This window comes from Engystomops pustulosus, chromosome 5 (genome assembly GCF_040894005.1).
Source record: "Engystomops pustulosus chromosome 5, aEngPut4.maternal, whole genome shotgun sequence".
Lineage (NCBI taxonomy): Eukaryota > Metazoa > Chordata > Amphibia > Anura > Leptodactylidae > Engystomops > Engystomops pustulosus.
The window spans coordinates 143,978,139-144,122,317 of NC_092415.1; the positions used below are offsets into that span (position 1 = coordinate 143,978,139).

At 41.5% G+C, this 144,179-nt stretch overlaps 2 protein-coding genes across 3 annotated transcripts; both read right to left on the minus strand.

Moving 5' to 3' along the window:
• Positions 1–333: 333 nt before the first annotated feature.
• On the minus strand, positions 334–44,346 carry STARD3NL (STARD3 N-terminal like). 2 transcript variants are annotated; one of them, XM_072153291.1, is made up of 10 exons: positions 44,185–44,346; positions 28,448–28,620; positions 26,557–26,838; positions 25,862–25,939; positions 23,335–23,412; positions 21,921–21,974; positions 18,108–18,225; positions 10,164–10,262; positions 4,968–5,024; positions 334–2,254 (listed from the first exon to the last, which is right to left on the minus strand). In XM_072153291.1, exons 3-9 carry the CDS (start codon positions 26,779–26,781, stop codon positions 4,972–4,974), a joined length of 705 nt encoding a protein of 234 aa, XP_072009392.1. In that variant the 5' UTR covers positions 26,782–26,838; positions 28,448–28,620; positions 44,185–44,346; the 3' UTR covers positions 334–2,254; positions 4,968–4,971. The 2 variants fall into 2 exon arrangements, with proteins under 2 accessions (XP_072009392.1, XP_072009391.1); XM_072153290.1 differs by lacking the exon at positions 44,185–44,346 and adding an exon at positions 40,519–40,672.
• A 73,948-nt stretch (positions 44,347–118,294) lies between these two features.
• On the minus strand, positions 118,295–142,308 carry EPDR1 (ependymin related 1). The gene is made up of 3 exons (XM_072153293.1): positions 141,963–142,308; positions 125,168–125,376; positions 118,295–121,174 (listed from the first exon to the last, which is right to left on the minus strand). Exons 1-3 carry the CDS (start codon positions 142,226–142,228, stop codon positions 120,984–120,986), a joined length of 666 nt encoding a protein of 221 aa, XP_072009394.1. The 5' UTR covers positions 142,229–142,308; the 3' UTR covers positions 118,295–120,983.
• Between the last annotated feature and the right edge of the window lie 1,871 nt (positions 142,309–144,179).

Genomic DNA, 144,179 nt, shown 5'->3' on the forward strand with positions numbered 1-144,179 from the left:
GCTCTATTTTTTCTGGGGATCCATGACTGTGACTTTAAGGTAATGGAAGTAAATTATGCAATTTTCACAAATGGTTGCTTCTCAAGTTTTGTTACCTTGCCTGCTTCAAAACCCTGTTATCTATACCAATATTTTGTAACATACTAGTACATTTATTAGGGTGAGAAATTGAAGCTGAATTTGGCTGTAACCTTTAACAACTTATTGGCTGTTTCTTACTATAGGTTATTATCATGAGGGAGGGGAAGGTGAAAAGGAGCAGCTCCCACCAGTAACTTTCTTTTCTTGGTAGTCTTGCTATAAAATGGTTTCTGCATATCTAGACGTACACCATTTTTTTTCATAAATACAAGCTATTTTTATTAAAAAATATTACATTCAAAATATTGTACATTTTGTTAGATATTTTTTGGTTCACTCATGCAGTTAATGCAAGTTCAGTTTGGGTGTAGCACTGGGAAATTAGGAATTACTATTCTAGAAACCGCTGTCAATAAAAGTCCATATTCATTGTGGTTTCTTTGACAAACGAAACAAAATGATTTTGTTGGTAAAATACACAAACACAGTTTTAGCACAACACCTTATACCCACAGAATTCCTAAAAATCATCTGTTCACAGCAGGTTTACATTCGTCTGACATTGTAAACACCACAGGCTACTAATAAAAAGACATACATTTTGTTGTAAAACATTGATGTTAACATGTTAAAAACAATTAAAAGATGCACAATGTTTCAAGCAGGAAGTTAATATATTATTCACGTATTAAAAAAAAAAGACATAACAGTTTAACCAAGATTAGCTGATATTCAACTATACTGAAAGTATGGATTTTCACTGTATCCCTGGAGCCAGTTACTCATAAAGTGCAACTATCAGCCTACATTGGAGTCATGTCCAAGATCCTAAAATGTAGTTTCTTGTTTTTCAGCAAAGTGCTATGTTTCAAAAGTTAAGGTGCAACCACCCATGTTGATTTCAATTATACCAAATATACAGCTAACAATTGTTATGCCCACTAGTGACACATTTATCAATACCTGACCCACAATTTCTGGCAATTGGGAAACATTAGGCAGGTAATCATTCTTTTAATCCATGAATGTTGTTTCCTTAAACTATAGTTCTGACTTTGATGGTTAATATAAACTAAAATGTGTATAGCTACCAATCTTTCAAGGGCCACCTTAAGATAGATTTTAACTGAATCCTTGAATTGATTAACACTTGGTTATACATATATTTTCAATAATAAGAGAAGGAAAAAATCTCAGCCATTTTAACCAGTAGCAACAACCATAATACCCATAATTCCTCTTTTTCTTCAACATCTGCCATTAAGCGAGGGTTTTGGGCTCTGCCAAGTAGATAATCATCTTCTTCTAACAAAATCAACAGGTTTGTCCAAATGTCACCTAAAATATCTAGGCAAATTCACAGCAAAGGTTCTTATCACAAGAACATGCTTTAAAAATACAAAAAAAAAAGTTATAGCATTTTAAGACATGCTGTAGCCTTTCATTTTATACTAAAATGACCTTGACCCATCCAACATCATATGGTGTGGAGATAAGGAGACTGATTTTAAAATAGATCCACAATGAGTTCAGCAGTAAATGTAATCCTAAAAAATGTTCTAATGCAAAATAACTGAGATGTAAAGTGGCCCTTATACTCTTTAACAGCAGCTAGTATGATAACAAAAAGTTTGCCAAGAAAAGTTAACATTAATGTGTATGCTAAAATCCTGCCTGATGTATGAAGATGTGTGTAGTGAATCTGTATTATATACACATAGACACATTATGAGACAGATTTACTTTCCTAATGGCTACTTTCCAATACAATACAAAGCTAATTTTGTAATGAAATCTTCACATTTTAATCCTCACAAGAGAACCCATCCTCACAGTAGTTTTGCACTTTTTCCGCATCATAGAGAGCACAAAGGCACTAGATTAGGATACTGTGGACTCCAGGAGAGTAGGCTGTCAAAGGGTTAAAGTTTGTGTCCCTTATGGGATATAGTATTACTAAGCCAAAGTTCTTTAAATATCTGCTTTAAGACATCGTATTTACTGTGTTCCTACAGCCTGTTCAGCGGTAGTTTAGCTTGCTTCTGAAACTTTCCATTAGAACAGCACCAGCTCTGTATCCTAAGGAAAGGCTATAGGTGGATTTTCTTCCCATCTCTACCAAAAATGCATCACTTCTTCCACATAAGGTTCCATGCTGTTAAATGCCTTCATTCTGCAGGAGAAAGAGAATGATAAGTGGACGCTTGATTTTACAGAACTTAAAGATGTAAAATATTGCACAATTTTGAATATGTGCATGTATTTTATACATACAGCAAAAATAAACTTAAAGGAACTTAAATATACTTTATCAATGCACAACTAGTTCTTGAATCCAGGACATAAAGAATGTTTATATGCAGAACATAGTAAGAATCAGGCAATGTTAATGTTATTTTGGCAGAATGCCCCTTGACTTCCAGCCTTTGGGTGCAGTAGTTGCTCATATCACTGTTTTTGCCATGTCATACATAAAGAGTCTGTTTATGTATATGGTCTAAAGGACATTTGAGGTTTTTGGATTTTAGACACGTTAAAATAGGTTTTTTTTCATTTATGAATAAACATCAGGGATTGACTTAATTATTTATAGGGTGGAAGTTTTATTGCATGATGATCACCCATATATAACGTTTATACTAATGTACAGGTTTTTTGTGTGACTGACTGTAGTAAATACAATGGGGACAAAAAAGTACAAGCATAGAAATCCAAAAGCTCAACTCACCTTCGTGCAATTTCACCCCCAGCACTCGGACAAAGAAAGCCCCACGGACTCACGGCACAACCACAATCAAAGAAGAAATTTCAGCAGTTCAGGAGAATGCTGTCCAATAAACTTCTTATATTATTTGGTTCCAATAAAAGCATATTTCATGGCAATGTGAATAGAGATACATGACACGGCATCACTGGTAAAAACGAAATACGAGTTTCGCTTACAAAAACTTAATCATGGTCTTAAACATAATCAGCCTAGCTACCCTGTAATGGGTTAATATATGCTAAGAAACCCACAGCTCTCCTTGGAAGTTAGGAATTAATTCATTGCCTTTTGTCTGTGAACTGAATGTTTGAAGAAAGTATTTGTAATCTGAGAAAACAAAAAAACAGAATATGCGTAATATTGGTTTCCCTTTTTCTTACCTGTTTAGGATAATATTTTAGCTTTCATAAGGTTTTATATAATAGCATGGATCCGTGCTCGTTCATTGGGTGATGCCAGTTTTGTCACATGACGAAAGTCATATGTTTATGACCTTCACACGCCGGTGAGGAGCAAAACTCATAGGTCGTTTTTACCTGTGATGCCATGTCATGTATCTCTATGCACATTGCCATGAAATATGCTTTTATTGGAACCAAATAATATAAGAAATTTTTTGGACTGCATACTCCTGAAGTGCTGGAATTTCCTTCTATGAGTGGGGACAAAATGTATTTAGTCAGCCACCAATTGTGCAAGTTTTCCCACTTAAAAAGAGAGAGGCCTGTAATTGACATCATAGGTAGACCTCAAATAGATAAACAAGATGCGAAAACAAATCCAGAACATCACACTGTCTGATTTTAAAAGAACTTATTTGCAAATTATGGTGGAAAATAAGTATTTGGTCAATAACAAAAGTTCATTTCAATACTTGTAGTGATATTTATGGGCTGTTGCTGGACAACACAGACTTTCAACTCCTTCCAAGGTTTTTTATGGGGTTGAGATCTGGAGACCACTCCAGGACCTTGAAATGCTTCTTATGAAGCCACTCCTTTGTTGCACCGGTGGTGTGCTTGGGATCATTGTCATGCTGAAAGACCCAGCCACGTTTCATCTTCAATACATTGCTAATGGATGGAGGTTTGCACTCAAAATCTCACTTAGATACATAGCCCCATTCATTCTTTCATGTACATGGATCTGTCGTCCTGGTCCCTTTGCAGAGAAACAGCCCCAAAGCATGATGTTGTCAACCCCATGCTTCACAGTAGGTATGGTGTTCTTTGGATGCTCAGCATTCACCCTGCTCCAAACATGACAAGTTGTGTTTCTAGCAAACAGTTCTACTTTGGTTTAATCTGACCATATGACATTCTCCCAATACTCTTCTGGAACATCCAAATGCTTTCTAGCAAACTCCAGACAGGCCTGCATATGTACTTGCTTTAGCAGGTGGACATATCCAGCACCACAGGATCTGAGTCCCTGGCGGTGTAGTGTATTACTGATGGTAGACTTTTTATGTTGGTCCCAGCTTTCTGCAGCCCCCCCCCCGCGTGGTTATGGGAATTTTACTCCCGTTCTTGTGAACATTTTAACCCCACGGTGTGAGATCTTGTGTCGAACCCCTGATTGAGGGAGATTATCAATGGTCTTGTATGTCTTCCATTTTCTAGTTATTGCTCCCACAGTTGATTTCTTCACACCAAGCTGCTCGCCCACTCCAGATCCAGTCTTTTCAGCCTGGTGCAGGTCTAAAATTTTGCTTCTAGTGTCCTTCGACAGCTCTTTGGTCTTCACCATAGTGGAGTTTGGAGTGTGACTGTTTGAGGTTGTGGACAGGTGTCTTTTGTATTGATAGTAAGTTCAAACTTGTGCTATTACTACAGATAAAGAAGAAGTTACAGGTCTGCGAGAGCCAGAAATCTTGCTTGTTTGTAGGTGACCAAATACTTATTTTCACTATAATTTGGAAATAAATTCTTTAAAAATTAGACTGTAATTTTCTGAATTTGTTTTCTCATTTTGTCTCTCATAGTTATGGTCTTCCTATGATGTCAATTACAGGCCTCTCATCTTTTTAAGTGTGAGAACTTGCACAATTGTTGGCTGACTAAATACTTTTTTCCCCACTATATGTCACTTTCTCATAAGGATATTAATGTACTCTTACTTTACTAAATGAGAGATTTTTCACCATCTTGTTTCTCTTCCACTTCCTCATCTGAATCTGCAAAGAATTAAGGTGAAAAAAAAGCATAAAGAAAATGTTATACCTAGAGTAAATGTCTAAATCTGAATATTCACACAAGGTGAGAGCCATCTGGTAGGTTATTGAAGAAGTAGTACACTGCGAGGGACATTTCAGATCTACTTTTCTAATATTTTAGGTCCTATTGGTCTACAAATGCCACCCGAGTAACAACCATGTATTCCAGTCATGTCCAGGTCCTGTTACGAGTCCTCAATACAATTCATTCACTTCAATGGTAATTCAACCCCCCCCCCCCCCACAAGGTTTCTGATAAACTTTTTAAATCAATAATTTAATGGAAAAATATATTCTAAAACAAATGTGGACAACTCGCCTTATCTCCCTTCCAAAAGGACATGATATGGCATTAAGCTATACAAGCTTTATTAAAGCGAGTCAGGTTATACAGCTGCCTTTAGGATAACGGGACCTGAATATTGATCCTCCAGATTTCCCCTGATCTCTTCTATTTAGACATCTGCATGCTGCAAACACGGGAGCATGTGGAACCATGCACAAAAACTAAATGGGTGTTTCTCAGCAGTTAGTGAGGAAAGCCTTGAAAAAGGGAGAGTCTTGCATTTATGCTTGTGACAAGATGCAAAGACCCCAGTCTGAAAATTTCAAAATGCTAATGCAAAGACAGTTTATTAGTCTTGTTATCCAAACAGAAACATGGATTAACCCCTTAACACCGAGGCCATTTTTTGTTTTTGCGTTTTCATTTTTCACTACTCACCTTCAAAAATCTATAACTTTTTATTTTTCCATGTAAAGAGCTGTGTGAGGACTGCGTAACAAATTGCACTGGGATGTGGGGAAAAATTTCCAAACGCAGTGAAATTGGTGAAAAAACGCATTTGTGCCATTTTTGTGAGCTTGGATTTTACAGCTTTCACTGTGTTTCCCAAATGACATGTCTACTTTACCTTTTCAAAGCTATCATTTTTAGGACTGTAGGACCTTTTAATCACTTTTTATAGAATTTTTTATATTTTTCAAAATGGCAAAAAACTGCCATTTTCAACTTTGGGCACTATTTTCCGTTACAGGGTTAAACACAGTGAAAAAACTTTATTATATTTTGATAGATCGGGAATTTTTGGATGTGGCAATAATGTGTTTATGATTTTTACTGTTTATTTATATGACTTAGGGAAATGGGGGCGATTTGAATTTTTTATACAATTTTTTTAAAACTTTTTTTTACCGTATATACTCGTGCATAAGCCGAGTTTTTCAGCACAAAAAATGTGCTGAAAAACGTCCCCTCGGCTTATACACGAGTCATATACGAGTTAAAAATACTTAAAAAATAATAAACGTATATACTCACCCTCCGGTGGCCCCGATGTGCAGCGCTGCTCCCCCGATGTCCGCGCGGCTCGTCTTCAGGTTTCCCCGCCCGTCTTCTTTCTTCTGCAGGGCGCCGCCATTGTTCTTCCCCCGGGCGGCGCCTAGTATGACGTCAGCAGCGGCGCGTCATCATAGGCGTCGGCCGAGAGAGAGAGCAATGGCGGCACACGGCAGAAGAAAGAAGACGGGCGCGGAAGCCTGAAGACGAGCCGCGCAGACATCGGGGGAGCAGCGCTGCACATCGGGGCCACCGGAGGGTGAGTATATAAGTTTTTTATTTTTTTTTAATGCTGGGGGAAGCTGTATACTACTGGGGGCAGGCGTATACTACCGGGGGAAGGCTGGGCTGGGCTGTATACTACTGGGGGCAGGCTGTATACCACACAGGGCAGGCTAGGGTGCTGTATACTACTGGGGGCAGTGCTGTATACTACTGGGGGCAGTGCTGTATACTACTGGGGGCAGTGCTGTATACTACTGGGGGCAGTGCTGTATACTACTGGGGGCAGGCTGTATACTACTGGGGGCAGGCTGTATACTACTGGGGGCAGGCTGGATACTACTGGGGGCAGGCTGGGCTGGCTGTATACTACTGGGGGCAGGCTGGGCTGGCTGTATACTACTGGGGGCAGGCTGGGCTGGCTGTATACTACTGGGGGCAGGCTGGGCTGGCTGTATACTACTGGGGGCAGGCTGGGCTGGCTGGATACTACTGGGGGCAGGCTGGGCTGGCTGGATACTACTGGGGGCAGGCTGGGCTGGCTGGATACTACTGGGGGCAGGCTGGGCTGGCTGGATACTACTGGGGGCAGGCTGGGCTGGCTGGATACTACTGGGGGCAGGCTGGGCTGGCTGGATACTACTGGGGGCAGGCTGGGCTGGCTGGATACTACTGGGGGCAGGCTGGACTGGCTGTATACTACTGGGGGCAGGCTGGACTGGCTGTATACTACTGGGGGCAGGCTGGACTGGCTGTATACTATTGGGGGCAGGCTGGACTGGCTGTATACTACTGGGGGCTGGTTGGCTATATACTGGGGGGGGGTCTGTGACCAATGCATTTCCCACCCTCAGCTTATACTCGAGTCAATATGTTTTCCCAGTTTTTGGTGGTAAAATTAGGGGTCTCAGCTTATACTCGAGTATATACGGTAATTTTTACTATTTTTCAGCCCCTCTAGGGTACATTAACCCTAGGTTGTATGTTTGCTCCTACCATAAACTGCCATACTACAGAGTTCACCATCTTTTTAGTGGTGCATCTAAGCGCTAGGGCTTGCGATACAATTTGAACGTTAAATCCCGTGTTCAGTCCGAATAAGTCGGCACGCCCCCTAATTTGTGTCGCATGGAAGCTAGCACAGCTGCGCCAGAAAAAGGGTAGGTTGCAACACAATCGCAGCGCACCCACTACTTAAATACCTGTGCAAGCCATTTTAACACTGAAGAACAGGCACAGTCCGAAAAAAGCGTGTTGCAAAGTCCTTAGTAAATGCCCATAGTAAATTTATGGGTTAAAAAGAGACAGCCTCTGGTCTTTGGATTTTTGAAGGTAGAGAGCAAGAAATGAGTGAAAAAACTCTGCATCCTTAAAGGATTAAGGAGCTGAAACAGTCTGTTTCTTTGAACAATCACTCCAGCTGGTCGTATATAATGACAGCTATCCTTCATTTTTAAGGAATCACATGTCTACATTAATGGGAAAATATCTACATACAGGGAGGATTTTAATAACATCCAATTGAAGAAATATATGTACAGGCAGTCCCCGGGTTACGTACAAGATAGGGTCCGGAGGTTTGTTCTTAAGTTGAATTTGTATGTACGTCGAAACTGTATATTTTATAATTGTAGATCCAGAGAAAAAAAAATTTGGCCCCAGTGACAATTCGAGTTTAAACATTTTTTGCTGTAATGGAAACAAGGATTATCAATAAAGCTTCATTACAGACACCTTACAGCTGAGCATTGCAGTCTTGGACTATAGTAAAGCATTCAGAGAGCTTCATCAGAGGTCACAGGGGCCTGTCTGTAACTATGGGTTGTCTGTAAGTCGGGTGTCCTTAAGTAGGGGACCGCCTGTATATGGCAGATGGAGTAAATTAAATGTAAATGTTCAGTTGGGTATACCCCCTTTTATAACCTATGAAAAAAAAAAATCACAAAGCGGTCTCTGCCAAAAGTGAAATAAAATTATTGCTAAGGGTGGGCTTCTTTTTTTCCCACAGAAGAAAGCAGTTCATGCAGTCAAGTATAAATACAACAACCCATGTGTCTGCGAATGTTAAAAAACATCCAACATTACTTTTGATTTTATTCTTCACTAGCTGTAGCTCCTGACGTTCCCCAGGATAGTAAATAACTGCTAATAGCTACAACACGATAGAATAGGTTAACAAAAAATATTTTATATCTAATTCTAGACTGTCTGTCCGTCGCCGGCAGTCTCTTTCACTGACTGTCTGTCCGTCGCCGGCAGTCTCTTTCAGTGAGTGACTGTCTGTCCGTCGCCGGCAGTCTCTTTCAGTGAGTGACTGTCTGTCCGTCGCCGGCAGTCTCTTTCAGTGAGTGACTGTCTGTCCGTCGCCGGCAGTCTCTTTCAGTGAGTGACTATCTGTCCGTCGCCGGCAGTCTCTTTCACTGACTATATGTCGACTGACTGTCTCAGAGCTCGAGTTTCATTTTTGCACAGCTGTTTATAAAATTACAGCTGATCTCTGGGCAACTGGAACAGTTTTACCTCAGACAATAATCTCCCCCTATCTCTGTATCCCTATTCATCTTACCTCACACAGAAGTGTCTTCTACTCATTGCCTATAGCAGTGATGGCGAACCTTTTAGAGACCGAGTGCCCAAGCTACAACCAAAATCCACTTATTTACCGTGAAGTGCCAACATGGCATTTTAAGCAGTAACGTATTGCTACCTGTTCTTCCATATCTTTCAACAGCCAATGAAGTGTCGCTTAAAAATAGCGCTGAGAGCAGCATCTCTTAAGTTGCCTGGGACCGCAGAAAGATTTGATGGATTTGTTCCTGTCTGGTGAACTGGGGTGATAACCTGAGTGCCAACAGAAATGGTTCTGAATGCCACCTCTGGCACCCGTGCCATAGGTTCGCCACCACTGGCCTATAGTAACCAATCAAAGCTCCGAGCTCATATAAATGACCTGTGGCAATACAGCAACCAATCACGGTTCAGCTTCCAACTTCCACAGCAGCAGCAGACAATGGCTTCTGTATATGGTGGTTAATAAGTGTTTTTTGGTAAACGTGGGTATGAAAATTTCGGCTCAAGACCTGGTCTCAGGGTCATGCCACACAGGGAGTTTTTGGTTTTTAAACCATTTTAAAGCATGCATTTTCAGTTCATTTAAAAACGCATGTTTTTAAAACTCTGCCGTTTTTTTTACCATTTACCATGCTTTTGGCTGCTTTGAACCTATTTATCTTAGGGTACAGGTACAAAGCAGCCAAATGCATGGTAAATGGTTTAAAAAAACCACGCGTTTTTGAAGAAACTGAAAACGCAGGCTTTAAAATGGTCCAAAAATGCCCCGTGTGGCATTACCCTTAGACGTTCCCTTAGTCTCAGGCAACAACTGTGAAAAATTTGGTGATTGTAAACTTACAGATTCCTTTAGCGGACATACATACATACATACATACATACACACACACACACACACACACACACAGCTTTATATATTAGATTGATAGCATTCTTTATTGAAGTCACATATATTTTAATTGATCTACCTGCAGGAGATTCAGGGGGTGAGTAGAACTGCCCATCCGACCTTGGTCCTGGTGGTAAAAGTGCTGCACGTTCAGAAACACTCTGTATCATTAAACGACCTTAAAGAAAAAAAAATTGTTTAGCTTTTATATTATGCCTAGCACAACAATATTAGTACAGGCAGTCCCCAGGTTACATACAAGATAGGGTCTGTAGGTTTGTTCTTAAGTTGAGTTTGTATGTAAGTCGGAACTGTATACTTTATAATTGTAACCCCAGCCAGAACTTTTTTGGTCTCTGTGACAATTGGATTTTAAAAATGTTGGGTTGTCATAAGAATCAGGATTAACACTAAAGCTTCATTACAGACACATGTGATAACTGTTACAGCTGTTTATTGTAGCCTAGGACTAAAGTAAAATAAATTACCAATATCCAGAGGTCCATTTGTAACTATGGGTTGTATGTAAGTCGAGTGGTTTTAAGTAGGGGACCGCCTGTATACAGAACAAGAATGTCAAAGTACATGCTACAGTTAACCTTTTGGTGTCTGATATTTATGCACATTTTACATTCTTTTGACAAGTATTGTTTAATGTCTTCTGCTTTTGAGTCACACAAGGGACATGTATCACTCCTATTGCTTCCTTTTTCTTTTTTTTTGTGCGTACCAACGTTAGCTGCCTCAAGGATTCAATTTATCTTTGTAGCCCAGATTTTTGTTCAACATGTGCGACTTTTGGCCTTGGAATTGTCTCATTCTTGCACCTAATAAGTCCAAAAACAGAGCATGCTAGACCCAGCCATACTTTTGGTAAACTACTATTTGGGACTAAAAAGTCACACACCCTAAAAAGTCCCAAAAGTGAGACTAAACCGGCAACTCATCACATGTATCACAAAGTGAGAAAATTACTGGTTCAAGTTTGGATTAGGTTAAAAAAAAAAAAAAAGTTTAAAACATTAAATTAAAAAATAAATAAAATATAAGCCCCTAAAATGTAATTTTACTTAATAAAGTATAAAAAACACAAATACACAAAAAAAAACCCCACATATTTGGTACTGCCGCTTCCGTAACTGTCTGTAAAATAAAATAGAATCATTATTGGACCTGCATGCCTCTGAAAAGATGGTGGTGATAAAATGTACAAGATTTTCTCCAAATTAGTTTTTATTCAGTAAAATTGGGAATTTTTTTTAAAAAAAGCTTATAAATTAGGTATTTCCATAATCATGACGACCCGTAGAATAAAAATAACATTTTATTTTTATGGTATGCTGAACAGCTAAAAAAAGGCAAAAAAATCTCATCAATTACCTATAGATACCCCAAATGTATGTACCAGAAAAGGGATTCTCAGCCGACAAAAAAAAAAAATAAAATAAACCCCTATATATCCACATTAAATTAACAATTTGATGATGCAAATCTGCATTTTACCACCACACATGGGGGTACACTAGGGAGAAATTGAGTATCAAACCTTGTGGAGCTGTTTGTCATTTAATCCATTTCAAATGTTTAATTATCCGCCCAAAATTAATGTATTGTCCAAAAATATTACAATTTGTAGTCCGCATTTTGTTTTAATCCCTAAAAAACACCTAAAGGGTTAACAAACTTCTTCAAATTTAATTTTCATACATTGAGGGGTGTAGTTTCTATTATGGGCTAATAGCTTAAGGCTTGCTATTATTTAGGCCTCTCACAGTCAATTGGAAGCTGAGCAGATGCCTATATATATAGGTTTGGGTGATTTTTAAAAAAATGTAAAAAATGGCACCCAAATTGTAAACCTCGTAACATTCTAGTAAATTACGTGGAATCTTAAAAAGACATACCAACATAAAGCAAACATTTGGGGAAAGTAGGTTATGAATTTATTTAGGTGCTATGACTATCTGCATCAAAAGTAGAGAATTTAGAACTTGACTTCTGGGCATTTTGTTACTGGGAAGGCTGCTGGAAATGTTCTTACTTGGGGAGGCTGCTGGCCATTTTATTACTGGGGAGGCTGCTGGCCATTTTATTACTGGGGAGGCTGCTGGCCATTTTATTACTGGGGAGGCTGCTGGCCATTTTATTACTGGGGAGGCTGCTGGCCATTTTATTACTGGGGAGGCTGCTGGCCATTTTATTACTGAGGGAGGCTGCTGGCCATTTTATTACTGAGGGAGGCTGCTGGGCACTTCATTAGTGGGGGAGGATGTGACCAAATAATTTACCCCCTTGGCTTATACTCGAGACAAAACGTTTCCCCATTTTTAAAAAAAACAACAAATTTTATTGAGCAATTTCAATCATTTACATACATTGGTATGTACTTACAGACTTTTACATAATCTCTTCACACACATCTTAATGTGGCTCATTTTTAAATTAACAATAGAACATGAATAGAGATGAGCGAGCACTAAAATGCTCGGGTGCTCGTTATTCGATACAAACTTTTCCCGATGCTCGAGTGCTCGTATCGAATAACGAACCCCATTAAAGTCAATGGGAGACCCGAGCATTTTTTCACTGAAAGAACACATTAAAAGAACAGTGCAGAATAACACATTACAGATGTTTACAGATGTTTTCCTTGTAAGAACACATTGAAAGAACACTATTCTTCACATTGCAGGTGTTCGTGCGTGTCTTCCGATAAGTTAGGAGATGTGCGCGCAGATCTGCAAAGTGAAGAATAGAATAAAAACAGTGAACACAGGACCATTAAGAACACTATTCTTCACATTCCAGATGTTCACACACATCTCCTAACTTAGCGGAAGACACGTGCGAACACCTGCAAAGTCAAGAATAGTGTTCCTTCAATGTGTTCTGCACTTAAATGGTCCTGTGTTCACTGTTTTTATTCTATTCTTCACTTTGCAGATGTGCGCGCACATCTCCTAACTTATCGGAAGACACGCGCAAACACCTGCAATGTGAAGAATAGTGATCTTTCAATGTGTTTTTACAAAGAAAACATCTGTAAACATGTGTAATGTGTTATTCTTCACTGTAAACACTGTTCTTCGCTGTCTTTTATTAATTTAATGCTCGATCTTGAGCCGGCGAGATACTCGTCCAAGCAACGAGCCGGTCCGAGTATGCTAATACTCGACTGAGCAGTATACTCACTCATCTCTAAACATGAACCACGCTACTTAGCATTGCATATGTGAACATCCCTGACATTTTTGAGCTATGTGAACAAAACAGCACTAACATAGCATATGATAAAAGTAACTATGGGCTGTGGCCACTTTATCATAGCAAAAACAAAAAATAAAAATGCTTTCTTTATAATACCACTTTTCTGCACTTCTTCATAAGATGAAGCTTTATTGTATGATGCTGCTATCTATTTCTCCCATCTCTTGATAAATTTAGATATGTTTCCTTCTTTATATGACATAACCCTTTCTAATGCGCAGTTCTTACAAACCCGATGAGTGAGTTCCGTTATAGAAAGTATTTTCCTAGATTTCCATAGTTTTGCTATTTAGGTAATAAGTTTGTTGGTCATAACTTGAAACATAATGGTTCTATCAGCTGGTAAAAAGTCACTTAGACAAACCCCTAGTAAGGCTATGTAATATGGTACCCTATTCCTACAACATAAACTAGAAGACGTTGGGTAAATACAATTACCGTATATACTCAAGTATCAGCCGACCCGAGTATAAGCCGAGACCCCTAATTTTACCACCAAAAACTGGGAAAGCCTATTGACTCGAGTATAAGCCGAGGGTGTAGTATACAGCTAGTCAGCCCCCATGTAGTTTAGTCAGCCAGCCCCCTACAGTATACAGCCAGCCCCATGCAGTATACAGCCAGTCCCCATGTAGTATACAGCCAGCCCCCATGTAGTATACAGCCAGCCCCCATGTAGTATACAGCCAGCCATATAGTATGCAGCCAGACCCCATGTAGTATACAGCCAGCCCCCAAGTAGTATACAGGCAGCCTCCATATAGTATACAGCCAGCCTCCATGTAGTATACAGCCAGCCCCTATGTAGTATACAGCCAGCCCCTATGTAGTATACAGCCAGCCCCTATGTAGTATACAGCCAGCCCCTATGTATACAGCCAGCCCCCATATAGTATACAGCCAGCCCCCATATAATATACAGCCAGCCCCCATATAGTATACAGCCAGCCCCCATATAGTATACAGCCAGCCCCCATATAGTATACAGCCAGCCTCCATATAGCATACAGCCAGCCCCCATATAGTATACAGCCATCCCCCATATAGTATACAGCCAGCCCCCATATAGTATACAGCCAGCCCCCATATTGTATAAAGCCAGCCCCATATAGTATACAGCCAGCCACCATATAGTTTACAGCCAGCCTCCATATAGTTTACAGCCAGCCTCTCTGTAGTATACAGCCAGCCCTCATGTAGTATACAGCCAGTACACAGCCAGCCTCCATATAGTTTACAGCCAGCCTCTATGTAGTATACAGCCAGCCTCTATGTAGTATACAGCCAGCCCTCATGCAGTATACAGCCAGCCCCCATGCAGTATACAGCCAGCCCCCATGCAGTATACAGCCAGCCCCCATGCAGTATCCAGCCAGCCCCCATGCAGTATCCAGCCAGCCCCCATATAGTGTACAGCCAGCCCCCTGCCAAAAAATAAAAAACTTAATACTCACCCTCCGGTGTCCGGATCGTTGGCGTGAGTCCCGATCTTAAGCGCCAGGCTCCCAATCTTCGGCGCGGATCCCCGGGGCTCCTCTTTTCTCTTCTTTCGCTGGCAGAGTGGCGTCCATGTGATCTGCCGGCAGGTGCACACTAGGGTGCGGCGGTGTCGCTGCGGATGACATCATCAGCGGCGACACCACCGCATCATAGTGTGCACCTGCCGGCAGATCACATGGACGCGACTCTGCCGGCGAAAGAAGAGAAAAGAGGAGCCGCCTGGACCAGCACCAAAGACTCGTGTATAAGCCGATGTGAGGTTTTTTCAGCACATTCTTTGTGCTGAAAAACTCGGCTTATACACGAGAATATACGGTATCATCTGTTAGTAGAGTAATACCACCTATACAGAAAATTCCTTCTTGTTTCTAAATGCATGGCACATTTGGAGAGATTGGATGCAAGTTGAAACACTCTCCCAACTTTCTTTAGTTATAGAGAAACCTATTCCCACCTCTGAAGATTGAAAAACAAAATCTCAAAGGCTGTTTTCTTATTTTTACAACCCTCTGGTACACTAGCAATAAAATGCATATTCTGTAGAAATTTATAAAAGTCTTGTTTCTGGATATTGAACTTGGAGTGTATATCTGCAAAGGCCATTAGATGACCTTTCTCGCTGATATCTCCTATCACAGAAATACCCAAGGATGACCAACAGGATACTTGTTATGTTTGGTATAAATACCGATAGTAGGTGTATAGGTATTTCCCAAATTTTTCAAGAGATCAGTGGTGTGGTGCGGCAAAATTTATACCATGTCTGGAAGCCTGCATATGCAGACACAAGAGATGGCTTTTTATATGGTCGATACATCACAATATTCCATAAATAGGAAGAGGAAAGTTTATCTAAAGACAACCCTTTTTCAATATTAAGCCAATGTTTGTCTGACTTTCCTAATAACCGATCTAAAATTGCTCTGTCATAATACTTTTCCATACAAGACAAACCCAGACCTCCTCTAGCAGTAGGCAAATATAAGGTATCAGCCGAGACTCTATGTACCCCATAGCCCCGGATGTATTTATTAATAATCCTCTGCAGCGTTTGTAGATACTTGCAGAGAAATTGGGTCATTCCTTAAAAATATGTCATCTTAGGTAGCACCATAATCTTCACATTAACCCTAGATGGTCAGATCGTTCCTACCACATAGGCATTTCTGCACACTATACATTACAATTAGCCACTCTTGGCTCTTGGCACCCACCTTTGTGCTCCTGGGACTCAGCAGAGATCACAGGTTCCCTTTAAAGTGGTTATCCGAGTGTTTGTAAAATTATGGGGTCAGGCTGGTGAGGCATTTTTTTTTTAAAAAAACCTGTACTCACCTCCTCAGTCACTCCAAATATACCGCACCGCCATCTCGCTGGAAGCCCTGCTGAGTTCGGAATCCAGCCAGACGAGGTAGCTTTAATCTGAACTCATTAAAGCTTCCGTGCCCCTGTAAACAAAGCCCCACGACACAGGACGTCTGGTGCGACTGAGGAGGTGAGTACAGGTTTTTTTTTTTTTTTAAAAATGCCTCACCAGCCTGCCCCCATAATTTTACAAACATTTGGATAACCCCTTTAAAGGAATATACACTTTGGGTGAATAGTCACTAAGCAGAATTCACCAGACATCTGTTGCAATGTAAGCTAAAACAAACTGTCTAAAAGACTTGAGCCACATTTAACAAGTGGTTTAGATAGTCCTGAGACACTTTTATGGCTTGCATTAATACAGAAATACAAACGCACACAAGAACCATTTCAGGAACTTTTAAGGTCTTCAAAATGTCCTAAAACCACAGACTGAAAGCATAGTACAATATGTAGGAAGTGAATTTCAGACTTGAAGGGGCTATAATATTCATAATGTAAGAAAAAAGTCGGTAGGCAATAAGCCCCCAAAACCCGGCTCTCACCACAACTTTTTGGACGATGTCTCTCTCACTGGAGTGCACGGACTGGTCCGGAGCTTGACCATGCAAACATGAACTTGGCGAAACATATAGCTTCAGGTCCAGCACACAGCGATGAGTAAAAAAGTATTCTCTTTATTGATCCAAGGGGTAAAACCACAAAAAGGAAATACACAGCTAGCGTCACAGACCTAGACCTACGCTAGCTGTGTATTTCCTTTTTGTGGTTTTACCCCTTGGATCAATAAAGAGAATACTTTTTTTACTCATCGCTGTGTGCTGGACCTGAAGCTATATGTTTCGCCAAGTTCAAATAATATTCATACAGCCCAGGACACATGGCAGTCTTAATCCACCCCTGGATGTTGGGCCCTAAAATGTGTTGTGAACCTAAATTTTGTCTTGTTCTGGCAGGAACTTAGCCAAAATAGGTATTGGTAAGGTATAAAGCAAGTATACTTCATTTGTTCTCAGAAGGAAAGCTTTTCAGTTCCATGTTTGCTCTCATAATGAGGAGGAATGCAATGTCAGCTTTAGGTGTGTTTTGGCAGCAAGAAAAGAAAAATTCCCAAGAGTTTAAAGCCAACACACTAGAGAAGGACACAGATCCTTTCTACACTGTAAACAAGGTTCATGAAGTTTTATTAGGCTTTACATTTATCACGGATGGCTACACACGATCAGGGGGCCACAGTAAGGATAGGAGTATTATGGAGGAATGTGATGCATTCCTGTTCCATGGGACTCCTTGCATCATAAATAACTATTATTTAGTTGCCTCCTCTGTACTTTGATCAGCCAGTGAAATTCAGCAATAGTATAGTCATTTTAGCTTTTAAGGATTTTCTGAGGCTTATAAGGAACACAATTTTAGAACTTGCTACAAAAACTATAAACCTTCTAAAATTCGTAAAAAATAAGCAAACCTTAAAAAAAAAATATGGAAATAAATAGAAGACAGATGACAAAAGTTTTCTGCAAAAAAAATTTGTGATATGATTTTGAAAATGTTCATTTTTTCACATTTTCCCTAAAATGTACTTCTGATTTAAAAAAAAAAACTGTGCTGAGCCTTAACATACAAACTGGCTGCGTCCTTAAGGGGTTAACAATGTTGCCACCAGTATTTTAAATTAGCTTCTACCTTCTCCTATTCATATTGTATATTGCTTATAACGCCAACCTACACTAATAGTGGATATGTTTAAAGGGAAGCTTTCATCAGAAGAGGCCCCATAAAGTGCAGCGAAGAAGTTCCACACATACCTGGTGATTAATGGGTAACTGACCAATTACATCATGAAACAAACACTAATAAAATAAAAGATACATTCATAACAACTTACGATTCTCTTCTTCAGCTTCTTGCGGTAAAACTTTAAAATCTAGGAACCAGGCTTCTATCCAGGCCAAGATAAAGGACATGATCGGAAGGACATAACCAAAAGCACCTTGGGAAAACAGCTGGGAAAAAATAGGAATACCTTTAATCCTTCTGTTATGTAATATAAAGAACCAGAAAAAACACACATAATGTATATATGAAGAAATAAAAACTAGTGTTTAACACCTTTAAGGACATGAACCCAAACTGGCCTTCAGGACACCGACCATTTTTACATTTTTTGTCATGCTCAAATTCCAAAAGATATAACTTTTTTATTCCTCAATAAAAAGAGGGTTATTAGGGCTTGTTTATTGCAGGAAAAGGTGAGGGTTGGATTGGTACTATTATATGGTACCTTTTGATTGCTTTCTATTACATGTTTATTAGTTTTTTATTTTTTATACACCTGACAATACGGGTATAACAATGTAATAGATGCTGGGCCAAGGTCGCTCCGTACACGACAATACCAATTATGTGTTTAGGGGGTCATGTGAGGTGTTTTTTAAAAATTATTTTATACTTGTCTCTCTCCTTAGCTGTCACGTTCGTACTGGATCGTGGCAGTAAAGGAGTTAAACTGCCCGGCACAGAGCATCTCCATGTCGGGCAGACACAGCAGGGACCAGGCTGTATCCCAAAGACTATATGAATGTGGCTATTACCAGATAAAGCCCTTGTCCTCTGTGTTATGATAGAGGCATCCATCACACTAGAGGTGTGAATTCATTCCTCTCACGTGAGGGGCATAATTAGCAGCCTGGAGCACTGGACATCACATCCCAGCACTCCAGGTAGCTTTCTAGAAGTCTCTTTTTAAGGTGATTCTGGTGTGCCAAGTTTAGCGGAGACCAACGGCGGGTCCAAGATGAGAGTGAGGTTTTTTTAAAAAAACTTTTTATGATTCCCTTTAATCTTTAGATATCGATTAATGATTTAATTGAGTTGGTCATAAATTTAGGCTTTTTTGAATGATTAACATTACCGTATTTTCCGGACTATAAGGCGCACTTAAAAGCCTTGGATTTCCTTGGAAATCCAAAGTGCGCCTTATAGTCCGGTGCGCCCTATATGAGGGCCGCGGACCCTACTTACATAGGTCCCCGCTACCGGAGACAGCAGATCTCCAGCGGGAACTGCAGACCACGCGGCACGAACAACTTCTGCCGCGTGGTCTGCAGTTCCCACTGGAGATCTGCTGTCTCCGGTAGCGGGGACCTATGTAAGTATGCTATTCTCCACCTCCCCCTCACCTTCCCCGCGTTCCGCGTCTCTTCTCGGCGTCGCGTCCCGTTGGGTCTCCGCTCCGCCCCCGGACCTCCGCCACGCCCCGACCCTGCGCCTTATAGTCCGATGCGCCTTATATATGGAATTATTACATATATAAGGCGCATCGGACTGTTGCGCCTTATATTCCGGTGCGCCTAATGGCCCGGAAAATACGGTACTTATTTCAATTACACACTGATAATGTATATATATCATAGTATTCTGAAAATATATTCTTCAATTTTTCACTTTAGGTTCTTCACTTTACACTGGTCATGTGATCTCTCTCTAAAATATTTTTTAAAAAACTACAAGAGTTAACCCAATCTTGCTCTATGTATAGTTCAAAAAGGACGTAGCTCAGTAAGCTTCATAGGGATTAAGTGTCAGCTCTCACGTACTGGTAACACCTAGCTACATCTCCTGCCAATGGGGATAGCGCAGATCTTGGGTGTTGAACCCCTTAGGATTGTGGTCAATAGCAACCGTGGTACCAAGGCAACAGCCATATTTGAAAGATGAAATATTGCTATAGCACTGTGTTCTCTAAGGCTTCATGGTCTGCCATCTCAGTATCAGCCTGATTTACTTCCTGACAGTTATGTCCTGCCAGCAAGTATCCTCTGCAGTACATTAGTATCAGAAATCATAAGATCTCATAGTCTAGTTTCCTTATTAGACTAAAAAAGGAAATAACAATGTTTTTTTTAAAATTACAGCTAAAAAAACATTCAAACTGTACAAACCAGTTACTATACACTATATGCTACATAGTGTTCATTTGGTATGACTATAACTGTATTGATCCACAAAACAAGAATATTCTGTTATTTGTGATGAACAGAGCAAAAAGTCTTAACCCTTGCAGGACCTTTTTCGTTTTTGCGTTTCTTTTTTTACTCCCCTCATTTCAAAAGTGACAACTTTTTTTATTTTTACGCTTAAGAGATGTGTGAGGGCATGTTATCTGCGGGAGAAATTGTACTTTTTAGTGGTGCCATTTAATATTCCATATCATGTACTTGAAAGTTGAAAAAAAATTCCAAGTGCGGTGAAATTGGCAAAAAACCTAAACAAGTGTGGCTTATTCTTGTGGGCTTTTGTTTTTACGGCTTTAATTCTGCACTCCGAATAACACCTACTCTTTATTCTTTGAGTTGATACCAAATTTATATAGGTTTTGTTAGGTTTTAGTAGATTTTAAATAATTATAATCTTTTGTACAAATAAAAATAATTTGCCATTTTGAAAAATTCTGAGGCCAATAACTTTTTCACACTTTGCTGTACAGACCTATGTAAGGTGTCATTTTTTATGATATGAACTGGCGTATTAACTTAAATCAATTTGGGACCTGTATGATGGATGGTAAAATGGCAAAAAGGGGCGATTCAGACATTTGGGCGCTATTTTCTTTTACGGTGTTCATGGCTGGGAATAATCTTTTTCTATTTAAATAGAACGGGCATTTTGGGATGTAGCAATGCCTAACATGTTTATGATTTTTATGTTTTATTTATTTTTATGTGTTCTAGTGAAAGGGGGTGATTTTAACTTACATTTTTTTTAGTATTCTTTTATTAATATTTTTTTACATTTTGTTTTCTATTATTTCTGACCCTCTAGGGTACTTTAACCCTACATGGTCTGATTGTTCATACTATATGCTGCAATACTACTGTATTGCAATATATAACAATTTTACTGATGATCTCTAATAGCCTGTCATCGACACACTATTAAAGATCATTATACATGGCAAGCCTACGAGTCTATATGAGACCGCCACCATCTGATGACGTCAAGGGGCAGAGATCAGCCATCCAAGATTGAGTTTTCTCTCCATACATCCCCCGCAGCACCAGGATGTTGTCCAAAGGGGTTAAAACAAAGCATTTATTTGTGTCAGAAACAGAAAAGGATCCAATGGGAAGGGGAAGTATATCTTGGTATTTTAACACATTTGTGTTTGAGTACAAAAAGAGCATTAAAAAATGTACTTCATAGTTTCTCTCCATTTCTGAATCACACTTCATGTAAGCTTTAAAAAAGTGAACTAATTTTTACTCCCAATCCCTGCTGGTGGCTTTAAAACCTCAAGCAATACATTGTGACCCAAATAAACTGAAAATAACTCCAGAAGTAACATAGAGGGGGAAGTTATCAGTGCTTCCATGCCAGTTTCTGCAGTGCAAAAGAAATTGTGATTATTTCTGCAGCTACACCACTTCCGCTGGATATTCGGATTCATGTGCATAACCTGCAAACGTTTCTAACTTTTTAAAGTTTTGCCCGCTGGCTCTGTTGCCCGACAGATACATCAAGAGGTTTATACCTCTTGATGTAATCGCCACAACGTGGGGGGGGGGGGGGGGGCAAGGCCCTTGTAGGCCCGTCGTCACGTGATAAATTCCCCACTAACCCACAACAGCAATGCAATGAAGCCAGCAATACCTCAGCTGTATCAGCAATATTGTTCGGCCATTGGCCACTATGTACTTACCTTAGATAAAATAACTTTCACTATAAGAAAGGCACATGTTGTTGCAGTGGTCACCTATAGAGAAATAAGCATAAAAAGTTTACTCACAATTTAATTATTCAGATCAAAGAAATGGACCTCAAATGCCTGAGTGACAACTGAATATGTGCTCCCCACACACTACCTGCTGCTAGATCTAACATGTACACTGTACAATTTCTGGAATGTATAGATACAAACACACAGGTTCATGGATACACAGTGTATGCAGCGTGATAAAGGCCTCAAACTCGTTTATATCTCAGTTGGAGCGAAATTTAGGCTACCAAATGTCTATTCCAAAGGCAACGGAGCAGTCTAGAGTTGGTCTCACTCATCAGATTTAAAATCCACAATAATAACGATTATGTTAAAGACAGACTTCTCAAAGCTTACCCAGCTCTTTTAAAAACTCTGGGGGGATTTATCATATGTCAGCGCTCGAACTAGTGCAAATGAATGTTTGCAGGTTTTTAAAAACTACAGAGGCCCAAAACGTGGAGGTGGTTTAGGCATAAAAATAATTGCAATTTCTAGTTTCCTAGAAGTGTGCAAGAAATTTGCGATAATGTCAGTGCTTCTACGCCACAAAGCCCTGATAAATGTCCGCATCTATGGAGCAAACATGGTGGACAAATCTTTAGCTTATTTTAACTGCAAATCACATACCAAGAGAATACCAATCATAAACTGGGTTCCTCTTCTGTAATGACTGAATGACCCATCAGACCTACTGTAAATAGGACAAGTAACGTCCTTACAATTAATTTTTTAATAACTTTAATTCTTAATATAACAAACCCACCACACCATTTCTGAAGAATGTATGATCTATGCATGGACAAAGGGTAAGGAAGTAACAAGAAATCAGAGATCAGTTGTTCATCTTTGTATATACCTAGAATCAGACAATAAGTGGAGGTTTAATGATTTTATTTTTGTTACTTTGGCTGGGAAATGAAAATAGGTTAAGGTTGAAGGAAATCTACTACCAGGATGAAGGATTGTAAACCAAGCACACTTACATGGAGGTATGTATCCCCTTTTAGCTTCTTATGTGCTTATTTTTATAAAAACAAGGCTTTAAAAAGTATACAAAAGATCCTGAGGGGCTCTGGGTTCCATGGATGGTGCCTGGAGCCCCTCAGGCTCATTTGCATAATTTTAAAGCCCTTTTTTTGCAAATACAAGGTCATAAGAAGCTAAAAGAAGTGAAGATCCTACTAGAGGGAACAACACCACCATGTAAGTGCATTTGGTTCACAATCTTTGATCCTGGTGGTAGATGTCCTTTTACAGTTACCACTGACACAAGTGAACATGTCTGTGTGATGATCTTTCATAGTTCCATGTATCTAAAAAAGGAAGGGTCTAATAGAACTTCAGATGTACCTACCGCTACGGCCCACCAGTGACGCAGTTTGCATATTGCATAAGCAATAATGAGAACATTAAATCGAAAGAACGATAACAACTGTTGAGAACAAGAAAACATTTAAAAGTGTATTAGATCACATGCATAGAATAGCAAATAAAACAAGAAAAGAAATCATCCAGCCCCTCTTCTATCAAAAGGAAGCTAATCTTTTCTGTCGCTTGTCTAAAGATATGCTAATGCTGGATCAGGAAGAAACAAGTTTTGGTTAATACACTGTATTTAGAACCTGTACATAAAAGAACCAGACTTTATAGAGCCCTAAATGTGGTACTTAGTGTTGTGTAGCGAATATTGGTTCATCTAAATGACACAAAAAGAACAAATGTGCTCTGTTGGCATACTTATTATTCAGTATTATAAATATTGACTCCACTACTACTAGCTCTATCATTCTTTAACTTAACCCCTTAAGGACACAGCCATTTTGCTCAGTCCTTTATTTGTAATCTGATTTGTGTTGCTTTTAATAGTTGTAACTTTTGAACACTCTAAAGGAAATCTACCATTTGTTTGTATGCATTATGAACCAAACATACCTTGAGAATGCTGTAGCTACAATGACGCAGAAAGATATCATGTTTAATCCCTGAATTGAGTGGTTTTGCTGGAAAAACATAATAATGTAGCTCTGTCGCTTCTCCTCTCACATATGTATGAAGTATGCACTGCTTCAGAGAATGATGTAATCACTTGTGTTGTGCCTGACAGGATGAAGCTATCAATCGCTGCACCATCCACCAGCTGTATTGATTATCCAGCTCAGGTTGAGTAGTCCTGTCTGGATAGTTCAGAAAGTTCCGTGTAACATGCAGGCTGAAGTCAATCCAGCTTTCCCAAGATCCTGAATCTTATAATTGTTTTTTCAGCAAAACCACTCAGCTTAGGAATTAAACAAGATATGCTTCTGCATTAGTGTAGCTACAGCATCCTCAAGGCATGTTTGGTTCATAATGCATTAAATCAAATGGTAGATTCCCTTTAACTTACCAAACTGATATTGAGATTGTTCTTTCGTGACATGTTGTATTTTTGACGTGTTATATTTTGGTTGATATTTTTTGCAATTATTTATAAAAATCAAAATTTTTAACAACGAAATTATTTACTATCTAACATTTCCCATATCGTTGCTTTCTGTTTTTAACATGTAAACATATCCTTATTTTAATGCAACATTAGACGGCTAAAAATTTCAGATTTTTAAGGCAATTTCATAATAGAAGCTTAGTTTAATTGTACAAGTCTTTAGGGATGCAGAGATACCATATATGTGGGGTGTGTATGGTGATTTTCACTTTTTTGTATTATATGTCAATTTTTTATGAATAGGGGCTTTGGGGGCATTTTTATTGATTTATGAAAGCAAACTTGTCAACAGGAAGGTGACAGGTTTCAATAGCCTATGCTCTGCTAATTTTTAGAAATGCCTTTGTCAGAATTTCAGTAGTTTATAATAGTTTGATTTACATTACCTTGCTCCCTCCCAGCAGCATGTGGTGAATCCCCAGAGAGGATGCTGCACCCTGTTTGTGTGCATTCTTCCTCTCATCCACACCATCCCTTTCTCTCCCCTGAGTACTCAATGCATATGATAGGAAGTGGGGAGATGTGAGAGCTGCATGAGTTTGAAGGAGAGGAGACTGACACAGGCACAGGCTGCAGATTCCCTCTCCTTGGGGACCCACATGTTGCTGGCTGGGAGCCAGGTAATGTAAAATAAACTGATATAAACTACTGAAATGATTCCAAATGCTGACAAAGGCATTTTGAAAATCAATATAGCATAGGCTATTGGAACATGTCACTTTCATTCCCTTTAATTTATTTTTTATGTAAAAACTATTTTTTTATACACATCGGACTCACATCTGAAGTGCTTGTCGATCTGCGCTTCCTCTTGCAATGTCGGATGAAGCCAGGAGGCGACCAAGTCCCCACTGATCATGCGTAGTGAAGCCAGGGTGTACAACTCCGGCTTCATTGCCACACCGCACAGATTCTGCGAGCTCCGGAGCAGGTATTAGGAAGTATTAATGTTTATTAATTAGTATGGAAGTCATACAGGGTGATTCAGGACACTAAACCACAATGTTCATAAGGACCTGTGGATTGTTTAGTGTCCCAAATTGCCCGACAGGTTCCCTTTAAGGTGTTTTTTTTGCCAAATCACATGTGAAGACACACTTTAGCCCAATGCCCTGTGTATGTTTACCTACAGTGGATTGCTAGCCACGAAGCTGAAGAATATGAAATGGATGACAGGTCTCTTAATTGAGCTCCGAGTAGAGCTTTATTTGATAAATATATTCTGGTCTCCCTTCAAATCAATAAAACAGATATAATGCACATGTTTAGATAAAAGTGAAAAATCAGACTGGGAAATGGTGAAACACAATCTCTCTAAAATAAAAGTTATATTGGAACGCTCTATTCACAATCCCTATACCTAATTCATATATCTCTTAAATTACCCAGAAATACTTACAAAGATGTCGAAAAATGAATAGTAGTAGTCATAATGTAAAACCTCTTTCTGCAAGGCCTCTAGAATATTTACATTTGCCTAAATTATAAAAAAAATAAAGTTACTTCAATCTCTTTAAAGGACAGTACAAATGTTATTCCCATTCTCCATTAATCCACTTATTTATCATAAATAGAGTCAGCTTCCATATCACCTCAGAAGTTGGAGAATATAGACTGGCGTTTTAAACAGCAGTCTTCAAATTCGTCCTGAATCTACTGAGAGACTCTGGTCTCTTAGCAGATCGGGGACCAGCCTCCGCCCAGCAAGACTAGTTATGCATTCACGCCCCTACCCGCCACATCACAACCAAACTGGCATGCGGAAAACGCACCAAACTGGCGGGGGTGTGGAGATTTAAATCCCTTCTCCACAGGAAAACTGGTGAAGGTATAATAAACCTCCCCCATTGAGTTTCTCAGCTAAAAGAAACTTTGATCTTTATAATAATGCAACTAAGATTTTCAGGCACATGTCTCACTTACAATACTACTTCTTCAAAAGAGAAAAACCCAGAATTTGAATTAACCGACAGCTTTGTATTTTAAGTAAAATGAAAAATGGAATGAGAAAACTTTGTAAAAGTTCTAGCGATGAAGAGTGAACAATGTTATGACCAACATAAAAGGATCATGTATTCAAACTGAATCACTTACATTTAACTCTATGATCCACAATAAAGTGACAAACAAGAAATCAAAGGTGACAAAGAGGCAGAATGTTCTTCTGACATCAGATATGCTTTTTTTCCCTGAGCTCTCATAAGATTCAAGTCTTGCCACCAGCTCCGCACTATTAATTGAATGAACATCAAGCAGCGAACTGTGAGAATCCAAGGCGCTGCTCCGTGCATACTCGCTATCAGCATGATGCTGGTTCATGGTGACTGGGCAGAGGATGTCTGCTTTCCTTCTCTATCATTACCTAGGTATCTCCACCTGTAAAAAGAATAAATTATCAAAACACATGCTGTGATTTCCATCATTATTAATATTTTATTATAACACATATGTTCTGCTTTAAAGGTGCATAAAGTATTAACTTGACAAGACTAAATCTTAATTAATGTAACCGTTATGACTCTCCAGTGAAGGGGTTGTCCCACAAAAGATGGGCACAGTGGGCAGTGCTGTTCGGCAGCAGACAGGGACTCCATGTTTCATATTTTACAATGATATGACTCCCATTTAATGCACTGTGCTCGTTGCGTGGGATAGGGTAAGAATGCTGGTCTGTTTCCACATGCCTAACATGTTAATGCGCAGCTAGACAAGTAGTCATATACTGGGCTAAATTTATCAAAGTGCCTAATACTTGATAATAAATGTGCCATTATATAAGACTGTCTAGTTATATTTTGCACCTCCTATTAGTCATTGTGCTCTTAAGGAATTCCCAACTTTAAAGGAAACCTACCACTGCTCGCATGATGAAATCATGAGAGCAGACCACCCAGTAGGCTACTTAATGCTGATGCCGGCACATAGTTTTGTTAGGCTCGGCGAACTTTAGTTTAGCTAAAACCACTATTTTCTTACATATTTAAATGAGCCCTCCGGTGCTACCCTGCGCCATCTTCGGGCTGGCGATGGCTTCCGATGTTTAATTATTCCTCCTTCAGGTGCCGAGAGCCGTGACGTCACCAAGCTCTCGGCACCTATCGCGCATCCGCAGACACTAAGTCTCGCACAGCCGGCCGTCGATAGGTGCCGAGAGCTTGGTGACGTCACGGCTCTCGGCATCTGAAGGAGGAATAATTAAACATCGGAAGCCATCGCCAGCCCGAAGATGGCGCAGGGTAGCACCGGAGGGCTCATTTAAATATGTAAGAAAATAGTTTTTTTTAGCTAAACTAAAGTTCGCCGAGCCTAACAAAACTATGTGCCGGCATCAGCATTAAGTAGCTTACCAGGTGATTCGCTCACATGATTTCATCATGCGAGCAGTTGTAGGTTTGCTTTAAGGAGTACCAAAAGTATCTAAGGACTGTCTTTACCGCTTCATAGATGTTATACAAAATATTATATCCACATATTTCTCTTTTAAACAGAATGAACTATATTCCACAGCGTCTACTGTTATAACTATCTTTTGTTGCATTCCCTTTAATCAGTACAAAGAGCATCTACAAAGATAAAGAGGCAGCTCCGACTCTGGATCTCCATTTAAATTGCTTGGATCTTTTTCAATACCTCAGACTTTGTTTAGAGTGAATATGAACTGCATAGAATGGCGCAGACGTACAGAAGGTTAGGCCATGAGTGGACACTTGAATTATTTTATATAGTATACAATGCTAGAGAAATGCATGGGACATTTTTTTACTTTTTTTTTTAAGTATCCATCCCAGCAACATTACGACTCAATAAACCTTTGCTCTGACAACAATAGACCATAAATTATAGAGATCAAATACACATTATTATGATTATTAAAATATTAGCAGTAGCATTGAGACATCTCTTTGAAATAACACTGAGAATTAAATGAGAAGAATACAATACTGCACTTTAGAATAAAAATATGTACCCAGGGGTCAGTACTTACGCAGCATATTTGTATAACTGATATAAAACTTCACACTTCTCCATACACTGAGGGAAACAAAAGTACAATCTCACAGATCACATGCTATTGGCCAGGGTCCAGAAAGTCTCACTGTCTCATGTGATCCTATTGTAAATGAAGACTCTGCCCCTGAACTCTGTCCAAAGAGGAAACTGAAAAGGAGAAAAAGAAGTTATTTTACAAACATGAAACTCCTTTTGTGTGCTATTTTAACAACTCATAACATTTTACAAGGTATTGATGTCACAGGTAAAGCACAATTGAATGTACAAAACACATAGTAAGCCGACTACACAGGAACGTGTGCAGCCCATGGAAATGGACCTGTATGTTGGCCATGTCCCGTGGACTGTACACATCGCATAGTGCATACAGAAATATGCAAATAACTAAACAAGTCTCTGAAGTCTGTCTGGAGACTAATTGCAGGGCACATTCTCAGGGTGCGTTTACACGTTCCATTTCAGATGCGTTTTTAAACAACCAAGCATCCACAAGGCAAGTGGGAGGGGCTTGGACAAAAGGAATATGCATTTCTATAATAGAAAACATATGGTGTTCATTCCATAAGGCATTTGTTTCAGTGGAAACGCAAATGCGTTTCGGCCAGGCCCTTCCCACTTGCGTTTTGGATAGGAAAGTCTGGGATATTAAACTACCTATAATTTAATACTAGAATGATCATCTTCATAATCCTTACATCATGCGATACAACTTCTAAATGCCAGCTTTCTATTAGAAGTGATTGGATATTACAGAATAGAGTGGGCTTCCTGCCAATTCAATACTTCCTTTATTTAGCCTCTCAGGGAATTTCTATGATGCAATGTTGTCAGCCAAAGAAAATGGAGCCTTTATGTAATATTAGATACAAATATAATGTGTGCATTTAAATGGGCGGTCAAGGATTCTAGATTTATAGCCTATTCTCAGGAAAGTGAATCAATATATGAGGCTACTTTCACATGCCACAGCTGAACTGCGTTTGGAAATGGAATTTACAGGCTGTGGGGTTTGGCTTTACTCAATTGCAAATTACTTTCTACTGAAACACATGCAGCTGGTAGCAGCCACCGCATGTTTTACATGTAAATAATGTAAATTGGACTTGCCTGATTTATCTTAGTGGTTGATATATGAAGAAGGTGAGTCTGTAGGTTTTTTGAGTCTGAAAAGCTACACAAAAGTTTCAAATGTTTAAGAAATCCTTGCCTATACCTACTCTGGGATGGAGTTTATTTGCTCAAAATTCGCGACTTTTTACTGCGACTGCACAGATTTACAACTTTTTAAAGGGCACCTACCACCACTATGAAGAACTGCATGCAAATGAGCCTGGGGGGCCCCATGATAATGGAGCCTGGAGCCCCTCATGCTCATTTGCATACAGACGTTCATTCTGGTGGTAGATGTCCTTTAAGACATCTACATCTGGATATTTAATCCAGATTTTTAAATCCGGCACAGAAGTGTAAAACTTTGGTGAGGCAAACTTTGCAGTGTAATTGCGCACTAAGTCACAAAAAAGTGAGAAAAATAACAAAAAAAACCATTGATAAATTACTTCTGTGATCGGCCAAGCCCCGCTGCCTCTGAATTGTAATACAAGACACAATTCAAACACTGCATGTGAACACAGCCAGAGGGCAGTTTCCCACGTAGCGCTTTTTTAATGCGCTTTGAAACACATCCAAAGCGCAAGTGGGAGGAGGTTTAGCCAAAACTCAGATGCATTTATTTTATGGGTCTAGACACAGTTCAGTAATGGAACAATGATCTATTTTGTGGCCAGCATTACAGAACATTCGGCCTACAATACAACTCAAAAGAAATCTACACTACTAATGACAACATATTGCACTTGGTGAACACCCAAACAGTATGAGAGTCAACCTTTGCAGTGCTGCTTTCCAATGATGCACTTATAAAAAGCAGAAACAGACAAAATACATTTTATGAGGCAAAATGGCTTTTGTTCTTGTCGGGATATTGGATACTGGGTTTATCAAATTTGTTTATCCATGGACTATACAGAGTGCCTTGCAAAAGTAATCGGCCCCCTCGAACTTCTAACATTTGCCACATTTCAGGCTTAAAACTTAACTGGATAGTGTATTTACGGCGGCGGTCGGGTCCCGCTGCATAGAGAGGCCTCACACACTGAGCCCTCTCCATAGCCAGTAAGTCTTTGCTGCATATTGCAGCAAAGACGTATCGGTAACACCCACGATTGGTGCTAGCACTGATCGCGGGTGTTATTACAGCGATCACTGCCGGCAGCCTCAAAAAGATGGCAGCGCATGGGCCTTGAATGGTCGCTCCCCGTGACGTCATCGTGAAAAATATGAAAAAAATCTATAAAAAGTGATCAAAAGGTCGTACAGTCCTAAAAATTATATCATTGAAAATATTATCAAATGTCGCAAAAAATGTCTTCACCCACAGCTCCGTACAACAAAGTATAAAAAAGTTACTAGCGCCAGAAGATGGCAAAATAAAAAAAAAAAAAATTGTACAGGTGGTTTTAATTTTTGTAAATGTATGAAAACATTATAAAACCTATACAAATTTGGTATCCCCGTAATTGTACCAACCCAAAGAATAAAGTAGACATGTCATTCGGGGTGCTCAGTGAAAGCCGTAATATCCAAGCCCACAAGAAAATGGCGCAAATGCGTTTTTTCACTATTTTCACTGCCTTTGGAATTTTTTCCCTGCTTCCCAGTACACGGCATGAAATATTCAATACCATCACTATGAAGCGCAATTTGTTACGCAGAAAACAAGCCATCACACAGCTCTTTACGTGTAAAAATAAAAAAAGTAAAAGATTTTTGAAGGTGGGGAGTGAAAAGTGGAAATGAAAAAACAGGAAAGGGCCCGGTCCTTAACCGGTTAAAGATATAAAATTGTACTCCATAAAAAGTTTTGATAAAGTTTGCCACAAGTCACCTGGGAAACACACCAAACATGTGGAAGAATGTACTCTGGTCAGATGAAACCAATATGGAACGTTTTGGCCACAATGCCAGAAGATATGTTTGGTGTAAAAGCAACACAGCTCATCACCCTGAAAACACCATCCCCACTGTCACACATGGTAGAAGCAGCATTATGGTTTGCTCCTGCTTTTCTTCAGCAGGGACAGGGAAATTGGTTAAAATTGATGGACCCAAATACAGGAACATTCTAGAAGAAAACATGTTGGAGTCTGCAAAAGACCTGAGATTAGGAAGGAGATTTATCCTCCAACAAGACAATGATCCCAAACATAAAGCAAAATCTACAATGGAATGGTCCACAAATAAACGTATCCTGGTGTTAGAATGGCCAAGTGAAGTCCAGGCCTGAATCCAATCGAGAACCTATGGAAAGGGCTGAAAAATGCTGTTCACAAACGCTCTCCAGCCAATCTTCCTGAGCTTGAGCTGTTTACCAAGGAAGATTGGGCAAGAATTTCAGTCTCTCGATGTGCAAAACTGATAGATACATACTCCAAGCGAATTGCAGCTGTAATCGCAGCAAAAGTTGGCGCTATAAAGGATTAACTGAAGGGGTGAATAATATTGCATGCCCCACTATTCAGTTAATAATTTTTTACAGTAGTTTAAAATATCCAAAAAATTTTATTCCACTTCATAATGGTGTTGATTCTTCATCAAAAAAAAAAAAAAACACAATTTTATATCTCTATGTTTGCAGCCTGGATTATGGAAAAAGGTAGAAAAGTTCCAAGGGGGCCGAATTCTATCGCCAGGTACTGTACAGTCATGGCCATGAGTTTTGAGAATGATACAAATGTTAATTTTTACAAAGTCTACTGCAGCAGGTTGTATAATGGCAATTTGCATATACTCCAGAATGTTATAAAGAGAGATCAGCTTAACAGCAATTAATTGCAAAGTCAATATTTGCCTAGAAAGTGAACTTTTTTTTCCCCAAAACACATTTCAACTTCATCGCAGACCTGGCTTAAAAGGAGCAGCTAACATTGTTTCAGTGATTAAGACAGGTGTGGTTGTTGATGAGGACAGGGCTGTAGATCAATCTGTCATGATTAACCCCTTAAAGAAGACCTGTCACCTAAATTTTCGGCGCTAGGAGCTGCTTACTCAGCTGCGGCGGGGTACAGTGTAATCATCGGACAGCAGTGTATTCATGAGGGGGCGGTCCGAGGCGCTGCCTCTTCCCCGGACCGCCCCGCTAGCTCCATAGGCCGGCAGTCACCGCCCCCTAACCACGCTCCAACCCCGCCCCCTCATGAATACGTCGGACAGCTTTGCGAGCTGTCCGACAATTACATTCTACCCCGCCGCAGTGTTTGATAGCGTTACCGGAAGTTTGCGGTAACGCTATCACTCTAACACTGGGGCGTTTGATCGAGAACTAGGAGCTGCTTACTTTAGTAAACAGCTCTTAGTGCCGATAAATTGGGTGACCGGTCCTCTTTAACGCTCTGCGCCGTAGCTCTACGGCGCAGAGAATGTATGAAGAGGGCTCACGGGCTGAGTCCTCTTTATACAAGGGTGGGGGTTGTTGCATATCTCAGCAAACCCCCACCGCTAATAAACACGGTCGGTGCTTGCACCGATCGTGGCTATTAACCCTACCGATGCTGCCGGCAAAGTCGCCCGCGGCATTTAAAATACGACGGCACGTGGATGCCGCCATCTTTATTACGATCGTCACTCACCCGAACGTCATCGGGGGGTGCCGTTTGGTTGCCGTGGAAGACTTGGGTCTTCGTCTGACCTGAGACAAAATGGCTTCTGCAGATTCGTTACAATGAGCCAGTGGCTCATTGTAACAAATAACATGAAAAAAATCCAATTAACCGTATTTTCCGGACTATAAGGCGCACTTAAAAGCATTGGATTTCCGTGGAAATCCAAAGTGCGCCTTATAGTCCGGTGCGCCCTATGTATGGCGCTGGGCACAGGGCAGCGGACCATACTTACATAGGTCCCCGCTACCGGAGACAGCAGATCTCCAGCGGGAGATCTGCTGTCTCCGGTAGCGGGGACCTATGTAAGTATGGTCCGCTGCCCTCCTCCACCTTCCCCGCTCACCTTCCCCGCGTTCCCCGTCGCCGCGTCACGTCGGGTCTCCGCTACACCCCCGGACCTCCGCCACGCCCCCGGCCCTTATAGTCCGATGCGCCTTATATATGTAATTATTACATATATAAGGCGCATCGGACTAATGCGCCTTATAGTCCGATGCGCTCTATAGGGCAAAAAATACGGTATTGCAATATATGGTAGGAACGATCTGACCATCTAGGGTTAATGTACCCTAGATGGTCTAAGAAATAGTGAAAAAAAAGGTTCAAAAATGAAAAAAATTTATAAAATATTAAAAATTCTAATCACCCCCCTTTCCCTAGAACTGATATAAAACATAATAAACAGTAAAAATCACAAACATATTAGGTATTGCCGCGTCCCAAAATGCCCGATCTATCAAAATATAAAACCGGTTACGGCCGTTGGTGACCTCCGAGACTGGAAATGGCGCCCAAATGTCCGAAACGCGACTTTTACACCTTTTTACATCACATAAAAAATGGAATAAAAAGTGATGAAAATGTCGCACAGACCTCAAAATGGTAGCAATGAAAATGTCGGCTCATTTCACAAAAAATGACCCCAGCCTAAGTATGAAAAAACTATTAGTGTCAGAAGATGGCAAAAAAATTTTTTCTTTTTTGTACACATTCGTTTAATTTTTGAAAATGTATTAAAACGCAATAAAACCTATAAAAATTTGAAAATATAATATTTGTGTCATTCTCAAAACTTATGGCCATGACTGTACACTGCACAAAACAATAAAGGGAAATAACACATTCTAGATCAAGGGTCCCCAAACTTTTTACATAGAGGGCCGTTCACGGTCCCTCTCAGACCGTTGAAGGGCCGGACTAAAGTTAAAAAATAAAAAAAAATAAGAAATTCCTCTGTACACTGCACATATCCTATACTGCTTCTTCATCATTAATTATTTCCTATGCTTCCCCCCACCACTTATTATTTCCTATACTGCCCCTCCATCATTAATTATTTCCCATACTGCTCCTCCATCATTAATTATTTCCCATACTGCCCCTCCATCAATTATTTCTCATACTGCCCCTCCATCATTAATTATTCCCTATACTGCCCCTACATCATTAATTATTCCCTATACTACCCCTCCATCATTAATTATTCCCTATACTGCACCTCCATCCTTAATTATTCCCTATACTGCCCCTCCATCATTAATTATTTCCCATACTGCTCCTCCATCATTAATTATTCCCTATACTGCACCTCCATCCTTAATTATTCCCTATACTGCCCCTCCATCATTAATTGTTCCCTATACTGCCCCTCCATCATTAATTGTTCCCTATACTGCCCCTCCATCATTAATTGTTCCCTATACTGCCCCTCCATCATTAATTGTTCCCTATACTGCCCCTCCATCATTAATTATTCCCTATACTGCCCCTCCATCATTAATTATTCCCTATACTGCCCCTCCATCATTAATAATTCCCTATACTGCTCCTCCATCATTAATTATTCCCTATACTGCCTCTCCATCATTAATTATTCCCTATACTGCCCCTCCATCATTAATTATTCCCTATACTGCCCCTCCATCATTAATTGTTCCCTATACTGCCCCTCCATCATTAATTATTCCCTATACTGCCCCTCCATCATTAATTATTCCCTATACTGCCCCTCCATCATTAATAATTCCCTATACTGCTCTTCCATCATTAATTATTCCCTATACTGCCTCTCCATCATTAATTGTTCCCTATACTGCCCCTCCATCATTAATTATTCCCTATACTGCCCCTCCATCATTAATTGTTCCCTATACTGCCCCTCCATCATTAATTATTCCCTATACTGCCCCTCCATCATTAATTATTCCCTATACTGCTCCTCCATCATTAATTATTCCCTATACTGCCCTATACTATATTTAAGGCCCCCATAATTAATTATTTTTTTTATATCCGGGCCCCCCGGCCGCCAAAATATATTTGCTGCTGGTTAAAAAAAAAAAATCCTATACTCACCTCTGGCAGCGGCTCCCGAGTCTTCTATCTTCGGGCTGCTGTCGGCCGGGAAGGGGTGCGCGGCCGCGTGATGCCGTATCGGCCACGTCGAGCACTATTCAGTGGCGGGCAGGAGCTTCCTGTCCGGACGGACGGAGGCTCCTGCCTGACTGCCGCGACTTGCCGGGGGCCTCAGCAGGAGCCGCTGGCGCTCCAAGGGGCCGGATAAAAACGGTCCGCGGGCCGCATGTGGCCCGCGGGCCGTAGTTTGGGGACCACTGTTCTAGATGAATGCACAAAATATTGTACATCTCATTGAATACTTTGTTCTGTGCAAACTTGAATGTGATGACAACAAAATAATTAAAAAAATCATCAATGGAAATCAAATTTATTAACCAACGTAGGCCTGGATTTGGAGTAACCCACAGAATTTGAGTGGAAAAACACACTACAGGCTGGTCCAACTTTGATATAATGTCCATAAAAGAAAACAAAATGAGGCTCAGTATCATGTGTGGCCTCCACGTGCCTATATCACCTCCCTACAAAACCTTGGCAACCCACACAAGTGGCTCAGGTAGTTCAGTTCGTCCCGGATGGCACATCAACACAAGCTGTGGCAAGATGTTTTTCTGTGTCTGTCAGTGTCGTGTCCAGAAGAGAGGCCAGTACACCCAGGCGCCAGGGCAAGTGGTACCGGGAGACATGCCAGTACACCGGGAGATCTGTAGGGAGCAACAACCCAGCAGCAGGACTGCTACCTCTTCCTTTGTGCAGCAAGGAGGAACAGGAGGTGTACTGTCAGAACCCTGCAAAATGACCTCCATCAGGCCACAAATATGCATATGTCTGCACAAATGGTTAGAAACCGACTCCATAAGGATGGAATGAGGGCCCGAGGACCACAGCCTAAAACCGTACCGGACGCTTGGCATTTGCCAGAGAACACCAGGCTTGGCTAATTCTCCACTGGCGCCCTGTGCTCTTCACAGATGAAAGCATGTTCAAACATAGCACATGTGCAACACCCTCGCCGTTGCAAGGCAGAGGAGTGGTTGCGTATATGTCCCACCATGTAGCTTGCAGCCTGTGTAGGGTCTGACTAGCCCCACAGCATGTCACTACATAGTCCTTATAGATAACACAGGGGAACATTGCAGTGGTAGATCCTGCCTGGTAAGGCAGGAGTTAAGTGTTTTGTCTGATGTCATATGTGTCAGCCAATCACATGTGTTATACTTTGTCTCTGTGAGCTGAGATGTGAGCTGAGATGTGATTGGAGGAGTAGCCACCACCTGACCAGGGGGAGTAACAAGACCCTGTCAGGAAACTTCCAGAAGAAGTGGAGTTCTCTCAGGAGAGTGTAGAGAGCAGTCAGACCTAGGAGTCTGCAGAAGCAGACTGGAGTTACTCCAGTACAGACTCTGTACAGCTAGCATACCAGACCAGAGCAGGAAGAGCCTAGCCCCTGCCTGAAGAGTGGAGCTAATAGCTAGTATAGTGAGGAAAGGGGTATAATCCTACCTTTAAGGGTGATACCTGAAGCAACCCAGGACAAGCTGAAGCATCCTTCCAGGACACAGCTACCTCCCAGCCTGCCCTCTGCATCCAGGCTGGCGCTCTACATCCTGTGGCTCCCTCCAACTGCATCTCAGCACTCCACTACTCTGTTAAAGGCACGTTGCTGCGGTTCCTGTCGGTTCCAATAAAGAACTGTAAGTTGTTTTTGTTCAACGTCTGCCTCCGTCTGGTCCCTGCTACTACGGCTGTCACCATCACGGCACCCTATACACTACACTGGGACTCATACTCCAGACCCCAAAGGGTTGCCCCAGGTAGAACCGCTATAGCAGCCTCTCCCTCATCATTTCTTGCCAACACCACCATGCTGGAGACCTGCCAGGCTGTAGGACAGCCCTCTGGTTCCCCATACCAAGCACCGTGACACTAGCGTGCCTAGGCCGCAACCGCCAGCCACTCAGGTACTGCGGGCCCCGGCTGACTCCAGGCCCCGAGAAAAGGCTAGGCCCCGGTGGGGGATGTTGCACATGTAACAGACATAACAGAGTCTGGCAGTGGGTCAATAATGGTGTGAGGTAGCATTTCTTTGGAGGTCCGCACAGCCCTCCATGTACTCTTCAGAGGTAAAGGTGGTCCACTCGTTCGCCAGACCTGAATCCGATTTAGCACATCTGGGACATCATGTCTTGCTCCATCCATTAACATCAGACTGTCCCGGAGTTGTTGGATGCTTTAGAATAGGTCTGGGAGGAGATAACTCAGGAGACCATTTGCAACCTCATCAGGAGCTTACCGAGGCATTCTAGGGATGTCATACAGGCACATGGAGGCCACACACAATACTGCATTACTCCATCGGTTAATAAATTTGATTTCCATTGGTGATTTTTGTGATTTTGTTGTCAGCACATTCAACTTTGTACAGAACAAAGAATTCAATGAGAATATTTCATTCATTCAGATCTATCATGTGTTATTTGAGGGTTCCCTTCATTTGTTTTAGCAGTGTACAGGCAGTCCCCAGGTTACATACAAGATAGGTTCTGTAGGTTTGTTCTTAAGTTGAATTTGTATGTAAGTCGGAACCATATACTTTATTATTGTAACCCCAGTCAAAATTTTTTTGGTCTCTGTGGCAATTGTATTTTAAAAATGTTGGATTGTCATAAGAACCAGGATTAACTATAAAGCTTAATTACAGGCACCATTGATAACTGTTAAAGATGTTTATTGTACCGAGGACTAATGTACAGTAAATTACCAAAATCCAGAGGTCGTATGTAAGTCAGGTGTTCTTAAGTAGGGGACCGCCTGTATATTATTTCATCCTTTCAAACCTTTAGGGTACATACACACGCGGTATGAGAAAAGTGGATTTCTCATGTATCAATGAAGAAAAGAACTTTGTAGAATCTGAATCTGAATTAAAAGTGTATAATGAACCTGCATCTATTACTTGTGTAGGCAACACAGATTTTTATCCAGGTTAAGATGCAGACTATCCACATGCTGGGCATCTATTGTTTTATGCCAATTTAAAGTAACCTTATTAGCTTCTCCAAAAGTCCTTCTGTTTTTATCACTTTATACATAAAAGCTAACTCAATAAGCTTCTCTATTCTGTATTATAATGTGTGGATGTGTAGGGTACATTGCTGTTTTTGATACTAGTAATGTAATAGATTCATCCAGCATCAACTCTTCCATTTACAGACTTGACCTTAATCTCCTATTTAATACTTGCACTTTCATTTACTGACATTTTCCACTAAGCATGCAATGGCCCAGTAACAGGAGAATGGATTACATAAATACATGTGCACTGAGCAGGGGCGTAACTAGGAGAGGCAGGGCCCCTTACTAGACTTTTAAAGAGGCCTTCCTTACCTCTTAAAATGTGAGTACATAAATACAGTACCATATACACCCATACACAGACATACAGCATCTTGTCCTCATGTCTAATTTATTGGTGACTACTACTGGTTTTCCAGGTCCAGAATATTATGTTCACATAACATCCAGCTCCCCCAAAATATTTGGTCAAGATTAGTTCTCCTTAAAAAAGCGAATCTGTTGTCAGTTTTGACCATGTTTAACTGCAGATTGTGTTATATAGCAGCAGACTATAAGAGCTGTGTAACCTTTGTGTTGGTTGTTATCAGCAGCAGGACTGTCAAAAAAATTCCAGGATTGAAGATGGGTTATGAGCAGTTTACTGCACTGGAGTGTGAGATCTCTTCAATTAATACCCGAGTTACTGTACTATTCAAACAGAAGCTTGCAACAGCAGTGACTAAGGGGTGAGGGGAGGGGCTGTGTTGTGTTCACTGAAGGGATCCTGCATACCGGTGCACCTGAGTGCTTAGAATCCAGCTACAATCCTGGAATATAAATGCATTTTTTCAAAGTTCTGCTGCTGGTAAACACGCACATAGGTAATGTTATATTGCACTACAGAGATAGTATTTAAAACTGTCTATAGCTTTGTATAGTCAAAACTGCTGACAGATTAACATTGAGTGGAGTCTCATAAAGTGTCCTATTGCTTTGTGCCAGATCTAATAGTTTTTTAAGAAACAGTTATTTAAGTGTTAGATCAATTCAAAATCACCTCTCCTTCTTTGGAACAGAAAAGCACCTTATTTGTTTCATTCAATCAGGTACAGTAAGGACTCTCCCTTATACCTGTTCATTGTGAGCTCTCCTCTGTACAGCAGGTCCAGTATGAGCTCTTCCCTATCATATTAGGTTCAGTATAAATTCACCTCATGATGTCATTTCTAGTATGAGCTCTCTAATATGTCAGTAAAGATTGAGCTCTATGATTTTTCCACATTATTTCTAGTACAGTATCAGACCTCCTATTACAGCTCACTATTACATCTCCTAAAAATTTCTGGACCAATATTAGACCTCCTTATTACACAAGGACTAGTAAGAGGTTTACCCAGGTCCAGTGTAAGCTCTCCCAATCACGTCAGGTATGATGCAGCCACAGTAAATTCAAACCGATAACACAGATAAAGTCTTTAATTTGTTCATTTTCCAGGCTAATATGGATCTCAGAATGAGTCACTGGACTGGTGGTCTTTCAAGCCATTCTTCGAGCAATCAAATACACACTATACAATAAAGCAATAATTGTCAAATTCCTCAGATATGTTACAAAGTACTTGACAGTTTCATGAAATATCACAAGACGTCCAAGATACACATACGAAGCTGAACAATATAGGAGATTCCAATATAGGATCTGATGCCTATAATATGCATATAAATATATTATCAATAAGTGTAACAGTATCCCAAAAATTCCATATTTCCATTTATTATATTGCTGCATCCACAAACACAGGAGATGCGATCCTACATCATACAGAGATCCCAGAATACAAAAGCCTTTGTGGAACAGCCTGCCAGGCTAATGTATGTAATGAAAGATTAAAGGGAGAGTGCAGCATACCTGTACATCACAGAGGAGAGTAACCTGCCTGGCCACAGCCTGCTGAGTACACAGACCCTTAACACACTGCGCAAGTCAGAGGCTGAACCCGGAAGAGGCAGCATTGCCCTTACTGCATTCTAGTGTGGGAACATCGGCAGACCAGAAGTGACGTCATGTCATTTCATAGTCTCAGCTAAAGCTCTGGGTTACTATAGTAATGAAGACGCCTTGGGATCAGCTGTTGTGCATGGTGGACAGGGGGAGAGGAACACAGAGGGAAAGACAATCCACACAGAAAGAAGGATAATAACGCCTACAGAGCTGTATGAGGGCTTGTACTGCAGGACAACTTGTACTTCCATGTGTCAGTATTTCATATTCTAAACAATGTAACAGAAAGATGTAAAAAATCCCATATGCTATACAACTGACAAAGAAACGCAGATACACCGTTTCTGCATAGCTTCCTATTTACAGCCTTAACTGTGGAACCACGGAGATTACATTTAAAAAGGTTTTAATAAGTTTTAATACATTTCAAAAAACCTAAATCTTTTTGCCATAGTATATATATCCTTTACATAGTTAAGAAAGGTGTTAGACGAGCTGATGTTTTCATTGTTACCATTTTGAGGACTTTCTGAAGCTTTGATACATTTTTATTCAAACATTTATGTTTTGCAGGTATTGAAGTGTTGATTCAGACATTTGGGTGCTATTTTCAGTTATGAAAAATCGTTTTTGGATTTTGATTGATCAGATGTTTATGATTTTACCTATTTTTGTGCGTTCTAGGGAAAAGTCATTTAAACTTTTAGGTTAGTTACTATTTGCAATTTTTTACTATAGGGATCTGATTGCTTATTCTATATATTCCAATACTACTGTATTGTACTGTATGTGCCCCCCTATGATCTCACCGGGGGACAACAATCAAAGCCAATATGGTTGTAGTTTCAGCTCAGCCCTCTCCACACCCCTTTAATTAAGCTTTGAAGTCCTACTCATGGGTCTTAGAGGGCTATAGTTCAGTTTCCAGCAGTGATGACTATTTCACAGAACTATGAACGGTCCCTGTCTCACAGACTTACAGCAGCAGTGTGAATCTGCCCTTACATTCCAATGGTAAAATAAGAGGAGAGTCTGGGAAAGCCGAGTGACGCTATTTGCTGCAGGCTAATAAACCAAAGACCCCACCCAGTGCCTTGAATGAGAATATTCTAATTTATTCTGCATCAAGAGAACCTTTGTAGATCTGGAACAGCTGGGTGACCACCTCCATGGGAGCTGTAATAGTGGCATTATTGTCACCCAATCTTTCCTCTGTAATTGTTAATTTACCCTGTTAAAAATCCACTAGCATTTCTATCACTACAGATCAAGCCTTGTGGAAAAGCTGGGTCTTTAAGACCATTTAGGAAAACTGAACCCATGGCTGGTCACCCAGCTTTTTACTGAACTGACTATCCAAGCTACCTAGCTGAATCCTCCTGCTGTGACGTCACTGTAGATTGGTAAGACAATGCCTTCATCATATAGACTGCGAGTCTGGGAAAGCTGGGTTACCACCCCAGTGCAGAGCTGCAGCCATATTGGTTATGCAGGACACTGGCCACGTGGACTCCGGGTGTTATGATGGCAGGGAGGTCACTGAGGACCCTTTGTGATTAGTGCATTAACCAAGAGCTGAGATACAGGAGTTTAGGGGTCTGCTTAGTTCCCCTCCCCCACCTTCCTGCATATCACTATGTACACTAAACCAAAAGATTAGCACCAAATAATGAAAAGACATTTGTCCATACGTTCTTTTGCATGAACCCACTCCATTCCTGACTAAACAAAACCTTAAAGAGCACATGATGTACGCACTATGTACGTCTCAGTAGATTACACAGGTGATTGGATATCTAGTAATGTGAAGGGCATTCAGCTGAGTTGTATTCATTTCCCTAGCTCTGGGCGGACAGTACAAGTCACACTACACCAGCCCGTCCTCTCCCACCTTCCTCCTCTCTCCTCAGTAATGCACACTGACAGGGAGGTGCTCTCAGCCCTCTCGTGCACTGATAGAATAACAGGGTCTGGCAGTAATAGGCTACTATTGCACATTACAGCTGCCAATCAGTGAAGCAGGAGGAGTCACTGACTGGCAGATGTCTCATCCAATGAAAGCATAGAACAGGCAAGACCTTTCATCCAATCAGTACACGCTAGGGTGGGAAGTCTCTTTGTGTCAGCACCGAGTAAAGTGTATGGAGACGTAGGAGCACAGTGTTCAACCTGCTTGTGATAGAATTATGTTAGTTTGCGTAGAAAACAAAAACCCTGACATTGCACCACGTTTATCAAAGGGTTTGGGTAGCTTTTAGACTAGAGTTTTGTGACTGGTGTGTCAAAAAGCGTCTGGCCGCTTTTTTCTGTTCCATCAGCATTTGAGACTCACACAGATGGCACAAGGGCCCCAAACCAAGGGACCTAAAGTTTGTTTGTGGCCAGTGATGGAGACATGTTTGTATGCAGGTAGCCTAAGACAGGACATAGCCTGGAGAGTTTCTTGGTTATTTCTCCAACTGGGCAAACCTCAAAATTTGTGTTCCCTGCCAAATAATAAAACTGATTTCCCTGCTGCAAAACAAACTACACATCGCTAGAGATATATAAGCCTGTCTCAATATTCAGCTACTGCAGAACCTGATTCATACCTGTTGCAGAACCTCATCATAATACTTCTTGACAACATCACCATATCAGGTTCAGTATGAATGCACTGTGCCTATCGAGAGTGATTTTGGCCTGAGGCTGAGGCCGGCGCCACACGTGGCGCTTTTGTCTGCGTTTGCAAACGCAAACGCAGACAAAGTCGCGCCCACCGGGGGCTTGTTCCCGATCGCAGGCGTTTCCATAGAAACGCCGATGTGATCGGGCCGAGGCCGGCCCCGGTGGGCGCGACTTTGTCTGCGTTTGCGTTTGCAAGCGCAGACAAAAGCGCCACGTGTGGCGCCGGCCTAAGCTGGGTGGTCATAATGGCCCTGTCCTGACTGATGTGAATTCTGCAACTCCTTGGAGAGGATGAGGCCTCCATTCGTGATACCAAGCACCGTGACCACCACCTTGTGCTAGGCTGCATTAACCAAGCACTCAGGTAATCAGGACCCTGGTTTCCTGCAGCCACCGAAAACGGATAGGCCCCTGTGGGGGATGTTGCATAAGCAAACAAAAGCATTTTTTAATCAAAATGCATAGGCTGCAAGCGCTGCGACACAAAGAAAAGCAGGCTAAAAGCTTCTTTCGCAAGTTAGGTACATACTTCACATCACATATGGACAGAGCACAAATAGAAGACCTGGTACAACCCCTTTTGTCTGACCGTAATGCATATGCAACATCCCCCACCGGGGCCTAGCCTTTTCTTGGGGCCTGGAGGCAGCCGGAGCTCAGAATACCGGAGTGGCTGGCGGTTGCGGCCTAGGCACGCTAGTGTCAAGGTGCTCGGTATGGGGTCCGGAGGCCTGTCCTACAGCCTGGCAGGAAATTAGATGAGGGAGAGGCTGATGTACTGGTTCTCCCTGGGGCAACCCCTTAGTGTCTGCAGTATGAGTCCCTGGATGATAGATGGGGGCACCCTTGATGGTGACAACCGTAGCAGGGACCAGACGGAGGCAACGTGGTGCAAAAATAACTTACAGTTCTTTATTCGAACCAACAGCAGGCAACGTGCCAAACGATTCCGTACAGATGCCGGATTACTGGGAGTGATCTTGGAGAGTGAACCTCAGGAGTTTGGTCGCCAGCCTGGTTGCAGATACAGGCTGGGAGGTAGCTGTGTCCAATGCTGGAAGCTGCAGCTTTGTCCTGGGTCTTCTGTGTGAGACACTGAAGGTGTATCTCACACTGCCTCCGGTCAGTCAGTGTTGTATAAGGTGAGCTGAGGCCTGTAGCAAGAGCTTGTGCTCTGAGGTCTCTCTGGTAAGAGAGCTTGCTGGAAAGAGGACTTATCATTTCCTGTCCAGGGGTTTTGTTACTCCCTGGTCAGGTGGTCTCACTCTCCAATCACACTCCAGTTTACAGATTGGAACATCATTGGATAACAATAGCAAATACAATTAACCATTGCCTATCCAGGCAGTATCTACCACTGCTAATTACCTCTATCTAGCTATATGCTTCTGAATGTACATCCTTGGATGTACAAATTATACTTACCGATCAGGGTCTCACCACAGACTTATACACGAAACCGACGGATAGAAACACCCTCCTGCGCTACGAGAATAGTCACCCTCGACCCATGTTAGACTCATTACCCCTTAGTCAGTTCTTCCGAGTACAGAGAATCTCCTCGGACAGCGACAAATACCAGAGGAACATCGGGCAAATGGTCTCTAAATTCCGACAAAGGGGCTATCCCAAAAGAGTTATTGATAGGTATTTGACTGCCACACGAAACGAAGATAGACATGAACTCATGTTACCCTCGGGAAAAGAAGGAATGTACCATTCCATTCGTGTCCACGTTCAGTGACAATAGCACACAGATTTCAAACATAATACACTGGCGGATTTTGGCCAGTGAACCCTCCGGTGTTCCGGAGTTTAAGAGTCCTCCATTACTTCCAGAAACATCAGGGACCGCCTGGTAAAATCAGATGTTGGCCCCTTGAGGAGATCCACACAGAAAACTTTGACTGGAGCATCCAGAATGGGAAGCTTCCCTGTCGCTCATGTGTAAACTGTTCTCATATCATCAAGGGGGATACTTTCACCCATAACAATGTCACATACAAAATCAAACACTATCTAGATTGTAATAGTGATTTTGTGATCTATAAATTATCGTGCCCCTGTAATCTTATCTACATTGGGGAAACCACCCTTGATTTTAAAACTAGGTTTACACAACACAGATACACTATTCGTAAAAAGAGACTTGACTTGCCAGTGAGTAGGCACTTTAATGAAAAGGGTCACAAGGAATCGGAATTGAAATGTCAACTTATTGATCGCATCCCTATTCCTAGAAGAGGAGGTAATAGGGAATCTATACTAAGGAAAAAGGAACTGGAGTGGATACACCGCTTACAGTCGTTACAACCCCAGGGATTGAATATTGAGTTTAACTTTTTTTTAAAAGATTTTATTTATGAATTTTCCATTTTTTAAATTCAACAATAACACCTTAAAACAGACTACGGCGCAGCGTAGTAATACTTGAGGATAGCAGAACAGCATAAGCAAATATTGCAATCGGTCAAATAGCATTCTAGTATCAGAAAAAGATGACCATATCAGTACATATACAGCATGTAAACGCCGCAGTTGGAACTTAATGAACAAACATTCAAGCACCCATTCATGCAGACATACAAAGACATAACACTAACAACACAACACAACACTCCACCCTCTTCACATGGGGTTCGAGCCAGACAAAAGGATTTGTTTATGACAGCTACTTTACACCGCAGTGTTAGAGTTCATGTTCCATCTAGACCAAATAAATTCAAATTTTTGAGGGCATTGTCTGTTATTGCATACCGAGTAATACATAGGGATAACCTTGTTGACCAGCGATATCCATTTCTGCAGGGGAGGGGGGTCCCGATCCTTCCAGGACATAATCACCACCTTACGAGCGTAGTACAGGACGAGTCTAAAGAAGATCCTGTCATAATGGCCACCAATGACCTCATTTATTATTCCCAAAAGGCAAACCTTGGGGTTAGCTATATGGGGAAAGCCAAAGTGATTGCTGAGGAATGTTAGCACTTCTGTCCAAAAGGCACTGACCCTGGGGCATGCCCACACACAATGTAAGAAAGAACCACAGGCTACCTGACATCTGAAGCAGTTATCATCCTGTCTAGCCCCCATACGATTAAGTCTTACCGGTGTGTAATAAATTCTGTGGAGGAATTTTGTTTGTACTAGGAAATCCCTAGCGCTCACCACTGAGTCAAAGTATGAGTGCTCAACTTCCCCCCATTCCTCTTCTGAGAGGTCTGGGATATCCTCTCTCCAGCGCCCATGAGCCCGATCAAATGGTCTAACTCCTTGTGCTTGCAGAACATTGTACACTTGTGTGAGAGTTTTTGATAGATCAGGGGTTCCTAGCAGAGTTTCCAGTTTAGTGAATTCAGTGGACAATTTAGTGGACCCAAACTGGGCCTTAAAGGCGTGTCTCAGTTGGGAGTAGTGGAAGGAAGCCATGGGGGGCAGGGAAAATTTCTCTCTCAGTTCACTAAGGGAGAGTAGCTCAGAGTTTGAGGATAACAATTGGCCGATGAACTTGACACCTGCAGCCCCCCACATCGTCCACCCAGGCAAGGAGAGAAGGTGTGGGAACCAAGGGTTCAACCAGATGGGAGATCTGGGAGACACTGGAGGGGGAGAGGAGGGGCTGACTAGCGATTGAGCTCTTCGCCAGCATATAGCTACAGTACGCAGAGGAATTGGGATTGAGGCCGGGGATTTGTACCTATATAGAATGTTCGTAAGAGCTTCATAAGACCCCATCAGAGACCCAGCCAAAGCAGTGGCTGCATTCCCCCTATCTATGTCGATCCACCACTGTGCGTAGACAAGTTGGGATGCTAAATAGTAAAAGTATAGGTCAGGAGCCGCTAATCCACCTCGAGATCTAGGTGCCTGTAGCACGGCCAGACTGAAACGTGGGCTGGTCCCTTGCCAATAAAATGTTCTTAAAATACTGTCTATACGTTTAAATATTAGTTTGGGGAGTAGCACCGGGCAGGAGTGAAGTAGATATAAGAATTTTGGTAGATAAATCATTTTAAAAATATTAATGCGACCATAAAGGGATATGGGTAATGTGGACCATGCTTGCAACCGTTTCTCTGTGTCTGTTATCAGGGGGTCAATATTTAATGCAACATAATCCTGGACCCTGCGGGACACCCTAACACCAAGATATCTAAAGCTAGATACTACCTGCAGGGGGATAGATAGATTAAGACTGGCATTTCCGGATAAAGGGAAGAGGACTGACTTATCCCAATTTACCCGTAGGCCTGAGATGGAACCAAATCTGTCAATTAGGGAAAGAAGGGACACTAGAGAGGCGCCAACGTCTCCAAGGTATACTAAGGTGTCGTCTGCATATAGAGAAACCTTCTCCGTGATCGACCCTCTTACCAATCCAACTATATCAGCGGAGAGGCGAATAGCCACAGCAAGGGGCTCAATGGCCAATGCAAAAAATAACGGGGACATCGGGCAACCCTGCCTGGTGCCCCGGCCCATGGGGAAGGGGGCAGACACATTCAGGTTAGTTCTGACCCTGGCTTTCGGACCCTGATATAGAAGCTGGACAAGGGCCAGGAATCTGGGGCCTATTCTCATTTTAGCCAGTACGGCCCATAAATATGGCCACTCGACAGAGTCGAAGGCCTTGCAATTGTCAAGTGATAGAACAAAGCCAGGATCAGGAGAGCCCACGGCTGCTTCTATGTTTAGGAATAATCTCTGAATATTAATATCCGTTCCCCTGCCGGGCATAAAGCCCGTCTTATCCGGGTGCACCAGTGACAAATTCACCTTATTCAGTCTTGTTGACAAGATTTTGGCTAGAATTTTTACGTCGGTGTTAGGGAGAGAAATAGGTCGGTAGGAGTCAGGGAGAGAAGGGTCTTTCCCGGGCTTCGGGAGAACTACTATTAAGGCTTCTCTCATAGAGGGAGGCAACGAGCCATGCTCCAGGGCTGTGTTAAAAACATCAAGCAGCTTAGGGGCCAAAAATTCACATTTACTCCTATACCATTCTCCCCCCAACCCGTCTAAACCAGGTGTCTTACCTGATGGAAGAGACTGAATAGCTAATTCCACCTCCTCCGCTGAGATAGGGGAGTCTAATTCTAGTGATTGAGCAGGGGTTAAGCGCCACAGAGGAAGGTCATCCAATAAGGCATCCATTTCGGCAGCCGTGGTAGATATGCTAGGACTGTACAGGGAAGAATAAAATTCCTTAAACACCTTATTTATGGAGGTAGGAACATGTACCAAGGCCCCATTCGCATCTGCTATAAAGGGGACCGAAGCACATGGTCGTTCTGCCCTGGAGAGGTATGCAAGTAACTTACCATTTTTGTCCCCAAATTCAAAAACTGAGGCTTCAGAAGCCAAAAGGCGTTTGCTAGTGCGTTCCTTGGCCAGAGCAAGATGTTCCCGCTGTACCTGCGCCCAGGCCCTCTTATTGTCCCCACTGGGATTCTCTATGTATCTTTTTTCAGCATCCTGTAGTATAGAGGTCAACCCTCTTTCTTTATCGCCCATGACCCTCCTATGCCCTGCCACCCCAGAGATGATCGCCCCCCTCGTAGAGGACTTGTATGCGTCCCATAGAAGCAATGGGTCTGGATGGTTATGATGTGTTTCCCAAAATTCATTATGATCTGTCTGCATTTTTATCTGCACTGTAGGAGTAGAAAGCCATGAAGGTTCAGGCGCCAAATTCGAGAATCACAGGGAGGACCAATCAGTAGATTGAGAACCAAAGCGGAGTGATCCGAGATACTACGGGGGCAGTGGAAGATAGAGTCAACCATGGGGAGCACGTCAGGAGAGCCTAACGCCAGGTCTATTCGAGAAAAGGTCCTATGCACTGAGGAGTAAAAGGTATACTCTTTTCCCAAAGGATATTTCCCCCTCCAGAGATCTTTCAAGCTAAGGGACATTATCCATTCATTTAATCGAGTTGATGCAGGGTCTACACCACTAGTGCGATCCAGAGATGGATCAGGCACCGCATTAAAATCCCCTATACATATTAATGGACCCGGGGGCATGGCTGCCAATTTATCTGTCAGTGCTTGTAATGGACCAGTATCAAAGGGAGGAGGGACGTACACTGAAACAATGGTGAAGGAGGACCCCCATAAGGAGCAATGCAGTATGACAAAGCGGCCAAAATGGTCGATGGCCACCTGTAACACCTCTATTGGGAGGGATTTAGATACAAGTATAGAGACACCTCTTGCATACACTGAGTATGAGGAGTGGTAACCCCTAGCAACCCAGGCACGTTTCAGTGATAGAATTTTTTGTCCTGTAAGGTGCGTCTCCTGTATACAGACTATATGAGGAGACTGTTTTTTAATGGTATCCAAAATTATAGCTCTTTTAAATTTAGAATTTAGCCCTCTAACGTTCCAGCTTATTACCTTAATTGGCGCCATAAAAGTGAGGGGGGATATGGATCTGGCTGGATAGTTGGAGAATTGGAACCTGCAAAGAGAAATGGAGGGGACATAGACACATACAACCAAGCACACACACATACACACAACTTTACCACAAGAAACACCTAATAAAGCATTAACATGAGTAAACCTGTATCCCAATTATACATTAGAAACAACCCCCTGTCTAACACTCTAACAATTGAAGTGCAGACCTATACCCTCGAACTATCTAACTACCAGGAACTATGGTCCCTAACTAGGATAAACCCAAAAACTGCTTATCCCGGGAACCTGACCCCTACAGTTAGGGGAATAGGAATTAAATGATGGATAGCACCGATCACTCAAATACAGTATAGAGGGGAGACCCCAGCAATTTACTAGAGGGGGTGGAGGCACCCACCTTGAAGTATTGTATGACATAACCACTTAGCTATATTAGAACTGGGACCCCAGTTATGACACGCAAGTCCTCTTGACTAAAAGGGAGGACTATGAGTACACTCCAGCCCAAGGTCAGGGAGGAGGGGCCGCCCTAGCACTTCCAGGAGCCCTAGGGGCTGAGTCCACCCAGTGCATGGCTTTGGACGGGGAGGTGAAAAAACGGGTCCTCTGACCATCTATCACACGGAGACGTGCAGGGAAAATCATCGAGTATTTGTACCCCTTATCCCTTAGACGACTGCGAACCTCATTGAAGTGGGTGCGCTGCTTCCGCACCGCAGCAGAAAAATCGGGGTAAAATGCTATTCTGTTATTACCCAAGAGAATCTCCCCTTTGCCTCTAACCGCACGCAGAATTGCGTCCCTATCCCTAAAGTGTAGCAATCTGACTAGGAAAGGCCTAGGATTTCCCCCCGGAGGGCCAGGGCGGGTTGGGACTCTATGGGCCCTTTCTACCGTGAAAAACTGCGAGAAAGTCTCTGCAGGAAGCAAGTCCTTCATCCATTTTTCAAAAAATGCGACCGGATCGGGACCCTCAGCTTTCTCGGGGAGACCAACAACTCTTATATTGTTGCGCCTTAAGCGGTTCTCAAAATCATCCGCCCTGTCTGCAGCGGCAGTCATCTGACGTTGTAAATCAGTAATCTGGGCGGGCATTGGTCTCTGGACATCTTCAACATCAGAAATGCGGCGCTCCGTCTCAGTTATCCGCTCCTTAGCTTTATGGACGTCATGTCTCAGGATGACAAAGTCCTGACGGAGTTCATCAACTTTGTTAACTAGCTTAGATTGGCAGGAGTTAATGGCCGCTAACACTTCAGCAAATTTCTTGTCAAGCACCTCAGATGGATCCATAGGGATGTCCTCCGGGTCATCAGGTTGCAAAGGGCTCTGAGATCCATCAAACATGGAGGGTGAGGGACCAGGAGATCCATGAGGAGAGCTCGGCTGGGCACGTGAAAACCTACCCAGTTTCCTTGCCGCATTAGATTGTATTTGTGCTAAAACAGCTTGTGAGGTGGAGCAAGCCTGGTTATCCAGAGGGTCCAGGGAATGGTACAGGGGGTCTCCAGGAACTGATTCGTCATCGGATGGCGGCGCAGAGGCTCCCGATGGCGCCTTACTTTGTTTAGCTGTTCTCCTCCTGTTGCCCATTTTACTATCTGTGTGAATTACAAGCATACAGCACCAGTAACCCAGTAAGCTTTCAAGGAGGATTGAGTTGAATCAGACAGTCACTAAGGACTCACCAGGGTAGACGGCAGATGTACTGAAACCGAGCTCTATGTAGTATAGTGGAAGTAACCCCTTCAGTGCCAGATAGTGATGTGATCAAGGGGGGGGGGGGGTCAGGAAAGTCTCTTCTGCACTGACACGGGTGGGCTATGTCAGGAGAGGCTCTGTGGCCAGGGGAGCAGACAGGCAGCCTACCTCTCAGCAGCAGTTGCTCCGTTGAGACAGGACCCCGAGGCAGTGGTTCCTGAGCTGTCCCTCAGAGTCTCTGACGGCGGCAGCGCCTGGAAGGCAGGGGGAGGAAGTGCGCCCACTTCACTATGGTGCCGGCACACCACGTGCCGCACACTCCTCACAGCAGCGGCCGCCTTCAGTCCCGGTCCGGAGGACCGACTCCTCACCTGCCGCCGGCACCGGGACCCGGAAGGAGGAGCAGACGTGCAGGCAGCGCCCGGAGAGCAGGAGGAGGAGGCGCGCCAGTTCTTCAATGGCGCCGGCGCACCACGTGCTGCACGCGCCACACCACCGTGGCCGCCCTCGATCCCAGACGGGAGGCCTGACACCTCACCAGTTGCCGGCACCCGGTCCCGGAACACAAAGGCGCAAGGCACCAGCAGCAGCAGGTCCGGCCTCACTAGCTCCCCAGCTTCAGTAGCGGCGCCCGGTCTCCGATTCTGTCCCTCCGACTCGGCTGGGGCTCCAAATGGCAGGCGCCGCTCCGTCCTCCGAGTGCCAGGGAAGTCTGTGCTATGTGCCCAGATAAGTATAGCCACGGATGGCTATCCAGTTAACAGGATGGAGGTCAGGATCCCGGGAGCTCGCCGGTATGCGTCCTCCTAGCTCGGCATTCGGCCACGCCCCCAATATTGAGTTTAACTTGACTAACATTATATAGTATGCTGGGATAAAAAGGCTGATGTCCTTCTGTGTGCTCTATACTAGTATTAAGCTAGTATATATAGGGGATATCCCCCTCCAGTTTCATCTATTCTAATGCTACATTTTGTTTGTTCTATTCTAGATTTTCCTCTTGTTGGACCCTGAGACCCCATACGTCTACAAATATAATATTGTTGTCTGTTACGTTGGAAGCTTCCCCCCGGAATTATAGCGACCTCATTAACTATTCGTAAACTTGTTCTCCTCTCTTCCCGTGTCCGCAGATACTGAGAACCGATGGGACGAAAAGTAGACACACAGAGAACTGCTAATTTGCGGTTCTGCAGTGTTCCACTAGTCCCACAGTAACACACTGTTCACACAGTGTGTGTCCTGTTCCCAGTGTGACCCTTATACTTACCTAGATACGGTATTGTAGTTCTTTCTTCTGGCTCCCTTATCCAATATGGCCGCTGCGCCTCTAGAGGATGCCACGCACATGCACAGCCTTTTGCTGGTCAGGTGACCTACCTGACTTCCAGTCTTAACCGGATGTTTACATATGAGGCGCTTTTTTCCCGGGAATGGTATGTTTTTAATCTGCACTGCACTTTAATTTCACTTTAGCACTTGCACCTTCTATTGTATATACTGATGAATTATGTACCACATTAATGTATATTGAAAAATCTGTATGTATCTATTTATTGCACAAATAATTGTGTGGCCAACCAGGAAGTAGGCTGGTCTATATATAGAAATACTGGTCACTATGCTGTATGCTTGAAAAAGGTGGATACACCGAAACGTCGCATCTGAAATAAAGATCACCCTGAATTAATTCACAAACTGGAGTGCTGCTGCCTTTCCTGAATATATGCTCCTGAAGTGAGTTGTACAGGCTCACCTGCTGGGGACACACAGACAAAAGGGGCTTGTTTGCAACTACTCCTCTTCCTATGCATCGGCAGGGGCGTTGCATACCCCCGGGGAAATTGAAAGAGCCGCCCACGGCTCGGCTATGGACCGGATGGGAGAAGGAAAACCAACTCTGGCCAGCAGCAGATGGTTTCCAGAGGGTCCATGTATATCACAGCCGGTAGGGGTGTAGATGGTATAGGTTGCACTTTCGAGGAAGTGCTGGCTATGTGCAGTGTAGGGAACAAACCGCCCATGGTCCTGGAGACAGGAACCTGGGTTGGTGTTTGACAGGGTACTCAAAATACATACAGTCCTTAAACCAAACTGTTTGTGAGGGAAAGGTGTGGTGTCATGTCCTGTAATCCACTCCTTGCACCAAGGCCTGACTATTTGTTTGAAAACTCTTCGTCCCTGGTGACAAATATATTACACTTAACAGTATATGTAGTGCATACCATACATACAGTACAGTTTTACCTGTCGTCTGACGGTCTTACCCTGGGTGTATGACATCTAGGTGCTTCTAAGTGAACACCCCCGGTCCCCTAAGGACCCGCAGTTTGCAGAGACCATGCTATGACTGAGCTTAGATTCTAAGCGTAAGCCTGCGGTCAGGATTTACATATAAGACGGTCCAACACAGTCATACCTACAACTTGCAAAGCCTATGAAAATGTTAATTGCAAGCTGGCTGACAACATGGCAATGACAGTTGTGCAACCATAGTAACGCTTTAGCAGCCCAAAGGGTAGATTACTTGAACGTTGCAAACGTTACTTAAACTGACTACTCATGGTAGCATAAGCAAAGTGCAAAATGATAAATGTCCATTTTCCTGTGGAGAAAAAGGCATAGATATTGCAAACAAAATGACCATTCCTGGAAATGAAAGGCATTCAGTGCAAAACATTAGAAAAGCAACTTTTTCCTTTGAAGTAGGTGGCAAAAGTCTCTCAGAAGGCTTCACGGAAAAGTCCAGATTCTGGGTGCAGCCCTAGATGTGGAAAAAAGTGCAGAAAAACAAAGGTCTCCTCTTGATGTGGAGTCCTCTGTGTCATCAGAGGTTGGTACTAACATAGCACATATGGAATAAAGTTCAAGGAAAGTCTCTTGACTTATAATAAATAGGGGGGAAGAGTCTCAGGAAAGTCTCTGGCTCTATGATGTATATGTGGGCGCAGCCCAACTAGTAGTAGAAAAATCAAATGTATATACAACATGTACACAGTACCTGTTAAGGGCTACAGCCCATCAGGAGTTACTCTGTATCAGAGTTGTCTGAAATTGTAGTGAGTACCTCAGGTTCGGTGAAGCAGACATTCTTCGGCTTCCGAACTTTGTGCTGGGACAGCTGGTACTCCTGTAGATACGCAGGAGTTTTCCCTTTTGTCTCTCGCTGAGATCTTCTGAGCTCCTGTTGGGAGAAAATTACCATTTCCTCGTCGTCCCTGGAATCAGGGAGTCGCAGGCGACTCAGAGGCGACGGGGGCAACAGGTTCTGGGACAGGGTCATCCTCCACAGGCAGCAGCATTGGGGACTGCGGTAGGGATGGTGACCTCTCCAAAGTAACTCTCACTGGGGTAGAGACAACCACACAGAATTGAGGCATAGTCACAAGTTCAAGAAAACTGGGAGTGGATGAACACAAAAGGGCTCTTGTACTAGAAGTTGGGGTCAGAGGACTTGACACAGGGGCAAAGGATCGTAGACATCACTTCAGCCAGTTCCTGTGTAGCCGGAGTGATGGACGGTCTGCTCTTGAAATCTCGTATACTTCAGGGGAGAGACTGTCCCTAACTAGGTATGGCCTACGCTCCCAACGCCCATCTAACTTACTAGTGGGATGGTTGTTGCACAGCCACACTTGTTCTCCAGAGGCAAGAGGTTCAGCGCAGGCATGTTGCTTATCTCAGGCCTCCTTCACCCGAAGATCCACAATTTCTCTGGCATCCGCCAGGCGCCTCTGGTGTTCCTGGGCCCAATCAGTCTGGGGGAGTAGAGATTGGGAATCAGGGGACTCCATGTCCAAGGCCATATCGGCAAGGAGATGGCCATGTCTCCCGAACATCAGGTAGTAGGGAGTGTATCCTGTTGAGCAATGGGTGGTGTTATTGTACAGATATACTAACTCCGGTAGCAGTTTTGGCCAGTCAGCCCTTTTTGCAGGGGTCAGGGTCTGCAGCATATTGATGAGAGTCTGGTTCATCTTCTCGCAGAGTCCATTGCCCTGCGGATGGTAGGCGGTGGTTCTCAGCTTTCAGCCATAGTCGGTACACAGCTCCTGGAACACTTGTGACTCAAATGCGGTTCCTTGGATTTTATCCGGACAGCCATAGGGGAGGATGAAACTCTTCCACAGGGCCGCTGCGGTGTTCCTTGCGGACAAGTCTCCGACTGGTACGGCGACCGCAAATTTAGTGTAGTGGTCTATGATGGTCATGGCATATGTGTGACCGGACCTGCTGGGCTGCAACTTCACATGATCCAGAGCCAGGATCTCCAGAGGATGTTGGTTCACAATGGGATGTAGAGGGGCCCTTTGATTTTGTTGTTCTCCTCGAGCAATGGCCCAGGCTGGGCATTCCCGGCATCAGGCCTCAATGTCGGGTTTCATGTTCACCCAGTAGAAGCGCTTCCGGAGGGTAGCTTCAGTCTTTTAAGTGCCAAAGTGTCCGGACTGGTCATGGTACATATCCAGCACTATCTTGGGGATCACAATCTGGTACAGCCAGTCATAGGTAATAGGATCCAGAGTTCTCCTTTTCAGCAGGCCCTGATGCATACTCAGAGTCTTCCTCTGGCGCCACAATTGGGACAATTCCCCATCGGCTCTTCTCCAACGAATGCGTTCAGGCACTCGCCCACTAGAGAGGTAGTCCATCATTTCTCCTATGGCGCGGATATCAGCCTGCAGACTCATCCAGAGGTCTTTCTCTGCAGGTGGCACAGACTCTTCTGGTGGGGTAGCTGGTACTGCTTCTGAGGGTAAGGAGTAAACTCTCTGGGCCTCTTGGCACACTAACCTGGCATAGAACGCCGGCATCTTCACAAATTCCCTCTGAACATCCGTGGAGGGTCCCTCCCACTGGTCAGCGAGTCGGGACAGAGCATCAGCATTGTCGTTGGTCTTGCCGGCCCGGTACTTGATAGTGAACTTGAAGTTCGCTAATCTGGAGTCCCATCGCTGCTCCAGTGCTCCAAGCCGGGCGGTGTTCAAATGCGCCAAGGGGTTGTTGTCTGTGAAGACAGTGAAGAAGGAAGCAGCTAGATAGCAGGCGCGGCCTGCTCCAAATCCAAGATGGCCGATTAACCCTCTTCGTTGTCGGGCTGCAATCTCTCTGGCTCCTCCTCCACGGGACTTTGCGCCGCACACGCAGGGGGCGGGCTTGGTGAGTCACCTGGACCTCCCGCCAGTGAAGGTTTTGGCGGGAAGGAGCTTCGTGCTGCGCCACAATCTCCTGAGGTACACACTTCAGGCACAGCTGCACCAGATGTAGCAGAGCTGACAAAGTCAGTCGGTTGCGGCCTAGGCATGCTAGTGTCACGGTGCTTGGTATGGGGACCGGAGGGCTGTCCTACAGCCTGGAAGGTCTCCTGCAGGTGGTGTGTGCAAGAAATTAGATGAGGGAGAAGCTGATGTACTGGTTCTCCCTGGGGAAACCCCTTAATGTCTGCAGTATGAGTCACTTTATGATAGATGGGGGCGCCCTTGATGGTGACAGCCGGGGACCAGACGGAGGCAACGTGGTGCAAAAATTACTAACAGTTCTTTATTCGAACCAACAGCAGGCAACGTGCCAAACGATTCCGTACAGATGCCGGATTACTGGGAGTGATCTTGGAGAGTGAACCTCAGGAGTTTGGTCACCAGCCTGGTTGCAGGTACAGGCTGGGAGGTAGCTGTGTCCAATGCTGGAAGCTGCAGCTTTGTCCTGGGTCTTGTGTGAGACACTGAAGGTGTATCTCACACTGTCTCTTTGTTCACTCAGTGTTGTATAAGGTGAGCTGGGGCCAAGAGGTCTCACTCTCCAATCACATACCTGAAGGGTACCTTATCGGCACTACAATTGTAATCAAACAGGTCCAGCCCACTGACTCCCCTTTCCGACCTGAAACACCAAACATTCCAGTAGAGATACCAGACATAGACAAAAACGCTTGCTTTTTTACTGCATTTAAGAACGTTCCAAGAACTGTCCAAGAATGCACCCTTATGCAGTTCAGTGAGAAAAACAGAAATGTAAAATAGAGAAAAGGGCCTGGTCTTTAACTTGATCCCGACCATTCGCTGATGAAAGACCTAAGCTGGCATGGATCCCAAGTGTGCACCGACACAGCCGTAGACCCTAGGGAGAAGGCAGGAGCGGTTTATTACCTATTCTCCTTTCTCCTAACTGCATAGCACTGAAGTAGCTCAGTACTTATGGTGCTTAGACCAATAAGTATGAAAATTCAATGATTCAGTGATAATCAAGGATTATAAACAAAGCACACATATGCTGGGGTGTGCCTCCTCTGTCAAAATCAGCTTTTTTTAGTTCCTTATGTCCTTGTTTTTACGAAAAAAGGCCTTAAAATTTATGCAAATTAGACTGTGGGTTGGACTGGGGTGCCTGAGGCCTACCAAAGATATTCGTCCTGGGGGCCCACCCTTTTGCTACATAAAAATATTACCTACAGCACAGTGATCAGAGAATTGGGGGGGACGGGAAGTGAAATTAAAACATCTTTGAAGATGAGGTAGGATGTGATTGGTGTTGAATGGGTGTATACTTAGCAAATGCTGTACAATGTCAGGGTATTTTCCAAATTTTATCATGTCATCATGTTGCATGTTTTGTATGTTAAATAATTAAAAAAATCCAATCCAATAATAATATGTTTTTAAAGATAGCTGGATTGTCTATATAATTTTTATACACGTACACATTGGGGCAAATTTACTTACCCGGTCCATTCGCGTTCCAGCGGCGGCTTCTCCGCTCTGGATTCGGGTCCGGCCGGGATTTAATAAGGTAGTTCTTCCGCCGTCCACCAGGTGGCGCTGCTGCGCTGAAAGTAAACTCATCGCGCCGGAATGCACCGAGCTGGACCAGGTGAAGGTAAGCGGTCCTTATGCGACACATTTTCGGTTTTTAAATGCGGCGGTTTTTCCGAATACGTCGGGTTTTCGTTCGGCCACGCCCCCCGATTTCCGTCGCGCGCATGCCAGCGCCGATGCGCCACAATCCGATCGCGTGCGCCAAAATCCCGGGGCAATTTAAGTACAAGCGGCGCAAAACGGAAATATTCGGGTAACACGTCGGGAAAACGCGAATCGGGCCCTTAATAAATGACCCCCATTGTGTTGGCTTTTAGGAGTCATGGTAAAAAAGCAAAGTAAAGTAGTTCTTTCCTGCTTTAGATGGTGTTAAAAATATTTTGTACACTAGATGGCACTAAAAGATAAATCCTGAAAACCCAACAAAAGGGTCTAATTTTTTATTTATTTTATTGTGCTTACATTTGAATCCCTTTCCCCCCACTCCAGTTTTCATCTCCATGAAAATGCCCCATTTTTAGAATCCTACATGTGTCACGTTAATTAGTAATAACTTTTTAACTTTTTAAATATCCAGGTGATTTTGAGATAGTTTTTCGTGAAAACATTGTACTTCATTAGTTTAAACATTTTACTGATAACTTTTGCATTTCTTTCTGATAAAAATGGAAATTTGGCAGAAATGTTGAAAATATTATCCATTTTCAAAGTTTGCAATGTTCCAGGCAGATAGTCAGACTGCCCAAATAGCTTGATATCTAACATTTTCAGAATGTCTGCTTTGTTATGACATGGTTTTTTATGTGTCATCTCCTTTTTCTAGAATGTTATGAGGCTTGGAACTTTAGGTGCTCGTTTTCATGTAAACCGTCAAGACTCATGTTTATAAAAACAAAACCCCTCAATGTTTGTAAAACAACTTTTACAAAGTCTTATTTTCACAGAGGTTAAAACAAAATGGAAGTGAAAAATACATTCATGTTGGCTAAAAATGACACATTCACAATAGAATAAATGAAGAAATGCTCTGCAAAGTTTGATAATCAAGGTCTTAGGCCCCTTCCACACTTGCGTTGCAGATCACGTCAGAGTCTGATCAGGGTGCGATCAGTAAAAAACTGACATTTTGCATCAGAGTGCAATCAGTTTGTCAGAGTTTGTTCAGTGTCTCAGTTTTTCACGTGCATTTTCAATGCAATTTCAATGCAATCTCAATGCGTTTTTCACGCGCAGATAATGCGCGTGAAAGGACTCAGGGCTGAGCTCTATCTTTCCTGTGGCAATTGATGCGTGAAAAACGCATTGCACTTGCATGTGTCTCAGAGTGCAATGCGTTTTTGATGCGTCTCCATAGACTTGTCTGGTGCATTTTTCACACGCGTGACTTGCAAAAGTAGAGCATGTTGAGATTTAAACGCGCGTTAAAAAAAACGTACAAAAAATGCTAGTCTGAAAAAGCCCATTGATTACAATGGGTCAGAGTGCAATGCAAGTTCTGTGCGTCAAAAGCATGCGGGTGAAAAACGCAAGTGTGGAAGGGGCCTTAGGCGTGTGTGTAATGTGTGTAACCCAGCTTTCCCAAGATCCTGAATTTTATAATAGTTTTTTTTTTTTCAGCAAAACCACTCAACACAGCGATTAAACAAGATATGTTTCTGCATCAGTGTAGCCGCAACAATCTCAATCTCCATAACCCCTTCACGCTCCATGGAGGATATATCCGCCACGGAGCTATGAAGGGTGTATGAAGAGGGCTCACGAGGGCTCACATATCGCAGCACAGACCCATTGCTAACACCCGCGGTCGGTGCATGCATGGGCGCCGCCATCATACCTCCGATTGTTGCTCCCCCGAATGTCATCGGGGGGCAGCGAGCGGTTGCCGTGGTAGCCTCGGGTCTTCGTCTGACCAGAGGCTGAATGGCTTCCGCCTATCCATTACAATGAGCCAGTGGCTCATTGTAATGTATAGTGTGCAGAAATGCCATATACTGCGATACAGTTGTATTGCAGTAACATTAAGACAAAAAGGCAAAATCCAGCTCACCAGTCAGACGAAAATCTTCCAGCGCGCGGACACGAGGAGATCCCCCATGGACTCGGGGCAATAGCGCATTTGTAGAAAAGACCAGCGCTTCAGAAGAATGTTGCAATAAAAATATTAGTTTCTTTATTCATACCTCTTTAAAAGCATGAGTGATGGCAGAGTGCACAACACAATGGAAACACAGGGTAAATCACTCATGCTTTTAAAGAGGTACGAATAAAGAAACTAATATTTTTATTGCAACATTCTTCTGAAGCGCTGGTCTTTTCTACAAAAGTTGTATTGCAGTATATGGTAGGAAGGATCTGACAATCTAGGGTTAATGTACCCTAGATGGTCTAAGAAATAGTGCAAAAAAAAAAAAAAGTTTAAAAAAATAATAAAATATTAAAAGTTCAAATCACCCCCCTTTCCCTAGAACTGATATAAAATATAATAAACAGTAAAAATCAAAGAAACATTAGGTATTGCCGCGTCTCAAAATGCCCGATCTATCAAAATATAAAAACGGTTATTGACGGTGGTGATATCCGAGACGGGAAATGGCTCCCAAATGTCCGAAACGCGACTTTTATACCTTTTTGCATGACATAAAAAATGTAAAAAATTAACCAAAATGTCGCACAGTCCTCAAAATGGTAGTAATGAAAACGTTGGCTCATTTTGCAAAAAATGACATATCACACAGCTCTGTACACCAAAGTAGGAAAAAGTTATTAGTGTCAGAAGATGGCAATTATTTTTTCTTTTTTGTACACATTCGTTTAATTTTTGAAAATGTATTAAAACGCAATAACACCTTTATAAATTTGGTATCAAATCATAGCGATCGTACGGAACCAAAGAATAAAGCAAAGGTGTTATTTGGAGCGCAGAGTGAAAGTTGTAAAAACTGAGCCCACAAGAAAGTGATGCACGCACATTTTTTTTCACTATTGGAATTTTTTCTGGCTTCCCACTATATGGCAGGGAATAATAAATAACATCATGGGAAAGTAAAATTTGTTACGCACAAAATAAGCCCTCACACAGCTCTGTACACGGAAAAATGAAGAAGTTATGGATTTTTGAAGATGGAGAGCGAGAAATGAGCGAAAATACCCTGCGTCCTTAAGGGGTTAAAATCTGTCCCCTATATCCAAATTCTCCCACATATTTAACTATATACAGATTTTCCCCAAAAATGTTATTTACCGTATATACTCGAGTATAAGCCGAGTTTTGTAGCACAACTTTTGTGCTAAAAATTCAACACTCGGCTTATACTCGGGTATACAGAATAATAAACTTACTACTCACTATTCCGACGGCTCGGACAGCTCCTCTTCATCTTCATGCCGCAGGTCCGGCATGAAAACTGAAGAGGCGCGGTCACGGAGCTGAAGATAAAGATGGAGAGGAGCTGTCCGGGCTGTCGGAATGGTGAGTAGTAAGTTTATTATTTTTTTTACCGGCAACAGGGGGCTGGCAGGCATTAAAAACAAAGGGGCTGGCAGGCTATATAGACAAAAGGGCTGGCAGGCTATATAGATAGAGGGGCTGGCAGGCTATCTACATAAAGGGGCTGGCAGGCTATATAATGGGAGGCTGTGACCAGTGCATTTCCCACCCTCGGTCACAGGTTTTTCCAGTTTTTGGTGGTAAAAGTACAGTACAGGCAGTCCCCGGGTTACATACAAGATAGGGACTGTAGGTTTGTTCTTAAGTTGAATTTGTATGTAAGTCGAAACTGTATATTTTATCATTGTAGTTCCCGACAATTTTTTTTTTTGCCCCAGTGGCAATTGGAATTTCCAATTTTTTTGCTGTAATAGGACCAAGAATTATCAATAAAGCTTCATTGCAGACAATTTTAAGCTGATTATTGCAATCTGGGACTATTTTAAAGCATCCAGAGAGCTTCACCAGAGGTCACAGTGGGCAGAGGGGTCCGTCTGTAACTATGGGTTGTCTGTAAGTCGGGTGTCCTTAAGTAGGGGACCGCCTGTATACTCGAGTATATACTGTAAATTGTATCTATATACAGCCCCCAGTCACTGAAATCAAAGTACTCCCTCCCTTTAAACCCCTTGATGACTTGGCCCTTTTTATTTTTTTTTATCTCCCCCACCTTCAAAAATCTATAACTTTTTTATTTTTCCACATAAAGAGCTCTGTGATGGCTTGTTTTCTGCGTAACAAATTGCACTTCATAGTGATGGTATTTAATTAATTTTCCATGTCATGTACTGGGAAGTGGGAAAACAATTTCAAATACAGTGAAAATGGTGAAAAAACGCATTTGCGCCGCTTTCTTTTGGGCTTGAATTTTATGGCTTTTGCTGTGCGCCCCAAATGACAGGTCTACTTTATTCTTTGGGTCGGTACGATTACGGGGATACCAGATTTGTATAGGTTTTATAATATTGTCATACATTTACAAAAATGAAATCCTCCTATACAAAAAATGTTTGTTTTTTTTATTTTGCCATCTTCTGGCGCTGATAACTTTTTCATATAGCTGTGGGTGGTGTTGACGTTTTCAATGCTGCCATTTCTAGCACTGTACGGCCTTTTTTATGTTTTTTAAAATGGCAAAAAAGTGCCATTTTCGACTTTGGACGCTATTCTCCATTACGGGGTTAAACACAGTGATATTTTGATAGATCGGGCATTTTCAGAGGCGGCGATACCTAATGTGTTTAGGATTTTTACTGTTTATTTATATCAGTTCTAGGCAAATGGGGGGGGATTTGAATTTTTAGGTTTTTTATTTTAATTTTTTTAAAACTATCGGTGCTAGCAATATGGACTATGGAGAGGGCTCCGGCGTAGGTAAGGGGTTAAATACAGCCTCCTATATTTATATTATATAGAGCCACCTCCCATATTGATATAATGTAGTATATGTAGTGTCATGATGGTTAAATTATAAAAAAAATAGCCACCCCTGGGTTATATATTGTCCAGCTCACCTCCCATTTAACATTTCATTACAAGACGCATTGTAACAGCAGTAGAGAACAGCTGTGAACAATGTAATGTGATGTTACCTTATGCGTTAAAATTGTATAAAATGAATTTTAATGTGAGAATGTTAACATTTGTGTTAATACATGGGTTAACGGTTGCGTTTTGTAAATGCAAATGTTAATAGGAATTTAAATAGGCCAATCTCTCTTTAGCTGTAAATGCATTAAATGCCACCTGTGACTGCACTCTCCATGGCTGCAATTTTACAAAAATCTGTTTGTTAACTTATATGCAGCTCACTTGATGTGAGTCATTCACACTAATTGATATGTACTTGCAAATTTACTTATCGAAATGTACTTGGACTACAGTTTGCTAATACTAGGAGGCTAAAGGACCTGTGATGATGTCATCCTGGTCACATGACATGCTGAGAAGAGGCATGGGACATGGGGGTAGTAGATGGGGCTGGCCAAGCAGGACACACCCCTCTGATACCAGGGAATATAACAAAAAGTTGATTTATGGGGATGTAAGATTAACAATTTTTTTCTAAAAGAAGGGTGTCGGCTAATAGGTCTCTATGGAAACCTGTCACTAGCTGTATTTATGAAAATGTGGTGACAGGTTACCTTTTAGTTATTTGGGTAGTAATACTTTCTGTTGAAAAAATTAAAATGTAGAACTTTTCAAAACTTTAGCCAAATTTCCAAAATGTTCATATGTAAATGCAAAGCATACCACCAGAATTTGTCATGTAACTTGAAGTACATCGTGTCAAGAGAAAATATGTAAAACATGTCAGTTTCTAAAAATAAGAGAATGCTCCTCAAATATATTGGGGCAGATATATTTCTAGTTGCCCATGGCAACCAATCACAGCTCCCCTTAAAAATATTCATGAGCATTGGTAAAATGAAAGCTGAGCTGTGATTGGTTGCCATCGGCAACTAGAAATATTCTGGCTTTCAGACAGCTTGATAAATCTGCCCCATTGTCTCTTCCCCTGCCACATTTACTAATAGCGGGAAGGGAACTTTTTTGAATGTGATAGTTAAATGCATAGTATAAAGGTATAACATATATAATATGTGTTTGTTTTTCTGAAACAAAATAATGAATCTTGGTGGTAGAAATGAAAATATTTTTTAATCATTCAGAAAAAAAGAAACCGGTTCCCACATCAGACCATTTCACAACTTCCAGCGAGACTTGTGATGCTTGTTATACTTAAGACTAGACAAAAGAGCCAGCTCAAATGTCAAGAAAACAATCTGCAACTGGTAATTTCACATCTGGATATTTCTGTTTCCAACATGAATCGGGAAGTAAATGTAGTCTGCTTTTGATGGAGTTCACCATGTAGATTCTATACCACAACTAAGAAGTGTCCTGCCAACATACACAATGATAGTTTAACATGGTGAAATGAGCACCATATCACAACCACTTGTCTAATCAGGTTAATTCCTCATTATGGAAATAGATCACACAACTAGTATGGAGTATTTGGTGAAGTGACTTGGTATTGCCTACTTTTTACACAGCCATAGCGCTTCCTGCAGGTGCAGCTACACAGATATAAACCCATTCTGGGTGCGGGTACATGGAGAGGGCTCACGGACTGAGCCCTTTCCATAGCTAGCATATTGCAGCAAAGACTTACCAGTAACACCTGTGATCAGCGCTAGCACCAATAGCGGGATTTTTCGCGTCGGTCACCTCTTACAAAGCTGCTGGCAGCTTCAAAAAGATAGCAGCGCATGGCCCCGCCAACTTGGTGACAATCGTCGCTCCCCGTGACGTCATCGGGGAGTGGCGATCGGTCGTCATGACAGCCTCAGGTCTTCTGAAGACCCGAGGCTGTCTCGTTGTAAACCATTCATTGTAATTAGCGATTTGCACATTTTAATGAATGAGGTGGAAAATCCCCATAAATTGCCATACTGTAGTATGGCAGTATATGGTAAGATCGATCAGACAACCTAGGGTTGGGTTAAAGTACCCTAGGGGATCTGAAAAACAGTAAAGATAAAAAAAAGTTTAAAACAACATTAAAACAACCTAAAAACTCAAATCACCCCCTTTTTTCTAGAACTATAAAATAAACTGTAAAAGTCAAAAAGCACATCGCCGCATCCGAAAATGCCTTATCTATCAAAATATAATAATGGTTTTTCAATGCGTTTAACGGAAAATAGTGCCAACTTTTTTGTCATTTTGAAAAAATATAAAAAAATTCAATAAAAGGTGATCAAAAGGTCATACAACATTGGAAACATCATCAAAAGTTGTGCAAAATGACACCACCCATAGCTCCGTACACCGTATTATGATGAAGTTATTGGCCTCGGAAGATGGCAAAATCCCCCCAAAAAATGTTGTACTGGAGGTTGTAATTTTTGTAAATGTATGAAAACATTATAAAACCTATACAAATTTGGTATCGCTGTGATCGCACCGACCCAATGAATAAAGAAGAAATGTCGTCTGGGGAGCACAGTAAAAGCCATAAAATCCAAGCCCACAAGAAAACGGCGCAAATGTGTTTTTTTTACCATTTTCATTGCATTTGGAATATTTTTCCCGCTTCCCAGTACATGGCATGGAATATTAAATACCGTCACTATGAAGTTCAATGTGTTATGCAATTTTGAACACTAACTCAATGGGGTACATTTGGACCCCGAAAGTGCATTCTCCGACGACAATGCACCGTGCTGCGATTCAAGAAGATCGTGCGCCCGATGTGCTGAATGTGTCGCTTCCCTGATCAGGTCCGCCGGAGTTCACCATCTTCCCCCTGGTGTTTGTAAGTGCATGGCTTGTGACACGATTTTTAAGTTAAATCCCACGGTTTGTCCGAATCCATCGGATCGTCCGACATCCCGCCCCCAATTTGTGTCACATGACAGCCCGTGTGATTTTGACTAAATCCGATCACGTGCGACACAATTGCCTACTAAATACCTGTCCCAGCGACCTGATCACCAAAAACGCTGGAAAACCCGACAGAAATGCAGCCGTGGGACCCTTAGTAAAGGGCTGCATACTGTAGGGATGAAGTATGCAGCTGCGGCCCCTGTGTGGGAGAGAGGTTCGCGTTCAGGGGGCGGAGTCTGTCAGTTCCGCAGCTGGATACTCTATGTATGCACCATGGGCTGGGAGGAGGTAGAGACTTGAGTATAGCGATTCCTTAGTTCTGCAGCTGCAAACTGTATAGATAAAATATGTGCGGGAGGGGGGTTTCTTCAGAATGTGTGCCCAGAGAATGTACCTTAAAGGTTGTCACCTCCTCCAATCAGTATAAACCGATATAAGGTCACATGCTCTGTGTCAGCCTCTTTCTCTTAGTATATCCTCGTAGGCTGACTGAAGAAGCTTTGCAGTGTCCATTTTAATTCCATACCATATTTTTGGTAGGGGAAGCAGTTTCATATTCTTCTCAATCCCCATTGTCCATGAAAACTGATAAACGCCATTGAGCCAGCGGTAACATCCGTGGTTGGTGCTGGCACTGATTTGTCATAGGGAATTTTGTAATAGAAATTGATCACAAGGTCATACAGTCCCTAAAAACGACATCTCATCATGTAAAGAATGACACCTAACACAGTTCCGTATATATATCAGTGTATGAGAAATTTAGGGCAAAAGGGTTTTTTGTCAAACACCCAAACCATCCACCAAATTTTATACTGAGAAGGAACTTCATCCATGAAATCCTCGTACATGTATTTCTGCTCTCAATACACATGTACACAAGAGCCATTTCAAGACCTTTTAAGGTCCTCCAACGGTCCTGAAACTATCGATTTGAAAGCAGACAGAAGCCACGCATCCTCCATTCCCCAAGAAGTTGATTCTAGTACCATATGTAGGAAGGGATTCAAGACCTGTCGGGGCTATAATATTCATACAGCCCAGGGCCGTTGCAATCTTAATCTGCCTCTGAGTAACGGTATCATATGGAGGACACATTGAAAGCCGTAAAATGTAGCCTACAAGATAAAGGTGCACATGTCAATTTCACAGCATTTTCTTTTTTTCAGCTTCCCAGTACACAGTATTGAAAACAAGACTTGCACATGACATGAGTATGCTTCCATAGAGAAGCCTGTGTTAGGGCTCATAATATTCACGCTGCATTGTGTGCAAATTGGGGCATATTCCGGACCAAGTTCCGTATTTAACTTGCAAATTGTGTTGCATGCGGTATGTTAAAGGTGCACCACAGAAAAGATGGTGAACTCAGTCAGGCCAGTGTGGGGAAGCAACACGTTTATGACTTCTGGCACAATCTTAGTGAATCTCCGCACCCAGCATTATACATGGAAATAACACTTTGAAGGTGCGTTTTGTCAATTGAACAGGTGAAAGACATGAAATGAACGAGTGGATGACATTTGTAGAGCAGGTTTCCCCTTCAAAATCAAATTCACTCGATCAGGTCATGTCTTTCACCTGTTCAATTGACAAAACTGCACCTAAAACCAACTCAAAGCTGGTTGCGATGCAGTTTTAACTGCAACGTGTGAACGCACCCTTAGTGCAGTTTCCGGGTTTCTAAGTAGATGTGCCACATTGTGTTAATGCATGTGCTGCGTTCCCATACATCTTCAGTAACACAGTGTGATGTGGTTTAGCAAATCCATATGGGGCTCTAGATACTGAATTGCATAAATGGGTTATGGAGTGTCGTCAAAACGGTTACTGTGTAACACACATGGGAATTTGCTTACATGCCCTTCAAAAGGCTAAAGATGACAAATTAAGAGCACCTGGTATTGAACATTTTGTTTCATGAGTAGCTTTGGCCTATGTTTGCAGCAAAGAACGAAGATTTCACTGAAGTCGCCAAAGGAACTTGATGAAAAAGTGATGTCATTCCATTCATATCTTAAAACAAAGAAGGATCCGTAACTATAACCTAGGGGATATTGGAAATATGGATGAAACACCTATGACCTCAGAACCACAGGGAATGAAAAAAACATTTCAAGGTTGTTCTGTCATGTTTGGCTAATTGAGCAAAGCTGCAGCCTGTCAATATTTTTTAAAGAAAGACCTTGTCTAAAAAGGTCAAATTCCCACCACAAATTACAGTAAGTGCACATATTAAAGGTTGGATGGATGAAGACAGCACAAAAAAAGGTTTGAAGAAATTTGGAATGAACGACCAGGAGCAGCCGTAAAGGAAAAACCATCATTGCTAGGTTAGGATATGTTCAGGGCCCTCACTTGTGATGACTTAAAAAGGCTGGCAAAGTTTTCTCAATTTACTTATTCTAGGTGGGCTTACATCTGTATTGATGTGTGTTTAAATAACTATATAACCAAATAACCATTCAAAGATCGTGTGCGAAAGATGTGGCATGAATGGATGTCATCTGGCCTGACATAGAATTAATGTTACAAACTGATCCAGAACATGAAATCAGGAAAGAAGAGAAGGAAGTGAAAGAAAGAAGAGAATGTTAACCGGTTTGTGGCCATACGAGAGGAAGTTTCTAACAACTTGCACCACTAAACCTCTTACATACTTCTGCTACGTTGGTGAACTGTTGATTATCTTCTCAGGAACCAAAAACGAACTGTTGTCTTTCCACATAATTTTTAACAAACTCCATCCTACCATAAAACTCCCTCAAAATGTGAAATACATTTTCTGGACACAATCATATACATACACTCACAGGCCACTTTATTAGGTACACCTGTCCAACTGCTCGTTAACACTTAATTTCTAATCAGCCAATCACATGGCGGCAACTCAGTGCATTTAGGCATGTAGACATGGTCAAGACAATCTCCTGCAGTTCAAACCGAGCAACAGTATGGGGAAGAAAGGTGATTTGAGTGCCTTTGAACGTGGCATGGTTGTTGGTGCCAGAAGGGCTGGTCTGAGTATTTCAGAAACTGCTGATCTACTGGGATTTTCACGCACAACCATCTCTAGGGTTTACAGAGAATGGTCCGAAAAAGAAAAAACATCCAGTGAGCGGCAGTTCTGTGGGCGGAAATGCCTTGTTGAGGTCAGAGGAGAATGGGCAGACTGGTTCGAGCTAATAGAAAGGCAACAGTGACTCAAATCGCCACCCGTTACAACCAAGGTAGGCAGAAGAGCATCTCTGAACGCACAGTACGTCGAACTTTGAGGCAGATGGGCTACAATAGCAGAAGACCACACCGGGTGCCACTCCTTTCAGCTAAGAACAGGAAACTGAGGCTACAATTTGCACAAGATCATCGAAATTGGACAGTAGAAGATTGGAAAAACGTTGCCTGGTCTGATGAGTCTCAATTTCTGCTGCGACATTCGGATGGTAGGGTCAGAATTTGGTGTCAACAACATGAAAGCATGGATCCATCCTGCCTTGTATCAACGGTTCAGGCTGGTGGTGGTGGTGTCATGGTGTGGGAAATATTTTCTTGGCACTCTTTGGGCCCCTTGGTACCAATTGAGCATCGTTGCAACGCCACAGCCTACCTGAGTATTGTTGCTGACCATGTCCATCCCTTTATGACAACAATGTACCCAACATCTGATGGCTACTTTCAGCAGGATAATGCGCCATGTCACAAAGCTGGAATCATCTCAGACTGGTTTCTTGAACATGACAATGAGTTCACTGTACTCAAATGGCCTCCACAGTCACCAGATCTCAATCCAATAGAGCATCTTTGGGATGTGGTAGAACAGGAGATTCGCATCATGGATGTGCAGCCGACAAATCTGTAGCAACTGTGTGATGCCATCATGTCAATATGGACCAAAATCTCTGAGGAATGCTTCCAGCACCTTGTTGAATCTATGCCACGAAGAATTGAGGCAGTTCTGAATGCAAAAGGGGGTCCAACCCGTTACTAGCATGGTGTACCTAATAAAGTGGCCGGTGAGTGTATATTCATATACAAGAACAACATCATTCAAACTGCGCACTATCATAAACCCACAGAACACTTGGAATACCTAAAATGGAACAGCTTTCATAAAAGACACATTAAGAAATCCATTGTCTACTTGGCTGCTCTGATACATAGTACATGAGGATCTGTTCAGACAGTGAGGATAGAAAACATTACCTTTTTTGACAAAAAAGTACCTTCTTACAACATGTTTATCATCCACTGGTCATTGATTAACAAATCTACCGGACCACAAGGATACCTAACAGCAGCCTCCTGGATTATACACAACAAGAGGACAAGTGCAATGTGCCACTGGAGGGTCATGTACAGACCCCAAATGCAAATATAGAAGAAAATTGCTGATGATATCTAAGCCATTCTTCAAAAGGACAACAGAGTAAATATAGATGAAAATTACTCTTACCTGTAATTGGATTTTCCGTAACCTCCACAATGGTATCTGGAGCTTATAATAGTCTGAAATTATTATCCATCTAGTGATAGTGGCTTTACCGGCTGGACCTCCTTTATTTTTCCCTTGAAATTGAGCTGGTAAATGATCCGATTTCCAGAATCCCTCTGTTGCTTTCTGTTGCCTCTCTTGGTTCCAGACCCCCTGAGCTGAGCTGTGTGGGAACCCCAGCCCTCTTTTCTGGTATCTTTTGTAATGACAACACGTGGAGAAGGTTTGTAGGTTCTTTTTTAAGAACCACCAGTTTAGGGATTTCTTTGCCCTCTGTAGTATCTGTCACAGAACGCACTTGTAGGGACAAGTGTGTAAGGGAAAAGTCTTTTTGGGAAGAGTCTGTGGACCGTCTGGACCACCGCGGGAGGTGAAGGAGCTAGCCGCAACCCGGGGCCGGAGTCTAAGTGGCACCTGGTCTTCGCCAGAGCCCGATGCAAAGCTGGATGGTCTCTTTGCGGCGGAGTGCCACCAGGTCGTTCCACGGGTGCGACAAGGGCTGCGGTGGCAGCCAAGATAGCAATGTAGGAACAGTCCGAGCCTGGGGAAACAACAGGAATACAGGCACGCGATCACAGGAACAGACCACAGGAGCTGGACACAGGAACGGAGCACAGGAGCCGGACACAGGAACGGACCACAGGAGCCAGACACAGGAACGGACCACAGTAGCTGGACACAGGAGCTAGACACAGGAACGGGACACCAGGATGGCAGGACATCAGGATGGCAGGACCTCAGGATGACCACCGGGATACAGGACCACTACAGGTATACAGGACAGCCACAGGAGTACAGGACCGCCACAGGTATACAGGATCCCCACGGGAATACAGGACCGCCAGAGGAATACAGGACTGCCACAGGAATAGAGGACCGCCACAGGGATATACAGCAACAGCATACGTCATGTTCTTGGCCGGCTCTGTAGCAACCGTCTCTACGCCAAGCTGGAAAAATGTCAGTTTCAGTTTCACCAACGCAACCTTCTATTCCTCGGCTACATAATTTCCGACAGAGGATCCAGAGGGATCCTGCGAAACTGTCTGCAGTTTTACAGTGGCCACGCCCAGAAGATCTACAAGCCATACAGACATTCCTGGGTTTTGCGAACTATTTTTGGCAGTTTATTCCGCATTTCTCCACTCCGGTGTCACCCCTCGTGGCACCAAGGGTGCCAATCCACTTGCCGGGCCTCCTGCAGCTGAAGAGGCCTTTCCCAGGTTGAAGTCCGCTTTTGCCTCGGCTCCTGTGCTCACTAGGACTGACACAGACAAACCCTTTCATCTCGAGGTGGATGCATCACCCAGAAAGGGCCTGAGGGCCGAACTCTCACATGCGGCTTCTTTTCAAAAACGCTTTCTCCCACAAAGAGAAATTATTCGATTGGTGACCTGTTAGCCATCACACATCACACTTGCTCTGGAAGAATGACGGTATCTACTGGAGGGAGCTCTCCATCCCGTTTGTGTATACACAGACCACAAGAACTTACCTCCAGACAGCCCAGTGCCGGAATCCCAGGCAAGCCTGTTGGTCATTGTTTTTCTCTTGTTTCAATCTGCGGATTCATTTCAGTCCAGCAGACAAGAATGTCAAGGCTGATGCAGTGTCCCGTGGTTCGGATGTTGTTGGAGAAGAGCCAGTTCCACGGCATATCATCTCAACTGAACAGCTTGATGTTGCAGCTCCAGTGGATCTTCAGCAGCTACCTCCCAGCAAGACGTATGTTCGCCCTGCTCTCTGGAAGAGAATTCTGTCTTGGGGACCTTCTTGACGTGTGGCAGGGCACCCAGGGGTGCAATGTTCCGTGGCCCTCATCCCCCGCTACTATTGGTGGCCAGACCTGGTCAAAGATGTTTGGGATTTTGTGGGATCTTGCTCCTCCTGTGCCCACAACAAAGCCTCTCGTCTCAAACCAGCTGGACTGTTACTTCCGTTGCCGATACCCAGTCGCCCGTGGTCTCACGCAATGGACTTTTTTACTGATCTGCCTCTGCGAATACTGTCATCTGGGTGACACCAGACCCGTTTTCCAAGATGTCCCATTTTGTTCCCTTTCCAGGTCTTCCATCTTCTCCATGGCTTGCAAATTAGTTCTTCAAACATATCTTCTGGCTGCATGATCTTCTGCTGCATATTGTGTCTGACCGAGTGGTCCAGTTTGTGTCCAAGTTCTGGCATTCCTTGTGTAACCAGCTGCAAGTTAATCTTGACTTTTCTTCTGCCTATCACCCTCTTTCGAATGGCCAAGTGGAAAGGGTGAACCACACATTGGGCTGTTACCTCTGCCACTTCTTTTTAGCCCGTCAAGATAACGGGCTGACCTACTACCATGGGCTGAGTTCACTTATAATTCCCTGGACTCTGGGTCTGGTGACGCAGCTCTGTTCTTCAAGCTTCAAGCTCCTCCTGTCTTCTCTCCGGGTGACAAGTTCTGGTTATCCTCCAGATACGTCTGGCTGAAGATACCCAGCTACAAGCTTGGTCCCCGGTTCCTTGTTCCTTTTGAGGTAATCAAGTGCATCAATCAGGTGGCCTACAAGCTTCGCCTTCCTCCTCCAATGCGCATCCCGAACGCCATGTCTCCCTCCTGAAGCCAGTTGTCTTGAAACGTTTTTCTCAGCAATCTCCTCCTCCTGCTCCTGAGGCTGACTCCCCAGATGTCTATGAAGTTAAGGAGGTTCTGGACATGAAGACCATAAGGGGTAAGCAGTTCTTCCTTGTAGACTAGAAGGGCTTCAGGCCTGTGGAGAGATCCTGAGAGCCCGGAGAGAATATTTTGGATCAGACTCTTCTCCAGAGGTTTCTTGGGACCAAGAAGAGGGGAAGGTTAAGTGTTGGGGGTAGTGTCACAGGTCCTCCCGCGATCCATGTCACGGGCACACCCGTGCCCCTCTACGTGGCGGTGCAGCACCCCTCATCCCTCACTTAACTTCCCAGGAGCCTGCTCCCGCTCAGACTAGGCTGCGCGCGTGTTCCCGCTCCCTAGGGCACGTACCCGCCGTCCATAAATTTCGGCGGCTCCCATCATTCCCCGCTGGATCTTCAAGCCATCTTGTGTCAAGAGAAAGCTCCCTGTGTGTTCCTTCGTTTCTGTTCCTGTTCCTGCGTTTGTGTTCCTGCATTGTTCTCCCGTTGTTACCCCGGGCTTGGACTGTGTTCTGCACTTCTACCTTGGCTGCCATCGCGGGCTAGTCGCACCTGTGGAACGACCTGGTGGCAACCTGCCGAAGCAACACCATCCCGCTTTGTGGCGAGCTCTGGTGAAGACCAGGTGCCACTTAGACTCCGGTCCCTGGTGTCGGCTAGTACCACCCTCCGCGGTGGTCCAGAGGGTCCACTAACCCTGAACCCTGACAGTCTTCTCTTGGTGTTCCTGTCGAGAGATGCTCCCCTAATTAGTCAAAGCCACATAGACATTGATCTAGCAGTACAGGTTGATGCTATTCTAGGTCTAAGCACAGCCATGTTGTCCTCCCAATATCTTTTTAATAATGATTCTGCCTTCTTATCCACAGGATCTTTAAGGAGCCCGGTATCTTCAAAAGGGATAGATTCTTTTTTTGAAATGCCTGCAATAGGGGCGTCCACTTTTGGTATTTTGCTCCAGATACTCGCATCCTCTTCAGGAAATGGGTATTTGCGCTTGAAGTTTTCAGTAATGGAAGCTCTCGTCTCTGGGTCTTTCCATTCTTTTGAGATGAGTCCTTGTATGTTTGCGTGAACTGGAAACGCCGTGGACTTCTTTTCTCCTAATCCTTGAAACATACGGTCCTGTACGGAAAGAATTCTATTCCCTCACAGATATATGTATTTACATATAAATACTCGTATATAAAAAATGTCTTTTTTTCCCACCATTCCTTTAAGGAGGAGGCACATACCTGGGCAGGGGCTTCAGGGTGCTCCACAGATCTGCTTGCATCACCTTTTGGCCCAGACATACTGCCTGGAAGTCAGTATAACAACAAATCACATTACCTAGAATGCTAGGACTTTAACCCCTTAAGCCACCATGACGTTGGGGAATGTCATGGTAAGCTTCTGTTCGGGCCACCATGATGTTTCCCAACGTCATGTGGATTGTACTGGCTCAGAAGCAGAGCCTGTGTGATCCGTGCAGGAGGCCAGCTGTATGTGACATCCGAGGCTCTGCAAGAGCAGCCAGGATCGTGATAGTCACAATCCTGGCTGTTTAAACCTTTAGGCACCACGGTCAAACATGACCGCAGCGCCTAAAGGGGTTACTCTTACCGAGTATGGGGGTGTCAATCATCTCCATTGCAGTCCCGGGGTCTGATGACCACTTGTTCGCATCCAACTAATCAAAAAAATACCATAAAAAGTTATACTCCAGTATAAGCCTAGTTTTTCAGCACAAAAAAAAATGTGCTGAAAACCCAAACTCGGCTTATACTCCTGCAAAAAAAAAATATATATACCGCATATACTCGAGTATAAGCCGACCCGAGTATAAGCCGAGACCCCCAATTTTACCACCAAAAACTGGGAAAAACTATTGACTCAAGTATAAGCCGAGGGTGGGAAATGCATTGGTCAAACCACCCCCCAGTATATAGCCAGCAAGCCCCCAGTAATATATAGTCAGCCAGCTCCCAGTAGTATACAGCCTGCCAGCCATAATAATATACAGCCACCAGCCCCCTGTAGTATACAGCTAGCCAGCCCCCAGCAGCATACAGCCAGCCTGCCCCCATGTAGTATACACCCAGCCTGCCCCCATGTAGTATACAGCCTGCCAGCCCTCATTAGTATACAGCCTGCCAGCCCCTAGTAGTATACAGCCAGTCCCTAGTAGTATACAGCCTGCCAGCCCCCAGTAGTATTCAGCCTGCCAGCCCCCAGTAGTATACAGCCTTCCAGCCCCCATGTAGTATACAGCCAGCCCCTAGTAGTATACAACCTGCCCCCACAGCACTTAAAAAAAATAAACTTATATACTCACCCTTCGATGTCAGCGCGGCTCCCCGATGTCGGCGCGTCCCGTCTTCTTTCTTCTCCGCGGCTCTTCTTCTTGCTTCTGTCATGGACGTGACCATGTTTTCTTCCAGCAGGCACATCTATGACAGAAGAAAGAAGAAGAGTCGCGGAGAAGAAAGAAGGCGGGACACGCCGACATCGGGTAGCCACGCTGACATCGGGGAGCCCCGCCAACATCGGAGGGTGAGTATATAAGTTTATTTTTTTTTAAGTGGGTAATTTTTTTTGTAATAGACTCATGTATAAGCCGAGCAAAAAATGTGCTGAAAAACTCGGTTTATACACGAGTATATATGGTAGGTTTTACCAGGTTTTTGTGGTAAATTTAGGGGCCTCAGCTTATACTTGGGTCAGCTTATACTCGAGTATATACGGTAATAATAACTATAATAAAAAGTACAACTCGCCCCACAAAAAATAAGCCCTAAAATAGCTCAATTGACAAAATAATAAAAGTATTATGCTGCTTAGTAGACGGCAATGCAAAATTAAGGGATTTTTCTTTCCAAATGAATTTTTATTGTGTAGAACAAGTCAAATATAAAAAAAAAAGCTATATAAATGGGATATCACTGTAACTTTACTTACCCTTGGGACATAAGTAGCATGTTATCTATGGTATTTGGTATATAAAACACAAAAAGTTTTTAAAATGGGTCGACTCCTTGGAGGTTTTTAGGGCCCTACTATATTTGGGGCTTTGCCAATGGGACATATCACCTGAAATCTGTTCCAGCAAAATCAGCCAATAGACGCTCCTTCCCTTCCATGCCCCTCAGTGTGCCCATACAGCAGTTTGTGATGACATTAGGGTAATTACTGAATTCAGGAGAAACTAGGTAACAAACTATTGGGTACGTTTACTTCTTTAACCCCTTCTAAAAATAAAAATTTAGGGGCCAAGTCAAGGTTTTTTGGAAAAAGACTTTCACTTGCACGAGCCAATGTAAATACTCGCTATAAAACATCTGTGGTGTTAAAAAGTCAATATCAACGTTGATAAATTCTCTGGGTGGTGTAGTTTCCAAAATAGGATAATTTACAGAGTGGTTCACTGTTCTCGTAGCTCAGAAACTTTTCAAATATATAAGGGCACCTGAAAGCAACGTCATCAAAATCTGCCCTCTAAAAAGCTCAATGCCTCCTTCTCTTCTGCACTCTGCTATTGCCCTACTTGTAAGAAACTGCACAACAAAATCTGATATGTTTTAATATTTTTCGGACTAAATAATCATTATATTGTCAAAATGTAAAAATTTCAAATAGAAACTCCATTTTGTTTTAATTCTTGTGAGAAGTTGAAGGGTTAACAAGCTTAACAAATGCTGTTCTGAATAGTTTGAGGGGTGCAGTTTTAAAGATGGGGAGATTTGTGGGGAGTTTTTAATAAATAGAACATATGAAAACCCTCTAAAAATATTTAATCTGAAATTTACTTAAATATTTGGAAAATCGTTGTTCGAACTGTAAGTCTCGTAACGTCTTAAGAAAATAAATAAACATATAAAAAATTATGTCAGCATAAAGCAGACATATAGTCAATGTTAGTTAGCAACCAATTTGAGTGGTAAGACTAGCTGTATGATGAGTAACATTTAGAAATCAGAAATAGAGGAAAGGTTTTCAAAATTTTCACCAATTTCCTTTTTTTTTTTTACAAATAAGTGCAATATATTTCAACTAAAACATAACATAAATGTGAAGGACAACATGTCATGAAAAATGTATCGGAAAATAAACTCGGTAAGTGAAAGCGCTTCAAAGTTATAACTGCATATCGTGACATGAGCAGATTTGAAAAAGGGTAAAAATGAGCTTAGTCCTTAAGGGGTTAAATAACTTCAAATTTCTTGCCCGACGTTTGATTTCATCGCAGGTCCTCAACTTCCGGTCCAATGCGTTTCACTGTGGAATATAGCCACCTGCCATAATACATCAGCATCCAGACGCCAAGCTTAGCATTCCCTGCTGCAGGGAGGTATCGCCATATACCTCCTGATCTGTAAGCTGCGCACCTGCGAAAAGCCCTCACAGGAAGACCATGGTCTGTCCGCTTTACCCAGGCCTGCCCACCAGGAGGGATTCACAGCCATAAACGGGAGAAGGACAAGCCCCCCCTGTGACCCACTGCCTGCAGCAGCCCTCCAGAACTGGAGCCCAGGACTGGAGCCAGGTAGGCTACCACGACAGTTTGCTCCTCCACACGGTTTGGGAACAGGTATTCCAAGTATCCCAGGGACAGCAAACAACTGATGAACAAGAGGGAGGGGCCCCTTTAAATAGATTCCAAGTTGTTTCAGGGAATTCCTCCTGTCAAGTGCTGTTGTGTAGGTGTTAGAAAAAATATCCATTGATGTGCTTATCCTTGCTTAGGAACAGTCACCAAGCATGTGAAACATCCTACTCAAAACTGCCCTCTCACCACAAGGGAACTTTTCCTTGCAACAGAAAAAATGCATGTGCCCATGCTCTTTCATCAAGCACAGTCTACATCCCCAACACACAGCAGGACTATAAAATCTCGGGCACATTCTGCTGTAAATCTTCCAATCTTATATACATGATAATGTGTTCATATTAATGTATACATTGGGGAAACAACATTGGAGAAAACCTAGGAATTGCCCTTCATTGTATAACGAAAACCACATGTCATAGTGTTACATCTCTCTGTTATTCCCAGGCTAGATATTTTCAGTTTTATATTTTTTAATATAGTTTTTATTAAGGGTTGCAAACATAAGAGCTGTACTACAGCCATAAATTCCACATGGGGGCTAAGGGGCTTAAAGTGTAACCGTCATTCTGAGAAACTAAAGTACATAATTCTGCTCCAGGTGTCCCTGGGAATCATTCCTCAAAGTATTTTCCCTCTCGGTCCTCATTAAGTACCTTTTTTGGCCCATAGCAACCATGGTTTCTCAAAAAACTACAATCAGCAAGATGAAGGGGCGGGACCTGCCTCCTGTCACCTCATCACAAGCGCCTGCTGCTGGCCAATGACACCAGAGCTATCTATCTATCTAGTCATATCTATCTATCTATCTATCTATCTAAAAAGTAGAGGATGCAGAGCAGCACAGCTAGCGGTGGGTGCAGAAGCCGGTGATCCCTTGGCCACGGTCTCCAATATAGGTTCAGTGAAGAGGCAGCACTCCTTGTAGTGGTGAAAGGGGTGAAGCTTTATTCCATAAAAAGCGACGTTTCAGTGTACTGTTACACCTTTATCAAACATACCACCCTCGTCTTGTCCTACCACGGGATGGGTGAGATCTTTACAATTTTTTCTTTATCACTGTATTTCCCCATCTTGAGTCTATAGATTTGATGCTGTATGTGTTTGCATTAGGATATTTCTTCTCCACAGGTTGTCTACATTTACCCTTCAACAATCTGAGTTTATATACCTTATGTTGTTTGTGTTTGCATCATACCGTGATGGTCACTGTACCCCCTAGACTAACCAATCATTAGACCTTGGTCAGCATATTTTGTCTTATTATATGTGATAGCTCTCGTTAGCATCTTTTAACCTTAATATTAAAAGTTATATTTTACATGCTCTCACCAATTTGTATATGTTTCTGACAGACTGCAACAAAGTAGTGCACTTAATTGTAGCTCTAAAACTTGGGAACAAAATATTAATGGCATTCATTTTCATAAGCTATATTTTCCCTAAATATTTATAAATAATTAAAATGTATATACCATATAAACTCGAGTATAGGCCGACCCGAGTATAAGACCCCAAATTTTACCAACAAAAATTGGGAAAAATTAATGACTCAAGTATAAGCTAAGGGTGGGAAATGCATTGGTCACAGCCTCCCAGAATATTACCAGCCCCCTGTAGTATATAGCCACCCAGCCCCCCAGTAGGATATAGCCAGCCAGCCCCCAGTAGGATATAGCCAGCCCCCAGTAGGATATAGCCAGCCATCTCCCATGTAGTATACAGCCAGCCAGCCCCCATGTAGTATACATCCAGACAGCCCCCATGTAGTATACAGCCAGCCAGACAGCCCTCATGTAGTATACAGACAGCCAGCATCAGGACACCAGAGGGCGAGTATGTAAGTTACATTTTTTTACTGACTCGTGAATAAGTCGAGGTGAGGTTTTTCAGCACATTTTTTGTGCTGAAAAACTTGGCTTATACACAAGTATGTACGGTAATTAAAATAAAAATATAACTAAGAACCTTGAATTCCTGATTTATTAACCTAGCTTAGCGTTAATTGATCTTTGTATGGAATGGATGCACAGTCCAGATAATTTTTTTATTCAATGGAAAAAATTGTACATTTAATCAAACACACCATAATCAGACACAGTCTACAAGATGGGATTTTAGTTTGGTTTCTGCAAAAGATTAATTTGATATTTGCAGACAAGGATTAGAAACAGATTGGTTTAACCCCAAATTCCACATTTATTATTGAAATTACGAGAAAACGTGATATATTATTGTGGTGGACCTGACATTTGTTTTTAAGCTTCATGATGTAAACGATACTTTCAGTTTTATTCCGTTATTCCTTCCTCATCACTGTTAGCATGGAATATAGTTAGGAAAATATGTGCAAAAATGTACATGAGATCTTGATGCCCCTCTGTTCATAACAGAAGCAGAAAGGAAAATGCTTTTGCCCCATTGACTCAAACAGTCCAGAGTAGAAGACTAGGATATTATGTATACAATTAAATGCTTTAAATTACAAATCTGTCCTAAGACAGAGTAATGCCTTCTCGGTCAGGCCTAAAACTTAACTTTTAATGAATCTAAAGTAAAATATGTAAATTAACTATATTCACACACATTTTAAAACTTCAAGTTTGCGCTGCAATTATAATGCTGTATCGCCTGAAAGGTGAGTATCTACTCAAGATATACTTTGTATTTTTCAATCCCTGCAATGATCATACTTATTTGCAACCACAAACATTACACTTAAAAGACACACTCTAGTATGTTGTTGTTGCTCTGTTGCTCTATTGGTTTTCTATCACTTACTGTAGTTATCTGATCTCTGCTTTATACTATTGATTATCCCTTCCTTTTCTACTCTATACTGCCTATCTCGTTGTGACCCGGACCTCTGACCTTGCTTTCTGTGTTGTTTGTCAGTCTTGTTTCATGTCTGCACTGTGGCTTAGGCAGGGACTGATGCCCAGTTACTGGCAACCAGTAAGTAGGCACATGACAGCTTTGGAGGCTCAGCTTAGGGCTCACTATCCTGTTAGTCTTTCCCAGTGCTCCAAGTCACCCACTCCTAACAGATTCCCAGTGTGTTTGAAAGGGCCAAGGTACCTGGTACAATGGCATTTTTCTTCTAAGGAATACAGTGATTCTGAGCATTTCGACCATTCTTTACAAATATGCCAACACTGTACTTGTGTTGTGGCCTAGGGGTCAGCAACATTTCTAAGATTACAGTGGCTAGTAGGTAAATATATATGTTTAAATTTAATTGGAAAACATTACCAAAGTTTACATCTTGTTTTTATTTTTTAAAAACCGTTAAACCTCAATTTGGTTTGGAACTTGAATTTCCTCTGTTTACATATTTGGATATAGTTAAGATTTTTATTTGATGGATTGGTCTGTCAGACCCAACCATTGTAATAAAACAGACTGAATCTTAAATGTGGATCCACATTTTCCTCTTCCCTGTGCCCAGATTTTTTGGTTAAGTTCTGACCACAAAATTTAGTAGCATGGAAGATATCTTTTGTAACACTTGACCAAATTCACTGTGATACTTTCTCATATCTGCTAGTACTCTTTATTCTAGTAAACTGTTATTTTGTATAAGTTTTAAGCAGCAAATATACATTAGGGACATTTTTGCTGGAGTCGGCCACAAAGATTGTTATGGTATGGACCATGTTAGGCTGCATTCATATGAACGTATGATTTCTTCTGTCCCGTATTTCCATGCCGTATAAATTTGTATGAACGTGACTTTTTTATTCATATGTGCACGTGTTTCACCGTATCCATATAAAATATGGTGGGCTGGCAAATGATGACAAAAGCTTGCTCAACCACAAATTTGGTCACCTGACTGGCGCAGACTCCATTTTGTATTTTCTGAGAGCGAAGTTAAACTCCATTGCAACTTCTGGCTGTTGTTTCTGGCGTTTATAGGCTCTTGTGATGACGTACAATCCTGTTGATGATCTTCTCCTGAACTGGGTCATTCTGAGTCTTCTACGAAGGTGTTTTGCAATGCCATAGGAGGAGCGGAAGACGACTGGGTGGTTTAGGGCTCATCCCATTGTCGCTCAGCGGCCTAGGAGGGTTCACTTTAGGAACCTGTATGCTGAACTGCAGCGGCATCCAGACAAGTTGCACAACTATGTTCTGATGTCTGTTACCTCTTTTGACCATTTTTTTGGAGGACCTGTGATTGGAGTTCCAGTTACAGGATACCAATATGGGGAGGGGGGGTCTACCAAACATGAGGAACGGCTAATTGTGAAACTGCAGTAAGTTTTTATTTTTTTAAATTATATAAGTTTTTTTGTAGCTGTTATTTTTTTTCTAAATTACTGATTTTCTCTATCATGGTTGCTTGCCACTGGGAATTTGTTTTCTTCACTGCATTAGGAGTTCCTTCTGAGTGCTTCCACCATTTTGTTGATTGTGAGAGTGACCTACGACGTGATATAGGACTGAGTGAGAGCTACAGTGATGCCTGAGCCAACTGTTGAAGACTGGATCCGGATATCTGAAGGTTTCCAGGACCCGGGACAAATTCAAAAACAGCTCACTCAGGGTCCTCATTTTTTAATTATAAACAATATTTTTTGGAGGTTTTGTTGTCTTTGACTGACAGTGACTACAAGTTTGTAATTGTGGATATTGGAGCCTATTAAAGTTCTGCGGATGCAGAGGACTTCCAGTATTTGTGAACGGCTTCACTCCAACCAGCGAGCTTAAAACGTCATTGACACAATTTTGATTAGTGGATTTTGCACAACAAGATTAAAAATGAGTCAAAGGAGTTAAACAAAATCTACCATTTTATTTGATGCCTTATGAAGCAAACATAGCTTGAGAATGCTGTAGCTACACTGATGCATGATCATATCTTGGTTAATCCCTGTGCTGAGTGGTTTTGCTCACTTCTATGGCCCCTTCAGCGCTTGTCTAGCACGTGACTGCAGGAGAAGATGATCTAATCTGGCTTGTGCCTGGAGGCAGAATAATCTATTGCTGCACCATCCCACAGCTGAGTGATCCAGTTCAGGTTGATTAGTCATGCTTGACTAACCTCCATTTGTAATTTCAAGCTTCTGTAATGTGTCAGCCAGCCTGCCTGTTCCAGCTTTCCCAAGGTCCTGAATATTATAATTGCTTTGTCTGCAAAACCACTCAGCTCCAGGATTAACTGAGATATGATCCTGCATCAGTGTAGCTACAGTATTCTCAAGGTTGTTTGCTTCATAATGCATCAAATCAAATGATAGAGTTTGAAAGCAAGAGTATGAGAATGCACCACGTTATCAACAACTCAAGAGTCCCTTTGGCGCAAGTTCAGCAGGGCACTTTCAGCAGATGACACCCAGGCTCGTTCCACAAAGACGGACCATAATTCTGTGAGGAATGTGGTAGTATTAGCCACGACCAGGTCGTTCCTGTCCCAGAGAGGGGTGGCCCATACCAGGGCTTTCCCGGAGAGAAGGCTGACCACATTGGACCTTTCTCTGCCGAACTGTGAAGACATCAGTTCCTATGTGCAAGGAACATTGGGTGAAGAATCCTCTGAATAACTTGGCATCTCCATCATATTTAGAAGGCATGGATAGTCGCAGGCCACTCTTGGTACATGTTATAATGAAGGAGGGCTGCTGCTGGGACATGTTATTAATGAGGGGAGGCCGCTGCTGGGCATGTTATTAGTGAAGGGAGGCTGCTGCTGGACATGTTGTTAGTGAGGGGAGGTTGTGATAGGGTCACTGGACTCGTTTAGCCTGTGGATACAGGCCTGTATATCGGTCTGGCTCCACGGACCCACATCTTGCCGAGGATGAAAATCCTTGTATTATATCAAAATATGATGCAAGGACTTCTCTGCTGGCTAGAATGCAGAACCAGCACTGTATAAGCTGTATTAGCTGCAGTCCGTCCGGCAGATGAGAAGTCCTTGCATCATATTTAGGTATAATACAAGGATTTCCATCCTTTGCAAGGTGTGCATTCTGTGTGGCAGGGCTGACATACAGGCATTATATATGAGCCCTTATATATGTGCAAAACAGGCAGAGGAAGTCCTCTATGATACGCTACTGAGAGCTGTGGTTGGGGGGGGGGCAGACAAAAGTTTGCTATGGGCCCATTCATTCCTAGTTACATTACTGAGAGCAAGAGTAAAGTGCAAAGAGTTTATCCTATGCTGAACATTTATGGGGAGGCTAGGCCCTGCCGCAGTTGGAAAGAGCAATCAATACACTATTAACTCCTGCAAGACAAAGGCAGAGTGCATAGTGAAGGGTGATATCAAGGGAAGATATCAAGTCAGTCAGCCTATAGAGCCCAGTTTAGACTGCCGGATGACACAATGGGGCAGATTTATCAAGTGTCTGAAAGTCAGAATATTTCCAATTGCCCATGGCAACCAATCACAGCTCCCCTTTAAAATATTCATGAGCACTGGTGAAATGAAAGCTGAGCTGTGATTGGTTGCCATGGGCAACTGGAAGTATTCTGACTTTCAGACTGCTTGATAAATCTGCCCCAATATGAGTAAAACTCAACATCTCCTAAACCTGTCAGCATGGATAAAGGAGAACGCTAATGCAAACTTGACACCAAGGCTTCGAGATTACATATCATCCCTGACCACCCTTCATTCTGTGCCGGTTATTTCTAGTTATTTTTATCATGCTCTTTAGTATCTTGACTTTGTTTACTTTTCTTGGTCATTTCTCCCATAATTCCGTGCGGTGCTCCCTCTCTGTTGTGACCTTTGTCGTTGTGTTTTGCATTTTCTCTTTGGCATAGGGAAGGACTGTCTCCTAGTTGCCCTGTATTACCTATGATATGTAGAGGCAAGTAGGCATGGCCTTTGGGGGGGCTAGAATTTAGAGCTCACTATCTTGCTTGTCCTTCCCGAATCTATTTCCCTCATTACAGCTCTCCACCAGAGAACAAGCAAAATAAGGCAAATCTTTTGTTCAGTATATCTTTCTCAATATAGATGACTTATGAGCAAAGCTCATAACACTAATGTCACTATGCATAAGTGACAGTTTTAAATTCTGCTATATATCTTGTATTAATATGTTCTTTGTATTCCCAAGCTTTACGATTCTTACTGTAAAGAACGCCCTCAAATATTGATTTTGCATATTTCTTTTCATGATTATAAGAACAACTGTCTTGTTGAATATCTACCATAGCAGTTACAGAAATTAGCTTTAACCATATAACGACGAGACCTGAAAAGGCTTTATGGACATAGCGTTTAAGGACCATAACATTTAGTGCTAAAATACTACAGTTGTTTGGTTTTTTCATGATGCTAGTAAACCCTTTCCTTACCGGGCCATTTTCCATTTTGTTTTTATATTTTGACAGATCGGAAATTTAGAGACACATGTATACCTAACTTGTTTAGGATGTTACTTGTTTATTTATTTTATATATGTTCAAGTGAAAGTGGGGTGATTAAAATTTTTATATTTTTGAACTTTTTTAATTTTTTATTATTATTTAACCGATTAACGACCAGGCCCTTTTTTGTTTTTCATTTTCATTTTTCATTCCCCACCTTCAAAAATCTGTAACTTTTTTATTTTTCCATGTAAAGAGCTGTGTTAGTGCTTGTTTCATGCATAACAAATTGCACTTCAAAGTGGCAGTGTTCAATATTCCATGTTGTGTACTAGGGACCGAGAATTTTCTTGCACCCCAAATTACATGTCTTGTGCGATCACGAGGATACCAAAATTATATAGCTTTTATAATGTTTTCATACATTTATTAAAATTAAAACCTGTACAAAAAAAAATTATTCATTTTGCCATTTTCTGGCGTTTATAACTTTTTCATACTTCGGTGTACAGAGCTGTGTACGTTATTATATTTTGATAGATTGGACATTTAGGGACACAGTGATAACTAACATGTTTATGATTTTTGCTCATTTTTACTGTATATATATAATCAGTTCTAGGGAAAGGTGGGTGATTAGAATTTTTAGATTTTTTTAAATTTAATTTAATTTTTACTTTACTTTTTTTTTACTCCCTATGGTACTTTAACCCTAGGTTGTCTGATTGATCCTACCATATACTGCCATACTACAGATGATTTCCTCATCATTCATTACAATGTGCAAATCGCACATTGTAATGAAATGGTTAAATTCAGACAGCTTCAGGTCTTTCTATGACCCGAGGCTGTCAGCCAGATTGCTGCTCCCCGATGATGTCACGGGGAGCAACGATCAAAGCCAAGATGGCATGTGATGTGATGTCAATGTAAACTGGTGCAGCAAACACCCTCAAGATGCAGCAAACACCTGCCGGGTGTGGAGAGGACTCAGACCGTGAGCCCTCTCCAAACATTGCCAGGCAACGTGTGACGTAATATTATCTCACATGTGGTTAATGGGTTAAGCCCCTCTTAGGTACTTTAACCTAGGGTCTAGGGTGTATTCACTCGTACAATATACTGCAATACAGCTGTATTAAGGCACCATTGCTGTCATTAATATATGTATATTAGATTCTGTCTAAGAAAGACTGTAATATAGAATCAGTATATGTAAAATATACTTGTCACTTCTGCTTCCCACTCTGTGCTAGTAGGTTTAGCACACTGCGAGTTTTTGTCTTTACCCGCAGTCTGAACTGGGCTCTAGTGACTGACTGATGTCTGCTACACCTCTCACTCTGCACTCTGTTTTGCAAGAGTAAAACACTGCCTCCACCTGATGCGGGGCCTAGTCTTTCTATGACTAACAAACAAAGGAAGGATCTCCGCAACAATGTTGATTAAAAATTATTTTCTCTGTAGAGCATTGTTTCAATTCATATCCATAAAATGTACATAGGCAAATTCCAAAGACCAGTAGAGGAGGAAGGCCTACATCTTTAAGGTGCACAAGGCACCATTAATCATGGCTAACTTCTGTAATGGAAATGCCAGAATAAGTATTGTTCCAAAAAGCTTCCCTTGATCACCTGATCACATGGGTATTCTTGGAAAGACGGAACAGATCCTGGCATATTCATACAAATACAATGTATAACATCAATGATTAAAAATCAATAGATCCTGTATCACTTGAAATAGATGGTATATTTTTGGAAAAAACATTATTACATTTCATAAATGACTTAAATTACATACCTATATTGTGTGTTTTCCTCTATAAGATCCAACCACTAGATATTAAGTGCATTCCAGCACAGAGCACAGGCCTCTGGCTGAAACGGCCAACAGCGCATGCTCCAAACAGTAACATACCCTGTCCACTTGTCTTAACTCAAATATGACCAGGGACCAGAAATGATGTAAGTTTAAATCATGAAGATAATGATATACCATTGGAGAAGACATTATTACATTTCATAAATGGCTTTATTACATGGCAACAAGCCCTTTTTGTGTGTGTGTTTTTGTCTTCCAGGACCCTGCCTGCTGTGGACTACTTTGGTTTCAATGGTGTACATTGATGACCCGCACTTTTTTTTACAAATAAAATGGTTAACGAGGGTGTGCCCACGTTTTTTTTTTCCATAAATTTTTTATTTGTTAATAAAAGTGTGTTTTCTTTTTTTGCATCACTCTTTATAGTTTGCCAAGTAGTGGTGGGGTCTAGTTGCTCATTACTAAGGGCTTACCTTATTGTTTGCCATCTTTTTTTTTTTTTTTTTTAATTTACACTAATGCCAATACCATTACACGGTATCCACTGACACCAGGTATGCTGAGAAGAGCCAGGTACAAACCAGTACCTGACGGTCTACAGATACTCAGGTAGTGGAGGAATTGGAGGCATTATTTGTGTTAGCCAAAAATGAAAAAAAAAAATGGTGTGGGGGTCCCAACACCGTTTTTTGAAATTTCATTTCTGGTCAAAAAAGTGAAAAAAAACCCATGTAAGTTCCCCCTTATTAAGTCCGGGTGCTGCAGGAGTGTATGGAAAGATCTCAGGGGCTGAGCTCTCTTCATAAATGGCGGGTGTCAGCTGCCCCATGATGTGGCAATCGGTTTCTATGGCAGCCTATAGTCTCATAGAGACTCATAGGCTTGCCATGTGTAATGATCTCCAATAGCCTGTAAATTACACGCTATTAGAGATCACCAGTAAAATTGCTATATACTGCAATACAGTAGTATCGCAGTATATAGTGTGAGCAATCAGACCCTGCAGGGTTTAAGTATCCTAGAAGGTCTGAAATAATAGTTGAATAAATAAATGGTAAAATTCATTAACATGTTAGGTATCGCCAAGTCCCAAAATATCCTTTCTATCAATATTTTTAAAAGATTATTCCCTGCTATGAACAATAAAGGAAAGTATCACCCAAATGTCCGAATCTCTACTTTTTTGCCATTTTTCCATCCATGGATATTTGCATTAAAAAATTGTCAAACAGTCCGAACTTAACTTAAACCGCCAGCACGTACCGCAAAAAATTACACCCTGAAGTGTGAAAAAGTTATTGGCTTCAGAATTTGGCAAAAATGCCAGATATGCTATATCGACCCAAAGAATAAAATGGAAGTGTCATTTGGAGCACAAAACGAAAGCCGTAAAAACAGAGCCCAGAAGAAAATGTTGCAAATGTGTTTTTTCACAGTACTTGGATTTTTTTTCCAGCTTTCCAGTACATTGAGAGGAAAATTAAATGATACCACTGAAGTACAATTTGTCCCGCAGATAAAAAGCCCCCAAACATTTCTGTATCCCTAGAAATAAAGTATTTATAGCTTTTTAGAATAGGGGGAGTAAAAAAACATAAACCTGTAAGGGTTAAAAGCAGGGGAATTCCGCCCCTACTCCCTCCCTTGTATGTTCCATACGTAAGTACTTGTTGTTTATTCTACAATAAAGAAGAAAATAAGGTTTTAAACAGAAGACTGGTGAGTGCCATCCATTACTTGTACCTACATTTCTGCAGTATAAGAATGTATTTATTTCCTATTTTGTTTAAAAAAAACGGCCAAGAGTCCTTTTCAAAACATCGTCAAATGTTAAAAACACAAAAAATGTAAAAGGAAATAAATTTTCTTTAAACTTCATTACCAATTAGTGCCAGTCTACAAAAACACTGGCATATCCTTTTGGCTGATCCCCATCTAAAAAAACAACATTCCAGACAACCCCATGTGCATCTTTAGGAGGGCCCCATCATTAAAAAAATACCTTGGCCCGAGTATTCCAATACAACTAAAAAAGCTCCAAATAAAATCTAACATAGGAAGCCATAGATGCAACTCGGAAAGGTGCCTTTGCAGTTTAGTGATTAAAAACACTACAGAATTCATTTTCAACACTACGGTGAAAAATTTAATATAAAACACTCATTGAGCTGCCAATCATGTTTTATCATTTACCTCATTGAATGTTGCTGTGGACTACAATACATCAGGAGAACTACTTAGACTAGTGTTGGTGAACCTTTTAGAGGTTCACCAACAAACTACAACCAAATCCCACTTATTTACCATAAAGTGCCAACATGACAATTTAAATGGTACCTTATTGCTCCCTGTTCTTCCACAACATTCAATGATAATGGCCCATGAGTACACTAATATAGATGAAAGGAGGGCAAATTCAGACATCATTGTAGCCTCTCTCTAGGGTGAAGAATCATGGGGCCAGCAAGGGGACCTTAAAAGATAATCTGGCCTGCAGTTTCAATCAGTCAAAGATGTGTTGCCTTAAAAAAGCATTGAGAGCACCATCTCAAGTTGTCTGAGACTGCAGAAAGATTCGAGTCCTGCCTGATGAACTCTGTCCTGGGGCGGCAGCCTGGGTGCCCACAGAAAGGGCTCTGAGTGCCACTTCTGGCACCTGTGCCATAGGTTGGCCATCACTGACTTAGACATTACACTGCCGATTGAACCAACATCGTTATAATGCAACCCACGGCATAATGAATCATAGTCTTTCTAGAAATTGCACCATAAAACATCAAAAATCATTCAAAATAAAAATTACCCCCATTGATTTAATAGACACCAATGTTTACAATAGATTTGAGGTTTTGAAAAGAAAAGAAGTCAACTGGATTTTCAAACTTACCTTGATTGGACTAAATTAAGTCACAGATACCATCCTAATTTAAAAGCAGGACACATCAACCTTCTTGAGATATATCGCGATCTAATAGGCTCATAAAGGCTGAATGACACTCCAACCCATTAACCCCTTAAGGACGCAGCGTTTTTCCGCTCATTTCTCGCTCTCCAACTTCAAAAATCCATAACTTTTTCATTTTTACGTGTACAGACCTGTGTGAGGGCTTATTTTGTGCGTAACAGATTTTACTTTCCCGTAATGTTATTTATTTTAACATGCCGTGTACTGCGAAGCTGAAAAAAAATTCCAAATGTGGAAAAACTGAAAAAAACACGTGCGTCACGTTCTTGTGGGCTCAGTTTTTTCGACTTTGACTGTGCACTCAAAATAACACCTCAGCTTTATTCTTTGGTTCGGTGCGATCGCGGTGATACCAAATTTATATAGGTTTTATTGTGTTTTAATACATTTTCAAAAATTAAACGAATGTGTACAAAAAATAAAAAAATTTTTTTGCCATCTTCTGACGCTAATAACTTTTTCATACTTTGGTGCACGGAGATGTGTTAGGTGTCATTTTTTGCAAAATGATGCGACGTTTTCATTTCTACCATTTTGAGGTCTGTGCGACATTTTGATAATTTTTTATTTAATTTTTTATGTGATGTAAAAAGGTGTAAAAGTCGCATTTCGGACATTTGGGCGCCATTTCCCGCCTCGGAAGTCACCACCGGCCATAACCGTTTTTATATTTTGATAGATCGGGCATTTTGGGACGCGGCGATACCTAATATGTTTGTGATTTTTACTGTTTATTATGTTTTATATTTTTTCTAGGGAAAGGGGGGTGATTTGAACTTTTAATATTTTATAAATTTTTTTATTTTTTAAACTTTTTTTTTCTTTTTTTTTCACTATTTTTTAGACCATCTAGGGTACATTAACCCTAGATGGTCAGATCGTTCCTACCATATACTGCAATACTTCTGTATTGCAATATATGGCATTTTTGCACACTATACATTACAATGAGCCACATTACTTTGCTTACACTATGTTGGTAGTTACACGTAAACATAACAGTAGAACAAGAAATCTAGAAAACATTGCCTACTAACTTTAGATACCATATATAATATGATTCAGGAGAGCAAGTTGTATAAGTACAGAATGAAAAGTACATAGAAGCAATCTTGATTAAGATGAAAAGCAAAATGTTATGGTCCATTAATCCCAGCATTGTGATGTAGATTTGTTATTTCATGAATATATGGAATGTTAGCAGACTTCTAGTTTTTAGCTATTAATTTTATAGTCACATTGAGTATGTGAAATAATAGTAAGGGATTGGGGTGGTACAGAGTCAAGGTTGAGCGAAAGAAGAGCTACTTCTGTGACCCAAGGGATGGGGTGCAGGAATACTTTTGAAAATAATGTTAATACTTGATTCCACAGAGGTTGAATAAGTGGACAGTTCCCTCATACGTGGAGTAGGGTTCCTACCTCTGCGTTATATTTTCAGCACAGGTTTGGTCTACGAGGATATATTAAAAAAAAATACAATCAGCAAGATGGACCTGCCTCCTGTCACCTCACCCCAAGCCCCTACTGCTGACCAATGACACCATATCTATCTATCTATCTATCTATCTATCTATCTATCTATCTATCTATCTATCTATCTCTCTATCTTAAACAAATTGGAAAAAACAAGCAGCACTCCAAAGGTAGAATTCAAAAGTTGGTGATCTTTATTGAGGCAAGTGGCAACGTTTCAGTGTTGGACACCTTTTCAAGCAATTTGACAAGTGAACCACACAGGGTATATAAAGGAAACACGGGGGCAGATTTATCTATGCATTTGTTGCATGTCAATGGTTTATTTGCGTTGTTTTTGGGCGCACTAGCATCTAGATGTTGGCATCTGCAGTCATCTGATTTATTAGATGCGACGTTTAAATTTTTACGCAAAAAAATGTGCAAAAGTGCTCCTCAACATATGAGGCGCACTGACCAAAAAATCCCACCAATGCCACTACAATTCTGACTTGTATTCATTTTAAAATCTTTTTTGGCCTTACTGATAAATAGTGGAATGTTGGCTTTCAATGACCAATGGCTGATTGTATGGGCCCAAAAATCATTTCCCCTTTTTTAGGGATTTGACATATAAATATGTATTATTCATTTTCCATATCAAAATTTAAATACGTACAAATATACACTATTAATGATTTTTCAAACACTTACATTTTTATTATACTTTGACAATACAAATGTGTGGAAACAACGAAAAGGGTATTTTTTAATTTTTGGTACAGGTTTTATTTCTTTAGGCATCCATTTGTAAAGAATAGAAAGTTATACCATTTATGAACAAAAATCTTCTACCATTGTCCATGATAATGGAAATTAAACATTGACCAATATTAGTTATTGCTTTAATTTTCAAAATATACACTTTGAAAAAAAATCACTTACATTGTTTTATATTATCTAAAACATAAAAAAAAACCAATATAGATTTTGTCAAGAAAATACACTTTCACCCCAAAAAATATGCATTTTTGGTCTTATCCAAACACTTATAAAATGCTTTAATATACTTATTTTTATGTAAATTGCACTCTGACAAAGCAGGCTGCCTCCATCTTTGTGCTCCTGTACAGCTGTTCCTCCAACACTGATGTCATCTCACCAGCCTGTGACCTCCGAGAAGGAGCAGGAGGAGGAGCTGTACAGCACAAAGGTGGGGGCCAAGAGCTTAGGAGTGAGTAACACAGACAAGTCACATGTTATATTTAAAAATGCATTCAAAACAAAGTCCAGCCACTGTGACTTGTAACACACAATTATATTGTAATGCAGATGCCTTGAAAAGGTAAAAAGTCTGCTTTGCAATGCAGGTGTAATAATCTTCTGCAACCTGTCTTTAGATAATATGAAGTCCCTGGTGACAGTTTCCCTTTAAATAAAACATAACATTTGCTTTGTTGCATATCGAGCAAAAAATACCATGCAAATGTTGTATCTACACTGATGCAGGGTTATATCTTAATTCATCCCTAAGCTAAGTGATTTTGCTGTAAAATAACTTTTAACCCCTTAACGCTCTGCGCCGTAGCTCTACGGCGCAGAGGTATAAGGGATGTATGAAGAGGGCTCACGGGCTGAGTCCTCTTCATACAGAGGTAGGGGTTGTTGCATATTGCAGCAAACTTCCACCGCTAATAACCGTGGTCGGTGCTTGCACCGATTGCAGCTATTAACCCTTTCAACGTCGCCGGCGGCGTTTAAAAGACGGCGGCGCACGGGCACCGCCATCTTTATTACGATCGCCGCGCCCCCGAACGTCATCGGGGGGCGGCGATCGGTTGCCATGGTAGCCTAGGGTCTTCGTTTGACCCGAGACTATCTAGCATCTGCAGATTCGTTACAATGAGCCAGTGGCTCATTGTAATGAATGTGCTGCAAAAATGCCATATATTGCAATACAGAAGTAGGAGCGGTATACGGTATACGGTATATTGCAGTATACGGTAGGAGCGATCTGACCATCTAGGGTTAATGTACCCTAGATGGTCTAAAAAATAGTGAAAAAAAAAGGAAAAAAAAGTTTAAAAAATAGTTCAAATCACCCCCCTTTCCCTAGAACGGATATAAAACATAATAAACAGTAAAAATCACAAACATATTAGGTATCGCCACGTCTAAAAATGCCCGATCTATCAAAATATAAAAACGGTTACGGGGGCGGTGACCTCCGAGGCGGGAAATGGCGCCCAAATGTCCGAAATGCGACTTTTACACCTTTTTACATAACATAAAAAATGAAATAAAAAATGATCAAAATGTCGCACAGACATTGGTAATGGTAGCAATGAAAACGTCGCCTCATTTCGCAAAAAATGACCCCTCACACATCCCCGTGCGCCAAAGTATGAAAAAGTTATTACCGTCAGAAGATGGCAAAATTTTTTTTTTCTTTTTTTTACACATTCGTTTAATTTTTGAAAATGTATTAAAACACAATAAAACCTATATAAATTTGGTATCACCACGATTGCACCGAACCAAAGAATAAAGTAGGCGTGTTATTTGGAACAAAGAGTGAAAGTCGTAAAAACTGAGCCCACAAGAACGTGACTTTTTTTTTCAATTTTTCCACATTTGGAATTTTTTTTCAGCTTCGCAGTACACGGCATGTTAAAATAAATAACATCACAGGAAAGTAAAATTTGTTACGCACAAAATAAGCCCTCACACAGGTCTGTACACGTAAAAATGAAAAAGTTATGGCTTTATTTTGGCATGTTTTTTTTTAAGATTCCACATATTTTACTAGAATGTTATGAGGCTCAGAATTTAGGTATCATTTTTCACATTTTTTGTAAAATCACCAAATCCTGTATTTAGTGGGACCTGCTCAACTTCTAATTGACACTGAGAGGCCTAAATAATAGCAAGACTCATAAATTACCCCATTATGGAAACTACACCCCTCAATGTATGAAAAACCACTTTTAAGAAGTTTGTTAACCCTTTAGGTGTTTTATAGGGGTTAAAACTAAATGGAGGTGCAGTCTGCAAATTGTAATATTTTTTCACAATACACCCATTTTGGGTGGAAAATTAAACATTTACAATGGATTAAATGAAAAAAGGCTCCACAAAGTTTGTTACCCAATTTCTCCCGAGTACACGGATTCCCCATATGTGCTGGTAACCTGCTGTATGGGTGCACGGCCGGGCATAGAAGGGAAGGAGGCGCCATCCAGATCAGATTTGCTATGTCACATTGTACAGGCTATAATTTTTTTCTTTTTTTTAATGTGGACCAATAGGGGCTTATTTCTTTTGCCACATGAGACGCACTTTTCTGGTACGTAATTTTGGGGAATCTATAGGCTAATTGGTGAGATTTTATTAACTCTTTGTTGGTGGAGGAAATGAAAATCATCTCTTTTTAGGAAGATTTTTATGGGGGTTTTTTTGGTCATTTACCATACCATAAAAATAGTATATTATTTTTATTCTATGGGTGGCCACGATTACAAAAATACCTCATTTATATAGATTTGTTATTTTTTTCCCATTTTTACTGAATAAAAAGTAATTTGGCAAAAATGTTGTTAATTTTAGCATCACCGTCTTTCATATGCATAACTTTTTTATTTTTCACCTCACAAATCTGTTTAAGGGCTTATTTTCTGCGAGAAGGATTGTTCTTTTTAGTGATCTTATTTTAGAGTGCATAACATTTTTTAAATCACTTTTTAGAGCATTTTTTTGTACGATATTAATTGAAAATTATCTTTTTTTTTTTTTAGCTTTTTTGGTTTGTTTTTTTTACGGGGTTCACTTTGCGGATCCAATAACAATTCTGTTTTATTATGCAGATTGTTACGGATGCAGGGATACCAAATATGTGGGGGTTTTGTGTATTTTATTCAATTGTACTGAATAAAAACTAATTTGGAGAAAATGCTATTCATTTTAGCATCACCATCTTTTCATATGCAGAACTTTTTTATTTTTCGGCTGACAAATCTAGTTAAGGGATTATTTTTTGCAAGAAGAGTTGTTCTTTTTAGTGGGCTTATTTTGGAGTGCATAACATTTTTTAAATTACTTTTTAGAGCATTTTTTATAGGGTATTAATTAAAAATGATCTTTTTTTCGGAACGTTTTTGCGCATGCTCAGACAGTTTGCAGTCAGACCCGGAAGGGGTCTGACTGCCATGGAGACCGGGCAGCTCCGGGGCACATGGCAGTCCTTGGAGCTGCCCAGAAGTGGATCGGCACGGGGGATCCGATCCACAGCGCAAACACCCTTACACGCCGCGGTCATGCTTGACCGCGACGTGTGAAGGGTTAACACCCGCGATCGGAGCCGACTCCGATCGCAGGTGTTAATGCAGGTGTTAGGTGTTAGACAGCTGACAGCGGCTGCTTCTGGTGCCGGCTCCGTTCGTGAGCCGGTGCCAGAAGCAGGACGTTATAGACGTTATATCTAGCCCCGGGACGTACTATAACATCCTGGTGCGCCTAGGGGTTAAAAAAGAGCATTTTCCTGCTCAAAATATCTAACTTATGATCAAATAAGCACATAAATATTTTACCCAAAAAAAAAATATTTAATCACAGCTGAGTCTGTACTGTACATATGTCATGAAACCACATGGCCGGCTAGAGAAGGCATTTTGATTCATCATCATTCTAAACTGCCATTTTTATCAAGACAAGCATGCACACTGTCATACTGATCACATTGATGAGCATTGATCATGCTTGTTTTAGAAAATAAAAGTGTTTTCTTGTATCATTGTACATCATCCCTGTTGTTCATTAAATATTTTTTTTTTATGTGAGCACACAATGATGATTCTTAAATAAAATATTTGCATTCGATGTGAATATGTGTATGAGTATGTGAATTTTGTGTGTGTAGTTCATCTAGCTTCCGCTTTAGCATAAATGTTTCCAAATGTAAAGAAATCGCTTGCCACATGCAGTTGACAATTATGGTGACTTTTAGTATTGATGTACGTTTAAGAGTGTGCAAGGCACAAACGTTGTGAGCATTTTTATAGTAAACGTTACACTAAAAAGAATGTGCCATGTCCCTGAAAATGTTGTTGCATGAGCCAAAGTGAAAGTGCAAAAATAGTTCAAAAGACTTCTGGCACGTTCTTTGCAGCTCTCTGCTTGTGGAGCGAAATGCTTGTCTCTGTTGTGTATTATGGGTATTGTGGGTGGGGCTTTTATGTTGCTAAAAGTCGCAGTCGCCCAGCAACTGCATCATTTTATTGAAAGTGCGTCACGACTCCTCATCAAGCTTGCGGAACTTGACACAAAAAAGGTGCACCGTAAATTGAGCCAAATGTCGCGATTTCGCACAAAAATTTTTAACTTTTTGCAACAGTCGCAAAGCTAATTTAAGATTCTATAAAAAGAACCAAAAATTTTTTTTTAAAAAGCAACAACATGGACATCACTCTGCCATTACTTGCTATGCTATGCAAAGACAAAGAAGAGAAAGATAAAAATAATCCAACTAGGAAGAATGTGCAAAGAGCGAGTTATCCATACACGGACAAGCTACCATGAGATGACAGAAGTGGAAGTTTTCTGGGCCTGCAGACTTTCAAGAGCTGCATTGGAGGAGCTTTATGAAAAACTCCAAGAACAGATGAAACCAGCCACTAAAAAAAGCAAGGCCATCCCCGGATAAAATAAAAATGCTTGCAGCTATCCACTACCTAGCAACTGGCTCGTTCCAGCAGTGTGCAGCAGCAAGATTTGTCTTCTCACAGCCAAGTTTTAGTAGCTTTTTAAAAATCTTTCTGGAGGCTATCCTATCAGTCAGCCATCAATATATTCAATTCCCACAGACAGAAGCTGCTCAAAACGAACAGCAAACTGGTTTCTATACTAAATGGGCATTTCCCAATGTCATCGGGATTGTGGATTGCACGCATGTTGCCATTGTCCCACCTGCCGATCAGGAGAGCACTTTCAGAAACCGGTAAATGTTCCATTCAATTAATGTTCAGATTGCATGTGGACACCAAAATAACTTCCTGGATGTGGTAGCAAAATTTCCGGGGAGCTGCCATGATTCCTTCATTTTGACCAACAGCCAACTAGGAAAAATTTTTGAAAATGGCGATTTTGGAAATGGAATTCTTCTAGGTAAGTGTATTTTATCAAAATGTTATGTGATCCTGTTGTAAAATTTACTTGTACTATCAATTTTGCCGTAAGGTTAAATGTGTGTTGATTGTGTTAAAATAGACACATTTTCCGAATATCCATAACAAAATGAAAAAACAAGTTAACATACACAACTAGGTTTGTGGATATTACATCTATGGATGGAAATTTAATGCATAATGAATGCAAATGTGTGTATGTATGTATAGTTGTGGATATCACATAACAGCAAGGATCTGATGATTGCAAAATTAACGAAACACTAACAACACACAATGCCATTTATTATTTTAGTATTTAAAGAGGATCGGTCACCCTTACAATGGCACTAAGAGCTGCTTAGTAAAGTAATCGGCTCCTAGTTCAGTTTTTACGTATGACAGGTCCTCTTTAAGAACTTGACTTTCGAATTTTGCGCCGCTAAACTAAATATAGAGTATGCAGCTAAACGAATTATGTTTGACCAATCCGATTGTCGAAAAATGTATAGATTGAAATTTTATTTGACTATTTACACAATTTCGAACATGTATATATTGTTGTATAGCAATTTTCAGAAGAAGAATATCATTAATGTAAACTTGTCTTGTCATTGGCACATATGCAGCCTGGGACAAGTTATTACAGAGGACGAATAAGGCACACACACACACTTCTTTGATTTTGTACTTATTTCACTTACATGCACAGTAAGAAAATGTTATGTTAACTTTAACGCCATGTGGGAGATTTGGCCCAGTAGAGACCGTGGTAGCGGGGTGCTGTGATGCAGTTCAAGACAGTGACACCAAGGTACAGTCCAAAACAGGTCTCGCCTGCGTTTATTGCAGCAGCAAAATAAAACAGCCTTTACATTTAGGCATTAAACAAACAAAATCCTACCCGTCAAGGTGCTAACTAAACAGAGTTTCTCTAACTCACCACTAGTACATAAAATAAGTCGCTGCTCCAGGCACAAAGGTCAGGGCTGTGTGCTCTCCAGCCTCCTTTCAGAGAGACAACACTCTCAGCTCTGCTCAGCCACTTTATGCAGACTGATTAGGCTGCTCCCTTCACCTGTGTCCAAGGTGCTGGACAACACAACCTCAGCACTAAGGCCTTGCATAATAGGAAAACCTAGGGGAAACATACCGCCCATCCACAGTTAACCCCTTCAGTGTCTCACATACCCTCCCCCTCTGTTTGACCCTGTGGCGGCGAACACTTTTGGCCATCAGACAGTGGGTACGAGACAGGGCATCGGCATTCCCATGCAGCTTTCCTGCTCGATGTTCTACCGTAAACTTTAAATTCTGCAACATTAGGAACCACCTTGTGACCCTGGCGTTCCTCTCTTTGGCCTGACTCATCCAGGTGAGGGGAGAGTGATCGGTCACTAGTGTAAACTGTCGCCCTACCAAGTAATACCTCAGGGATTCCAAAGCCCATTTAATCGCCAAGCACTCCCTCTCAACTATACTATAGTTCTTCTCAGGATGTGTGAGCTTGCGGCTCAGGAATGTCACAGGATGTTCCTCACCCTCCACTACTTGGGACAGGACAGCCCCTAAGCCCATGTCAGAAGCGTCAGTCTGTACAATAAAGGTCTTGGTGAAGTTAGGGGTGATCAGTACCAGTCCCTCGCACAAAACCGTCTTAAGTCGCTGAAACGCCCCCTCAGCCTCCTCACTCCACTTTACCATTACCGACCTGCTACCCTTGGTCAGGACAGTCAGGGGTGCCGCTATGGTAGCAAAATCGGGGATAAATCGGCGATAATAGCCCACTATGCCTAGGAAAGCCCTCACTTGCTTCTTGCTCATAGGTCGTGGCCACTGCTGGATCGCCTCTACTTTATTTACTTGGGGTTTGATGACACCTCGCCGAATACGGTACCCCAGGTAACGGGCCTCTTCCAGACCCAGTGCACATTTTTGGGGGTTCGTTGTCAACCCTGCTGCCCTCAGGGAGTCTACCACTGCTTGCACCTTGGCCAGGTGACTCTCCCAATCGGTACTATAAACTATGATGTCATCCAGGTAGGCCGAGGCATATCTCCGGTGAGGTTTTAGCACGAGATCCATTAACCGCTGGAATGTGGCGGGAGCCCCATGTAGCCCAAAGGGGAGTACCACGTACTGAAAAAGCCCATCAGGAGTAACAAAAGCGGTCTTCTCTTTGGCCCTGTCAGTAAGGGGTACCTGCCAATACCCTTTCGTCAGGTCAAGGGTGGAGAAGAACCTAGCCTGTCCAAGTCGTTCTATCAACTCGTCAACTCTGTACAACAGTTCCCCAACAATCACCATTCAGGGGTATATTTTGTCAGCCCCTGGTATTTGGAGTACCCCATTTATCACCTTAACATTCTCCCGTGCTTTAAATAAGGTAGGGTCCTGTAGCTGTGCAGCCCCAAAATTTTCACGGGAAATCTCAAGGTCCGGCATGTCGGCCACCTCCTCGTGGCCCTCGACCTCACCAGCTAGGACCTCTAGGGGAGAGAATTCATCACATGGGGTCACCCCTACTGCTGGTGTGGGTACATTGTCCTCAAAGGGTTCAGGGGCCAAGGCCGGACACACCTGATGTCCATTATCTGCAACAGCACCTGAGGTGGGTCTTCATCTCCAGAGGTCCCAAAACACTGGTAAGTCTCTGCCGATAATAGCCTCATGAAACAGGGTCCCCACCACCCCCACTTCATGGGTGACAGTACCACAAGGTGTATGTAGGTTGATGACGGCAGTGGGATATTCGCGAGTGTCCCCATGTATACATAGCACTCTCACTTTACACCTACTGTACAGTCCAGGATCAACCAAAGTTCCCCGCACCAGGGTGACCAGACTGCCTGAGTCTAGCAAGGCTTCCACCGTGTGACCACCGATTGTGACCATACACACTTGGGGTTCTGCATCCGTGACTGACTCGGCTGCCAGAACCGGCCGGGCAAACAGTGACACTCACCGGGTCTGGTTGCAGTCCATTGGCTCCACTGACAGGGGACAGTTGGCAGCAATATGGCCCATTTCATGGCATCGCCAGCACTGGATACGGCTATGACCTCTGTCACGAGCCTCACTGGGTTTCTGTGTATCCAAGCCCCCCAATGAACCCCCTCCCAACCTGACCTGTTTCCCCTTTTCTGCAGTAGCAGTCTTACCAGATGGTTTAGTGGCCTTGTCACTGGCACTGCTTCGTGTGGGAGAGATAAGTAGAAGATCCTCTGTAGCCCGATATCTCTCTACTAGGGACACGAGTTCCTCAGCATTTGTGGGACCGGCCTGTCCAACCCATCGCTGGAGCCAAGAGGGCAGAGAACGGGTGAACTTGTCAAGAACCACTCTCTCGACCATCTGTGCTGGGGTGCAGTCCTCTGGTTGTAGCCAATTCCGGACAAGATGGATCAGGTCATGCATTTGGGAGCGCGGGGGTAGTTTTTCTGAGTATGCCCACTGGTGGACCCGGCTTGAACGAACTTGTATGGTGACCCCAAGACGAGCCAGAATCTCTGCCTTTAGCTGGGGGTACTCACGGGCTTCTGTTTCACTCAGGTCGAAGTAGGCCTTCTGCGATTCGCCTGTTAGGAACGGTGCCAGGACATCTGCCCACTGCTCAGCTGGTAACTCCTCTCGCTCTGCTACTCGCTCGAACACAGTGAGATACGCCTCCACGTCGTCCGTCGCCGTCATCTTTTGTAAGGCCTTCTGCACTGCAGCCTGTGCGGAATGCTGGACAACGGATACCCTCGCAAACCAGTATGGGACCCCTCAGTAGCCGTTGCTTGCAGTGCTGCCATAATGCCAGAAAACTTTTCCATCATCAGCTGGAACATGGCTCGGGACTCTTCCTGCTGCTGGCGGGACCTCTCCTCCTGCTGCCGGAACATGGCTTGCTGCAGCTGCCGATTAGCCTGGGACTCTTCCTGCTGCTGGCGGGACCTCTCCTCCTGCTGCTGGAGCATGGCTTTAATAAAGTACTCCATCTTGGCTTTATCCTGCAATTTGCCTGCTGCTTTCATCCAGGCCATGCAATGTTGCAGGATTTAGCGAGCCTTTCAGGTGTGTGTCTTTTGAACTTGCCCGCATCCTCCACCATATGTGGGAGATTTGGCCCAGTAGAGACCGTGGTAGCGGGGTGCTGTGATGCAAGGTACAGTCCAAAACAGGTCTCGCCTGCGTTTATTGCAGCAGCAAAATAAAACAGCCTTTACATTTAGGCATTAAACAAACAAAATCCTACCCGTCAAGGTGCTAACTAAACAGAGTTTCTCTAACTCACCACTAGTACATAAAATAAGTCGCTGCTCCAGGCACAAAGGTCAGGGCTGTGTGCTCTCCAGCCTCCTTTCAGAGAGACAACACTCTCAGCTCTGCTCAGCCACTTTATGCAGACTGATTAGGTTGCTCCCATCACCTGTGTCCAAGGTGCTGGACAACACAACCTCAGCACTAAGGCCTTGCATAATAGGAAAACCTAGGGGAAACATACCGCCCATCCACAGTTAACCCCTTCAGTGTCTCACAGCCATCAGAGATTTATTTTTGACAACATGTGACTGCTTAGCCTTAACTCATTGAGTACATTCCTAGGCTTCATTCACAAGCGGTATACCCGCCGTGCAGGCATACTGCCGTGTGCTGGAGAGGTGGAGGAGTTGGCTCCTCCTCCCTCCATAGGAAACAGCGTCGCATGGCCGCACACCATGTAAAAGATAGAGCATGTTCTATCTTTTCCTTGCGTGCAGTGCGGCACGGTGCCACACATGTGGGGCACCGTAACCGCGCTGTGCCGCCATTGGCATCTATGGGGAGGTATATGCTGCTGCATATTTGCAGACGCATGTATGTCCCCACAGACGACAGTGTGAATGAGCCCTTATTGTGTCAAATGTATCTAAATGCTATTTGCAAGTGTGAAATACGTTGAAGCATTGATGTAATATGGTTTTAATTCTTGTTCTTTTTGGGTTTTTTTTATAGGTGATAATGGATACTATTTAAAGAAATGGCTTATGACCCCCTACAAGAAACCCATCAATGAAATGCAAAGAAAAAAAACACAGTGCAGCCAGCATCATTAAGCCATGTAAACCAGTGGTAACTCTTATCCCATTCCTCACATCAATTTTTTGTTCTGGTGCAGAAAATCTAGCTGCTTATATTGCTTTATGCAGTTTATGGTTCCTAACACCACCATCTACTGGCTGAATCCATAAAAAGTGTACAGCAAAAATATTTTTCAAATGATGACAAAGAGACATGACATCAAAATGCAAACTTAATTTTTTAGTCAATTTTCACATAACATCAACATAGTGAGCTGTTTTTTGCTGATCCAAGCCAAGGGTATTCACAAAATAAGACATTATTGATTCAAATCTCTAAACTTTTTGTGTGTGTGTTTTATGCTTGGGACTAACCTGTGGACTAGTAAGAAGACACAAATCGACAGAAGCATGATCAGACACATTGGGGCTCAAAATGAAAACATGAGATATCACATTATCAGTGCAGATCAGAGTGGATTCCAGAAAGTCCATCATCAAGAATATTTGATATCTGTTTCAAAGAAGTTGAGATTTCTTTTTGAACTTCAAGAAGAGAATGCAAAAAATTTGAGTTGTTTTAAATCTGAATGATAGAGATATCCTTCTGGAGCATTAGGAATATTTGTTGAGGGACCAACATGTATTGTCTGGTCATCTGATCCAACACGTGGTTGCTCAGCAGGTGGTTGATGTTCAATGCTCTTTTGAAATTTGAAAAAAATTTACCTGCTGCGACATGACTCTTAAGTAAATCTTAGTCACCAACACCACAAACTTGTTGCACAGTAAGGCCTCTTGCACACTAGCGTTGCGTTTCACGTCAGGGTGCAATGCGTGAAAAACTGACGTTTTTGCTGCGTTTTTGTTTCATTTTTGTTCGCGTTTTTTTGCGTTTTCGGTGCGTTTTTCACGCGCGTTTTTTTAAGTCCATGGGACTTTTTCAAAGGGACCAAGGTTCGGGAATAAAATGTTTTATTTAATTGAAAAATAATGTCTTCTGATCAGTTGCAAACATCTGCGATCTATTCTTCACTGTTCCGCGCGCGTATATTATCTCCCGACAAGTTAGCAGATGTGAAGAACAGTGAAGAATAGAATAAAACCAGTGAACACAGTGAAAACAGTGACCACAGGATCATTTAAGATAAAAACACAGTGCAGAACACAGTGCAGAATAGATTACAGATGTTCGGCACATCTGCTTACTTGTCGGGAGATACGCGCGGAGCGCTGCGAACAAAATAGCATGTGAAGAACAATATATATGTGTGTAAAGAACACATTGCAGATGTTTCCATACATCTGCAATGTCTTCTTCACACATATATATTGTTCTTCACATGCTATTTTGTTCGCAGCGCTCCGCGCGTATCTCCCGACAAGTAAGCAGATGTGCCGAACATCTGTAATCTATTCTGCACTGTGTTCTGCACTGTGTTTTTATCTTAAATGATCCTGTGGTCACTGTTTTCACTGTGTTCACTGGTTTTATTCTATTCTTCACTGTTCTTCACATCTGCTAACTTGTCGGGAGATAATATACGCGCGCGGAACAGTGAAGAATAGATCGCAGATGTTTGCAACTGATCAGAAGACATTATTTTTCAATTAAATAAAACATTTTATTCCCGAACCTTGGTCCCTTTGAAAAAGTCCCATGGACTTAAAAAAACGCGCGTGAAAAACGCACCGAAAACGCAAAAAAACGCGAACAAAAATGAAACAAAAACGCAGCAAAAACGTCAGTTTTTCACGCATTGCACCCTGACGTGAAACGCAACGCTAGTGTGCAAGAGGCCTAAGAGTTGTGGAAATCATCTCTTCTGTTCATAAAGAACAACTGTTTCAGATGTTGATCTAGCTGCATCTTGAGTATCTGAGTAAAATTGTGCTAATTTATTTCTACACCTCCGTCGTGCATCATGCCATTTCTTTATTAACTCATCTATAGTGCGTTTCTCAATACCCATGGCATTAATGGAATTCAGTATCTGTTTCCAGATGTTATTTTTTATATTGGCTGATGTTGTCGCACATTTTTTGCCAAAAAGGACATCATAATTCTGGACAACCTATAAATAAAATAAAACACAATTAAACAATATACAATTCGATCGTAAAAAATTTAAATAAAAAAAAAAAAACAATGAACAAACAAGACACATGCATGGAATAAACAAGACATTTTTTAAAAAAGATAGTGAATGTTACAATCAAACAAGACTTACCTTAGAAACAAGATAATGCTTTTCAACATGTGTAAAGCTGCGCTTCTGTCGTTTGGCAGACTCCACAACATTTGGTTGATTGTCCGAACTACTGTTCCCAGATTCAAAGACACCAGGGGAAGACATTTGTACAGAATCCTGCGAAAAATGAACAGGTGGTGTTCTTGGTGTTGAAGGTGTGGATCATAAAACATCATGCATTGTAGAAGAAGTAGAAATCACGAAGCGCGACATTTAACACAAGTGAAAAGAAGTTAAGATAAATTAGCCACAAAAAGTTGCAAAAAAAATGCAGCAACACACTTAGAAAAAATAAATCTGGCCCAAGGTGTGCAATGCATATAAGGGGGTGTGTCCTTAAAGTGCAAGTGCAGTTGAGATTGTGAACATATATTATTATTTCATCATAAAATTCATATACGATAAAGTGCATAAGTAATACAGAGGTATATAAACATTCCCATATGTTATACATACAATAATAAAGTGCATCATAATGTGAACAAAGTGCAAGTATTGTGTTACTGAGTGTACACAAAATGATCGATAAGTACAAATTTCAATTGATTCTCTGTATGTCCCTTTTCTGAAAAATGTCTTGAGACTGGAAGGTCGAGTTTGCCTTTTCTGATTGTTTATTGGTGTTGTGTGAACCGGGTTTTAAAGTTCTAGGTGGTCTCACCGATATAGGCCAGATTGCATGGACAAGTCAGCATGTTTATTACTTGGGTGGTATTGCAGTCTAAGAAATACTTGATTTTGTATTGCCTATTGTTATATGTGAAGGTTTCACCCTTAATCATATTAGAACAATATGATTGCAAGGGAAGCTGGCTGTACGTGTTTTCCCCCATAGTCCTGATTGGGTATATGTCCTAAGGCGGCCGACATCTGCTTTGACAACCAGTGTCTGCTTTGGTGGTGATACCAATGATTTATGAATTTCGAGGAGTACATATATCACAGGAGTGATAGGATCCTCTACCTGTAGATATATTCGCATTCTCTCTGTGATGACACCTCATTGAGGGCTGCATCCAGCAAAACCTTAATGTGTTTTTTAAGTTGAAATTTCGGGTCCGTCGCAACTTTTTTGTACACTGTAGTGTCTGCTGTCTGCGGATCTCAGCCAAGTACATCAATGTGTCCATGATGACGACAGCACCCCCCTTATCCGCAGGTTTGATTGTGATGTCGTTGTCATGGATAAGCTGGGACAGGACGGAGATCTCGTCAGTAGTCATGTTTGGACATTTAAGCCTCTGTGTAACTATCCCTCAGAGTAGCTATGTCCCTATTCACATTGGACATAAGTGTCAATGACAGGATTATCAATTTGTGGCATAAATGTGCTTTTTTTTTTCAAATTGAATTGTTTTGGGTTATGTGCTGAATTACAATCAGGAACATTCTCCACATTTTTACAAAACAGATGTTTAAGCTTAATAGAAAGGTAAAGACGAAACAGATCTAATTCAATAGTGAAGCAATCAGGCTTAGAGCATAAACTGAATGATAACCCTTTAGATAAAACGGACAGTTCAGTAGGGGAAAGTATTTTAGAAGAAATATTTACCACTAAATTTTCTTTTTCTTTCTCGGTGTTGCCATCTTGTTCCTCAGAATTCTGGTGTTTTCGCCATTTGTAGTGTCGTTTGCCTCCCCTCCTGGTGCGTTTTCTTTTGCTGGGATCTGAACAGGGTCTAAAAAGCGGTAGTGTCAGTAGATGTAGTGGCTTCCTCCGGATTCGCCAGATGGGTGTGAAGTTGCTCTAGCTGTTTTTTTAGGCGATTTGTGTTTTCTCTTATTCCCATTATCTCTGTTGGAAACTTTAATTCCTCGTGTTGAGAGTCCTTGCCAATTATAAATATGTCAGCTATGGTAATCTTCTTCGTCGCGGAGCCACTTTTGTCTGTTGGTTAGCTCTAATTCAGTCCTTAATTGTGTGGCGGATGTTTTACACGTTTCAAAGAATGATTTTTGATCATCAGCTGAGAGTGTTTCTTTGAGAGATAATTCAATATTTAGAATTTTTTGTTGTAGTTTGGTGACATCTTGTTATAAATTGTCGATGTTCAGCAGCAATAACTCAAGTCCATATTGATTGGATATATTAATACATTTGATGCAGAAATTGGGATCTTGTGAGAAAAGAGTGGGTTGTACATTTGATCTCATACCTCTTGGGATCCTTTGCATTTTGTAGTATTCACCTAATGTGAACATATGTAGTTGTACGTGATCATCCTCTTTGAAAGGGACTCAAATTGTCGTTTGAGTTCAGTGTCTTCAGGTTTGCTGAGAAAAGTTGCATCGCCTTGTAGTCCATGCATGATCCTGTCATGGTCCTCATCTGTGTGTAAATATGTTCAATAAGGCACCTGGATTGGATGCCATGTTGTGAAATTGTAGAAAAAACCTGCTGAAAATCTCGATGCCAACGAAATACAAAAAGTAGGGTGCAAGTCCACACAGATTTGTGGAACCCCTAAGGAGGGGGGTGCAAAGCCCGACAAGGTCCTGGCTTGGTCCTTAAAGTTTTATTTTTTATTATTTTAGATTTTTCGTGATTATCATTATTATTTTAGAATATCCGTGAATTTTCTGAAAACAATTATTTAATGGAGGACATTTCTCCATGTGGAAGTCTTTTTTTCCACCATCTTTCCGCCCATATGTAATGATTTCTTTACTCTTATACAGATGTCCGACGACAAGTGTTTGAATATCATATTATATGGCTATTATAACTTTAAGCGTCCAATTTATATTCTTCTGGGCCATTTCTGATACTTATTGTCAAAAGGGTGGCGTTAGTGCTCCTCTGTGGATGCTATGATCATTATATGTGCTCCATCACTCATGGAGTGAGCACTGCCACTATTAGAGGATATACTTATATAGAGTCACTTTCATTAGTGCTATATGCACAATGCATTTCAGACCCAGTGAATATATATTTAGCATTTTGATGCTGAGATATTTTTTCGGACACCTTTTGGATGCATTTCTATTGACCGCCCTTACTCAGTGTTGATGGGGAGGCGATGATATCACTAGCAGTTGTACAGACAGCCAGAGGACCAACACCGTGGTACCTCACTCTCAATGCAAGTACTCCTCAAATATTGTCACGAACGTTCTTTTGTTTATTATTCATCATTTTTTTGTTTACTTTTTTGTTTTTGTAAACAAAGTTGTAAACATTTTAATAATTTTTTGTTTGCCACTCGGCACTTGCTGAACATCAATACGCATGCACCACTTTTGGGGCACGCACAGTCACTTCGGCGCATGCGCCACTTTTTTGACGTACGTGAGGTGTGATCTTGATGCGGATATCCAATCATAGGTGAAATCAACACTTCCGCCCTGAGTGATCTTTCCCACAAGTATACTGGGTAATTTTAACCTTTTTTTTTTTTTTAAAAAGGCACTGCCAGCCCTTCACCATTATGTAGAACAGAAGGTGTGCCTGTCCTTGAGCTTATCAAGTTCTTCCGAGGTGCATGGCAGCGCGGACGTGTGGAGCTTTAACTACGGTCTGGGCCAGTATATGTCCTTTACAGCCCACTGGGTGAATGTGCAACAACTTCCACAAGAGACGGCGCTTTCTCCTCCACATTGTCAAACTGCTGCTACTGCGCCAGTGTTTTCCTCCTCCTTCTACACAACCACCTCAGCCTCCACAAGTGCTGCTCCATCATACCACATGTTCAGGGCACAGTGGTGTCACGCAGTTCTACACCTGGTTTGCCTGGGCAGGAACTGCTTCGTGTCATGCAACAAGAAATCAATGTGTGGCTTTCTCCGCGACAACTAAAAATCGGAACCATGGTGACAGACAATGAGAGGAACATGGTGTCCGCACTGCACCGAGGAGGGATGGCCCATGCGACCTGCATGGCGCATGTGTTTAATCTGGTTGTCAACAGATTCCTCAAGTCTTCCACCCATCTAACAATGGCCAGGAAACTGTGCACGCACTTCAGCCATTCTTACAAGCACACCCTCCTCGAGTTGCAGCATCCGACCTACCCTAACATAGTCTGATATGCGATGTTTCCCCCTGTTGGAATTCCAGCTTCCGTATGTTAGACCGCCTGTATGAACAGAGAAAAGCCATCAATAATTTTTTGGTGATGCAAGCGGAATGGAGTGCACCCCAGTGTAACTTTGATGTCAGCCACTGGCAGCTCATGCGTGACACCTGCCATTTGCTCAAGCCCTTTGAAGAGGCCACGTTATTTGTCAGTTCCCAGGACAAATAACGTCATAGCACTGCTTAATGTCCTGGAACGCATGCTGCAAAATCTGTCTGGTCAGGGCACTGGAGAAGTGGAGACTACATCTCATGGCCACATGAGTCCCGTGAGGGTTGAACTAGAGGAGCAGGAGGGGGACATTGGAGCACAAGCAGAGTCTGGTGAAATCAGTGGTTTTTCCACTCAGGTGACAAAAGAGGAGGAGAAGGAGCATCCGGTGGACAAGGTAGAAGACGAGGCAGATGACCCAGAAGCACCGTGGCAGTATACAGTGGAGATGGAGGCCGGGAGTCCCTCAGAGTCACTTGCACAGATGGCCCGCAGCATGCTACTTTGCCTAACTAGTGACAGCCGAATAGTCAACAAAGACTTTTTTCCAGCTGCTGAGAGGGAGGAACAACTGGCATGCTATAGAGAAATACCGTGCACACAGTTGGCTGCTGCCTATGTGCACCATTGTCCATCTTCTGTCAGGTCTGACCGGGGGATTCCTGGCAGTAATCGCTTACATACTACTGCCACTGCTTCTGTGGGGAGTTGGGGGGCTAGGAACAGTAGCAGCTCCATCAGTGCAGCTTAAGTCTGGATTCCTTATTGAGCAATTTCCTTCACCCGCCTAGTGAGGAGGGTAGCCGCCACAAGCAGCAGCAGCAGGATATGGAGCAGACCCTGCACCAGCAGGTGGTTGCCTACTTAGACAGCACTTAAGCACCTCAGGTAGAGGATCCCATGGATTACTGGGTAGCCAAACTTGATGCGCTGCCGCAACTTGCGGAGTTTGCAGTAGAGAAGCTGTCCTGCCGGCCAGTAGTGTGGCATCAGAGAGGGTGTTCAGTGCGGTGAGGGCCATCGTTACCCCAAGGAGAACCCGCTTTTCCACAATGTGGAGAGAATGACCTTTGTCAAGATGAATCAGGCTTGGATCGGCCAGGATTTCAACTCAACAATGCCTTATGCACCAGATTAGATCAGCCATGACGCCTCCCCCAAACGTTGAGAAATTAGTCTGATCGGGGTTCTAACTACCTGCCTCAGCCAGTATTCTGATGCTACCACACGCCTGATGCCACACTTCTGCTGCTAGTTGCTCAATCTGCCTCCTATCATCTTTACCAGGGACTGGAATTATCCACCACCTCCACACTATATCATTGTGCCACTCTGTGGGCTCCTGCTGCTGCTGCTACTGATGCCACCTCCACACTATATCATTGTGCCACTCTGTGGGCTCCTGCTGCTGCTGCTACTGATGCCACCTCCACACTATATCATTGTGCCACTCTGTGGGCTCCTGCTGCTGCTGACGCCACCTCCACACTATATCATTGGGCCACTCTATGGGTTCCTGCTGCTGCTGATGCCACCTCCACACTATATCATTGTGCCACTTTGTGGGCTCCTGCTGCTGCTACTACTGATGCCACCTCCACACTATATCATTGTGCCACTCTGTGGGCTCCTGCTGCTGCTGATGACACCTCCACACTATATCATTGTGCCACTCTGTGGGCTCCTGCTGCTTCCGATGCCACCTCCACACTCTATCATTGTGCCACTCTGTGGCCTACCATGTTGCCGCCACCTCCACGCCTCTGACCTCATGCTGCTGCTGGTGCCACCTTTGCAGTTCTTTTTTGGCAAAGACCTGATATTTTCAGGAAAACTGTAATGTATTTTGGATGTGGGGTCTCTAATCTTCAAATTTAAATGGAAAATTTCAACTTTAAATTAATTTCAAACTTCGTCATTGTGCCACAATGTTGCCTCCTCTGCTGTGGGCTATGTGGGCTCCTGCTACTGTTGCCACCTCCACATTTTATCATTGGGCCACTCTGTGGCTTTCCCTGTTGCTGCCACCATGTTGCTGCCACCTGTGGGCTCCTGCTGTTGCTGCTACCGCCGCCTCCACATTCTGTCATTGGGCCACTCTGTGGCTTTCCATGTTGCTGCCACTTTGTGGCCTCCTGCTGCTTCTTCTGCCGCCACCTCCACACTCTCTCATTGTGCCACTCTTTGGCTTTCCCTGTTGCTGCCACCATGTTGCTGCCACTTGTGGGCTACTGCTTCCGCTGCTGCCACCTCCACACTCTACCATTGTGCCATTCTGTGGCCTACCATGTTGCCGCCACCTCCACACCTCTGACCTCATGCTGCTGCTGGTGCCACCTTTGCAGTTCTTTTTTTGGCAAAGACCTGATATTTTCAGGAAAACTGTAATGTATTATGGATGTGGCGCCTCTAATCTTCAAATTTAAATGGAAAATTTCAACTTTGAATTAATTTCAAACTTTGTCATTGTGCCACGATGTGGCCTCCTCTGCTCTGGGCTATGTGGGCTCCTGCTCCTGCCGCTGCTACCTCCACATTATATCATTGGGCCACTCTGTGTCTTTCCCTCTTGCTGCCACCATGTTGCTGCCACCTGTGGCCTCCTGCTGCTGCCACGTAGCATTTTACTTCTTCATTACAGTGTATGTCAACAGCTTTTTCTGCTAAGGGGAGCAACATTTTAAATAACAGTAACATATTAGCTTATATTTTAACAACCCATTTGTATGTGAATTATGCTTATTCTTGGAATACCCCTTTTACTCAATACATGGGCATACACATTTTAAGCCCTGGAAAATACTAGCAAAGACATACGTCTACCATCTGCTATGGAAAGGAAAGAGAAGTGTTTCAGGAAGCATCTTACATAAATATTTTCATTGGAAAGGATTCTGGTCTTTTCTGTAGTATGACTAGCCTGCTTAGGAGACTGACGTATAAAACAGTATCTTCTGTTCTTAACAAAATGATTATAGGGGCAGTATATTCATGAAATGTATTTACCGCCTTGTTGCATGGAAGCTGAGTGTACAAAATATTATTTTTTCTCTTTTCTGAAATTCATTCAGTATATAAGAAGATGGCATATACTTTCTGCACTTGCTCTGCAAAGCCTTTTACATATATGTTATTATCTTTGCCATTTAATCATGTTTCCTGTCAGATCCCTCTTGCCACATCTGTAAGATTGAAGCTGTTTCGCACAGTTCCTTGGGGCATTATCATTTTACTAAAAGATGCTGCTTAAAAAAAAAGAAGAGTTAGAAATAACAAAACTCGTTTGGTTTACTGGAGAAACTGTTCTTGGAAAAGGGGAACAAGGCAATAAATGATATGCTTGACTTTCCAGAGTCTGAATATAGAATCTGAACATGTGGGAAATACTTTCCAGGCCTTTTTTTGGGAACTTACCTTAGGCAGACTAGCATATGCATATGCAGGAGCATATATGTAAATGATAATAACTTAAAAATAAACAGAAATCTTGTGTTTTTCTTAGAATTTAGCTTTATTGAAAATGTTAAAGCAATGGGAGAGTATATGTGTGTTTCCAGAATTTAGAGCTACACCTTTCTAGTACGGACACAATAACTGTGTTTCAGTAGTATGGCAGGCAGGTCTCATACAGTACATGGATGTGTGCATCATCCACTCACTGCCCATATTTACCATGGTTTTCCCAGGCCACCTGATCACTTGATGGTGACAAAGGATGTGTTGATGCAGTGCCAAGGTGTCAAGGTTAGCACCCTGGCCATGCCTCACTTAAAGCTTACAGATTCTATTCTACACATTAGGTTTCTTTTCCTTATCGCCTTTTTCAGGGCTAGCTAGTTGGCAACAGGTAGGCTTTAGTGTAGAAGAGGGTTTCGCCCAAGAAAGTTTTACTCCAGATCTGCAAACCCTGCTATCCACATGCTGCCACCATAACCCCGGCAATAATAATGAGGACACTTCTTGCCCAGATTTCAATATGCAATCAGCAAAAGTACTCGTATCGGACCCTAATTTCTGGCCACTGCTTATGTCACCCTCAACAGTCTGGAAGAAAAATACCTGGCACCTTGCAACATCTGTTCTTCAAATCTGGGGTGGCCTGCCGATCCCCAACCAGGTTGAGGACAGGTTAAGACACAGAGCTTTATCCCGGGCCATGCCAAGTAAATGTGGTGTCCACAGAGCCCACCCACACCTAGCTGCTTGTCTCTGATGTCGCTTAAATGATGTGGAAGTCCGAGTCAACCATTCCACAACTGTGGGATTAGTTGTGATGATGCTTACAGTTCCCTTCCTTCCTCTACTGTTCTTTTTGCCAGCTTTAACATCCCTTTTGGCAACAGTCTGTCCATTTGGAGGACCCAGCATTCTACCTGTTACATATTATAACTTCCTTAACATCAACTGAAGATATGTATAGACTACTGACCTCCAAAATGATCAATAACAGCTTATCAGCAGCAATATACAGGGTATATTGACTATTGAACATAACTCTAGAACTCATATATTGGGCTCTAAGCAGTTAATTCTACCACAAGTGTAATTCTGCTACAGAAATGAATATACAGAACGTTAATGTCATATAAACTAGATTGTCAACTGCAGCCTTTAACCCTAACTATTTTTTTAACAGACGGTATTAGCATAGAGAACCACAATCAGGATGTGTTTTGAAAGATGAAATTGTATTTCTTATAATTACACCAAAAGTGACTCTTGAGTTAAAAGTTGATCAGGTTTTTCATAAAGAGAAGGATCAAAAGTCCAAAAATTGCTAAATGGTTTTGTATTGAGCCTTCACAATTCATGAGGTAAAATGATGAAATGGGTATTACACCTGATGATGAAACCAAAATAAGCAGAAGAAATATATTTTAACTATTTAAAAATACAGACATGGTTTGTGTAGGATTTCATCCAACCACATTGGAAGGACCAAAGCCCACAAAGAGCATAGACAAAAAAAAACACATGGTATGAGTCCAGGTTTCTCAGGAATAAGAAATAGATTAGAATATTTGAGGTTCACCTGATTTTTAACAAAGGTTTATGTTATTAAACTTGGATACAAACTATGCTCCATTTTGTGACTAATAACATTAAGTTTGGTTATATTCATTTATTTATATCATTATGGGTTTTTGTATCAGATGGTCATATTCCCGGAATACCCCTTTAATTACAGGCAATCAACTGGTTGCAGTGTTCCCCAATTGGTTTACTTGCAATCCATTTACAATTCAGGTATCTAGCATTATTATAATACCATGAACTCTACTTCATATATTTCCATTTAGGGAGTCTTTTGGTTTTTTTGCCTTCTGATTTGCCTGCGTCCTGCTACAAGACCTCCTCTTCACAACGAAACTTCCTTCTGACCAGTCATTGTTGTAGCATGTTCTTGCTAACTCTTGTTGGTCCTGACTTGCAGAACCCTATCAAAAAAGTTTAGTTCATTTACATTGACTCTAAACTGAATTTGCACTTTCATCTGGTTAAGGTGAGTAAGCGGCTATCCTATATTGCTTTAGCTGGAAAGGGAAGTGTTCTCAAGTAATGTAATTGTTTCTTGGAATACAAATACCATAACAAATTAAATAAAAAAAAAATGTCATGATTAACTTCTTTAATCAATGTACAATTGAGCCATAATTTTTTTTTTTTTCCATTGTTTCTTACGCTTTTCCCTCAATGTGACTATATGAGGGCTTGTTTTTTGCAGGGCAAGTTGAAGTGTTTAATGGCATATTTTGGGATGTATATATGTTCTTTATGAACTTTTATTATTTTTTGTGATGGATTAGAAAAAAAGGACCATTAACACTTGGCAATGGAATTTTAGTAAAGCTTAAAAACCATTATAAATAAAAATCAGACATAAAAAATTGCAATGGACGATCTAGAATAAGTTGAGTAAACAACAGTAGACTATGCAGTTTGGACCATCGGAAGGTCATCAGTACTTGTATACATAAAGTTGCTATGGTTGGCCCAAACTAACACCTTTCACGAGCACAATATAGTTGAGAACATGATAGCTCATCATGAAAGATTCTTAGGCTCGTCATAAGAATAAAGAATTTTTCTTTGTGGGTTTGTTGTCTGTTTTTTCATGATTCCATCCTAGGGGAGTTTATTATTGTATATCAATCAAATGCAATTGAAGCCAAAATGTCTGTGTCATATTGTAGACCTTCCCACGAAAGGGGTTTCATGTTAGTTCTTCTAGTGTTCCAAGTTAATGTGGTTGTATGCGTCACACATTGTTTTCCTACATGTTTCTAATTGAAAAACTTATTGAGGTTAAGTAAGGTATGGCCTATACTTTAGCCTTGATTTCACATTTCCTAATGTGAAACTTATTTCTCAGAAGTGGTCAGTAACCACATCAGTGCGAATGGAGAAAACCTTTGTCCATTAAGAGTCTTAAGTCAATGTTTTCCTAGTTGTCACTGTAGGGAAAATATGCAAAACTATATTCCCATGCCATAATGTCCAGTATTTTTATGTGGTATATATGTATGTATCTACATATTATATGTTATTTATCGCATCTTACCATCCATATTGCTCTATTATTAATGTATGAATCATAACTCTTCTTCTATCCTATATAAGATCTGATTTTCAACTTAATGAACATTTTGTACACAGTGGGGCACATTTACTTCATCCAAAGTGCATTGTCCGACGATCATGCACTCTGTTGCGATTCACTAAGATTGTGCGCCCGATATCCTGCATGTGTTGCTTCCCCGCTCAGATCCGCCAGAGTTCACCTTCTTCCTGGTGTATGTAAGTGTGTTGTCTTGCGACACAAATTGAAAGTTAAATCCTGCGCTCAATCCGAATTCTTCGGATTGTCCGACAGGCACGCACCCCGATTTCTGTTGCATGAAAGCCAGCCACACCACAATCTGATCCTGTGTGACACAATCCTCTGCTAAATACCTGTCCCAGCGGCGCAAATCCCAAAAAGTCATGAACATTCTGAGGAAAGTGCGATCCGCGACCCTACCCTTAGTAAATAAACCCCATTCTATTCAAAGACACAGGGTATGTGTTTGAGTAAAAAACGATCAAAAGAGGAGGCCATAGGGTGCTATATTATTTGTTAGATGCATGCTTTGTTATGCCCCATAGGAACTTCTATGGTAAAATCTTAGCTAAACTTCCAATATTCTTTCTTACATTGACCTTACATTGACCAAGTTCATGCTTCTGACCAAAAGGACAACCAAACTAAACCGCTATAACGGCAGGGTGGACCCCTTCATTTACTTATGATAAAACACAAAAGTAGAATATATTTGCAGAATATGTTTCTGTAGTTTGAAGCAAAAGAACTTTTTTGCGACAAAGCCACAGACCAATATTTGAAGAAATTTAAAGGATTTTCTTTTGCTGCATTGAGTTCCCATTTTGGAATCAAGAAGAGTAACCACAAAGAAATATAGATAATCATGTAGGTTAACATTCATTTCCCAGCCATGGGATATGATTTTAACTGCAGAGTACTGGCCTTTTTGACTTTACAGTTCAAAATGTCATAAGTATTTTTACCACCAAAAGACTCAAAGTTTTTAGCATTCATTTCATAAATGTTAAATAATATTAGTAGTATATCATTTTTATATTGTATACGTGTGTAATAGAGTCATTCATCGCAATGATTTTTAGTAATAATTATATGAAACAAAACAATGGCATCTGAAAGGGACTGTCATGGTGTCATCACTGGCTAGTGAGCTGCCTGTGTAGCAGCCAAGCTAACCACCCAAGGTTTTGACCTATATCAGCCCCACACTGCCAAAAGAAGACATAACACAGATGTCCCTTGATGACGCATTCCTGTGTATTGTTTGAATTGTGTTTTAGAACAGAATGCTGTTCAGACACTGCCAGACCCTCCTGACCACTGTAATGGGCACGGGCATTTAACCACTCACACCGCCACACACAGCAGCATGCTTCCCAACAGACACATAGGGGGTCATTTACTAAGGGCCCGATTCGCGTTTTCCCGTCGTGTTACCCGAATATTTCCGATTTGCGGCGATTTTCCCTGAATTGCCCCGGGATTTTGGCACACGCGATCGGATTTTGGCGCATCAGTGCCAGCATGCACGCAACGGAAATCGGGGGGGCATGGCCGAAGGAAAACTCGACGGATTCGGAAAAACCGAAACTTGCACTTACCTTCACCAGGTATAGGCCGGTGAATTTCAGGGCATTCCAGCGGGCCAGGGCGGATTTCAGTGCAGCAGCGACATCTGGTGGACGGCGGAGGAACTGCCTTAGTGAATTCCGTGCGGACCCGAATCCACCGCAGAGAACGCGCCGCTGGATCGCGAATGGGCCGGGTAAGTAAATCTGCCCCATAGTATCTATACCGGATGCCTGCTACACCAGCCAGCCTGACCCCTACCTTATACTTGATCGGTAACTATGTTTTCTCTATCCTTTTTCACTTTCAGGTATTCTAGGTTGTTCCCTATTGCTGAGTATACAGTCCCTGATATTCTACACAGCACATAGAGGCACGTGCTGTACAGTTATGGCTTATTCTTCGTGTCTGCATTATGTTGGATTCTGTAATTATGTCATTACTAGCATTAACCGGATTTCTCATATTGCATGCAACTTTATTATTTATTAAACAAAGAGGTTTATGCATTCTACACTCCATTTCTGGCCATTGACATTAGGTAACTGTTATAGGGTTTCTCATTACATGTATACTGTGTATTACTATGGTTCTACTCATATGTTTATATGTATATTTTCATTTATGTCTTGTAGTGTTTGCCAAAGGCTGTAACGTCACTGATCACTTTATGTAAATAAATAACACTTTCTGGCATTATACCCAAAGGAGTGCTTGGATTGATTTAAGTTTTGATACAATTGGGGTGGGAACCCTAATCCCCATTAGCACCCGCTGTCAATGTGCGACTGCACAAATAGGACGAGTCAAAAAAATATGGTAGTTTTGTAATAGTTTCCATCAAGATCCTACGTTTATATCAGCTCAATAAATTTGCATATATATATTTTTGATCTGGATGTTTTTGTGTATTTATTAACAGAGTTCATGGTCATGGGAGTTGGACTATATCATACCCAACCCATGGTTTATGTGTAATATTGTATACACTTATTATCAGAATTATTATTTTTGTATTTGCATAATAATGATTTTGGATATATTATTGATTACCGGCAATTTAAAGCATCCATGCAAGGCCATGGTTGCAAATTGCGCCCCGCCTTGTTTCTTGGTTATTTTACTAATTACCATCAAAGCATTAATATAAAAAATGGGAAAGACAATCAATCATACATACAGAACTCTGCATATTATAGTAATACATTTATTCGTTAATTGTTAGGTACATTTTTATGTGTTATTTATTTTATTAAAAAAACAAGGGAGAAAACATTCAAACATTAAATGTATAGAAATATTTTAAGATTCCATATGCAAATAACTAGAAGTCAATCTATTAGAAATAGCTTTTGAGTACCTACTTGCTTTAGTGCAGTCTTGTGTTAAGATAAGCTAAGATCTGTCCCTATGCGCGATTGAGTGGAGGGTTATTTTATTGTAGTTATTTTAGCAAAAAGCTGTAGATATGTTTTTGGGATGGGCAACCCTTGGGGTAGCCGTTTAATTTGGTAATAGTATGAATACTTTGCTTAGGTGTATAAGGTAACCTTTACAGGTGTAAACTTTGATAGCGTCAGACATAAGATAACTTAAGTTACAAGATAACAATTATATGAAGAAAACAGAAAATGTTAGATAAAGTAACAGTAGGAGATATGCCATTAAACCTTACAATATAAAGTATATGAAAATTAATTCTAAATTGACTGGCACCTTAAAGCAGTGTTCCCCAACCACCTGTCCATGGCCCAAGACTGGGCCGTGGAACACCTAGTACTGGGCTGCGACCGACCTTTGTAAAAACAAACAAACAAAAATACTCACCTAATAATGCGCTGCTCTATTCACGGCGAGCGTCATGATATCATCACATTGGTGGTCATTTACTAAGGGCCCTATTCACGGTTTCTCGACGCGTTCCCCGAATATTTCTGATTTGCGCCGATTTCCCCTGAATTGCCCCAGGATTTTGGTGCATGCGATAGGATTGTGGCGCATTGGCGCTAGCATGCACGCGACGGAAATCAGGGGCATGGCCTAACGAAAACCCGACGGATTCGGAGAAACCGCCGCATTTAAAAAAAAAAAAAAAGGGTCGCGGAGCTTGCACTTACCTTCACTAGGAATAGGCCGGTGAACTTGAGTGCGTTCCAATGCTCTTCAGCACAGCAGCGCCACCTGGTGGACGTCGGAGGAACTGCCTTAATGAATCCCGGCCGGACCCGAATCCACCGCAGAGAACGCGCCGCTGGATCGCAAATGGACCGGGTAAGTAAATCTGCCCCATTGTGTCTACCGACAACAGAACCATGCATTAATGCAGAAGAGAAGACTGCTGCATGGGAATGAAGAAGGTGAGTTTTTTTTTTGACAGAGTACGGCTGGGAAAGTGGACATTAGGAACAGGGTGTGGGGATGCTAAAGGAAAGGGAACATCGGAGAAAGGCATGCTGCAGAAAAGTGGACTTTAGAGGAGGGCATGCTACAGGAAAGGGGACAACCTTGTTATCTGCAGTATCACTCTTTGCAGAGAACCTATTAACCCTTACTGCTCACACAGCACCAGCTATAGATTTCATGTAACTGGTTTACTTGGATTTCTTACACTTATTACATGTTCCCTGCTCCTCTATGTGATGGAAGCTGCCAAGCTAGTCACCATATACATCCTGTATGGGGACTGTGCAGTGTTCAGTGGATTTACTTGTGGGAAACTAAATGGATATCATTCTAAATTACTTTTAGAGAGAACACAAGGCATCATGGGATGGAAGCTACCTCGTCTCAGCTTGAGGGCATAGACAGACAGACATAAGTCTCTGCCCATTTCACCCATGTCACACACTTTCAGAACAGAAAATGCCATAACTTGTTTTTAAAGGGGGAATCACGTATAATAATTTGTTAAAATTATTACTGCATAACTTTACAGTTATGCTGTAATCCGCCACTGGTACAGAGTCTGTGACCACAACAGTTATACCACTCAATGTTTTCTATAAAAATAAGACATGTGACACACACATAGGAAATCCACTATGTTGAAACAACATGAACCTGAACAACCAGGAAGCTATATAGCTATTGTGTAGGGTCAGACTTCAGCTTTCTTTAATATATTATATGATTATAAAATTACATATTAGCAATGTTACAAATTTTAATATCATATAATAGTTAAATATCAATAAGAGTCTGCAAATTCATAAAATACTATATTATTTGTCATCTTTTTATATGATTGTTATTTGGCTACAACTAAATAAAGTGACATCCCACCACTGTTGTCACAACAAACCCTGAATTAATGTCATCATAAGTGCAATATATTATATTTGTGCAACTACATGGTTTACGGCTTTAATAAATGTATATATATTTTATATTGCTTCCTAAATCATGCATGTTACAATATAGCTGAAAATTGTAAGTTTTGTAGGATGTCCACATTATATTGACATATATATGAACATTGTAGAAATTCTGTCTGCAGAAAACATGTTTATTTCAGGAGCATATTATATATTAAGGATAGAAACAGTAGCAGCAAAGTTTACAAGATTGTAAAAGACCTTTGCTGCAAAAACATAAATAAAAATGCAGCAGAAACTACAGCATATGGGTTTCCATTTCTCCCATACAGGCTGTCCTGAAGATCCATCAAGGATTTTTAACAGCACAAACATGGTACAGTATATGTGTCTTTTCAAGTATCTATAGGTTCATAGACTTCTGTGGCTAATAAAGCAATCCATAACATACTGATCAAGGTTACAATGTAACTGTGTTATGATTTGTTTTAATCAATTCTCTCTAAAGTCAGTGTTTTTTTTCTAGAGCACATTTAAAAAAAAAACTACGTGGAAAAATCAGGTTATTTTAGCAGCCATCACTCATTAACTCTTGCAATGCTGCCGTGCAGCTTCCTGGAGGGTTGAAGACAGAAGGATCTTTTATTCCTAGTTGTAAGTCAAAGAAGCGTGTAGACGTAGTCATGCTTTCATTTTTTGTATAGGTTTCTTGAACGGGATAGCAATCCTTATTAGTGTAAACTCCAACCCAGGTTTCAACTGTGAACAGTAAAACAAATAATAAAAACATTAGGATGTGGCATATTTTAATACAGTACTGTAGGTAGACAACTCTGTTCTCTGTGTTCTATGTTACCCTTCTTTGGATAAAGTACTAAGACTCCAATACTACAAGGCAGGACTGCTAACCAAAAATATGTTTCTATTTCATGGCTACCGTATATACTCGTGCATAAGCCGAGTTTTTCAGCACAAAAAATGTGCTGAAAATCCTCCCCTCGGCTTATACACGAGTCAATTAAAAAAAAAAACTTCCATACTCACCCTCCGGAGGCTCCTCTTCTGTCTTCCCCGCGGCTGGTGTTCGGTCTTCTCGCTTCTCTGTTGTATCAGCTGGCAGATACGCGTCGACGCGATCTGCCGGCAGGCGCCCAATATGACGTGCCGCCCTTGACGTCATCAGCGGCGACACCGTTGCGTTATACCGTGCGGCAGCCGGCAGATCGCGTGGACGCGTATCTGCCAGCTGATACAACAGAGAAGAGAGAAGACCGAACACCAGCCACGGGGAATGGAGCATCGGGGAGCGGCAAAGGTCATCAGAAGCACCCGTAGGTGAGTATGTAAGGTTTTTTTTTTTATGTTCTTGGCAAATGGGGCAGGTTGTATAGTGAACGGGGCTGGCAGTATACTAAAGGCTGGCTACTAAAGGGGTCTGGAAGGCTGTATACTTAAGGGGGCTGGCTGTATACTTAAGGGGGCTGGCTGGCTGTATACTTAAGGGGGCTGGCAGGCTGTATACTACTGGGAGGCTGAGACCAATGCATTTTCCACCCTCAGATTATACTCGAGTCAATGGGGGACATTTACTATGGTGTTTCCGCCAGTTTTGTGGCGCTTTCACCGCATCTTCTGCTCTCCTACCTATTTATTAGCTGTCGGGGACAGAAAAAATGACTTTTTCAGCCTGCTCCGACTCTTCTCTGAAAAGGGGCGTGGCTTTGGCGGAGTGGAAACTCAGACACAATTTATATGTGTCGCAGCCCTTTTTGGACGCTGTAAACTGGCGTAAAGTAGACCAAAAGAAATTTGGTCTAGCAGGGACACAAAACAGTGCTATTGCACTGTTGCCTGTTCTCTGACTGTTGGACACATTTCTGGTTCTCGGGACAGATTTTGGTCCCAGGGACAGAAAATGGTCTCGGTGCCAGAAATGTATCTGCACAGCTACACAATATTAAATGTGTATCTTCTTACCGAGAGCAGGTCGGTAACAAAGCCAATGCAGACACCGACACTTTATGTAAATGTCCCCCATAGGTTTTCCCAGTTTTTGGTGGTAAAATTAGGGGCCTCGGCTTATACTCGGGTCGGCTTATACTCGAGTATATACGGTATTTATAGATTCTGTTGGTACTCTGTGTACAATAAGAACATAGAATATCACATGTCACATAATCACATTTTTTGCACATGGGACCTTCGTGGGAAAAAGAAAACATTACTTTTGTTTATAAACCTCTTTAGTTGTTTGCCAAGCACTGCAGCTTTTTTAATGCTTACAGCGCCCTTTATAACACCTTTAAAATATACACTTTGTATTGGCATTGCATGGAGGGATATGTAGCAATGTACCCAAGTGTTGCTCCTTCATTCTAATTGATGGTCCTGCATCCAAGGACATCATTGACTAGATCTTCATAAGTCCGGTACATAATATCAATTACATAGGTGGAGGTGTTTTGGAAGCAGAGAGAGCTTGACTTCAGTGTTAAATTCCCTACCTCCCTGACTTTATACAACCAATTTACATCTCCCTTCAAGATTTTCTGAATGATGCAGCCGCACTGGGTCATGAAAAAAAACATGATATATAGAAGCTGTTTAACCGCTTGACAACATAATGGTATTGGTTTATTAGACCAATTTCTGACAGGTTCCCTTTAAGAATGCAGTATATTTACTTTCAAGATCAGACATTTCCCTTTAAGGAGGTGAAACTATAGAAAGTTTATATTGTTATAAGTTCTATAGAAAGAATTACACTGTGATGTCACATGGCACACGGCTCGTTAGTATCACAGAGAGTAATCAGAGCTGTGTGATATAACAAGCCGCGCACCTGTGTGACCATGGTCAGATTTCTATCCTCTAGAAGTAAACATAGAAGATTTACCTAGAAGGACAGCAAGCAGAGATTTAGAAACTTAGAGGAATTAATACAGAAAGTATATTGGAAAATTATTTATTTATTATACAAACCATAATATTTTCTGAAATGGGAACACCCCTTTAATTGTTTTTAATATTCAAATTTGAATATAGTAAGTCGATTTAGTAATTCATTATTATTTTTATTTTTTCGTTATTTATTTTATTATTATTTACATTATTTATAATTTTATTTATTATTGAACCAAAAGGATAAATCATAAAGTTGACTTCACATAGAGCAAGAGAGGTGAAGTTGGTGAAAACAGGTGTCTGTCTTCGAAGATATTTATCCTCTTCCTTGTCCCATTCCCACACATTCAACATGTTCAATAGATCAGAAACACAGCTGTTTTCCTTTCTCTCTATGCACATTCATCGGGGGAAAAGGCTCTCTACGTAGATGTAAAAATCAAACCTGAAAATAAAATAGACTTTGCACAATATGAATTAGATTACTATGTGAGAGTAGCATGTGAACCTATTCATAGCACAGGTTTAAAGGCTGCCCATGGGAACCATACTGTCTACCTTTCAATATACTAAACACGTTTCCACTACATTCACCATTGGTCTTTAGGTATGCTCTTGGGATCACTGGCATTGGAAGTAAAGGAACAGGCAGTGTTGATCTAGGCAACGGGTAAATCACTAAGAGTAACTAAGGAAATTCCCTTTCTCAAGGATAAATCCATTACAGATATACTAGCATTTAGGAACATTTTACATTTAGTTACTATGTTTTTCAGAATATACACCTTACAGGAGAGGAGAGATGGGAAAGAGGTTGGAGAGCAGGGGCGTAACTACAGTGGTAGCAGCCATAGCAACCGCTATGGGGCCCACAGTGTCAGAGGGTCCCAACATCCAACCTGACACACCAAAGAGTGGAGGATGTGCTTCATTATATCCATATTATCCTGCACTTTGTACAACATAAAATGTATATAACATAAATGTGATGTATATATGCTGCATCTGTGATGAGTATATGTTGTATGTGTATACGGTGTATTGCGTCTGCATATACTGTATGTGGGTATATATGCTGTGTGTTTGTAAATGTCACTGTATGTGTGTATATGCTCTGTATGAGCATATGTGCATACGTGTACAAATGTGTGATTGGAACTTGCATGTGTGAGTATACAAATACAGGCGGTCCCCTACTTAAGAACGCTCGACTTACATACGACCCCTAGTTACAAACGGACCTCTGGATATTGGTAATTTATTGTACTTTAGTCCAAGGCTACAATAAACAGCTATAACAGTTATTAAATGTGTCTGCAATTAAGCTTTAGTGTTAATGTTAATATTGATTCTTATGACAACCCAACATTTTTAAAATCCAATTGTCACTGAGACCAAAAAAGTTCTGTCTGGGATTACAGTGATAAAATATACAGTTCCGACTTACATACAAATTCAAATTAAGAACAAACCTACAGACCCTATCTGTAACCCGGGGACTGCCTGTATGTATTAATAATAGCAGATGCTTAATGGGGTTGTCTGGGATCAGAAAATAAGTTTACATATGGCTGAGAGGTATTTATACAATAAACATCTTCCACATCTTCTTCTTTATACATAGGCCGACAGTGATGTCACATTAGCAGTGTTTGGCTGCTACAGCAGAAATAGATTTGGGTTGCAAAGGCGCATGCGCTGTTGAAGTAACATCACTGCGAGAGTGCGGAGAGAAGTAAGTAGAAGATATTTATTGTTTTAATACAGTACCCAGCCATCCATAAACTAATTTCTGATTCCGGACAACCCCTTTACACCAATGTAATATTACACAATTGAAAAACTTACATTTTCTGGCTGGCTTTCTGTCAGACCACTCTTGAACCATTATCTGGTCACCAGGGCCTCCAATGTAGTACTGGTCTTCGTAAGTTGAATTATCTGGTATATCAAAAGGATCCCATGGTTCAGTCAGAGAATTTTTCACACAGATTTTTGTAACTTGCTCGATCTGGAACATCACGGCATCTTTATATAGATAGATGTATTCAAAGAACCTAAAAAAATGCATTGATAAATTTTCATATTGATCATATCCCAGTATATAGATCTATTTTCACAAGTATTTTTAGGTTAAAGATCAACCTATTAGTTGTAGATTTAAATAAAAACAGGATTCACATTGGACCAGACCACCATTTCCTATTGTCTGGATTTTTTACTTGCATAACCGCAGACCTAACAATCCTCCGTGCAGTTTATAGGTTCCAACACTGGGAGGTTTCTGGCATAGCTGATCAGGGGAGACCACTAATGAATTTAAAATCAGAATCACACACCACAAATATACAATTCGTAAGAAAAGGAAAGATTTAGTCGTCATTTTTTTTAAATGGGACATAATGAGTCCCAACTACGTTTTGTACTCATTGATCAGATCACCCCCCTTAAAATAGGTGAGGACAGGGCATTAATGTTGAGGAAACGGGAGTTGCATACATTGCCTCAACACTTTACAGCCACATGGCCTAAATATAGAGTATAATGTCATGAGTATCATTTGATGCTTTATTCTCACAATTTGAAGCTCGTATAAAATACCTGTAATCTTGTTCAATGTAGACATATAGGGGGTCATTTACTAAGGGCCCGATTTGCGTTTTTACGTCGCGTTACCCGAATAGCCGATTTTCCCTGAATAGCCCTGGGGTTTTGGCGCACGCGATCGGATTGTGGCGCATCGGCGCCGGCATGCATGCAACGGAAAATCGGGGGGGGGGGGGGGGGGGGCGTGGCCCTAAGAAAACCTGACAGATTCGGAAAAAACGCTGTATTTAAAAAGTGTCGCTTGACACATGCTTACCTGCACCCAGCGTAGCTTGGTGAACTTCAGTGAACCCTGACGGAATTCAGTGCAGCAGCGACATTGGGCACACTACCTTAGAGAATCGACGGAAGACCCGAATATTCCACTGGAACGCGCCGCTGGATCGCGACAGGACCGTAAGTAAATCTGCCCTACAGTGTACCATTGATTTTCTTTATGCAAAAGAAATGTTGTGTCACCAAAAACTCCTGCAGTCTTATTCTCTGTATTCTCCATCTTGTGCAGATGCTTTCAGGAGAATATATTATCCAACTAATTCTTGTTTTCCTATTCTTACAGATTATCAGATGTTTTGTATTCACCCCCATCGGATAGACCAATTACTCCACATGTCTTCTTCCATAAAAATTACCTTTTAGATTTATCATAGCCCCTTACTCGCACAAAGGACCAGGTGAGGTGGGATTATTATCCCCTAACGGCGACTACACGTTCTGGGTCAGTTGGTACTGCACACCTCCATGGTTGCATCTCTGTCACTTGACGGATTTTGCACCTAGAGGTAGTACTAGGCATAAGATGAGCCCTGTATCCTTTGGGTCTCACTAAATTGCCCACCCGAATAACGGGCGCCTTCCAAATCTGTATTTTTATACTTACCTCACGATTGTGGATGCTTGTAAAACGGGAACAGGGCATACCCGAATCCAAGATGGCCACCGCTAACGCTGTACACTCAGCACACCTGCGCAGCATTGTCCATGACATCACTTCCGTTGTTCTGGAGTTCAAACGTTTTACTTCCGGTTCTGCGCATAATTGTGGCGCTCGTCTGCAGGTGGCCCCGGGTAAACAAAGTCATGTTATGAATGAAGAGGAGGAGACGTGGGCAAGGTCTTCACACCGATGGGCGGACTTTATTTTATCAACACAGTGCACCATGACACTTTATGCTGTGCACATTGATTATTATAATATACAGGCAGTCCCCTACTTAAGGACACTCGACTTACAGACAACCCATAGTTACAGACAGACCCCTCTGACCTCTGGTGAAGCTTTCTGAATGCTTTACTATAGTCCCAGATTGCAATGATCAGCTGTAAAGTGTCTGTAATGAAGATTATTGATAATCCTTGGTCCCATTACAGCAAAAAATGTTTAAACTCCAATTGTCACTGGGGCCAAAAATTTTTTTGTCAGTATCTACAATTATAAAATATACAGTTTCGACTTACATACAAATTCAACTTAAGAACAAACCTCCGGACCCTATCTTGTACGTAACCCGGGGACTGCCTGTACAATGTATCTCTGCACTTGTATTTCACACTTTATAAGCCATCATGATTTTTCATGTCTTATTTTAAACTTTGCATAATGTACTTTGTTTATGATGTCACTGACCAATCAGCTGTTGATTTGGTCTTTAAATAGCTGGATGCTTGTCACACTTGTTATGCTGGAAAAAGGTGTACACATACACCGAAACGTCGCATTTTATGGAAAAAAGGAATCTATTCACCTCCTGTTCCATGTAAATATGGCCTGTTGAGAATTTAAGTATTTAGCATATTTTTATTGAATAGAACTATTCTTTTTATCTCATGTTGTAAATTATTGTCTGTTTACACAAAAACTCCTATTGCAATGCAAGGCAACATACTCTTTCAATTATTTTAACAGTTACTTTGTGTCATCCATCAGGGTTCATTACCAAAACACTCAATCATTGCTATTAATGCTGAAATCTCCGAGTGGAAAATGCCTATGCTCTGCCGTGAAAGGATATAGCCACACATTGCTGTGGTTTATGAACATAATTGCAGTTCTTCCTAAGGCTTATGTAGCACGGAACAAGCTTCAAGTTGACTCAAACATATCAGTTTAAGGATAGTGTCCTTCTATTGAACTATGCAATTTTGTAATTTCCGTATGCATTTTTCTTGTCTTATTTATTTCATATTTCATGCAGCCTCTCTTCATCCTCCAAAAACCTTTTAGGAAATTAGTCCGGGAATTCAGACAGTCTAGCCTCTCCCTCTCCTCTGCCGGCCTTTCCTCTTCCCACAGTACACAGGCTTTGAAATATATATTTATGCTGCATTGCCAGAGGAATACACAAAGCCTCAGACCACATACTAATATCTTAGCAGATACTAGAGACCTACTTTTATCTAAAGGACAGAGATAATAAATGCCATCATAACCTGACGACTTTCATGACCACTATGAGACAATATTCTGTTCACAGGTTTGAATGACAACAAATGATTTTTGGAATTGGATATTAATTTGATTTCTTTTTACATTATACCACAAAGAATGGGGGATATTAGCAAAACGCCCTTATCATAAGAATCTTTGCCTCTTTTGATAAATCCCATCATTTTATTTGCTGCCTCTACTCACTAATAAACCCCTTTGTTGTGAAGCAGCTGAACTAAATCATATTTGTTTTATGGCCTAGTGAGGTGGCATCATCCAAAAAAATCTACTTTGCAAACAGATATAAATTGGTCAAGTCAAGGAGGCAGAGGGGGGGGGGCATTATTAACACACTTGTGGCACAATTCTGGTGGTTTTGCGTCAAAAATGCTTTGCACCACATTTATAAAGGCTTTTAGACCTTTTTGGTACTAAAAAAAGAAGATTGCAAGGTGTAGAGCACTAAACGGACTAGGACACCATATTCATGAAAACCAAATCAGCACGTTCATTTGTGGGAAATGAATGTTCAATGCCACGGCTTCTTTGCTTATCCACAAGTAATGCAAAGGTGCTTGGAATTTGCTCTGTCTCCACTTCCATGCTGCTTCAGCAGTCCTTGCTCTCTCCTTTAGCGCACTTGTTTTAATTTGGACGCACAGCTGATTCACTACTGCAGTTCCGTATGCGGCACTTGTTCTTCAGCATAGATTAGAATGGCTTATTGTCGTGCGCCCAAAACAGGTGCACAAAAAATCATAGAAGTGCCAATATTGATAAATGTCAACACTGAAAGCTTTTCCCACCTCAGAACACCCCCTTCACTATAATTTCTGGTCCTGCATCTAGAGACATCACTAAAGAATTCTAGATATCTGGCGCATGATGTCAATTACAGGAGGAGGCGTTCAGTGTTAAAATCTAAAATCTATTCCAACTTTATACAACCAATTCACATCCCACTTCAATTTTGGGATGATGCCACAAGAATGGGCGATGAAAGAAACGTCATCTAGCAGCTGTTAAGATGCTTGACAACATACTAGTAACAGTTTATTAAACCAAATTCTGATGCCTGGTTTCCTTTAAAGGGAACCTGTCACCAGGGACCTCATTTTCACTAAAGATAGGTTTCAGAAGCTTATTACACCTGCATTCACAAATATGCCTTTCTGCTTTCTCTAAGCATTTGAATTACAATATAATTGTGTGTTATAACATACCTTGCACCCTGACTGTGTAGTCCCAGGGGTTGGGCTTTGGTTTGATGCATTTAAAAAAAACAACATGTGACTTATCTGTGCTGCTCACTCCTCAGCTCTTAGCCCTGACCTTTGTGCTCCTGTACAGCCCCTCCCTCCTGCTCCTTCACAGAGGTCACAGCCTGAGAGATGACTTCAATGAAGGGAGGAGCTGTGCAGGAGCACAGCAGTCATCGGGATAGCAGTTGAATGGGAGTGTGGAAAGAGGTAAGCATGTGCTGTTTAATATTTTTAATGTCCCCCTAACCATTTATAAAATTTGTATATAGCTGAACAACTCCTTTAACTGCAAAAAAATAGATTTGAGAATGAGAACTAACTTAGCTGGCCAAAAAAATCCCATGCTTTTTCAGGATAAATAGCTGTAATCTTTGTTCATTCCTTTTGGACACATAATAACGATAAACCATTAGATACAAATTGTATAGGAAATGTTACGAGGACATGTAGAACATGTTATCTCTTTGGGTCTAAAACTTCTTTAAAGCACTGAAAATGTCCATATGCTCCGGATATCTATAAAAGATGGTCATATCTGCTTTTTCCATAATTCTGTGTCTTAAGATAAAGACTTAGACATTTGCTGTCTAGACATTTCAAGGAAACTTTTTTTTCACCTATAGCCTATGAGCATGGGGATAGTTTTATGTTGTATGCAAGTCTCTGGGCTTTATAATACTCTATTGTTATATTATGTAACATGGAATTGTATTCCATTTCCACTGCACTGCCCTCAAATTTCTACAGCATATACATGAATATATTTCATAGTGTGCGACGTCCGGCAGATCGGACGTGACTCTGCCGGCTAGAGAAGATAGAAGAGAGAAGATGAAAGATAGAAGAGAAGACACGGAGAGCCGTCGGGAGCCGCGACGAACACCCGAGGGTGAGTTAAGGTTTTTTTTAAATTGACTCGTGTATAAGCCGAGGGGAGGTTTTTCAGCAAATTTTTTGTGCTGAAAAACTCGGCTTATACACAAGTATATACTGCGTACTCTGCCCTCATTTCAGAAAAATGCAAATCATAATTGTATCAGATTTTTGTCCCCTCATTTTACCAGAACTTTACTTAAAGGGCACCTACCACCACGAATCTACCTATAAAGGTAGATCGGGTGGTAGGTGGATGTATGGGACGTGAGGATAGCCCTTTTTAGAGCTAATCCTCACGTCCCCGCTAGCCTAGCATAAACTTTATTGCCCTAATATGTTAATTTAATTAAGCGGCTACCGGGGCGTGGAGTAGCCGGACACGAGGCTACACGGCGCGGCTACTCCACGCCCCAGTAGCTGCTTTCCCCCGCCTACCCTGTGATCTTCGGCGCGCAGCTCCTGGCAGCTGCGCGCCCTCGTCCGAGAAGCCGGAGTTCTGCGCATGCGCAGTAACTCCGGCCTCGTTCCCGAGATCGCGCATCTTGGCCGGAGTTACTGCGCATGCGCAGAACTCCGGCTTCTCGGACGAGGGCGCGCAGCTGCCAGGAGCTGCGCGCCGAAGATCACAGGGTAGGCGGGGGAAAGCAGCTACTGGGGCGTGGAGTAGCCGCGCCGTGTAGCCTCGTGTCCGGCTACTCCACGCCCCGGTAGCCGCTTAATTAAATTAACATATTAGGGCAATAAAGTTTATGCTAGGCTAGCGGGGACGTGAGGATTAGCTCTAAAAAGGGCTATCCTCACGTCCCATACATCCACCTACCACCCGATCTACCTTTATAGGTAGATTCGTGGTGGTAGGTTCCCTTTAATAGAGTCACAATTTTTCTATTATCTCTGTAAACTCACAGTGCTATACTTGTAAGGGAATGTGGCTCATAAATTAACCTAAGACTAATAGAAAGTTAACTATGCATAATACCTGTAGCCACTATGGATATCCAACATGCAAATGTATAAACCTACATTATATCTCAGGCCTCATTCATAAGGTGGAGAAGGGAAGGGAGCTTCTCACCCCTCGACTCTCCATTTTTTTTCTTGGTGCACTTTGTACTTCATGTTGTTGCAACAAAGTGGTTTCAAATTGCAAATTAAAAACACACAGCACTTTAAGTGCATAGTTTTCAAGTGTCTGATAAAGTGCAACAGAGACACAAAAATGGCGCAAACATTCAATAAACATGTGTGCACTTTTTTTAGTGCAAACTTAGAACAAAAACTGCCACAGACACAAAAATATATATGGATCCCCTGATGTTCTCTCTCAAAATAATTTAGCATGAAGTCTATTTAGTTTCCCACAGCTAAATCCACTGAACACTGCACAGTACACATACAGGATGTATAGGGTGACTAGCCCGGCGTCCTCCATCCTATGGAGGAGCAGGGAACAAGTAATAAGTGGTAGAAAAAAGGTTTAATAGATTCTCTTCACAGTGTACAAAGTGCTGACTGCAAGGTGGGGGAGGTGAGCAGCATGAGGTGCAGAGAGAGACAGAGGAAGTTCTGTAGAATCACAGACTGGGATGGAGGAACAGGGGAGATCTTATACCTCACTATTCTGTGCAAGAGACATCTGTATCCACAGTCCTGAACACATCCAGCTCTGCTGCACACATAGAGAGACCTCTGTCACATGACCTCCTCCTCTATGAACAGGAAGCAGCATCCCCACCCCTCCCAGGAGTCTGTAAAGTTTATGGAGTTTGTTTATACTACGAACTCCATGGCTTGTCAGCACAGGCAGAGGAAACATCTACTGCAGCACTGTAGTGATGGGAATTACGGCTCTTCTCAGTGAGCTGGCTCATTAGGCTCTGCTCCCTAAGAAGAGCCGGCTCTTCTGGCTCCTGAATGGCTCCCTATTAAATATATATATATATATATATTAGGGAGCTGCAGGCCAGTCAATCACCCCAAGCCACTCCACTTTTAACCCGATTGATGGGGTTAAAGAGAGTGTGGCGAGTCGGTTAGGGGCGGTGTTAAGTAAGCCATCGGCTCACTGAGGTGAGCCAGCATCATTCGTGAAGACAATATAAAGATAATCAGAGGGCTATAGCAAAGAAACTGCTGCATGTAGGTAATAAAGATAAAAGGAAAAGTTGTTTTTCATCCAAAGAGCTATTGATTTGTGCAAAACGAATATGCAGGACTTAGTGTTGTTGGACTCAAGTGAGTTGCATATAAGTTTACAAACTTATTTTTTAACATTAGCGCCTTTAAAAGAACTATTTAGGGATAAGGGCCATGCTTTTTAATCATAGTTTTTATTTTTTGCTGATTAATTTACATGGCAGGTTTTGGTAAATCACATATTCGTAGTTGAATGTTTCGGCGTTTCTGTTTTTTACTCCCCTCATTCCAAAACTGCAGAACAAATTGTACTGTTTAGTGGCGCCATTTAATGTAGGGGAAAGCTGTAAAAAAAATACAAGTGTGGTGAAATTGGCAAAAAACCACATTTGCAGTATTTTATTGAGGGCTTTCATTCTGCACTACAAATTACACTTTTCCTTTATACTTTGGGTCGGGGCGATCACAGGGATACCAAATTTATGTAGGTTTTGTAAGGTTTTAGTAGATTTTTAAAAAAAATATTTGCCATTTTGCCAAATTCTGAGGCCAATAACTTTTTCACACTTTGGTGTACGGAAATATGTGAGTTGTCATTTTTTGAGGTATGTGCTGGCATCTTAATTTATATCAATTTGGGACCTATATGACTGATCATTTTTCATTCATGTATTCATGCATGGAAAATTGGCGAAAAAGTGTCAGATATTTGGGCTCTGTTTTCCATTGCGGTGTTCACGAACAGGAACAATCTTTTTTATATTTTGATAGAACGGGCATTGTGGGACATGGTGATATCTAACATGTTTTTTACTGTTCATTTTTATATGTGTTGTAGAGAAAAGGGGTGATGTAAGCATTTTTTGTTACTATTGACCCTTTAGGGTACTTTTACCCTGCAGGGTCTGATTGCTTATACTATATACTGCAATACTACTCTATTGAAGTATAAAGTAATTTTACTGCACTATCCATGGCAGGCTTACATGTCTCTATGAGGGTCGCCAATCGGCCATCCAAGATGGTAGCGCCAACCAGCATCTTTGTTAGGTGCGATGCATGAAATTAACAGGTTAGCTGTTGCAATTGATGCCAGCACCGACCACTGCAGTAACAGGTCAGGTGTTAGCTGTGTTATACAGGTGAGATCCACTGTGTATGGAGAGCTCAATATGTGAGCGTTCTCCATACACCCCCCGCAGCACCAGGGAATAATTGTACATAATTGTGGTGTGCAAAGAGGTTAATCAGGGTGTGGTCACACGTTGCAGTTAAAACTGCATCACAATCAGCTTTGAGGAGGTTTTAGGTGCAGTTTTGTCAATTGAACAGGTGAAAGACATGAACTAAACGGGTGAATTTGATTTTGAAGGGGAAACCTGCTCCTCAAATGTCATTCACTCGTTCAGTTCAGGTCTTTCACCTGTTCAATTGACAAAACTGCACCTAAAACCACCTCAAAGCTGATTGCGATGCAGTTTTAACTGCAACGTGTGAACGCACCCTCAGGTCAGTTTTCAGGATGTGACACAGTTGCCCCTACTTGACTTTGATACGCTTGACTTCATGCTGTTGCAACAGAATTGTGTTGCATATATAAATACATAATATGTGTGCTAGAACCAGAAACACTTTTTATATGCAAACCAGGACAAAAAAAAACTAGTGCAGACACAATAATATATCTGGGACAGTATGTATTCTTAGTTCTCATTGTTTTGGTACACTCTTGCCCTTTTTACTGTGGTCATATTTCCTCCCTTTCTAAATACCACTGTTACCAATATGTCTGTCTTACTCCAAGGGAAATACTGGGTGGTTGCACACCAAGGGGAGACTGCACTTTTTGGCACGTCAGACGTTTCTCTTTTAGGACCTGACCTGAATAATTATAGTTCATGTTTTCAGATAAAGGAACTGATGAGATTCCCTAGTCCTCTAAATTTCCCATCAAGTATGTTGCCTGACGTCACATGAACACTGTGAAATTTACAAGTAAAATACATGTTACCACTAAATTAAACAAACCTTGTTCCCCACGTTCCCACTCGTACACCGCAGGGTTAAGCAAACATTATTTTGATTCTTCCATCATATAGGTTACATTATGTTTCTATAAGATTTTGCTCATGTGTACATCCACATTATGGTAGTTAATTAAATAAAAACAATGATTTACTAATTAATTTCCAGGTTTGGCAAACTCTGTCTTTTATATAGCAGACTCCTACACACATATTTTATTTAACCAGGTCAGGTATACAGAAACCTTCCCTGAACAATCCATTGTTCTATCACATGATTGTTGGGATGCATAGAGACAGCGGACCATCTCCTGCCTCAAAAGGAGAAGGCAGGAGCAGTAAGTACCACTTCTGTCTTCTGCCCATGGTTCAGTTCTAGCTGCCTGCAGCGGGGGGAGCTGACGATTGCCTGAATTCTCATGCAGCCTCCTAAATTCTGTGCTGTAAATATGCTGTAGTCTGGGCTTTAGGGACCCAGATCACCTGCCATAAATTTGAGCAGTTGGGAACCAGTTAAGAATTAAAACATTGCTGAATATTCTTTTAATGTTAAGCACAGAAAGCAGCATTTTGCAGATCAACATATATGATTATGTCTGAATTTTTTTATTTTGGAGCACAAATAACAATTTTGTGTCTGTAGCAAAGTTTGATTAGTGGCAGTCTAACCACATGGCCACCCACCTATTACTTGAACAAAAAAGCCATAGGACTCCCTAGAGAAAACATTTCGGAGTTCTGAATATAATACATTGATAGAATATATAATTTATATAATTTCTAATATTTTAATTAAAGAAAATATTATATGCAAAGAGTCTGGAAAGAAGCCACTTACATAAACATTATCTTACAATAAACGGAGGCCAAGTAATATATATTGAACACCACTATTTTTATCCTTCACAGGACCATCCTGGCAAGCGTTCACATGTCACACCATATGCTCCAGTTTATCAATGTGAGCTGAGGATTAGTAGATGTTGTGTACTATACCAGCTCATTTATGTGGCCTCCTAGTCCTGTGTAAAGGAGCCCTATTATATATGTTTTGATTTTTACTATTTTACCACTTAAAGTGGTTGATTTCCTTTAAAGTCACCAAGTTATGAGCAGTACAGTTGTGGACACTGATGCTGTGAATCTTTGGGAAAAGATCACCATTGTCAAATATTAAGCAGGTGCGGAGACTACCAGATCCTTAACCCCTTAACGACCAGGCCCTTTTTGATTTTTTGATTTTCATTTTTTTACTCCCCACCTTCAAAAATCTTTTGATTTTTCCATGTAAGGAGCTTTATGAGAGCTTGTTTTCTGCATAGCAAATTGCACTTCATAGTTGGTGAAAATATGCATTTGCACCATTTTCTTGTGGGCTTGGATTTTACTTCTTTCTCTGTGCTCCCCAAATGACATGTCTACTCCAACCCAAAACACAAAGGTTTTAGAATGTTTTCATACATTTACAAAAATTAAAACCACCTAAAAAATTCATCATTTCCATGTTCTGGCGCTATTAACTTGTTCATACTTGTGAGCTGTGTGGTGTTACTTTTTGCGACATTTGATGACATTTTCAGTGCTACCATTTTAGGACTGTACAGCCTTTTGATCATTTTTAATAGAATTTTTTATAGTTTGCAAATGGCAAAAAAGTTGAATTTTCGAATTTGGCCGCTATTTTTCCTTACAGGGTTAAACGTCATGAATAACCGTTATTATATTTTGATAGATTGAATTTCCTAGGGAAAGGAGATTATTTGAATTTTTAGGGTTTTTTTTAATCAAATTTGTTTAACTTTTTACTATTATTATTTACTTATTTTTTACTATTTTTCAGACCCCTAGGGAAGCCTTGGTTCTCTGATTGATCCTACCATATACTGCCATACTACACAGATTTTACACATCATGTATTACAATGTGCAAATCACACATTTTAATACATTGTGTAAAGAGAGACACCCTCGGGCCTTTGTGTGAGCCGATGCTGCCATAGCAACAGTTCGCCTCAGCCAACATGGCGTCTCCCATAGGGTGTTACCAGTGGGTGTTTGTTGCAATAGGCAGCAAACACTCACCGGCTATGGAGAGGGCTCAGTCTGTGAGCCCTCTCCAATCGCCCACAACCGACACGTGACATACTACTACGTCTCGAATTGGGCTTAACATTGTGGAGCCCAGTTTTCTTATATAAGGACACCTGCTATACATGATCATTACATATTTTACACTGTGGCCAGATTTTGCATATATACTTGGAAAAAAAAAAGTTTCACCATTACATGACCTGTGAACATTTTGACACCTTAGTCAATCATTATTACACAACATTTTTCGCTGGCTTCTATCACTTTTATTCCTTATGAAAAAGAAAACAGCAGATGAAGTGTGTCATTTGGAAATATGTGATTGAAGTAAATGGAATAGGAATATAGTCTTCAAAGAAATAACAATATTTGTTTTGGAGCAAACAACCAGAAACAGTGATAAAAAGTATATTTTGAAATCAATGTCGATATGAAGTTCTCAAGAACTGATATTAAATTTTCTTTAGTCAAGCAGCCAGATTTCTATAATGGGCATCGTTGAACTTGACATTTAGAATATTGGAATACTGAAACCTGTAATAATGGTAAACCAGATTTCAGTCATCCCAAGGGACAAAGTTGTTTTTCACATTCTAAATATTTAGGCAGCGGTTATAGTGAGCAGATTTTGACAAAACCCTTGTGATTTTCTAGTTGCTAGGTTTTATGGTGAACAATTCTGTTTAATATCCTGCAATATGAAAAAAAATAAAATACTTAACATAAGTTGTTTAAAATGACATAGTAGTTTGGGATCATAATCAAGATTAAGCCAGAGAAATGTAAGACTAGCAATGAGCTCCAAGGAGAACCAGAAGAAAGTAATGAGCAAAATCATGAACTCAACTATCATATAATGGTTGCTACCATAATGCAATCTGTAAAATAAAAATGTAAAATGCACAGAGGGTTTGGAGGCACTAATCTAACTGCACCTCCTAATGGTCAGGTGAATTAGTTTCCCACTAAGAAGATCAGAAGTAAGCGTCATTTAGACCCCACGGTGCAAACTGTGAAAATCAAGCCATAAAAAAAGGTTGCAACTGCCTTTTTTTTAATATCGCTGCTATTTTGGCACAGAATATTCATGGTGTCAATAAATGGATAAATCAAGCAGTTATAGTATTTGGAAGGTGAGAAATAAACAAAAACAAATGGCTTTGTCCCTAAGATTAACCCCTTAAGGACGCAGCCATTTTGTAGCTTAAGGCTCAGCCCGATTTTTTGGATTCTGACCTGCGTCGCTTTATATGGTTATAACTTTTGAACACTGTTACTTATCAAAATGATTCTGAGATAGTTTTTTCCCCACATGTTGTACTTCATTTTAGTGGTAAATTTTGGCTGATAAGTTTTGCGTTTATTTACAAAAAAAAAGAAAATATGATAAATTTTTTGAAAATTCAAAATCATTGCGTTTTCAGGCAGATAGATTTACCACCTAAATAAGTTGCTGAATAACATTTCCCATTTGTCTACTTTACATTTTCATAATTTCTGAAATGTCTGGATAATTTATTTTGATGTCACGCGGCTTACAAATCGAATAGCGCTTTTCCAGATTTTCAGAATTGACTATTTTGGGGATAAATACAGTTTTGAATGAAATTTTACATATTTAGCATCAAAACCCCCTATATAACCAACCCATTTTCAAATCTGCACCCCTCAAGCTATCAGAAACCGCTTTTACGAAGATTGTTAACCCCTTGAGATCTTCATAGTAATTGAATCAAAATGGAGGTGAAATTTAGAATGGTCAAATTGTTCCCTTATACGTTCATTTAGAACTAAAATTTACACATTTCCAAAATATAAAAAGAGAAAACCCACCATACAATTTGTTCTGCAATTTCTCCTGAGTACAAAGACCCCCCACATGTGGCCGTGACTTGTGTTATGGGGGCACAGCGAGGCGCAGAAGGGAAGGGGCTTCCTGCAGCTGCCAGGATTTTAGTTTCCTCATTGGCCCCTTTTGAAGGCTATAAAATTTTCGCTTTTTCGTTATTTGGGCCATGTGATGCCATTTTTTTTGCGCGATGAGATGCTTTTTCCATTGTTACCATTTGGGGGTTGGTATCACCTATTGTTGAAAATTTAGGAACTTTTTTTGAGGGCAGGAGTAGAAAAGCATCAATTCTGTACTGGATTTTTTACTCTTTTTTTTTTTGGTGTTCACCGTATAGACTAATAATCCTGTTATCTTTATTCTATGGGTCGATACGATTACGGGGATACCAGACTTGAATATATTTTCTTACGTTTTACTAAATTTGTCAAACAAAACCCTAATGTGGGGAAAAATCTATCATTTATGTATTGCCGTCTTCCAAGTGGCATAACATTGTTACTTTTTTGGCTACGGAGCTGGTTGATGGCTTATTTTTTGCGGGACATGTTGTACTTTACACCAGTATCATGTCGGAGTACACATGATTTTTTTATCACATTTTATAGCACTTTTTGTGGGATTGAATAGCTAAAAATCATAATTTTTGGAAGGTTTATAGCAGTTTTTTTTACGGCGTTTATCGTGGGGGTTCAATAATGATTTACTTTTATTCTACGGGTTGTTACGGACGCGGTGATACTATATATGTGGGGTTTGTGTTATGATTTAGACTTTTTTTTTAGTTATATGTCTCTTTATATGTTTTGGGGGTTTTGGGCATTTTTAGTGATTTATTACTTTATTTTTTTATTGAATAACATTTTTTTTTTTACTTTTTCACTTTTATACCATGGGACATGAAGAAGCAATCTTCTGATTGCTTCTTCATGATAATATTCTGCAATACTCATGTATTGCAGAGTATTATCAGTGTCAGCCTATACACTTGCATAGGCTGGCACTGTGCCAGTAAGATGACGTCACAGACGCCATCTTACCGGCAATTCTTGCAGGTAACTCTGGGGTCCAGATCGGACCCCAGAGTTGCTATAGCAACGATCGGCGCCCCCCGAAAACGGTTCGGGGGGGCCGATCGTGGGGGAAAGACCCCCCAGAGGCATGTTAGATGCCGCGGTCGCGCTGACCGCGGCATTTAATGGGTTAAGCACCCGCGATCGGAGTCAACTCCGATCGCGGGTGTTACACTGGGGTGCCGGCTATCAGTCACAGCCGGCACCCCGTGTTTCCCGATGCCGGTTCGGCTCAGATCTTGAGCTGAACCGGCATGGGCTCAGCGTCCGATATATCGGACGCTGAGCGCTAAGTCATTGAGCTCAGCGTCCGATATATCGGACGCTGAGCGTTAAGGGGTTAAATAAAAAGAAGGAAATCCTTTATGTCAGTGTTGGCAGTGGGTCAGCATTTTACCGTAGTGATGGTAATAAAGTAAAAATAATGGCATCATATTGTACTTTTATATATTTTATATACAGGCAGTCCCCGGGTTACATACAAGATAGGGTCTGTAGGATTGTTCTTAAGTTGAGTTTGTATGTAAGTCGGAACTGTATATTTTATCATTGTAATCCCAGCCAGAACTTTTTTGGTCTCTGTGACAATTGGATTTAAAAAATGTTGGATTGTCATAAGAATCAATATTAACACTAAAGCTTCATTACAGACACCTGTGATAACTGTTTCAGCTGATTATTGTAGCCTAGGACTAAAGTACAAGAAATTACCAATATCCAGAGGTCCGTTTGTAACTATGGGTCGTATGTAAGTCGAGTGTTCTTAAGTAGGGGACCGCCTGTAATGACATTGATTTCATCCATTAAAAATCCAAAGAAACAGGGAATGATATTGTTTAAAATACAGTACAAATATGGGACAGTATATACAGGGGACAATTCATGTGTAAAGTCACTTTATACACAAATTTTCCCCCTATATTTGCACTGTATTTTAAACGATCAACCTTTTTCTTTGGATTTTTAATGGATGAACTTAATAAAATATGAATTGCCATTTAATCGCATGTTTGGCATAAATCGTTTGTAGGTTAAATTGAATTTTATTTGTGCCATTTGGTAAAAACTTTAGTGATCCTATATTGTTGTAAGTTTCCCTTATCAATTGCTTTTTTGGTTATAATAATTACATTGATTTATTAAACCCCTTTCCGTTGACCTCCTTTTTTTAATTTTGTGTTTCAATTTTTTTATCCCCTTCTTTAAATATCAGTACTAGGGAAAAGGGGATGACTTAATCTTTTAGGTTTTTCATTTGCTTACTATTTTTTAGGCCTCCTTGGGGACTTTAACCCTAGGGCGTCGGATGGATATTACCATATACTGCCATCCTACAGTACAGAAGTATATGGCATTTTTTAACTGGACTCTCGTTTAGGCTGTTATGCCAATGGATCATTCTCAGCCAAGGTGACCATATGCCACCGGCAGCATTGCCAGCCTCATGTAAAGCATTAACACCCAGCATTGATATACTATTATATTGACTTGCGGCAAGGGGTTAAATAATCAAAAAATCCTAAAATAATGTTAATGGGTATATCTACATATATCTCTAACTATTCATATGGTAGTGTGGTTATGATACAGTGGGCATGCAGACAGCAATGATAGCTTGGTGCCCTCCATCTGCCGGAAGCCAGCAGGACACGGGATTTTGCAGGAAGTCCCGAGACCTGCGGCCTGGTGTCACGTGACTTGCAGCTCACAGTGGAGAACAACAAACTTTTACAGGCTAAGTATAATATGGGTGACCCTATACTTACCCTGCTAAAGTTTATTATAAGTGGACAACCCTTTTAAGTCACCCTTTTTTCTTAATTAAGGGAGCACTGTACATAAGGGGGTACATAAGGGATCATTGCCATATAATATAGTTTATGGGTTGCTATATACACTAAAAGTTAATTTGTCTGCAACTATATATAAAATTTGGGAGGATGCTGTATAAAATATAATTCAGGGGTTTGCACTGTACATCATATACGGTAGTTCAGGGAGTGACGCTGAATATAATATGTTTTTATTAACTAGAGAGAGGTCATTTTCTGGTGACACATTTACTAGACAATAGACAGCTGCAGGAATCGCAGGCCTGATGTACATTGATCAAGAATAAAGCAGAGCGTACAATGACATGTTATATGTGAGAACTTGTTGAAGTTCCCACTAAAGCAATAATGATGGAGAATAGATAAACTGCTGACTAACACAACATATAATTCAAAGCGAACTATAGCAGTAGCTGCAGGAACAATACACAGCTACTCTTGGGTGTTGTGCTGTAATCAAACCTACCTTTTGCAAGGTACCAGGCTCTTTCTCTCCTCCAAGACACGGATTCGTTGCATTTGGGCATCATAACTGACAGAGGCCCTGGTGTTTTTACCAGTGTTATGATCATACATTACTGTCCTACCTTCCCACTGCAAGGGTGCCTGGCATGGAGTAGTAAGTGCTGATGTAAAGATGCCATTAGCATTTGCTTGGTTGATAGCTATAAACAGCAGAAGGGCCAGCATTATGAAGCTGCAAAAGCCTTGCACTTGTCCTTTCTCCATCATCACCTCTTTCAGTCAGCTGCTTTACCCTTCCCCCTCCCTCCTAGGGTTTTGCTGACTATCTGCAAGAGGAGGGGCACTTGGTGATTTCAGTGATGTCATCCCCACAGATTGCAGCCTGGAAGGGAACAGAAGAGCAATTGTATCAACTAATGTGCAGGCAATAATAGTAAAATGGCATCATGGCCAGGAAGACCATTATTATAACTCTAATTATGTATGAAGATTATGCTATTTATTGTTATGAATAAGAAAAACATGGTATCATCTGCAAATCATAGTATACTGTATGTATTGTACACATAGTTACTATAGAGGTAATACATAACTCTTATATCATATATTATTAGCAGTCCTCCATAGACTGTATGTGATAACTTAAGTAGCACAAAGGGCAATGAAAAAGCCAAATATGATAAAATATCATGTTTATTTCATTTCCTTACAAAAGAAGCAAAAACAAGTAAAATACAAATTAACAAATAACAGTATACAGGAAAAGAACAGAAATGATGCGACTGACACCGGTTAAGGACGTAGCAGGTTTATAGCTTAGTGACCAGACCAGAATTTTTAGAATCTGACGTGTGTCACAGTAATTGGTTATAACTTCGGAACGCTTTAACATATCCAGGTGATTTTGAGATTGTTTTCTCCTGACACATTGTACTTCATGTTAGATGAAAAGTTTAAGTGATAAGTTGTGTGTTTAGTTCTTAATAAAAATGAAAATTTGGCAAAAGTTCGTAAAATTTCTTCATTTTCAAAGTTTGAAAAATTCTGCATTCCAGAGAGGAAGTAAAACTACCCAAAAAGCTTGATAAATAACATTTCCGGAATGTCTGTTTTATATCGGAATGATATTTTACGTGTCCTCTCATTTTTCTAGGATGTTATGAGGCTTAGAACTTTTTCTTATTTTCATTAAAATCGCCAAAACTCACATTTTGAGGGACAACTCAGCTTTCAAGTGACTTTGAAAGGCCTAAATAATAATAAAACCCCATAAATTACCCCATTATAGAAACTACACACCTCAACATATGTAAAACAACTTTTAATTAAGTATATTGAACCTTTAAGTGTTTCACATGGGTTAAAACAATATGGACTTGCAATTTAGAAACTTTAGAATTTTTTGGGAAAATACATTCATTTAGGCTATAACTGACACTTTCATAATTAATAAAGTTATGCAATGCTCTGCAAAATTTGATGCCCAATTTCACTAGAGTGTAGCGATGTCCTATATAAGGTGGTAAACTGCTGTATGGGCGCACGGCCGGGCATAGGATGAAAGCCGTGTCATTTACAGAAGATTTGTATTGTCACAATGTATAGGCTATAAAATTTACATTTTTTATAAAAAATTATAAAGTGGGGGGGGTGTGGCCTAGCCATGAACATGTGAAGACACGCATCACAGAGCTCATCCGCACCCGGGCACTTTTGAACCATTTTGGGCTCACCAAAATATGGGGAAAGGCCTATACAAGGTCCCACCTAACCCTCCTGTGCTCCCGACCCCAGCCAAGACCACAATCGGGCATTTTTTCGGAGGCAAATCGCCTCAAACCCCAATGCCTGGGTCAGCAGTCACCACGCGATCCCAAGATGGCCGACCACGCATCAAGCCGCCAGCACCAGAGCCCGCGGCTGTCTCTTCACCACGCCGCCAAGCAGTGCATACTTCGGCAAGACCTCCCGCCACGGCCCATCGGCTATTCAGAGCCCGCCCAGCGCTCTCTCTACAGGCAGAGACCCAGAAGCAGGTCCCTGTGACAGGCGCCGAGCACGGACCCGCAGCACTACAGCCAACGCCAGTGCTACCACTCTCTCCTGACCAGCAGCCAGCTATGCCACGTCGGTCACCTCTATCACCCCAGGACATCACGGCCGCAGAGAGTAATCTCGGGGCCACCATTCATAACCGAGAGGGTCAAACATTCCCCTC

What these genes read in the sequence shown, in the direction of transcription:
- STARD3NL (XM_072153291.1), bottom strand. Translation starts at nt 26,781, where the DNA reads ATGAACCAGCATCATGCTGATAGCGAGTATGCACGGAGCAGCGCCTTG. An exon ending in AGAAGCTGAAGAAGAGAATC is followed by an intron (nt 10,263 to 18,107) that starts GTAAGTTGTTAT and finishes TTTTTCTTTAAG; the next exon opens with GTCGTTTAATGATACAGAGT. An exon ending in ACCCCCTGAATCTCCTGCAG is followed by an intron (nt 5,025 to 10,163) that starts GTAGATCAATTA and finishes AATTCTTTGCAG; the next exon opens with ATTCAGATGAGGAAGTGGAA.
- EPDR1 (XM_072153293.1), bottom strand. Translation starts at nt 142,228, where the DNA reads ATGATGGAGAAAGGACAAGTGCAAGGCTTTTGCAGCTTCATAATGCTG. An exon ending in AGCCTGGTACCTTGCAAAAG is followed by an intron (nt 125,377 to 141,962) that starts GTAGGTTTGATT and finishes GCATTTTTTTAG; the next exon opens with GTTCTTTGAATACATCTATC. An exon ending in CAGAAAGCCAGCCAGAAAAT is followed by an intron (nt 121,175 to 125,167) that starts GTAAGTTTTTCA and finishes TACTGTTCACAG; the next exon opens with TTGAAACCTGGGTTGGAGTT.